Consider the following 144,179-nt stretch of genomic DNA (forward strand, 5'->3'; position numbering starts at 1 on the left):
CGATGTTTGGCTCTTCCTACCTAGATGAGATAGGATGAGATGGAATGGAACGAGAAGAGAGAGGGTTAAAAAGAAGTTCTTTGCATCCTTGTTGTCTCTCTTCCTAAGGTCAGGAGAGAGTATAATTAAGAAGAGAGATGCCTACAGCCTCATCACCAGGGATCCTGGTTTTCTCTTTTTTAAAAACATAAATTCTTTTATTAAAAAAATCCCCAAATCCATGTTGTTCATTATTAAAATGAAATGCTGCTATACATATAGGTATCAGTAGACTACAAGGTTTTATTGATATATTTACAGTTTGAAAGCAGTCTGGCAGCCTCAATCATTATACTAAAATAAAATCTAAATACCTATGAATTTTGGTATTTGATTCTGAGTTTTTTTAACATGGAAAAGTCAGAGCTTCCCCTGCCCCCTTCACTCACCAGGATGTGGGTCCAGCTGCGGCTGACCCCCTTCACAGCTTTGCGGTGCAGAGCAGCCCTGATAATGCCAGTGCTCTGCCTCTGCCCATGCTGGTGCCCCTCACTCCACACCCACAGCCCCCACAGGCCTGCTGGTGCCCTTCACTCCTAACCTTCTGCCACTGCCCCTTGCTCCACTAAGTGTGAGAAAGGGAATGGGTATGTGGGGAAGGTATGAGGGGCACAGGCAATGCAGTGGGGGGAGAACGTGCTCCTCAAGACTTATGTGCCCACAGTATGGTGTGGGGCTGCAGCAGTGCCACCACTGTGGCCCAGCAGACAGGACCCAGTGCTGAACAGAGTGCCACGCCATCAGGGTGAAGTGTGGCAATAGCAGCAGTGTGGATTTGTGCCCCCACTCCTACCAAGCAGGCAGTGGGCACCTCCCCTTGACAGCCATGCTGGTGCAACGCTCCCTCCCATGCCAGGTTCTGCCTGCTGAGCCACAAAGCTGGTCCAACCCCACTGCAGCCATGTGCCCTGTTGTGGATGCAGAAAACCAGAGGGGGCATGTGCCCCCTCCCCTCCCCCCCCCGCATCACCTGTGCACCCCTGCACAGCTTGTACTCTCTTCCCCATCCCTGTGTAGCCTGTGCCCCACCCAACTTGTGGCTTGTGTCCCCTCCCCCCCACCATGATTTTCTCCCTTAAAAGAGAAAATCCACAGTTTTCCCCATTAAGGAAGAACATCCAAGTTTCTCTATGTTTTTCCGCAGTGAATGGAAAACCGGAATCCCTGCTCACCATTCCTTTTCCAAGGGCTAGGAGTTAAAGATTAGCTCATATAATGAAAAGATGAACACTCTTACTTGAGCAAATGCTGACTGACTGAATATTGGCATATCAAGTGACATAGCTGCTTATGCTTTTAGGGCTGGCCATACTGTCATACAGGTGGTATAAGCAGTATTTATATGTGGCACAGAGCAGATCAAGGAAGGAGCAGGCAGTATAGCAGAAGATAGGACAGGGAGCAAAAAGTAAAGCAACAAATCAGGTGAGGAGCACAGGATAGGGAACAGAACCAAAGCAGCAGATTGGGCAGGAGGTAGAAAACAGAGCAACAGCTCAGAAACAAGAGGGAAATTAGAGTGGCATTTGAGGAGGGCATGGGGCTTAACTTGTGGCATGTCTTTCAAAAAGGTTAGCTCCCATTATTCTATGATACACTCAGACCCATTCATGGAAAGCAATGCCATACTCTTTCAGAATGAAAATGCTTCTGTGCATCTAGAAAAGGAGGAATTCCATTAATGTGAATGCAAAATTGCTTTGAGAGCCTTGCAGATAGACTGTTAAGGCCATCCAGTTTATATATTACTTTGTGCAGGATTTTGGCTGCTATGGACCGACAGGACATGCACCAAAAAGGTTTTTTACATCTGGTTAAGCATTATTGCCATTCATGATTTTATTTTTTTCAGGTACCTTGGGTGTAAAATTGTATTATATAGGTATATTGACTCAGAAAAGCTGGACTCTGGAAGGAATGTCAAAGGAAATAAATCAGAAACCATTCACTCTCCCATGAGCATGAAATCCTAGAATGCAAAGGGGGTAAAAATCATCTTATAAAATATAATAGATTCCTGACATTCTTATTTAAGAAAACAAATATAAAATTGCTTTTATTAAAAAAATGTGTTTCTCTGCCAAGGAATCGTCATAGCTTGCCGTGAAATAGGACTGTGAACTTGAATTATCATTAATTTAGCACAGATTAGCCAGACAGAGGGTCTATTGGGCTCATCTATGGATTTATCTTCTTGGTCACGTATGGCAATAATACTATTTATGGAACACTTTCCAGATTGAAGCACACTAAGACCATGATTCAGCACAGTACTTAAGCATGTACCTAAACATGGGAACAGTGACATGCTGTCATCATATACAGGGTCTTCATAAAGTCCCTGTGCACAACCTAAGTTATTAAAGTTTAAAAGTGCACAAGAACTTTATGAAGATCCTGTATACTTCCTAAATAGAGAGGAAAACTTGGGGATAACTTTGCTAACATTTCTAATTCATTATGTAAAAAAAACATTCTCTCAAATTAGCATTAGATCATGTTTTAAACTTATATATCAATTTTATTTGGTCATTTTTCTTGTAAATGGTCTAAATATCCTTGTTGTATATATTCAAACTTTTTTCTATGTTATCTCATCTTAGGATGTCTATACACGTACATTGAGGATACTCTGACATGTTATAACTACAGTGTATCGAAGCAGACTCTATTAATCGAGTCTGCTGGAGCATAGTAACTACTGTGTTCCAGCAACATGTGTATCAGTGTCCCCACAGTAAAAATGGTAGAGGGCATGGCGCTTTAACTAAAGTTCATTCAATGAGCTTTAGTTGAAGCACCTCCACCACCATTTTTCAGCATAGGCACACTGACACATGTGATGCTCCAGGCACTTTAATTAAAGCATCCCCACCTCCCAGAGCACATGTATAAATGCCCTTAGGCATTACAGTATTGTAGATTCATAGATCGTAAAGCTGTAAGGGACCTCAGAAGATCATTGGGTCCAGCCCCCTGCACCAGGCAGGAAAGACAGGTGGGGTCAGGTGACCCCAGCAAGATGACTATCCAGTCTCCCCTTGAGGGTTGGTGATTGCACCACCTCTGGTGCATAGTCAGGGTCTCTTTCATTTGTAATGCTGGTCAGGTTGGCGTTGCCTAGCGTGTAGGTGTGCAGGGGATTGTTCAGCCCCAGATGGAGCACTTCACATTTCTCAACTTTGAACTTCATCTGGTTCTGACTCACCCAACTTGCTAGCCTGTCTAGATCCGCTTGCATCTGCAGCCTATCTTCAGGCTTGACCATGCTTCCCCATAAAATGGGGTCAAATTGCTCAAGTATTTTTTAACACCTAGTGATTAATTATTGTAATTCATCTCTCCTCAGAAATAACAAATCCAAGACCAAGAAATGAGTTTTCCCTGTCAGCCCCAGAGAGCAAAACGTCAGAGGTCACATCTATATTAAGTGCTTCCTCCCTACGTATGCCCATTAAGAACTGGTCCAGTTGCTTTTCTTGGCAAAAGTTTCTCAAGTGACTTCTATCTAAAATGAACCATTCTTCCAAGATCAACACTTTCACCCTAGAAGTCACACCAAGAATAATATCAATTTAGTAACTCAGTAAAATTCCTCTAATAACCAACTGAATAACCCCAACAGAGAAACCTTCATCACATTCAAAGAATCTACCATATATATTCCAGATAAATACATGCATAGAATCTTGTCACTTACAAAGTCCCCTAAGTAACAGCTTTAGAAGATGTTCTGCATTAATGCATGATATAGCTATGGCTTCAGATCTCAAAGCCTAGCATAGATGAAAGTCCAGCTGACTTCATAGATTTCACAGACATTAGGGCTGGAAGGAACCTCGGAAGATCGAGTCCAGGCCCCACCCCATGGGCAGAAAGTTAGCTAAGGAAGGTCAAAGGATTCCAGCAAGATATGCGTCCAAATGTTTCTTAAGAGTCCAGAGTAGGTGCTTGCACCACCTCTTAGGGAGTCTATTCCAGGCCTTGGGGACTCGGACAGTAAAGAAATTTTTCTTTATGTCCAGCCTTACAACGGTCTTGGTGGAGTTTGTGCACCTTGGACCTTGTCACCCCTTGGGGTGCTCTGGTGAACAGGTGTTCCCCCAGACCCTGATGCACACCTTTGATGTACTTATAGTATGTGCAAGTTCTACCCCAAAGTTTACTGTCATTGGTGAACTCAGCCAGTCTGTTTCTGACACCAGTATCATCATTAATAAAGATGTTAAAAGAACAGATCCACCTCTGAGCCTGAGCTTTTCCAGGCTGAAGAGTCCCATGGTTTTCAGCCTTTCTTCAAAAGGCCTGTTTCTCTTGCCCTCTGATCACACACATGGCTCTCCCTCTGGACTCCCTCAAGCTTCTCGACGTCCTTCTTGAATTGTGGAGCCCAGAATTGGATGCAGTACTCCAGCTGTGGCCTCACCAAGGCTGAGTACAGCAGGAAGATGACATCCTGAGGTTTACTTGAGAAGCATCTATGGATGCAACCCAGAGTTTTGTTCGCTTCATCAGCTGAAACACCACATTGGTGGCTTATGTTCATCCTGTGGTCAATCATGACCCCAAGTCCCTTTCAGCCATGGTGCTAGTGAGCATGGCACTTCCAAGCCTATAAGCGTGCTGTGCATCTCCCACCCCTGCCCCCCGCCTCCCCAAGGTGGAGTACCTTGCATTTTTCCGTATTGAATGACATCAGGTTTATATTTTCCCACTTACTAAGCCTGAAGTCAGGCTGGATCACCAGCCTATCCTCTGATGTGCAACTTCTACCCCAAAGTTTAGTGTCATTGGTGAACTCGGCCAGTCTGTTTCTGACACCAGTATCATCATTAATAAAGATGTTAAAAGAACAGATCCAAGGACAGAGCCTTGGGGGACACCACTGGTCATGGAGTGCCACGATGATTCACTTTCATTGACCACTACTCTCTGGGTCTGACCTCAGAGCCAATTCCCCAGTCATCAGCCTGTGATGTAGCCGAGGCCACAGTTGGTCAATTTTTCCATAAGGAGATCATGGGTCACCAAATCAAAGGCTTTTTTAATGTCCAGATATATGACATCAACCTCTTCTCCCTTGTCCAGGTGATATGTCACCTGGTCATAGGAGATGAGGTGGGTCAGGCAAGACCTACCCTCAACAAACCCATGCTGGCTCTCCCGCAGGATGTTGCCATCAGCCAGCTTGTCAAGAATGGCCTCTTGGATAATTTTTTCCAGAATCTTTCCAGGGATTGAGGTCAAGCTGATTGGCCTGCACTTCCCTGGATCTACTTTCCTCCCTTTCTCAAAGATAGGCACCACACTGAACTTCTTCCAATCTTCGGGTACATCACCTGAGTGCCACAAGTTCTCAAATATCCTTGCCAGTCAGCTCCTTAAATACTCTGGGGTGCAATCTGTCAAGACCAGCTGACTTGAAGGTATCCAGCCTCTCAAGGTGTTCTCTTACAAGGTCTACACCAATGCTGGGTATAAAGTCACCCTCACCCTGGCCGTCCTGCATCATGTTAGACAGGGCAGTCCCTTTGGGCTGGTGAAAAACCAATGCAAAGTACCCATTAAGCAGGCTGGCTTTTTCCTGGGTGTCAGCTGTTAGTTGTCCAATTTGGTTTAGCAGGGGTCCAATGTTGCCCTTGCTTTACTTCTGACTCCCCACATATCTGAAAAAGGACTTTTCATTGTCCTTGATAAGTGTAGCCAGTTGGAGTTCGGTCACAGCCTTGGCATTCCTGGTTCATTCCCTATAGATCCGGACCAGTGCAGAATCCTCTTCCTTAGTGGTGATTCCTGTCTTCTATCCTTTATAAGCTTCTCTTTTTAGAGAGATGTAGGAGGTCCATGAGTTCTCTGCTGAGCCAAGAGGGTTGCCGTGCCCTTTTGCTACCTTTCTTCCTAGATAGGATGGACATCCCTTGTGATTTCAGGATCACTCCCTTAAGGAGCAACCACTCATCTTGGACTCCCCTTCTGTCAAGTCATGGCCCCTTAGGCCATGACAATGAAGAAGCTGTAATACGCCATTACTATTGTAGGCTTTAGCTGTGCCTATCTGTAGATCACACAGGCCTAGTTTCCTCCTATGGAACAGAGATCAGTTTAAGAGCTGCAGCCTTTCAACCTGTCTCCATATAAACGTTGGTTTCTTTATCTTAAAGGACTTTTAGATTTTAGCTCCATTCTAATTAAATGATCTGGGAACTTATTACGGTATTGATCACACCTTCAATCTTTCAATGCTTCCAGCCACTGCCACCCTCTGGCTCATGGGTGGGCAAAATATGACCCACTGCCATTCAGTCTCACTAAAACCAAAACATGATACACCAAAATATTATGAGAAAGAGCCTTTCTATAGTACCAAGGTATTCTACAACTGAAAGGACAGAATCAGCGATTTCGATAGTTTGGATATGAAGCCAGATTTTGGTGAGTTTAACAAACCATTATCTAAAATTCTAAGATTCACCTGTCATCATTACTGATTGTACATAAATGTGTAAGGTTTGATTCAATACCAACCTGAATCCATGGAAAGAGTCCCATCAATTCCAGTGGTTGCTGGATCAGGTGCATAATCCCTTCCCCTTCAAGGACCTGGGTCAAAGAGAAAACCTTCCTAAAATGATAGATTTCAGTAGGTTGAATGGGAGCGAGGAGTTTCTATATAGCTGATATATTCAAGTCAACAGCAGAGGAACAGATCCAAAATCATGGAATGAACAAAAAGTAACAGTGCAGTGAGAAAACTCATAATATATATTTTAATTAGAAATGTGAAGCACATCAAAAGCAGTACTACTGATATGATGTGGCGCAGCACTATATGTGGTCAAAGTGAGTCATTCCTATTTGTCCTACAGGGGCACAATATGTACCAGAGAAAGATCATTTTCTCCTTTCTGGCCTGTAATGGAGGGGGATTGCACCCCTGTTGCTAGGAAGGGACTGCAGGACAGAGATGAAGTGCTAGGTCCCTCAAAAAGTAGGACCCTCCACTCCAGCAGTGCGGAGCTTTCTCTGGCCTATGGTGGGTCCCTCAGTCCAGCCTGGCTCAGACACCATCCCACCATGATGCATCCTGCCACCTAGAAAGGCAGTCCAGGTGCGGAGCCTAAGGGCAGCAGGACGCACCTTGGGCAGGTGGTGTGGAGCAGGCACAGGGGGGCTGTGTCCAGGCTATGTGCCCAGGTTCTGGTTGGTCTGCTCTGGAAGGGGTGAGTCTGGAGTGGCAGTGGCAGGGAGGCGCCAGAAGGCATGCAAGCTGTTGTGGGGCAGAGGCGGGTGCTGACCAGCTCAGGGAAGCATGTTTAGGGGGCTCCCATGCACACTCCACCATACCCACAAACTCTCCTCTGCAAACCCTACAACCACACCCTATCACACACCCCACACACCCCTCTCATACACCTGCACACCTCTGAGGGACACACACCCACACACATCTGGAGGGAGCCTCACACACTGCTATGTGCACACACCCCACAGAAACATTCCCACAAGCCCTCATACCCACCCACCAACATCCACGCATACCCCCACATCCACACCCACAGCCCCTCACAAACCCCATACTCACTCCCCATACCCCCTCACAACCCCCACAATATACAAGAAAAAGACTTCATTTTGAGCTATTATGCAATCACCTCTATATATACCATGCAAACACACACAAAATAGGACAAAAATATCTTTTTAAAACAAAATTAAAATATGTTATTGTGGAAGTTTGATTTTTTTAGTATATAAATTTGGGGTTTTTTTCTGGTTACAAAATGGCAAAAGGGGTACTTCTGGGGCAAGGTCAGGGACTTCCGGTGGCAAAGGTCAGGGGTTAGGGGGCAGGACTTCCAGTCCCAAGATACCGACCAGGGGGTGGGGCACCTGTCAAGGGACAGGCTACCCTTGCAGCCAACAGCTCACCAAAACTCGTTAGGCAGCCCTCCAGCTGAAATAATTACCCACCCCTGGTCTAGGCTCTGATAGAACAGCAAAGGCAACAGGCCTGGCCTAGTGGTTAATCTATTGATTAGTGGAACTAAGGGATCTAGGTTTGAAACCCAGAAGAGAGTGTTAGCCAGGACAAGAAAAGACCCTACAACTGGTTCAGAGAGGTTTAGGGTCTGGACTTAACTTTTTGATAACTGAGATTTAAGGAATGGTAGACAGGGACAATAATACTGGCCTTAACTCCACACCCCTCTCCGCATAATGGATAAGGCAACCTCTAAGTCATCTAACAAGGTGTGGGAGGTAAATAAGGGGGAGTACAGGGCCAGTGGTGGACTAAACTCCAGTCACCTGCCAGTGGAATCCTATAACACTGCCATAAACTGAATATTCATACCAGCCAAAGTAAACAAGCAACTGACTTTAGAAAGAGAGGATGAGTACTAAAATATTATACCTATCATTCAGTCTTCCCCAAAGATTATCACCACAGAAACCAGAAAAGGATAGTCTTGCTATCCAAGACACAGCACAGCATTCCAGAAATTCATCTATATTGTGGGTGGTGCTAGACAGACTGGAGGAGGTAAGTATTTATGAATATTGTTGTGAATTCTGAATTGCCCTTCAATTCAGCCTTCTTCACATGAGCAATGTTTTGTATGCACTGGTGATCACAGAAGGTAAATTTCCATCTGTAGTCAAGATTTTTGAATCAGTGAGCAAAATTTATTTTGAGGCAAAACTAAATTTGTCTCAAATGGAAGTAGAAATTGTTGACATTTATTAAGCATCAGAGCACCCATTCAGTCATAGATCAGGAACGTGATCATGCAATAGCCATAAAACTTAAACAGCAAATTCCAAATATCAGATTACCAATTTGAACAAGGTAGGGACCATGCAGTAGCTTAAGTAAATTCACAATAGGGATGAGATTATAAAGAATAGATTTTTTAAAGTGTAGTTAAGACAATCTGTGAGTAGAAAATAGAGCTGATAACTTTGAATGCAACACACTCTGAGCAGATCTTATTGTGGCAAATGTTGATTTAAATTATATACTATGTTTGAAATGGGGAAATAGTCTCCATAGGGAATTAATTGTCAATACAATGCGCTCAAACATATGGGGCTAGCTAGTGGGACTGATGGAAGATCAGGTAAGTAGAAAGGTGGCTTCAGTCTATCTTTGCTTTCTTGCCTCATGCTGAATACAGAGTGGGTGGAGCAGTTGACTTGCCTACTCAGTTGGATAAATGATGAAGAATTATAAAAATCACAGCTCAATAACTATTGTTCCATAAAAATGTATATTTTAATGCACTGGCATTAACTTCCAGTGAAAGTTGCACTCCAATTTTTTGGGTACAACTGTCTAGCCTGAAAAATTAAATATATGTGCAGATTATCTCCCAAGGTTTTATCATCACTGAGAAAGCTGGAAGCTATTTGAAGAATAAAAAATTCACATATGAAGTATGTTCTTTCTACTGAGACAGCTTAAATAAGATGTTTTAAATGGTAAGCACAATGTTGAATAGCTTTTAATCAATGCTTTCAACACTTGTACATACTGGATTACTCGCAGAATGATAGAACTGTTGCTAAAACATACCCATAATCAAAAATAAAAACAGGAAACACTAACCAGAGAGAACACTACTGCAGGCCATTATAGACAGGCTTAAGGTTGTTGAAAAGCATACACGTGGACTAAGGAAGAACAGAAGAAATATAAGCTCCAAGTTTTCAGGAGAGAAGGATCTAGCATTATTATTTTACACCTGCTGGAGAGAAGCACTCATGAAAATTAGAAGCGACCTCACTGAAGTGAAGAGATTTAACTAGGAACAGAACCAATGAGAGAGGAAAATCAGGTGTTGGTTTTTGATGCCACTTAAAAAAACTACATTGGAAACAGAATCTCCCTCTACCTCTAAACCAGGCTGCTGATGAACACCTCAAAAAACTTTAAGAAAACAGTTTGAAAAGTAAAGTTTTTTCCAATTTCACTAGCTACAGCAACTAAAATAATCTAATGCCTTCCTATCAACTCAAATATTTACCAGCCCCATACAAGATGCAGTTCAATACTAATCTCTTCCATGCAGCTCAAAACCAATGAACTATTAATTCAAACCATTCCTTTTTATTGGCTCTCATGTCTCCCCCATAATCATAATCTAATCTTGACTTCAGTGTAGTTATTCACTAATTCACAATTCCAGCAATATCTTCAAATAAAAGTAAATTTCACAGTTTTCATACAAATCAACTAAGTCAATTTCAAAGTGAGTTGTTTAAAAATGTAGAATTCTCCACACAAATAATCTACAGAAATGCTTCACAAGTGGTGAGAATTATAGTCTAACATGCCAGATAAAACTCACAGGGTGCATCCACACAGGCAAGCATGTACGCTTGCAGCAGCTCAAATAGAAATAGTGCAAATTTGAACTGGGGCTTTTTGCTTCAGCACACATGCCCAGATTTGCACTTTGTTGTGGAGCAAATTTTGCCACTTGGGGCAAAATAACCCTGCCTGGCTCCTCCCACATCTGCAGCCAGGGGGACCTAGAGCCCAGGCCAGCACCTGTGCTGTCCCCAGCAGTATAAAAATGTATCCTAGCAAGCAACTCAGGGCTACTGTCTCTCAGGAGCTTCTGGGGCCCAGCCAATTTGTATCTGGGGACACTACCCCTTGTGCCAGGTGGACTGCTGCAGCAACTTCCCAAATCCATTTTTTAAAATACCCCAAAATCCATGTTCTTCCACAATTAGGACAAAAGACCACTCTCCACACACACACACACACACACACACACACACGCACACACAGAGAAAGATCAGTTGGGCAATGCTTTACTGGTATATTTACAATGTTAAAGCAATTTGGAAGCCTACCAGTGTCTCTACTATCATAGTAAAATTAATTATAAATATCTGTGTATATAAATGTGTGCTTTTGGTTTTCTACGCACATGATGGGTATGTGATGGAGGGGGATGTGGGGTTTGCAGGATGGGGCTGGGAAGGGGTGTGGGGGACAGCAGGTGGATGTGGAGGGATTTGGGTTGGTGTGCGGGTAGGTGTGGGGTGATTGCAGGGGGACAGTGGTGGGGGGAGACCTTGTAGGGGGACTGCTCAGGAGGGGTGGGTCCCCTGGTCCCCACAGGGCGCAGGCCCCCGCTCCCCCCACAGAACATGGACTGCCCCACCCCCTGCAGTGTCCAAGCTCCCCCCCTGGAGGGCCACAGCCCCCACCCTACCCCAGGACAGGCCCATAACTTACCTCCTGCAGCAAGGACTGCGTCCCAGCGGGGATTGCACCGTGTCCTGATGGCACTGGGGCTGCTCACACTGCCAGGCCTGCCCAGTCCTATGGCAGCAGGACCTGGCACAGTATGATCCAGCCTGCACCATGCAGCTAGTGTTCCTTTGCACCGGAGCTGCGCAACCTGGTTGGGTGCAAAGCCAGACTAGTGAGCTGCACGGCGCAGGGTTGGGCCCAGTCCCACCACACAATACCAGGTCCACTGCAGTTGCTACACGCTACTGGCTCTGGCCACTCACCCATCCCTCCCCCTCACCACCCCATGGCCCTGCATGGGCTGCCACACATCTGCTTCCTCACCCGGCTCCCCTGGCACCAGCAGCAGCAGGCAGCATGGCTGTGGCTCTGCTGCAGGCATAGGCGGGCAGTGATGCGGCGCTGTCTGACCAGGACTCCTACATACTAAATGGACCCAGCCTGGCCCATTCAAGGCCATGCACTAGCAGGCCAGGCCAGGTCCATTCAGCATGTAGGAGCTCGGGTCAGACAGCACTGTGACATTGCCTGCTGTGCCTGCAGCAGAGCCACAGCCATGCTGCCTGCTGCTGCCAGTGCCATGAAGGCCGGGTGGAGGAGCAGCCATGTGGCAGCCCCCACTAAGCCTCTCCACTTCCCCACCCACTGGGACTTCCCCCAGCCGCTCCCCTTTCCCCTCCATTCCCCATAGCCCCCAAGAACCCTCTCCACTCCCAACACCCCCCAACATCCCTCTGCCACTCCTCGCTCACACTCATGCCCACCCACACCCATAAACCTCCCCACCCCATCCCCTAACATACCTTGGATAGCGTTGGGGGCAGCAGGAGCACCACAGAAATGCCCTGGCTGAAACCAGAGCATCTCTCCTGGAGGACTGACTCCTGTGTTTGATCCAGACATAGTTGCCCCGCTGTTCTGTGGAGCGGTTTTTTTGAACCCAGGATATCCAGGGTCCTAATTTTGCCCCTTTTGCAATGCAGGCAACATTTTTTCATTCCCACATGTGCCTTTTGCAGCATCTCAAAAGGGTTTGAGACACTGCAAGAAACATGTGCACGCTTGTCTGGACATGCCCACATTGTCCACTTTACAAAAGAAGGAAGTAAAGGACAAAAAACCCCATTCATTATGAATACTCTGCACTTTTCATCCATAGACCTTAAACTGATATATATAGGTGGATACAATATGGACAATCATCCTCATTTTACAGCATTATTTGTCCAAACAGCACAGTCAATCTCTAGAAATGGAGCAGTCATTCTTTTCACTTCCATTCATTGCCCATGACTTAATCAATGTCAAGGGCAGAATTCAAACTCAAAAGACCCTCCCTGGCTTCCTCTAATATATTTGTAACACATATTAGAAATTCTTGTACATTTCTTAGAACTGCTTAGGTTATGGCATGATTTTATAATCAATTTACCAGCTTCAGTTAATCATGGTGTGCTGATAGCACCACTGTCTCACTCAGTGCTTTACAGCTATGTCCTGTGAGTTCTCTCCTTAAAGGAGTGAGTCTAAGTGGTCCACAAGCCAGGAGGCTGTTTTAAGTTTAACATCGAGCTCCCTAGTGTTATCTCCTGGGGTGAGGGAGAATAGTACCGCGCTCCTGGAACTGGCTCAATGCTTGAGCCAGCTCTTCTATTCTCACTTCCGCCAGAGTGAGTCACTTGCAGATTCCCTATACTTCTCCACAGCTGGGTGTAAAATTATTTTGGCTGGGAGCTAGGCTTGCACAGTTGGTACCACCTGCTGTAAATTCTTTAGTCCTTGTTATCTCTGCAGCAGCCCTTGGCCTTTTAAAAGCTAATTCAGTGAAGGATGGGGAAGGGACTGTGAACCTGATCTTCAAACAGCAATTTTATTTTCTAGCAACTCTTAAGAATTATAATTCAGCCTACGTTTTGGGAATTCATAGTGTGACACAATGAACTATCAATCCCTCCTGTTGTTGCCGCTACTACTATTTAAATAATTATTCCAAATTATTTTCTTAAGGTCCATGGTTGAGAAAGTAAATGCAGTTTAACTGCAATTCCAACAAGAGTTCAGCTGCAGGTAACAAGGTTATTTTGGAATTTTACCCATGTACCCAGGAACATCATTTGTCTTTATCACTTCAGCCTTGTGGCTTATCCAAAGCACAGGTTAAAAGTCTTCTGACAAACCCTAATTATTTTTATATGTACTGCACTGTCAGGAACAAGAGTTCATTAAAAATATATGTTAGCATTATTAGGAGCTTTCAGTTTCAGTATCCTGGATTCCAACAGAAGAGTAAGAAAGGATTTAAGAAAGATAAAAAATTATGAAAAGAGCTAATAGCTATTAAATGCATTCTTTTAGGATGCAAAATTATCTTGAATGGCTCCGGTTACATCTACTAATCTAATGCCAAGTAAAGAGTAACTGTCCATACATATGCAGCAATTACTGTGTAGTAAATTAATGTAAAGTGTCATTTACTAGTACCAACACATACAGGTACTAGCCAATGGTGCTTTACATTAATGTGCCTGAACACACGTGTAGATGCTAACTCAGGAGCAAATTGCTCCTGGTCAGCTGAGGCAGCAGGGGGCACAGGTGCTGCTCAGCTTAGCCCTGAGTTGTGGGAGTTGGGGAAGAAGTTGTCCTTGGCTCTGAGGGCAGTACCAGGTGGCACGGTGCTCAAGGGCAGGAGGGCAGAGCAGGCCAGTGACAGCCCAGTGTCCAGGGCTGGCAGCAGGGAGCCATGATCCCTGCTCCATGTCTTTGAGGGGCTTGCTCTTGCACTGCCTGAGGTGCCTTGGAGCATTGCAGCGGGGCAGGGTATTGGGGGTGGTGAGTGGGAGGAGGCAGCACAGCTGCCAGGGGTGCAGCTGCCTGGCTCCCAGGAATCAAGTGAGGAAAGCCAGGCAAACTTTACCCTCCCTTTGTACTGGCTGCCTGCCACCTCTCTCTCTCTCCCCCCCCAAACACCCCTTTCACTTGCCACCATACTCCAAGGCACTCAGGGCAGCACAAGGGCAGGCTTTGCAGAGGTGCAGAGCAGGGGGCACTGCTCCTCACTGCCAGCCCAAAACACTAGGCTATCACTGCCCTGCACTGCTCTGAGCTCCCTACCACTCAGAGCTGACCCTGGAACCAAGGAACAGATCCTCTCCTGCCCCCAAGAGCTCAGGGCTGACTCCCATGCCCCCTGCCAGCCCAGGGTTAGCACCTAGGGGAGCCTGGAGCTCCTCCTGGCTGCTGTAGGGGGGGCAGAGAAGGGCAGGAGCAGCCCTGGAGTAAGGCCCTGCTCCTGTCAGGCTCAGTTTGCTTCTGACCTGGAAGCTTGTGTAGATGCTCACCTGTGCACAGTTTCATACGCCTGAATTTTTTGCTCAGAAAAATCAGATTCATTAATTGCACATGTAGACACAAAGCTTTGAAAGACTAAAACTTCATCTTAGTTCTGAAAAATACTTGTGATTTCAAAAGGAACAAATGCAGAGATCAGACATCAGCAAGAATATTCTCCTGGATGATCAAAGCTACAGACTGGACCCAAACCAAGGTCCTAGAAAGTAGCATAACTAAGGAGAGCAGGGACAACTAGAACAGCAACCCTGGGGTGCCATCTTGGAGGGGACTTACAAGCCAGAACTGCCACAACTGTTAGCCAGCTACATCACCACTGTCCCATACATGGCTGCTGCCTAAGATGCAGAGATGTCCTATTGCATCTCTACCTGGTCCTAGATTCTTCTCCACATTGGATTTTGTAAAAGCTAAATTAAGGTCTGGATTTGTATTTTACAAATCAAATCCTTTCCTAATGAAGAAAAAACATTAAGGCAAACCTAGAACAGATTCTACTACTGACTCTTTGTTGTATAAGTAAATTGCCCATCTCTTATTTTTTATGATTTTGGGTTTCTAACAGGTCATTCACTGAAAGTCAAGGAGGCAGAACCCACCCATATTTTCAGACCATACCAAAACTGGAAGAAAGAGTAATGATGTTAGGCTGCCTCAGAAGCAAGGACTTGATCTCTTTCCTTACCCTTATTTCAAAATACACACACAGACATACACTTTGCTATTTCAACCTGTACCACTGAGAAGTGAGGTTACTCACTTGGGTCATATATGGCTTGACTATCCTCCCTGGAACAGAAAGCTAAAATTGCATTTTGTCCTGATGCCTGCACTATGTGACTGGTTAATTGCTCCTCAGCGGTATTGATAGATGGGATGTGGGGATTTTCATAATAAAATATAGTAAAGTTACTTAACATCTAAGGATGCTGAAAAGAAAGGTTTAGGGTGATGGTTTCTTGCTGAGACAAGAACACAGACTTCTCATGCAGAATAAAAAGAATTCATAAAATGATACAAAATAATTTGTTCTAGGTGTGATGGCAGTACCTATAGTGTGGGGTGCAGAGCCTGGCTGGCATTATTTTAACATGCATATTTTATACATAGACAAATGTATAACAAAGAGACACTTGGCGCCAAACCAGTCAAGATCATTTTTGAAAGGGTATAGCAACTTTTTGCAAACTGTGGCATAGCAAAGAAGGGGAGACAGGAACACCAGCTTTCAGTGCTGGCCCTTGTGGGGGGCACAAAAATAGCAGCACCCATTCTGTCAAACCAGTTGCAGGCATGCTGATGGCAGTGCAGTTAATGACACTGTCCCATGCACCACTGCCACCCAGGGTACTCAGGCATCCCAATACACCTCTGAGTTTTAAGATCATTTTTCCATTTTAAATAACAATCTCTTAAAACTCTTCGAAGCTTTGATTTGCTAAGAATATTTTTCTAAAAAACAAACTCATCTTGTTCCTTATTGCTTAAAGCTTTTATGTGTAGGTTGTGGTGGTTTGGTTCAAAATCCTCTCTGGTTTCAGGAGTTGTCTTTGGAACAGCTCATGCTGAGCTGAGTCGAAGGGAACCAAGTACACTGTAAAGTCTCAGCAGTCTGCTAAATCCCCTTGCAAATCCTGGCAAATTCCCAGGCTTCCCTGTTCTCACTAGGGCTAGGTGGCCTAAGTACAAATCTTTTAAATGTTGCGAGTTTAAGGGTGGGATTTAACCTTTAATGTTACACTTAGGAGATGCTGTGATAAGACAGGATCAAGCCAATGTGAAAAACAGAATGAAAACTGGAGTACAGGATAGGCAGACTTAGAACAGGAGAAAGGCTGGGAAAAAAAGACTTTGGACTTGGAGTTAGACAAATTCTAGCGATGAGATCTATGGCATAAATACTCCATAATGACTACAATTTATCATAATCTAGGGATTTTTAGCACACATGGGGAATGGAAGGATTCTGTTTTGCTCTCAAACTGTATATGGACTATAGATTATTTAAAAATGAATTATCCTTGCAAAATGATGATGTCAGTTTTCCAGTATAAAAGATATTGAAAGCACTCTGAAACAATTAGCATGGCCCTTTATAAGCATGGTTCCAAGATCTGTTGAGTAATTTAAAGGTTTTAAGTTAGAAGTATAAAAATTCTATAATAAAAATACAGATATTAAGATAATTCTATAACAAAAATAAAACTAGAGTTTTGTGAATACAGCCAACTCAAAAAGTACTTTAAGAATTCTGCAAAATCTTAAATGACATTAGGCTCAGTCATTCCAGGTTTTCATATTGGTAGGGTTTCTATGTAGAAGGTTTGGGAGAAGAGACAGACCAGAGAGGTATGCAGCCATCATTGGAGTCCCCTGCATAGATGAAAGGAGCTCACCTAAGAAGGACATAGAGAACCCCAATAACAGCAGACTGCTATCCCTCCAGCTCCATATCTCAATCAGGAATGAATAAACCCAGCACAGCAAGTCAGGGGCCAGCAGCATTTCCTTCTTCTACCTAACAATCACTTTATAGAAAAAAAAAGCAAGAAAACACAGTGGCTTTGTCTTCCCTAGATGTGAACCAAGGGTTCAAGCTGCGCAAAAAATGCTTTCAAAATGGCTGAAACTGGTTTAAGATAAATCTGGATGGATGTTAACTCAGACTTCCCTGATTCAGGTTAAATCAGTTTATTGAACTTCTTTCCCAGATCCCCTCCAGATTTAAATTAACTCACAGTCCCCCAGCATCCCAGGCTGCTTTGCATCTCCCCTGCAACACCCCCCTCCCCAGCAGCGCTTGCAGAGTGGGTGGGCTAGCCTTGGCCAAGCAATCTGCTCCAGCCAAGCAGGGCGGCATGCTCTAGTGATTCCCCACCCAGCTTCTGCCTGGGCCATTGCAGGCATATGGCTGCATTTCCAGAATCAAAAATGAACATCTGTTCACTTGGTTATCTGTTCAATCTACACATCTTAGACTAGCCTGTAAAGATTGAATTAATTCAGCCTCAGGCTTTTTGGCTGTCTTTAGCCCTGGTGATAAGTTCTGTAAAATCCACAAGTTTACTGTCCACTTCCTATTTTAAGTGACCACATTTATTTATAAAAAATCCCCAGATTATGATAAATTGTAGTCATTATGGAGTATTTAGGCCATAGATCTCATCTCTAGAATCTGTCTAACCCTCAGTCCAAAGTCTTTTTTTTTTCAGCCTTTCTCCTGTTCTAAGGCTGCCTATCCTGTACTCCAGTTTTCATTATGGTTTTTCAGATTGGCTTGATCCTAGAAAATATTCTAACTGGGGTGATCATATTTCTTATCTCAAAACAAGACCCTCCAACACACATTGTGGGAGTAGAGGTGGGAAGCACCAGAGAGCAGGAGCAGGAAGGATGGGGGTACATTGGTGAAACAGTTCTGCTGAAAACAAGACAAAAGTTGTTCTTTTGATTGAGCCAACAGAACACTTGGAACAGGTGTTAAAAATGAGACTGTCCCAGCGAAAACAGGACTGTAGTCACCCTAATAACTGATATTTAGCTTACACACTATCTACTCTTTTTTTTTCAGACCTAAGGAAGGGCATTTTGTGCCAAAACTGAATGTTTGTCTAACATCTCTCAGCTATAGATTTAGCCTAATAAAAGGTATTACCTCATCTTACCAATCTTGCTTTTTACATATTTCCTGGACCATCAGAGTTACAACAGAGCTACACACACATGTACAAGCACACATATGCACAAGCACCCTGATCTTCACTCACAAGAGATAAGTTTATTGATGAACTGTTTCTACCAAAATAGTCAGCAGTGAAATAGTTAACATTAGCCGCATCTACATGAGACACTGATTGTGCAGTCATTACTACACAGTCATAGTAACCTGTGTTACTGTGCAGTACCGCCGATGAATGGCTTTCTTGTGATGCTGACTGCGCAGTAGCCCAAGACTAGTGTGCAATAACATTGCATCATGGTTTCTGCCACACGACGCTACTGTGCAATAATCTCAGGCTACTGCGCAGTTAGCATCTCCTGTCGATGCAGCCATTACCTTTTAAGTTTAAATTTTTACTTTTAAATTTTACCTACTAGAATACAGAAATAGCACACATGCAATTCACACCTCTCCTGCTGTCTTGTTTTGTGCTGTCTTCAGAGCCAATAGGCAGAAGTAAGGCAGTGGTTCACATTTGAAAGTTTTTCCCCCTGAATGGAAGGGCTAGATACTTAAGTCAAAATTTTCAAATGCCTACAGTTAGACAGCTAGATCCCATACACAGAGATGTAAGCAAGTAGCTTGGTTTCCAAGGGTGCAAATGAGGTTACATAGGCCCAGAACCTTTACCATAATAATTGAGAGTTTTGCAATGGACTGCAGTAAAGGCAAAATCAAACCCTCACTTAAATGAGTCAGCATTGATTTGTCTATTTTCAGGCATTCAAATATGAATATTTTGACCTCTAATATTTTCAAAGAGTCTGCAGAAACTACTGTGAACTGCTCATAATGGTTATTCTTTTCTTCACCCATCTACTGCCTAAAAACAGTGCAAGAGAGATTGTTTGGACTCCCTGTGCACTGACAGCTAAGAGACCCAAAAGACCATGTTTTTCTTCCCTCACTTCCATTATTGTACAAGATTTAGGTTGTGTGTGTCTGATATTTTTTCATCTGGGATGAAAAGACCCCAAGGAGACTTTTAAGTCATGGACTTCGTTCAAATTATCTCATTGTCCCTGGACATGGAGCCAGCTAATCTGTGACATTGAAACAGAATTCACTTTTCTTGCAGGCTAGTTGCTTATGTCATTGGAAAGGGGAAATGAGACCTCAATATAGGGTACAAACGATATAAAAGGAAAAAAGGGAAATGATAGAGTTTCAGCAATTCATTGCTGCAGTATGTAACACAGTGCTTTATTATTTTGTGGCATATTTATTGTGGAATATTTGTACAGTGCCTACATGTTACTTTGAAATGTTTTTTTCTTTTCCTCTAATCTTTAAGCCATTTCCTCCACCCCACACTTGCTGCTATTAAGGAGTACCTCCTGTGGAAGTAACTTCGCTGGTTTTAAAGCCACTTAAGGTAAGTAGCAGAACAGAGCCTTTACCATTTAGCCTATGCATAAATCCACAATCAGTCAGTCACTAATGTATCCGTATATGCCAATAAGAGCCATACCTGGCATTCTTAGATGCCACAATCTGGTGAGATGCTTTTCTAGTCTGATGCTTTCTTTCCAGTCTGCCTGGAAAAACATACATTTTATGGCTCTTTTCAGGTAGGTTGATGAACTTCTGAATTCTCTCAAGAATTCCTTCAATTCCCACTGATTATTAGGGCAGTTTGGGTGCTCAACATAAATGCAAACAGTTTGAAGCCTCAAGATCTATACATAAAAAACTCTGAAAGGTTAACATTAGCCAACACAATTCTTTCTGCAAATACTGTATTTGTAGTTGGTATTATAAATAGCATTGTGACTACTAGGTTTTTCCTGGAAAAATTCTGATAAGCAGGGTTGTAGTGGAATTATGTCATAAATGTCAACTACTGAAACCTGAGCAAATAGGAAGGGAAGGGACTTTTAATCTATTTAAAACTTGGTTTTGTGTTTTTGTTAACATCTACTTAACTCAAACATCCGACAATCACTTGTGGGAAAAGGCTTCTGAAACCATTTCAGTAGCATTACTCCGTATATTGGTCACCCACAGTATTACTTTTATACTCCAAGGAGTCTTCCAGCCAACACAAGAAATACTAGTTATCCTGAGTTCCATAAAGTAAAAGGCAGCAGACTACTACTGTTGTTGTTCTTGCTGCTGTTGTTGCTGGTATGTGTGAGAAGCAAGGAGGAATTTTTTACTGTTAAGATGCATAATGAAGAAAGTAACAGGATAGAAAAAAGAAATAAACCTATTCTCTTTCTAATGTGAATCAGTTAGGAATAGCTTTAGGATTAATGAATGAGTACTGATCATATTGATAATCTGCCCTTTTTTGAGATCCTAAATTAAAAATCTGTCTTTTCTCCTACAGTCTACATTCCTGCCATATGTTCTTTTTCTCTTGATATGTCAATACTCAGAGTAGACCAAGTTACAAAAAGTTACGAAAAGTACATACAAAAAGTTCTGAAGGTAGAACACTGAGATACTAACTATTCTTTCTAAGTAATTTGATCCTGACTCTTGGACCGTGACCAACTTTTTTGATCTCCTGCTGCCAGCTCTCATATGGTATGGTTTTTGTGTTCTCATTTGGGTAAGTATAAGTTTGTTCCTGCTATATATAGCATTGATTACTATATTAGAGGCCATGCCATAAATTGTGTTTCACACTCTATTAAATGTTTAAATTAGACTATTAAATCTGTATTATGAATCTAAAAAACCCCCCTCTTTTAAACATTTTGAACTCAGGTAGCCAAATTCTGCTTTCAAATTGCACCAAAGTAAATAAGAAGTAATGTTACTGATGTTAATGAATGACTTCATAATTATTCTGCTGAAATTCTACTAATTTTAGGCCAAGGACTATACTTGCACCAGACTTTATTTTGAGCCAAACTGTATTTGCTGAGGTTGCTCTTTGAAAATTCCATTTTCCAGACATCCACTGCAGCACCAGGAGAATAGGCTTGTTTTTTTCCCCTACGTCATCATAACACAGATAGGTCATCATTTCATCCCTGCATTAAAAAAAGGCATTTTTCCATGATAGCTGTTTAAAAAGGCAGCAGTAGATTAGTTTATTCCCACCCTTACGTTGTGTTAATGTTCACTGATAGTCTGTCTGTCTGATCCAGGCTGTAGCAAGCAGAAGCAGATCTGTCTCTTGGGAGAGTAAGGTTAGAAAAAGACATACTTCTTGTTTGTGCGTGGCATGCAGCCCTGAACACTTGAACACTGCTCATTTTTTAACACTGATCAGAAACTGTGTATTTACCAGATTTTAAAGAATCCACAAAGAATAAGAATCATCAAAAAGATTAATACAAGTTTTACACAATAAAAATAACTAAAGAGGAATTTTGACTGAAATACAACAATTGCGCAAAATAGCAAGTGTTATCCAAAATAAAAGGCCAGAAGGAGAAAATACCCTAGAACTATCTTATGAGGTATCTATTCTCACTTATTTTAAATAAGGGACAGCACTGGGAAACCTTGTCCGTTACAAGAATTTTCTTTTTTAAATGGTACCTCTGGCAGTTTTCAGTGCATGCATTCTTTTAAGACAGTTCCAATATAATTGGGATAGATTATTTCATAGCTTTTAGTTAAGAATAGAATCTTAACATTAATATAATAGTGGCTTCTGCTAGCAAGGGGCAGAGGAGAGGAAAGATATTATAAAAGTTCAGTCAACCATTGCATAACTAGCAAAGAACAAATGAAAATTTAATATGCCAAGCACTGTAAATGCAAATACAAGTATTACTTGCACCTCTGAGCTAACATAGAGCAGTTACATATTTAGAAGTCAGTTAATCTGAAAAAGAGAGAACCCACATCTCCCTACAGTGTTGATAAGGTAGAAACTATTAATGCTGCAAAAAAGCCCATGCCCTTGATCTAGATTTCCTGTCCTATATACAAATATTATACAGCTAAAGGGAACCAAAGTAAAATGAGTGAGAAGAATTCAAACAAAAAACAAAAATAATACTGAAGTTGAGATTTTGAAAACAAACAAATTAGAGCTGCAGGATTAGTACTAAAAATATTAAGCACAAATCAGTAAATGCCAAGCAGCAGAACCAAATTTATTAATTAAAATCACATAAAATTATTCATCTTACTCAACTGTATATTATGTAATGATGCACATTGCCCATTCCAACCAGGCAGTGCCTCAGTGCCTGAGTCAGGTAGCATTTTCCAATCTCTTTACATATTTTGTAGAAATAATGTTCCCTTGACAAGCTGTTTATTACATGCAGCTTAAACTTCCTATGCCAGTTTGTAAGTCTTTTTCACAAGACAGGTCCTTGACTTTTCTTAGAGAGAAAAATCTTTCTTTTCCAGGTAGATTAATAGGATTAAGGTGAAGACCAATCTGATTCTTTGATATTCAGTTACCGAATCACAGAAAAGTAGGGCTGGAAGGGACCTTCAGAGGTCACCCAGTCCACCCCCTTTCTAAGGCAGGATCATCATCCAAACCATCTCATAAAACTCCTTGTTTAGCCTATTACTAAGACTATACAGTCAACCCCATCATAAAGTCACAAGACATAACTCCCTAACCTGCCAGTATCCTGCTGCTGCAAGAGTTATGATCCACCCCGACCTCCCCTGCCCCACCAGTCTGTACTAATCTGACCATGGGGTAAAATTTTTTCCTCAGATATGGCAATTGGTCTGACCCTGAGCAGAGGGGCAAGACCCTTGAGCCAAGAACCTCCAGAAAGAGCACTGGCACATACTAGTCAAAATCCCCAGCCTAGGCTGCAACTAACACCCAATGCTTCTGTGGAAGGTGGGGAACATCGCCCCCATCCCCCATGTAGCAGTAGGAGAGGGGGAAAAAATTCCTCCTGGCCTCATGTAGCAACCAGCAATGAGTTGGCAATTCACGTCTAGCAAGTAAAAGGTAAGTGTGGCCTGGACTTGAATTGTATTTGCATGAAGCATTTCATGAAATGTTATCCTGCCTTCTGAATCTGAGTTTGAAGTCAAGCCAAGTCAAGCCAGGAAACCCAAACCACGTGTGCAACAGAGGGAGAGAAAAGGGGAGCAGGCCCCTTCCAGGAACAGAACTTTTGGGGCTTGCAGAGGAGAAGGAGGAAGCTTAAAAGATACTCAAGCCTGGAGGCCAGGGGTGGCTAAGGAGCCAGGAAAGGCTACAAAGCAGGGGAAGCCAAGCAGCCTATTAAGCTAAGCAGGGACACCTCGGCCAGCTCTCTTTGGGACAGTGGCCAAGTGACAAATCAAGGGCTTAGGGATTTTAGGAATATAAGATATAGGGACCTTTAGGGACATAAGGTATGCGGGTATAGGTAGGGGGAGGGAGGGGAAAAAGGCTCTAGCCTGCAGGTAATAGGTGTGGGAATGAAAGGAATTCCCAGGAGCTGGGGAAAGAAAGGAAGCCTCAGCAGTATTGCTGCCTCAGTGGCTCCAGACAATAACCTTTGCTGTAACCCTGAAGGGTTGGAAGTAACTTGTCTCAAGATGGTGATTAACCCTTTTGTTCTGATTCTTTGTTTTGGAATTAAGTCAAAAGACCTGAAGTCTGGAAGCAGCTGTAGGGGTGGAGGAGTCCATGCACAGGGTACCAGGCAGGCACCTTCTGCTGCAAGGCTGAGACCTGGAGAGCCAGGGCCAAAAACAGTGTACCTGAGCTGAGGGGTTTCAGCTAGAAGAAAAAAGCCAAAGCTGAAGAGGCTGATACCTGAAAAAAGGCTTGCGGTCTGAGGGGCCCGGTGCTGATTTTGTGTAGAAAGAGACAGCCTGAGGAAGAGAGTCCCTACAAAAGGGCAAATGGGGGGTTATCACTCAGAGAGATGTGGGAGCGGGTATGGGGGTGATAAGGAGGCCACAATAATAGACCTAAGGCACCAAGGAAAAGACTAGCCTGGTCTTAGAGGGCAGCCTCCTTCTGAATACATACCAATTATCAAGTCATGGCAGATGAGAAGCAGGAGGCAGAGGAATACTGACAGGAAGAGGCAGGGACCAAAGCCCAGACCTGTCACAGTCCAAACCTGGTCCAAGAGCCTCCCAGAATCTCGAGTGTGCACACTTTGAAGAAGTCTAATTCAGTGATTAGCCTCTCTGTTTGGGTGCATTTCTCATTTCACAACTTCTAAGAAAGCAATCCCCAATCAATAAGAACCATTACAGTCCTGTATTACCCTTGCTGAAATGACTGCATATATATTTTTAGTGATTCAATTCACATTCTCAAACTAAAAGGTCCTGCATGCCTCACAATCTCCCTTGAAGTATAAAAGCCAGCTTACTTTCTTAACCTTAGCAACTAGCATATGCTAAAAAGTACAGTGGTGCTACTCATTGAGTTAGAATTTTAAATGTACTCAAATATACTTAAAATGAGCCTTTCTTCATATTTAACAAATAACCTTTATTCAAATTCAAGTTCACCTAAATTTGGCCTGAGTCTGCAGATGCTTCATCAAAGTCAGTTTTGAGTTTCTTTGCTGTTTCACTCCACAGATGCTTTGAGGCTGCAATGTATTTCAGCAGTTAGCTGAGGCAAGCCAAACAGCATTTCCCTAATGTCCACCATGGGTGAAGTCTACTGTCAGCAATCAAAGAGGGAAACAAAAGCTGTATAATGTATTTAATGAATTTAGAGCCACAGGTTTATAATCTACTCTGCATCAACCAGGACCAACTCCATCTGCCTCTTTTATGATTTTGCTGATGCCGAAATCCTTCGTACCACAACAGACAATGTTCAGCTTGCCTCCATTTCCTCTATACTGCATTGTTAGGGAAAACACACTTCTCAAATGAATAATTTACAGGGTAGTGTAGCCAAACCAGAGATATGCTGAGATGTTATGGAGAAGGTATTACAACAATAGTATGCTAGCATCATAAGAGAACACAGAATTTCTAGTAAGGAATTCAACTCAAGTCTGGGAAGAAGGTAAACACTCCAAAATAAATAAAACCCAAGTAAACCATTCTGAAATGCTGGGGAAAATAGAAAAATTAGAATCCAAATGAATGATTTCTGATTAAGAAAGCATGTAAGAAAGCATGTTCCTAATTGTGGACACAGACAATGAATGTTTAGGAAGCATGTCCAAGAGGGGAAGGAATAGGTCTGAGAGTCTAGATCAGTAATTCTCAACCTTTTTTAGACTCAAGATACTTCTCATTAGACTCAAGGCAACCCTGAATAATTTTTGTGAATTGAGCTGAACCCTGTTTCAAAAATTCATTTATTATATTGTTTACCTGCTTTGCAGGGGGGCCAGGCAAGGAGACTGAAAGCCTGAGCCTGCCCATATCTGCTTATCTCCTCTCAGTTCCTGCAGCACCCATCAAAGGATCTTGCAGCACCCCAGGGTGCTGAAGCAGCCTTGTTGAGAATTGCTGGTCTAGACTTAATAATCATTTCCCAACTCTTGTAAATTGTGTAATCTTGCACAAAATACTAAACTGCAACTCAGTTGTCCCATTTATAAAATGGATAATAAGGTTGTGATGTTCATTGTTAGGCAGGAACTCTAACCAGTTCCCAAATGTTACTGTTCTGGAATGGCTGTGGCACATGACGAATTGCCATTCTGTTCCAAATTGCAGTGGAAAAGGCAGTTGTCCTGGCCTTCCTGCATTATGCTTCTGAGACGTGAAGCTACCACATCCCAGAGTTGGACATCTACTTTGTCCACATAAAATGACAACAGGAAAATTACAATAAAAGACCACATCCTGAACACGGACATTTGCCAACAGGTGGAGATGACTGGCACTCATACATTCATACCTAGTTACTGAAGTGCAACTGTAATGGCATGACCACATACTAAGAACGTCAGAGGACCACTTGCCAGAAAAGGATTCTCTACAGAGTTAAGCCCTTGCTAAACTGCATGGAAAACCTCATAAACACTTTAATGGCTGTACAAAAGCTCAGTTCAAGGCATACATGACTTGGACTACAAGGAGCAGCATGTTTTGGACAGGTCAACATAGCATCAGCTCTCTGTTTGAGAACCATTCTATGCATGATGCTCAGCTGAAGCACCAGAGGAAAAACATTCACTTAGTGGAGTGAGAATGGGGTTGACATGATCATAGAATCATAGAAGTAGGGTCGGAAGGGACCTTGTAGATCTTCAAGTCCGACCCCCCGCCTGGGCGGGAGAAAAAAAAACTGGATTCAAATGAGTCCAGCCAGGTAGGCATCAAGCCTCTTCTTAAAGATCCCCATGATGTCAAGGATGTGCCGTTTGCTACCCCATAGAATCTTACTGCGATCTGAATAAGTTATGAGCCTCTGAAAAATCTGTTTACACACACCTAATAGAAACTTGTTAGACTTGAGGAGTTAAATTCCCATTCACACTAAGCATGATCCACCCCAGGAATTCAGAGTTGGACAGGACTACACAATTGCTCTCCCTGGGTTGATCACTGTGGGGCTAGGCACAGAATGGGGAGATAGGAGATTATCTCATAATCCATTTAACATTTTATCATAAAATGTATGCATGCACCAAGAGAACACAGGAACACATCTCAACATTGTCTCATAGACATTTAAATGGATAATGATATTATAAAATATCATCCAGAAGTCACTAACATGGACAATAAAATGGCCCTTTGTTGCTGGATTAGTCAAACTGGACCAGACAGTCATTCTCCCATTGATAGCATGTGGTTGAAAGTTACAGTATTGTGAAGCAACTTGTTTCTCAGACTTCAATACAGTACAACCTTCTATTATGGATCATTCTGTGTGATTACCCGGAACAAAGTTTCTGGAGAAGCTGAGTTCTTTAATCTCCTTTTTAAAAAAAACATGACAACAGTAACATGACATCCTTTTCTCTTGGGATGAGACAGAGCCCTTTATTTTTTCAAGCTAGAGACACTGACTCATTAACTATGTGTTACTCGACTAACTACTTCCATAATCTTCTTCTGTCGTGACAGACGGTGTTCTGCTTGACCCTGTTGATTTACCATTTTTAAACATAACAGCTCCAACTCAGTTTTCCACAGTCAGAGATCCAGAAAGTTATCCAGGGCAAAACACAAATTCCATTAAACCCAAATCTCTTGAAGGACAATACTGAAAATATCTACTCCTGGGAGTGATATCAGTGACAGGAAGATTACTCTAGGGCCACAAAGATTACTCAAGAAAGTTTATCCATCTGACCACTTACTATAACCATAGGATAAAATGGTATCAGATCTAGAGACAGCTTGTTTCTTTTTCTTTTTTTTCCTTGGTGATATTCCAACAGTAGGAAAATTGCACTGAATTTCAATAAGGTATCTTGTCACAAACAAACAATCTGAGAGAATTTCATGAGTTGTAGCATGTTGTAGCCAAATCTTCAGTTCACCAGGACACCGGACTGGTGATAAAGCTAATCAGTATATTTGATTTTTTTTCCTGAATTGAATGAACCTCTGTGAACTGCATTTTTCCTAAAAACATGCATGCACAAAAGGATGACACTACATTCTTGACGTCTTATTTACTAAGAATTAAGAAATAGTGATATCCCTGACTACACAGCTGGTGCAAACGGTTATAGTCCGGCTGAAATAAATGCAGCTAACAAAATGACACTAGCTGAAAATCAGGCCAAGGCTCTTCACTTACTCCTTGAGCACGAAACTACCATTGTTTCAAATGCAGGTTTTGACTGAGTAAGAACTGAGCAGGAACATCAGCTGTTGCCTCACCAACTACATAGTGTTGTTCAGTCTTTATATTTGCTACTTTGTAGTTATCTTTGCTTCCACCTCAACCCCTAAATTATGGACTCCATAACAGTAGGAAAACTCACCAGATGCAGAGTTCAGCCTTTTGTCTTTCTCTGAACTGTTTACAGGTTTCAACTACCAGTATTTGTCATACTGTTTTAGAAAAATGAAGGGCTGAGCTTGCATATAAATGATTGTGTCATTTTAACTTGAACTAGTCAGAATTACTACTTCTTTTCTAGAACTTTGGTTATTAGGCTATTTAGTGGGAACCTACTGAAAACACAGATGAGCCGTAGTTCTCAGTAGTGGCTCCTCAGCTCTGCACCTTCCTACCTCTTGCGGACTATCAGAGACAGAATCTGGGCCTCTTTTAGAAGCAATGTAAGACGTCTGAATTGGGGCAGGCTTTTAGCAGAAGTTACATTTCGGGGCACTGTTTGGAGAATTCCTTATTAGATACTATTCAATGTTAATATTCTATGTGTTTTGATAATTGTTTTATATTGTAAGTCACCCTGTGCATTTTCCAGGTTAGGTTGGTATATAAATCAATCAACCAACCAGTCGATCTGTGTAAATTATTCTTCCCACTTTGTGAGGCTGATGATAACTAAGGCTTTGAGTTATGATGGAGGACAGGGTGATTTTCAAGGCAGCAGAACTGTATTAGGACTCGCTGGGAGAAGCAGATGGCTTGCTCGAATGATTGAAGTGGCAGAACCTGAAAGAATAATGCATGGGAGTTTGAAGTTGAGCTGCTTGAATTCGTCTGAGCGGCTGTTTCTGGAAAAGATGGGCGCAATATTGTTGCGTGCGACCTGTCATTTTAGGCAGCAAACTGGAAGAAGATTGCAGCCTCTCTCTGTTAAGGTGTTGCGTGCGCACATGCATTGCTTCCCTTAGGCAGTGCTTTGCCTTTCTGCCCCAGCCGTACTTCCTTTAGGCATGCATGTACGTCTGAGTGCCGCGCTATTATTCCTTGAAGGGTCTTCGTTGCAGCCAGCTCCACGTGGAGCTCTGACTCAGCCCCTGCCCGCGCTCCTGTCAGCCCCTGCCCTGCCAGAAGGAAGTCCGGCCGTCCCCATGAAGGAGGGCTGCATCCCTGAGGAGACCGCCAGGGAGCTCGCGGCTCCAGCTCCAGCTGCACCCCGGGGTACCGCAGGAAGGCAGTCTCGGGGGCAGGTCCGGCACGGCCCCGTCTGGGCTCAGCCTTCCCCAGGGGCAAGGTCTCTGCTCCCCGGCTCCGGAGAAGCAGCGCATCGTGCAGGGCACAACTTGCGCCTCCCGCCGGGGCCCGAGTCCGGGGCCGGGGCACGTCCCTCGGGCGCGGGAGGCGCCTCCTTCCCCGCGCTCCTGCGGGAGCGGCGGGCGGACCCTGCCGGCGCGGGGCTGGGGGAGGCTGCTCTTCCCGCCCCCTCGCCCGGAGAGAAGCCTCCGGGTCGGGTCAGCAGCGCCGAGCCCGCGCCGGGTGCACAGCCACGCGCCGCGCTCTGCAGCCGCCGCGCAGCCCGGCTCCCGCGCCGGCAGGCAGCGCTCCCCGCGCCGGGCCGGGCCGCCTCCGAGATGCCGGGGCTGCCCGGGGCCGCCCGCGCCCAGCCCGGCAGGCGGCCGGTGTGAGCCCCGCTGCTCGGCACGGGGATGCGCGTGCGTCTGCCCGGGAGCCCCGGCGCGTGCCAGCTGGTGAGTGCGGGGCCGGGCCGGGGCCGGGGCCGGGCGGGCGGGCGGCAGGGCGCAGCCGGGACCCGCCTCGCCCCGCGCCGGCGGCGGCTGCTGGTGGCCCCGCTTCGCCTCGGCTTCGGGTCCTGCCCGGGCTCGTGCGACCGAGCGCCGCCCTGCTGGGCGGCGGGCGCGGCGCGGCGCGGCGGGGCTGCGGGGGAGGCGGGACGCCCCGCGGGGGCGGCGGGAGCCTCTCGCTCCCGCCCTGCCTGGCACCAGGCACCTCCTGCCGGCGCGCGGCTGCCTCTGCTTTGACGCCTCCGGTGCTCTGGGTTGCACATCGTGTGCGAGGCTGGTGGGCACCCCGCCCCACCTGAGCGGGGGCAGCGAAGCCGGCGGGAGGATCCGAAAGGAGTGCCACCTGCTGCCCAGGGACCGGGCGCGGGTCTGAGGCACCTCCCCGCACCCGTCCGGCTTGGCTTGCGGGTGCTGGCAAGTCCAAAGCACCGAGCCGGAGGCCCGACACGGGGGTTCAGGTTTCCTTTCTGCACAAGAGAAATGACAAACGCACTGGCAAACGTTGGTGGTGCAAGTGACCGCCCACTGGTCACATTTGTGTGCCTGAGCCGTGGCTGTCGGCACCTTTTGAACCATCTCTTCCAGCCCTTTCCAGAGGCCTTTTGCTTCCTGGATCAGGTATTTTTAACTCCTGTAGAAGTGCATGGTGCTCTTGTGACATGGGTACATTTTCTGTAGCAGCTTGATCGAAGACATACAGCCAGTTTGATTTCTGACCTACTGCAAGTCAGTTTGAAACACATGCATCCAGAAGTAAAAGGCTAATGCATTAGCTCACTATGCTACCTAGGCCAGAGCCAGTCAAAATAATTACAGCTGTCTGTTTTGTCTTAGCTTTAGTGGGCAGCTGGTGGAGTATCACAGGAGCACTAGAAACATAATGAAACTATAACACCTAGGCTCATATCTGCTTAAATTATTCCTAGGCTTTTGTTGTGTCTGCAATTAACACCCAAAGAGGCCTTTACTAGGTGTTCTGTAATGCAGACTTTATAGGTTCCCCAAAGAGCTACAAGTAAGAATGAGTCAGTGGGATGCCTTTAAATAAGAGGAACACTCCTGCAGCAATAAAAAGACTTGCTTGCTTGGAAAAAAGTTGGAAGCACATTTGCACACAAAAAGTACAGTAGTTCTTGTTGCTCTAATAAATTCCATTTCCAGAGCTTTCAAATCACTTGCAGAATCAGGAAACTGAACTATTTTCTAATTTAAGCTGAAAGTGTTCAGAAGGTTTTGAGGATTGGTCAGCTCTTAAATTTTTAAGATAAATAAAGAATAATGTTTAGTGCTTGCTGTGTGTGGAGGTAGAAATGTATAATTTTAAAACTGCTTTCATAGTTTATCTGTGAGCTTAGATTTCACAGTTAATATAGAGCCATTTCTCATGCGAGCAGTTCTAGTTCCTACGTATAAGTGTCTATAGGGTTCTATTCCTGTGTGTGAGAAACTTGTTTTATTTGGACAAAGGTTCATCGTTTCAAGCAAAATATGGTCCAAAGTAGAAGCCAGGTAGTGTTCAAATGGTTTCTGTAGGCAAGAAAAGATAGGGGCTGGGCAACCTGAGAAGGAATCTACCTCCAGACTTATGGAAGATCTGTGCCTCACCTGTTTGTGGTTCCTCAACTACTGCCTACTAAGGGAATAATGCTGTGTTGTCTAAATGCAGACTGGGAAACAGTGGGAGAGTATATACCTTGTTCTCACTGTGAACAGAGACATGTCCTCCAGTGTTCCCAACCAAGATCAAGTACCCATTGAGCAATAGTAAAATTTACTAAAAAGATGAAAAATGGGGAAGAGCTACAGGGATCAGGTGTTAGGATGGGTGCGTTTCAAGTTGGCTTCATGTTGCTAATTTTTTTCCCATATTTGTTTTATGTATAAGCTTAGATAAATAGGTCTAGGCATTCTTTGTGCAAGGGAAGGAGTCAGGGGGAAGAAGAGGCTGCTGGAGAAAAAGAGTGGGGATGAGTGGAAAAAAGTGATGTTAGCAGCTAAAAGACTTCAATAGTGAGAGAGAACAGCAATGAAGGGGAACTAACAACTGATTTGCAGTACAGCAAATTAAAAAAAGACATGCAAAAAAAGAATTCAGGCCTTATAGGTGACTTAGTGGCAATGTCAGCTGATTGAGAAGACCCTCCATTTGCTACCGGTACTGCTCCTGTGTAGGTTGCTTCAAAAAGCCCCTCTGGGTCGGGTAAAGAAAGCAGGCATACTTGAGTACGCTGTGGCTTGACCCTATGCCTTTGGTTGTCTGGCTTGGGGAAGAAGAACTGGAAGTTTGGGGACTTCCATTGGCCACTCTGGTATAAATCCTATAATCCGATCCCTGCTGACTTCCTGCCCCTGGGGCAGGGGGCTGAACTCGATGATCTTCCCAGGTCCCTTCCAGCCCTAGCATCTATGAATCGTTCCTGTCAAGGGGAAAGGACAAGAAGTAAATGCCATTGCCAATATGAAAATCCCAAGAAGACTCTACAAGTTGAAACTGTCAAAGTTTCCACCTGACAAACGGAGTATATTTACTCTCTATTACAGAAGCAGAGGGAATGATCTGGTCCCAAATTAATGGCAATGTACATGCAAAAGGGCATAGAATAAATACTAGAACACAGCAATTCTGAGACATAAGCTAAATCCTAGTTTTAAAGAAGCACGAAACCATGGAACGTTCCAAAATATTTTATTGCTTCCTACACATAATGGATAGAGTCAACTCTGATCTCACATCCACCAACTTTCTGTGGTTTTCTTGGAGTTGTTCCTAATGTACACTGATCTAAAGTGAAATCAGAGGACCTGATCCTATTCCCATTATAATAGGTGTAAACACTTGTACTAACTTCAGTGGGAGTTAGATGGGGCCTAAAACAAAGTCCGTATTACTTCCTGTTGTTTAGTTTTAGCCCCAAGACCTGAATCGCTAATTGCTGAAATGATTTTAAAAACTGCTAGTGAAGCACAATAGTGTTTTTAACCTTTGGCTTCAGATCAGGGAGACTAAGTTAATTTTTATTCAGATAATAAGGGTTGTCTTTTGCCTGCTTGTAAACTCTTATATAATTAAACCACATGAGTAAGTGTTAAAATTAAGCATTGGCCTATTGGCCTTCCCTTTTCTACAGCAGCTTCCACATGTAAAAGAACACTCTCCTGTCATCTGTAAGTAATGAAAGAGAAGGGTGGTTATAGCCACTTTAAACTCATGAGTAACATGCTAATCAGATTTATAAACAAAACAAACTTGTTTTCTTTTCCCCTAAAGCTTGCCCAGAAAAAAATATCTTTTGTCGCTGAGTAGCTCATGACCTAACTTTATCTGACAAATATGACTCCATAGATTCTCAATGAATTCTGCTTTTTCTTTTTCAGAATTTGGGTTATGGGAAAGTCAGAAAGCCAGATGGATATAACTGAAATGAACACTCAAAAAACAAAGAAAAAATCACGATGGAGTTCCCTGGAAATAGGGCTATCAGTTGTAGTGATTCTGCTAACTATTATAGCTGTCACAATGATAGTTCTGTATGCAACATATAAGGGTAAGTAGATGTTTATCTAACTATGATTTGAATGCAAACATTTTTTAAGTATATTGTTCAAAAATGGTATAAAAATACTATAAAATTGTTAGTGTAAAAAAACTAAAGACAATAGCAATGAAGTTGAGGCAGACTGAAACACAGTGCTGAAAAGACTTAGTATGTTATAGCACTTGTACTGTTAGCTAAACTCTTTTGTACGTGACTTGCAGGAGTCAGGTCAATATTAAGTTGCCTGCTACTACCACATAATAGTTTTTACAATTACAGGGGCTGCAGTGTGTAAAACTAGCTGATTAATAACTGTTGCTTCCTAGCGATAGTCTGCAAACAGGTCATTAGGCAGCATTGCACAGTCAATTAAAATGAAAATGTTTGTCCAGGTTTAATACCATATTGAGAGTTATGATTTACCTTTTCCAACAAGGAGTATAAAACATTGCCTCCTTCATGAAACAGAACTAGTGGCAAACAATATTTTTAACAAAACACCTGTTTATTTCAATATAATAGCTTAGTAATTTACAGTTCATGTTTCACTGTACAATTATACTTAAAGTATATTTGTGAAGAAGTGAAGTATAGTATAGAATGACTTGTAAAGAAAAATATTAACTGTAAAAGCTTATCCATTATGAAAGTTCCATTCTTCCTTACATTCTTGCTCTACAGGGCTCCTATTGATTGTAAAACTGAGTAAATAATGTTTTACAATCAATAGTAGCCCTGTTTCATAGCCCCAAAAAAATTTGAAACTTGAAAAGTAGTGTTTTGGGGTTATTAGTCCTTTTGAGTAACTTAAAAAAAAATCCATTTTTAACAAAAAATTACTTTCTGTATTTATGAAACAAACATTTTTATGTAGAAAATTTCAAATTAAAATTTTCAGCCTTTTCAATTTTTGTTTCCTCATTTCTTATTCTAAAGCTAATTTTTTAATTTGACCTGAACTGTCAAAGTTTCTGACCCCTAAAATTCCAGTTTGTAGCAAACTTACTATTTGTCAAAACAATTTCACCTAGTTATAATTCACCAGGAGCAACAGGAAGGGTAATTTTAGGGCCTGATCCTGCAAATAATTTGTGCCAACTACCTTGAATATCATGGGATTCAGAATTACATCCAAGATGTGTCCAGGATCATGTCTTTAATGTTCTAACATTGAGGGTAATGCTTGTCTTCCATATTTTAATGTACAGTGCATTTAAATTCAGTTCTGAAATTACTATATCAGAGAAATTAAACTGGAGAGTCACATATATTAAATAGACTTTCCTGTGGAAATTCATGAAGGATTTATCTGTCCCACTGCTTTTTTTTTTTCAGACAGTGTTTGCAAGACTTCAGACTGTATAAAATCAGGTAAGAATAAATGAAAATGTGTAGGTTTTTAATTGAATACAACATTGTCCTTTTGAAATTCATAATTGATTATCACTCTTCTTTTCTTCAATTTTTTCCAATTTCTGAACTTTCTTCCCCCATCACAGATGTATTATTTATATGGTTACACTTTAGCTAAGTGCTATTCTGTGACTATATGGGACAGGACTGGGTGTGCTGGCAGCTAGAGAAGGTAACAGGGATGGTGCACAGGGGTGTGGGGCCACCTGGATGGACTGCTAGCTTTCCCAAGCTCTCCTGGGCTTCCAGCGCCCCGTGCACCATCTCTTCTGCCTTCTCTGTCCACCAGCACATCCAGCCACCTTGCTGCTGCCTCCCTGCACTGCCCCAGGGGCAAGTCAGCCCATTCGCTGCCAACCCCAGACATCCTGCCAGCCACAGGAGCCTGCTGAAGGCAGAAGCAGTGAGGGGCCTAATCCTTTTTTCTCTATGCAGCCTGCCTGCCTCTCCCATAGCTGTGGGGTGAGCTGACAGATTAATGGCACAGATTAATGGCCCCCTGGCCATGGGAGAAGCTCCACCAGAAAAGAAAGAGGATCCAGCCCCTTGCTACTTCTGCCTTCAGCAGGTACCTGCAGCCCTCAGGATAATATCATATATATAGTGACAGAAAAATAAAACCCACCATTTCAATTAAAAACTCACCATTTCAATGTAGGGGGCATAGAGTGCATCCCTATGGATTAAAACTCCATCACATGTACAAGCAGCCTATGAGGGTGGTTAAGCGTTGGAAAAGGCTACCTGGAAAGGATGTGGAATCTCTGCCCTTGGAAGTTTTCAAGAGCAGGTTAGAGACTTGGCTGAGATGAATTCATCACAGAAGATCCTGCTTTATGCAGGGAGCTGGACTAGATGACCTCATGAGGTCCCTTCCAGTCCTGCTTTTCTATGACCTGTTCTCAAAAAAGGCACTTAAAATATTGATTTCAGCTGCAAGTTAGTGAATATTTTCATATTATACATTTTAATTCATGAAAAAAAATAGCAATAGCAAGTGGGTTAACTTCCTTTCTTAGGTATATTAAAGCCTCCATCCTGATCTCAAATCATGGGCCCTCATTGTTGAGCTTCTTGTAAAATCAACTCCTCTGAACTTCTCTTGTGTGTATTGATTTGTTTTTTATAAATTGAAATTCTGGCACCATTGAAGTCAATTGAAAAACTCCCACTGTCTTTATTGCTTCCAGCATTTCATTCTGTATCTTTAAGAATAATTATGGTATAATTTGTGACAAGCCCTTTATAGGCACTCAGGAGTGACTAGCAGTAAAGAGAGTTCATCTGAGTACTTTCTTTCACTGAAAAAGCCCATTCTATCTTAGGGCAAAGGAAGTAGCAATTGAGTACTTCAGAGAAAAGCAGTAAAATTTCATATGGGGAAGCAAGAACCACTTGTTCCTTCATTTGACTAAAACCTGATCCGCATAGGACAGAAGGGAAGTGCATATGGCACAGCTTTAGAGGATGCAGCAAACACACTTGCTCTGCATATTCATAATGCTTTCCAGAGGTATTGCACTAACTTGGGTACAGTGAGCAGCAATATGCTGACCATACATAAGTCCATCAGAGTTTCATCATTAAATCTTGTAGGGCCAACCTCCTCTAGTGTCCCTGGGAGAGATCACTTAACAATGCAGCATTTTACAGCCACAATCTAATTTGTCTGGTTTTGCATTGGCTTTCAAAAGTAAAATTACCATGTCTCGTCAACTGGTCAATACTGTTCTATTGCATTTGCCTGAGTTAGATTGCCCTATACTGGAGTAGAGGCCTTATTTTAGGAGACATGCTTATTCTTAATGACTCATCAAAAACAAAAAAACAACCCCCCCACTCTGAAAAAGAGTTTTTTCAGGTTTTTCTCATTGTAAAGGAACCAATGCAATGAAAAGCACAACATCAGGCATGCGTACTTGTGGCAGCAAATCAACAGCTAGGAATAAAACAGTGTGCTTAAGCTAGCTATAATAGAGAGAAGACTAGCATTAGTCAAGGGTATTATCAAGTCTGATTTCTTAAATATACACACACACTATGAAAATATTATGAATTTAGTTGGCTCCTATGAATAATACATCTCCTGCCAAACAGGCGCCAGAGAAACCTTGAAGCCACATTATACCATCATATGTTGTGTGTTCTTCTTTCAGTGAAGTCTCGTGGCCTGTTTAGCAGTAGGCCAGACTATGTGATCACAATGATCCCTTCTGGACTTATCAGTTATGAATATGCCATAGACTTTACAGAAAAACTAATTTTTGTAGATTTTACAACTTGTTAATACTATATTGCTTGTTCTTTTATCTATAAAGCCATGTGACTCACCACTTACTAAGCTGTATAGGCCTTTGGTAAGGGGGAATATAGAAATAAATAACTTCATAAATAATTTAAAGTATTTCTAAAATACCTTCATGTTATGATATCAAAGTGAGATACTTCAGTACCTTCTCTTAGTCATTATCTAATCTCAGTTATAGCTCTGCTGAGTTATGTAATATTAAACAGTAAACTTGTCACTAGCCTTTCCCATGTGGGTTTCAGAAGGTGGTCTTGGTGGTGCCGGGGGGAGGAATATATTCATATTCTAGGAAGACTTCTTTGCAAAGGAATTTTAAGTCAAAAACTTCTGAATCAGATTGTTGAAAAAGCCAGTAACAGTCCTAACTAGTTGCGTGGTTTTGTTCACTCCAGGTAGGCATGGCACATTTCAGGCCTGTGACAGGATTACACATATAATTTTTTTAGCATATTTCTGGAACTGTAAAGCCTTGTGATGTGACATTGTCAGTTCTTGCAAGCTCATGGGGTCAAGCTAGGTCACTACTTGGATGTAAAATCTCAAAGGAATAGTTACAGTTGCAGAAAATAGTTTTAGTGATTCAGAAAGTGACCTTTTCTCCTCTGAGTCAGTATTGAACTAGTGCCCTAGCACGGTGCTAAGAGACATTATGCTGCTATAGAAGATAAGATGTGAAACCAGTCTTGACCACTGACAGCCATTAAAAATCACGGTGGCATTTCCTGAGTAGAAGCGGTATTGCATCCTGGATGAATTCCAACTTTTACACTCTGCCAGCCTAATTTCATTCTTCATGTCAACCTATATAGCATTTTGGTTCACTTTGGGCATGTCTGCATGTTTATTAATACACTTTTGCTACTGCACATTAAATTTAGTACCTCTAATATGAGGTACTAAATAAATTCATATTAGGCTGCCCTAATGCTCAGGAGCAAAAGTGTATGCTATTTTAGTGTGCATTAGTGTATTAGCACAGTTTTTGACTTTACGCTTTAATGAGTAGTAAAATAGGCTACTGCACATTAAAGCAGACGTGAAGATATGCTGCTCCTGTTCTAAACTCTAGCATAGAGCTACTAAAAACTGTTAAACTATTGCTGTGTTTTGCCATAGATACCTATCCATAGGCTGGCCCCTAGTTATTCTGGCTCCCTCCTTCTCCAGTCCAGTTAGTGTTGGCCATCTTCACTTCTCCAAATCAATTCTGGCCTCCGTGTCACCAAATTGTGTATAATATCCCAACTGTTTTCCCAGTATAACTGATGTGAAGCCCCACCTCTCCAACTTGACTAATACCAGCTGGACCCAGATTTTGTTTTAGCTACTGCCTCCAAGTTCCAGAACCCTGATCCTCTCTCCTTACTCTGCTCTCTGCACGTTTTCACAGCATCTGAGCTTCAGCTCACAAAAATGTCTGTGATACAGATACCAATACATATACTTTGGTTAGTCTCTAAGGTGCAGATCTACCCTGCCTCTCTATTCTGAGGTACAGAGCCCTGTGAGGGAAGGGCTAGAATCAGTGGAGAGACTTTTTGATCATTTCTGCAGATGGGAGGGAGAGAGCTGACACACATAGGTTTGTAGTTTGGCCACTGAAATATATGTGGTATGGAAGTGGTGCAGGCTACATCTCCTGAAACACTTGACACTACACAGAATTAAGCACTAGAAAATGTACTTTATGAATTGGGTCTGCAGGGCAGGAGGATGCATAGGGTCTTTTACCTCTCTAAGGTCTAAGCCCCATTCTGCCACCCTGCAGCCAGGCTCACTGGAGGACTACTTATGTGAGTAAATTCTACTGAAGAGCAGTAAGAGCAGCATGTTCTCACCCTGAATAAATACAGCTTGTTACAAAATATAGCACACAGGTTGTTTTGCTAACTAAATTACAGTTTTTCCAGTTCAACTTGTATTAACGTAGAGTGGCTTGCAGTATTTTAAATGTAGTGTTTTGGAAGGCAGCTAATTTATCTGCTTAATCTAATGTCTACAGTTAATAGATCCCACATTTACTCAAATATAAGACAAGGTGTGCCCCCCTCCACCCCACCAGTGTATATTTGCATATGAAACAAAGGAGAGGAACAAGGGTTTGCTGTGGCTCTGAGCATGGGGTGGGGCCACAGGAAGACTCATAGCAGCTTCCTGCCTTTCCCTCCACCTCCCCTCTGCAGTTTCTACCTCCCTGCCCACCCCCTCCCCTCCCCTCCCCTCCCCTCCCCTGACTGTCCTTCGCAGCTCGGCTCTGGCTCGGGGTGGGATCTTGCCAAGGTTGCCAAATCCACTTATAAGAAGTGGAATTGGGCTTGTTTTGGAAGGCAGCTAATTTATCTGCTTAATAGAGAGTTGCAGGTTGTGGTTTTTGGGGCTTGTTTTATTTAGAGGTTGCTTATTTTGGGTGGTTTTGCAATAGATGAATTAAAAAGTTATAATTTAAAAATGGTTGTAGGAGTGGTTTTGGTGACTGATGTTGATGTATATTGGGGTGGGGCAAAATGACAGATCTAGCTGGCGGTCAGGCTCCATTTCCCAGCAGCCTTTGCCCATATGGCTTGGGCCAGGTTCCTTTGAGACCCCAGCAGCAGACATGCTGATAGCTCAAGGCTGGGGTTTTCATGAAGACTAGTCCCAGCAGCGCTGGCAGGGCATGAAGCAGCTCCAGAGCTGGGCTGGGATCTTGCAGTGGTGACAGCATGGTGTAGAGCTTGGGCAGCACCACAATCTGAAGCCAGCATGCTCCAGGGCCAAGACATACAGGCAGTGGATCATGGCTCTGCCCTGACTCCTTACAGCGATGCCAGCCTGCTTACATTATTTTTTAATAATGTAAGTACATACCCACTTATTTTAATATTTTAATGTGTAATTTAATATTATATGCAACTACAAAAAATATAGAATTTGTATGAGCACCCCCGCTCCCCTCTCTTTGAAATGGGTTGGACTTGGGTTGGGCTTGTTTTTAAAGGCAGTGCCGCTTTTTTTTCTTGTGAGACTTGGCAACACTGGGTCTCTCCCAGGCACTGAGCACATGAAAACTCCTTCCCTTACCTGGGCAATCAGCAACACTGACATAGTTGCATTGCTTGCCTGGCCAGTCATCAGTGCTGAAACTGCTGCATGGCCAGGCAAAGGCTGAGCTGTGCTGTGTTCCAGGACAGAGCAGCCAGAGCAGCATCTGACAGGAAGGGGAGGGAGGAGAGTGAAAGAGGCAGAGACTATGGAACTGGGGAGAAAAAGGGCAAAGCCTGGGTGGAAAAGGCAGGGGAAGAGGCAGAGCTGTGGGTGAGCTGAGGGTGGGAGGGTGCAGGTGGCAGGGGGACAGAAAGGCTTTAGAAGGAAAAAGTTGGCAGGGCAAAGAGCATGGAAGGCACTTGATCCTCCTCCCTAGCCACTCCTTTCTTGGCCAGGGGGGTGGTGGTAGGGGGGTTGGGGCAGGATTAAATTCAAGACAACTCTCCAATACTTAGATTCTATACCTGGAAAATTATAACAAGTTTATACATTTTACCAATATAAAATCTAATTATTGGGGGACCATACTGTATCCAAGTAAATACAGTAACTATACCAGACTTGGTATGAATGCAACTGAAACCAACCAGTTCACCTAAGTTTAAATTGATTACGCTATGTGGTAGGGCTTCGTGGAGCTTCGGTCTCTGATTTGATTCGGAAGAGATTTGGCCCAGTTTAGTGGCTAAATCTCCAAATCTAATCAGGAGACCCGTTAATCTCTCTGAATGAATTGGAAACCTCAGATCCGATTTGGAGAGATTCAACAATTCGGCCATAGACATAGCTTCATGTGTTTTTTTCTATGTACCAGGTGCGACTTGTGAATGCTGAGATGGTGGGGTGGATGCCGCATCCTACTGGAGCACAGGGTGGGGTCCCCCAAGCGCTCAGGGGCAGAGGTACACAAGGTAGTGGACCAGAAGTACTTCTTGTCCACTTCTGGGTCCACCACCAAACACATGGGTCAGCCTCTCCACACTCCCATGAGATGCTCCATCTGCCCCACCATCTCAGCATTCACAAGGCGCACCTGGTACCTCAAAGTATGTAGAAAAAACATTTAAAGTTGTGTCTCTGGCTGAATCACTGATTCTCTGGATCAGAATCAAATCTTCAGATTCGGCCAAATCAAATCAGGACAGTGATCTGAATCAGCGAATCAAATCACTTTCCCCCAAATCAGGCTGAATCCAAATCAAATACTGCCGGCTTTGCACACCCCTACTTTGTGGTACAAAGGTGCACTGGTATCAACAGTAGGTTAGCTGTTACAAGCTGTATTCTCTTTAATCTACAACGCCGGGTACAGTTGGCATCTGGGAATTACCAAATAAAGTCCAGATGTACTAGCCATTACAGAACTCTGGTTTATTTCCAAATACTACATCTGGCTATAAGTGATTAAAGGGACAGCTCAAGGAGAAATGGAGAAGGACCAAGTTGTCTTTCAATTTGATGCAATATTTCTAAACAAATCTGGAATATCCTTATTCTGCTATGAAGCTGAGATTTGAGTAGATTTCAAACATCTGTAAGATTAATTATATTAAATTGACTATGAATCTGTCATGTGAAAAAGTAAAGCCTCCTGGGCTGTCCTGTAGTCATTGGAATGTACAACTCTCAGATGCAGCAGACTAGAGCTCAGGCCAAGATTGTGAAGCTCATGTTGGTGAGTATTTATTTCCTCACAGAACTTTGTTGCATTGACTTTAATAGGAATATTTATGTGTAAAAATGCTTATTAGTGTAAATAAAGCCTTTCCAGTCTGTCCCTTAGCCAATGTTTTGTAATAGTTAATCAGTTTCTAAGTTTAGAACCCCAGAGTATGTGACAATATAGTGGTTCCTGCATATGTGTCACAGTTAATGACATAATAAAATTTACTCTGTTATAAAAGACTAGCATAATAAAAAGTCCTTAAACCAGAAATAACTGTTGCACTATATTAATTACTATTTATAAGGTTTCCACAAGGATGAACAATAAATCCATGAAGGAGTATTACTTCCGATAGGAATTTGATATCCAGTCAATATTCAGTTGGGTTTTGGTATCAAGATGATAGAAGATAAAATGCTTGATCTATTTTCTAACTTTGCAATTAACACTTTGGCAACTTTATATGTATAGAAGGCAAAGATAATTAAATTACTAATCCAAGGAAATGCTATTGAGGTTGGATAGGAAATTTATCAGCACAATGTTATTAGGGGTAGAAATTCACTGAACTATTAACACCTTAAACCTACACCAAATGTTAAGATATACTGGAGAAGATTTTGTTTTCAATTTTTTAAAATTGCACTATGCATAAGCTTCTGCAAATGAATGAAGGAACAGGCCTCAATGGAACTGATTTAAAGAACAGTGAATAAATGACCAGATAAAGAAATGGAATTGAAAGTCAATAGGTAATACACAAGGTAAGTAATTAGTAAGGAATGAAAATGTTACCAGTATTTGTGAAGCATCTATAGCATCTGAAGACGCTGTAGATTTTGAGAGAATATATGCTATCAGATTGTCTCTATCAATATCATGGAACCTGTTTTGAGTATGCTCTAATCCTGTTTGATAAATGCTATGGGCTTAGAAAGAATATATGTATAGTATAATGGCTAGTGCTTTTGCACCTCTTTAATGGTGTTTTTGCTTCGGCAGTGTATTACACATTAATTCCAGCCGCTGCAGGAAATTCAGTGGCATAGTGCACCTTAAATGACTTGGGGTGCAGCAAACTAAAACTCCTTCAAGGAGTTCAAGCTGCCCCTACAGCTGCAGAGCGAAGCACCGGGCCCTATGCATCTCCATGCAGGCAGCTTGACAGCAGCCTGGGAAAGTAGCTCTGCCTAAGAAAAGCAGCAAGCCTGGTCTTTTATTTTTCCCCCCATCTTGAAGCCTGCCTGGGGGCTCGGTGCTTCCCTCCACGGCTGCAGTGCCCTCCGGGACCGCCTGAGCTGGGTGCTTGCAGGCGGGTGCCACCTGGGGGAGGCCGCCACTGCCGCAGAGGGAAGCACCAGCCCCCCTGCAGCCCAGGGACCCCTCCTCGCCAGAGAAGCAGGTAAGTCAGCAGGGTGTGTGCACATCACGGGGGTTTAATCAGACCTAAATTAAAGCAGTGTTTTTTAAAACCCACCACTTCAATGTAGGGGCCCCTGTTTCATCTACACATGCCCTTAGATATTAACCATAAATTGACCTGCATGCAGACATATTCTTACTTAAATACGTTTCACTCATTCACCCTTTTCCCTCTTTGTGTTACACCAGTTTGTCTTAATTAATAATCAAAGCTAGAACCTTATTTTATTCAAAGATTGAACAACATCTAGTACAAAGGAGTCCTGGTTTTGAATGAGGATTATAAGAGTTTGTCTATTGTCAAAGGATTGTGCTAGGCAGCATCAGAATGATGCAAAGCATAGTGACTCCATGTTCACAACACAATACCACAGAAGGGGTTTAATATTGCCACCCATATCAAACCCTTTGTCCAGCAACCAATGCTGAGGATGCTAGTGAAAAGCAATTTGTAAACCATGCATTTGTTGAAGTACTTGCAACATCATGAGCCTCAGAAGCCTCACACTAGTGAAACTTAGTTCCAAAGCCAAGCAAGCTATATCTCTGAAGATACAACCCTGAATATACACTGTTTATAGGTGTTATGTTTTTCTAGCTTTAATCTGGACTATAGTCATCACTGGATAAACGTGGACGTCTGTAGTCTGAATTAAAATTGGCTGCAGTCTGAATTAGCTAATCTTCATTGAATGAGGATTAAAGTTAATGCAGACTAGGGCAGTCTGAAGTAGGCAATTTAAACTGTATTAATTAGCATGTATACATGGCAGAAGTCTAGGGCTTTGTTGTTGCTCATGCCCACCACCAGGTGCCCCCTGCCATCTCTAGTGCAGAAATGCATGAAATCCTCCGTGGTGGTCAATGATAGTCTATTTAGCCCTTAATTTGAATTGAAATTTGATTCAAGCTATGTGATGTGAATCAGTGAGCATGTCTACAAATGGCCTTGAAGAGCTGAAGGATCTACTTAGTCAGGGTTCAGTCTACCACTTAAGTACAGCAGTCCCATTTGCTTACACAAAACGATTCATATGCTTAAAACTAAGCATGTGCTTTGCTGGTTAGGGACATAAATCTGTAACATTTCAGATTACAAATTACAGGCCTTTGATATCACCCAAGTAATAGGTGGCAGTCTTCAGAGAGGAGAAGCACACATGGCCCTATTGTGAGCATGAAAGAGTGAGGTTTCCACAATGGGGCTGTTTTAGATATGTCAAATGCATTTGATCTTTCAGTTCCCAGCTCAGTGATTAACACATCAGCTAATATGGACCTTTCAAAGGAAATGTTGTGATGGGTAATTAATTGTGTATCTCACTAGCCAGGGAATGGTAAAATTCTAGGCAGATGCTGAATTGAGCAGAGGAGTCTGATTCCAAGGGTGAAACAGGCTTTGATACTATGTAGACTATTGATGATTTACCGCACATATGCAAGATATAGATTATACTGCATTTTACAAATGCAACACAGAATGGGTAAGAAACAGCTTTTCTTTGCAACAGAAGATTTTTCAGCTACAATTTTTTTTTTGGTGTGGTTGGGGTATGTTATGGAATCCAACAGCTTTGATGGTCAGTTCTGCATATTAAACTGGGCTAACAAAGGCTGAGGTGCCTGATGAAGCAAGCACAAGCCCCAGTTAGCCAGGGGTGAGCTTGCCCTTTAGATACATCTCCTGCCAGCAACTGAAACTCAGGAACTCATGTTTCAAACACAAGAATTTGATATTTAATTATTTACTATTTTAAACTAATCTTAAAACAGAAGCTGTGGAATAGGATAACTCAACAAAATGTTAGAGTCAGGTCACAAGGCCAAAAATGAGAAGAGACAGTGATTTTACCAAACATAGAATGCCAGTCAGCAAATATGAATGAGAAAAATGGAAGAAATTGAAATAACAGCACTGAACGTTTGCAAAAATATAATGCCAACACTTACAGCAAGCAGCTGGAGCTCTGACAAGAGTAAAGCGCACAATTCAGAATATGCATATTACCTTAAATGAACTGATTTTAAGGGAGAACTAAGCAGAAATAAGGTTCCTGGAGATTACAAAGAAAGGGAGAACCCCCCCCCCCCCCACCATACTGACTTGTCAAAAGAGTGAGTAAATGCTACAAGAATCTTGATAAACCCCCAGAAAATGAATGTGACTGGAGTGTTTGTTCCACATAGAGTACACTGAACATGGAAGATCCAATACTAATGAGACTGTTCAGAGACAGGATGATGAGGTGCTTTCTGATGATTTCTACATTTTTTTACACTAATTAAGAGGCCCCAATAATGCAAAATTTGTTCACCATCCAAAAACAGGAACTTTGTGAAAACACCAGATGTTGGCCTCAGGCTTGGTTCTTTTAAGTCAATAAGAGAACCCACAAAAACAGAAAAATAAAAGAGCAAACAAACACAAGAGTCTGCCCACACTTCTCCTTGCCAATGGCATGCAAAGGCCTGGAAGAAATGGAGAAACAACCTATAAATGTTTGAGTCACTAGGAGTGGGAGGAGTAGCTGGAAACACCAGCCATATAATTTAGCAAAAATAATGGATGAAGAGAGAGCTGGATTTAGAAGATATTTTCCATTTTGGCAAACAGAGGTTGTTCCTATGCTCTTGTATTCTTCCTTTCCCTGAGCAGATACACTAACACAGGTTCTCATGATGAATTTTCTTTTAAATGGGTAGGAAGAGACCAAAAAGAAAGAGTGCAGAAAGTTTACAGGCAGGACCGGAGAACGTTAAGAAAGATTTCTCTTATTATCTATGGACTAGGGTCTGCATATAAGACAATGAGGGCTTCAGCTAGCCACTTGAATAACAACTATGCCATCAGCATTTAGCATAAGGGTCCTTACTGATGATCCCAAGAAGCAGTAGAACAATTCTGGGAGAAAGTAAGGTAGTCCATAAGATGTTACAAAATTGAAATGCATGGAAGATAACTATTGCTAGAAGTAATTTTGAACATATAATTATGATGATGATATAATGGGAGGACTTTCCCTGATAAGCAATTTAATTAAGATAAGAATATTAGGATTTGTTGCCATTTGTTTGAGATGAATATGCAATATGGTTAGTGCTTAAATTACATTAAAATTATAAGAGGAGCCTCAACCACAGCATTTGTTTCCAAATTCCATTTTTCAATTCACTGGGTTATCTGGAACCAGACCCTCAGTTTGAGTCCATCTCTACATACAACTTTTGGATGGGCACATTGTAAGTGAAGAAGAATAAAGTACCTTCTTGAGAACAGAATCAGGCTCCTAAAAAGGACACAGGACAGACATTAGATGCATTAGTCGTAAATTGCAATCCAAAAAACTCCTGCTTAACAATTGATTTTCTATGGAACTGCCTCCCTCTTTGACCAGAAAATTCACCAGGTTTGTCTGTTGCAGTTCTGCTGAAATACAGAACTGCTCTGGCCTGAACAATGGGTGCTTAGCTTCTACTTAAGATGACTGGGATCTCAAAAGCAGGCAGAGCAATGTGTAAATCCTTTGGCGGGAGGGGATCCATTAGGCATTCTCAGAGCACACCTAACATACATCAGCAGGATCAGGCCATTCACAAAATGTAGGACACAACTCTAGCAACCCTCCTTCCACAACTGAGAAAACAAACAATAATAAAGCATAGGACTGTATACATCCCAAAAGACATAACCACACTTTAAACTCCTACACTGACTGTTTCAGGAAGAAAAGTAGCAATAAAATTCTCAACAAAAGCTAAGACCACAACAAACTCTCTCCCTAAGAAAAAAAACCCATACTGTCCATAAGGTCCTATAATGAAACAGAAATCAAATCAGCAGACAGAGATGGAGCTACAGTCATCCTCAGCCATCACAACTACTTCAATGAGGCCAACAGCCAACTCTCTGACACCTAATATTTGGGGAGGACCCCACAGTAGCATTCACTCTAGAACTGGAAAATGTCATAAAATCTTTCCCACGCCAGCTTCAGAAAAGACTTCTTTCACTTATTCCCAATTCTCCTACCCTAAGAACTTTCTGTGGGGTCCCAAAGATTCACAGAAAAAGTAATTCTGGCAGATCCAGTATATCCAGCTGAAGACCTATCAAGATTCACAGCAGCTGTCCTGAAATCACTTGTCCATCAAAAAGCAAGTTTTCTAGAAGACACAACAAACTTCCTCAACAGAATCTAGTACATCAGCCACATCCCCTAGAAGGCCATACTTGCAGCCATGGATGTCACCAGCCCATACACTAATATACCGCACCAGGAAGGCACAACTGCCTGCCAGAAATAACTAAAAGAACATGGAGTACACTCAGATTAGCAGCAACATTTTCTGCAAATCATCCATTTCATCTTCACCCACAACAACTTCAGTTTCAACAATCAACACTTCTTCCAAACTGTGAGCACAGCTATGGGCACAATGATGCCCTTCAAATATGCCAATCTCTTCAAAAACACCGGGAGGAAGACTTTCTAGAATATTGCACCGCCAAACTGCATTACATATGGGATATTTTCCCCATCTGGACTGGACTCAATGGCTTCTACAACAGGTTTAATAACTATCATCCCTCAATCAATTTCTCTCTGACATTTACATGCTCAATTTTCTAGACACCATGATCCACATCTGGGATGGCACCCTACAAACCACACATACCAAAACCCCACAGACCACAATACTTATGTCCACAAGAACAGTAATCATCCTAAGCACACCAAAAAGCTATAATCTACAGTCAAGGGTCTCAGATATCTCCACATACGCTAGGAGGAGAACATTCATGATGTCCACCTGGCCAGCCTAACATCTACTTTTACACAACAAGGATACTCCAGTAGAGAAATATGCCCCGTGACTACACACCACTTGTGGTCACCTACCACCCACACTGAAACCAGAGAAGAATCATCAAATTACTGTCTATACTCAACTAAGATTATACCTTGAGAGAAATATTCCCAGCCCCTCCACTTCTGGCTTTCAAACAATCCCCTGCCCATGTCCAACTCTCATCATCAGAAACAAAATCCCCAGTGCCCAACAGACATCAGGTAGGACACAGATTTGCTTCAGCAAGAGTCAATACATCTCAACTGCTACTATAAAACACTGCCCCCTCAGCAAAAAAAACCCCAACCCATCAGAACCCATGGTTCTTACTTTCCCCAAATCTGATACATCTGATCCAGTGCACCAAATGCCCCCATGGTAACTACGTGGATGAAACTTAAACAGTAACTATGCACCAGAATGAACTCACTCAAAAAAATATAGAAAGGAAACAGATGCACATATGTCAATAGAAGCACGTTTTTAATAGAACAAATATTCTTGTTCTGACCTCTGTATCTGCATGCTAAAGGGAAATCTACCAAGCATTTTTAAAAGACAAGCTTATGAATAAAAGTTCATAAGCTGGTTGGGTACTAGGAACCAAGCTTGTGAATGAAAATTCATAAGCTGGCTGGGTACTAGGACGAAGGAACATCAACATTGATTTTATGGCACACTGTGATCTACCTGATTCCTGATTTTTTTCCTACAGAGAGGTGGTAATGACCCTTCTCCCTTTTGCTAGGTCTTGATCTTACAGTAATCATTCTTCTTTTCTTCTGCTAATTGTTTGCTACCTCTGGGAATTTCTCCCTCCCTCTAATTTTACAGCTCTATCCATTGTTCATAATGATTGCTCTGCTTACCTTCCTCTTCAGACCTGAAGAAGAACACCTTACATTCCAAATTTTAGCTAACTATATCCAAACTATCTTTTATTGGTTCAATAAAATGTATCACCCCACAAAAATCCTTGCCTCTGACAAAGTTTTAATAACTTTACTTCTAACTTTACTTCGAAAACAGCTGCTGGAGAAAATGATGATGCCCACTTTTATGTGCTGTGGTTAAAGCACTCTTCCAGGAAGTAGAAGATCCAGGTTCAATGGCCTCATAGGCCACATCTAAATGAGTGTGGATGTTTGGTTCCCCAGGGACAAGTAGCAGCAGCGCACCTTGTACATTGGCATGCTGCAAGTTACCCCAAGGACAGTAGGGAAGCCTGGGTCCAGCACTGTGCTGGCTCCAGAAGCCTTACTTGGGATCGTGGGGGCCTCCCAGGGCTGCAGCAGTGGAGATTCTGCCACCACAGCCTGGTTGGCAGCCACAGTGCAGCTCCAGGTAGCCCGGCTCTGCTTTTCAGTGGTTTACATTGTCTGTGTGTGCTGCTCTGTTCCCCTCCTCCCCACCCCTGGGTTTTTTTGACCCCTGTGGGAAAAAAAACAGCGGAGCACACGTGAGCAGCGTGCCCTTTCAGTGCAGAGAATGCCTGACTCTGCAGTATGTGGCTCTGTAGACTTGTTTGCGGCACCACATACCGCATGGCTGGGCTCGTCGGGACATACCCATAGTGCACAAACCTATAACATCTACCTCCTAGGAGCATTTTCTACATACCAGCCTGTAAGCTAGGCAGGGTATAGGGTACTCTTCAGCCCTCCTTTTGAAAATGGTACATTTGTAGAGAAAGGGATGATGGATTCTTGGGGCTTAGTGGAGAGAACAAAAAAAGAGAGCCAGACTCTGGAGCCTAATGGTTAGGGCATTCACATAAGACTAAGGGGTGTGCTGGGTTCCAGGTCCTGCACCCACAGCTGCTAATATGCATTATATTAAATGGTCACAATGAAAAAACAGAAATAATCCTGGAAAGAGGCTCGTAATAGTGCCTGATCTTCAGTTGGCATAAGTTGACATAGTCCATGGAGTTATGCCAATCTAACCCAGCTGCTGATGTCCCTGGACACGGGAGGAATTATTCTGATCATTTAAATCTGAATTCTTGCAAAATAGAGGCTATTCAACCTGAATATATATCAATTACAACAACTCATATTATTATCCAAAACACCTACACACATCCTTCATTTTTAGGTGCAAAAATAGTCACATTGGCTTCAAGTGAATAAATATTTCTTAGAAGACTGTGATTTTAATCGCAGACTTTTAACACTTTGGAGCAGCAGTCATAGTGCCAGGTTTTGTATTTGGTATTTTAAATTTTGAAGTTTGTGTGTGTGTTTATCTTGGGCTGTTTTGAATGTTGTAGGGATTGTCAGGGTATGTTGTTTATTCGAAGTACATTATAAAATAGTTGAACATAATTTTTTCATTTTATGCTTTTATGAAAAAATATATAAATAGAGCTTTTTAAAGGTAATAGGCAACAGACTGTGCATGATACATACTCTCATCTGAAGTTTAAAAAATGGATCCAAGTGCCAACAGTCTAGGATTTATTTTTTATTTATTTGTAAGAATGATGTAATTATTTACTACAGAGCATTACAGGCATATAGAAAAAACAAGGCTTGTACCATTTTGCTTTAAAAAAACCTGTCAGGCTGAGAAAACCTTGACTTTTCATTTTTATTTCTATCTTTCCTTCAAACACTGATTTCTCTTCCTTTTACATATTTCAGTATATTTCCAGCACATGTATCTTTCTTTCTTCCTGAGTCCCAAATATTTGTCTTCCATAAAAGCCCAGTGAATATTTTCCATCTGCATAATGTCTTCTACTACTGGCTTTGTCTTTCTGTTTTTGGTTGCAGAAGGCTTTCCATAATTGCAGCAAGTAAAATATACTTTCAAGGTATACATCTGATGTTTCTCTACAGAAAAATGTATGAAAAAGCCAACAATCATGATCACCTCATATTTCTCATTTAACCAAAGTGGTTAAGTTCTGTAATTTGGTAATCAGGGTAGCCAACCATTCGTAAATTTTATGGACAGTCTGTAAACAGGTGGCTAAAAACCCCTGTCCTAAAGTCCATAGAAATATTTCAAAATCTTTAAAATGTATGAAGACTTGGCAAACCTTCTGTCCCACAGTGCTCCCCACCAGGACCTTCAGAAAGAGGAAACACTTGGGTATCCACATGTGGGAAGCAGGCTTCCTCTTCTCTTGTTCTCAGGGGGAAGGGGGCTGCCAAGACTTAGTGGTGTGTGTCTAAGCACAGGGGGTGAGGCTCGGAGCCTCCTCATCTTGCGCTCACACCAACTTCCTCACAGACCCCCTACAGTACATCCCCTCCATGAGGTGAGACCCCTTTGGATTCTGTATGTGTGTGTGTGTGTGTGTGTGTGCACTATTGCAGGTTACATTATATATCATTAAGTAAAATATATGTCAAAAAAAATTCTTGTCTGTAAAAAGTTTGCAGACTGTCAGTAAAAAAAATAAAAATAAATTTAAAATAAAATTAGAACGTGGCAATCCTGGTGGCAACCCTGGTGTTTAAATGGAAAGGCCCTCAAATCCCCCACTCAACTGAAATTTCTAGCAAAACTTTTAATTCTATAAACTAAGAAGTTCCCTTTCTAAAGAACTGGACACGTATGTACAATCTCCACTTTCCTTCTGTCTTTTAAAGAGAAAATTCCTTCATACTTTAAATGCTACCCTAACCACATTTTATTACAAAGTGTAAATCAGTAAATGAAACATAAGAACTTTAAATATAATTTAAAGCAATAATGAACAATTAATCACAATGCTAAGTTAGACTGAAAGTATCAGTTTTCTCATTAGAAACCATTGGCAACTAAAATGTTGTTATTTCAGTATTTGGCTTAGTGAAAGATGACACTGAAAGAACTGGGGTTTCTAAGTGTTGTTTTGATTTTTCTCAATTGATTAGCATTAATGAGCATTATCTAATTTTTTAAATTTCTTTAAGTACTAGAGTGCTGCTTTAGACTGTTTTCTCCCAACAGTGTGGATTCTTTCCCATTTCTCTTTTAGTATAAAACACCTTTCTGTGAAAAATAACATCAGATAATTTCTATTTAGTGAATTAGAGTATAAATCATGAAATGGAGCATACATTTCTGTGTATGGTCTCAAGGGATGTGCCCAAGCTTGGGAATTTGTGCAGAAGTGGGGAGGGAAGAGGGTTGCAGACTCATAATTTGGCCATGAATAAGCTGTATCTAAGAGTCCCTATTGATAAAATGGAAATAATCATTTTCACCTCCCCACAAGCTTTCGTATGGATGACTTAGCTGTTTTCTGTATATTAAGTATTATAAAAAGACTTCCTAGCTTTCATTTGATGCAAAAAAGATGTTTTGGATATTTAGGGGAGGGGAGAATTGTTTTGAGAGTATCTTAACCACAGGAGGTTTATTGGTTCCTTTCCAAATTAGAATTCCATATTTATTATATATTTCTTTTACCTGTGGTTTTTTCATGTGTTGCTCTGTTTCACCCTACAGCAGCCCGAATCATTGAAAACATGGACACCACTGCAGAGCCTTGTAAAGATTTTTACCAATATGCCTGTGGAGGATGGCTAAAGAGGAAGGTCATTCCAGAGACAAGCTCCCGTTATAGTAACTTTGACATTTTAAGAGATGAACTAGAAGTTGTTCTGAAAGGTCAGTGGAGTTTATTTCTATGGACTATATAAAGCTTCTTCCATGGCGTATATGTAATCATAACAAAACCTGTTATCTAACTGAGAAATCGAATGTCTTCTCTATTCAGTTCTTATCCCTGAACTATTTGCTTGGATAATAATTTGAGCTTTAGGAGTTATGCTTTTGAGCACTGGAGCATGTTTGTCCAGACCTGACCCCTATGATGACTGTACTCTTTTTGTATCTATCTGGATATTACAACAGCTGAAACCAAATCATTACCCTCATGAGCTACAGGTGGCAGCTGTACTAAATGACGAAAAAAGGAGTCTCCTTGTAGCCAAGCTAATCAGAACTCTTCCACATGCTGGAAGTTGCTCTTTGCCAGCCTTACAATCTGCATGTCTGTATTCCTTCAGCTATTGCCTAACAAGCAGACACATTTTAGCTACTAAGACCAAAGGCATATCACCATTCCGTTTTCACAATGTATCACAAAGTACCAAGAGCAAATTCAGGACTGTGGGCCGTATCATCTCCCACGAAAGGAAAAATGCATGAGAGTTAAGAAACTCCCTGAGTTTGAACAGGGGCATGTTCTTCCAATCCTTTCTTTGGGAGCTACATCCTGTCCTCCCCTGCACAAAGCATCCTGGAATTAAGACTTGCCATGTTTGCATACCTAATAGCATCTGTGTGAATCAGGTTTATTTTCACAGACACTCAGTGCCTCTATACTGTTCCTCAGGCTTCATCTCTAAACCTACCTACCCAGAATCTTTAATCTCTGCAAACAGTCCCTCAGCAGTCAGGCTGGGGTTGTTGTGCAACTCTATAGCATATAAACATGATTGGAAACACCTGTGGGCTGGGGAGAGGTGATCCAAAGCACCTCCCCACTCAAACATGGTACCTCCGGAGCCTTGTTCCTTTGGACCTGAAGTAAAGAGACTTGAGAAGAACAAGGGGCATGGTGCAGAGCTATAGATCCTCCATTTTCTGTGCCCCCAGCTGACTTCCTCCATAGTTTCTTCTGGTCTCCTTGCATGCAGATCTGATGCTGTAAGGTATTGCATGTAATTATTCTCTGTTTGTTTTAGATGTCCTTGACAAGCCAAGCAATAACAACATAGCAGCAGTGCAGAAAGCAAAAACTCTGTATAGATCGTGTATAAATGAAAGTAAGTTTATCCACAAATTACTACACATAAGATTTATAAATGTCATACATCTAATTCATCTGTTCCTAAATTCTACTACAAAGACTCCATTGGCTTATGTGGTATTTTTCTGAAGCAGCTGGGAAGTTCTGACTCAACTTCCTGTAAACTAAAATACGTAGGTTTTGTAGAATTAAATATGCATATAAATAATGCAAATCAGTACACAGTAGTTCTTGTATTATTAATTTTGGCATTAAATGAGTTGTTTCCCTCTGGTCTTTCCTTTTCAGTATTCAGGGTGCTGCAGACTTTTATTCTGGCAAATAAAAATTGTACCATGCAAATTAGTAGCTTCAGGACAGTTGGGACTTTGGATATACAGAAGACATTGGGTGGGGGGGAGAGTTTGGAATAATGCTAAAATAACGGGCAGGGAAAGTTAGTTATATTATCATATGAATTGTCATCATTAGATTTCAGAGTTTCCTGAGCTAAGTAGTGTGACTTGGAACAATTGTTTAAAGCTCTAGGCAGACTCAGGAAGACAACGCTACTTAAATTGACATTGTTTCGCCTTTTTAAGGGGTTGGGCATTGTTTGCAATCATGAGAAGTAGTTTTAAATATAAAATCTTAGGATGTTTATACACATGTTCCCAGGGAGGTGGAAGAGGGGCATGGTAATTATCATGCTTCAGCAGACTCAATCAATTCCAGCACTTTGGAACAGCCTCAATGAACATGTATAGGTGCCCATTGATTCTGGACTACTGTCCTCCAGCACTGGAGATGGTGAGGATGGATGCTTGGTTGCAGGGAAAGTTTTTCAGGTGCAGTCACAGAAACAGGGAACTTTACTTTATAAAAGGCAGCATAGTGTTTACATGGTTAAAATATTCATATAACTAATATTTAACCAACTTCTATTATTTTCAAAAGCTGCTATTGATAACAGAGGTGGAAAACCTTTAATTGATATATTGCCAACCGTCTTTGAATGGCCTGTTGCAACACTTAACTGGGAAGCTGTCTATGGTAGGACAAGCTTTTCTATTTATCTTTCTGTTAAAACGTCTTGATTGTATTTTTCATTATTTCCAAAAGTATCAAGACTAAGTTCATTGTTCAATTCTTTAGGTGTAAACTGGACAGCTGAGACAGCTATTGCACAACTAAATGCTAAGTATGGGAAAAAGGTCCTCATAAATTTTTTTGTTGGGACAGATGATAAGAACTCCACAACGCACATCATTCATGTAAGTTTGTCTCAATGGTCTGGCATTCCTGATCCTTCAAGTGCAATAAAATACTACTATAAAAAAGTTGGTCAGGAAATTGAATTTAGGTAGTTAAACAGCAGCAAAACATCATTATAAATTTCTGTAGCCCTTACATTTAACAGTGTTTCTTGTTCTGAAACAGACATGTCTTTCCATTCTCAGAGTATATAGCTTTATCCTTTAGTTCTTGCACCAATTAATTGCTACTTCCCATTGTCTGAGGGGTTTTGAAACCTACAGTGAACACGACACCGATGTAATTTGTATATGCATGAAAACAATGTATTTTCTTGTTGGCTCACCACACACCACAGAGTACCCTAATGAGGGCTGCCCAACCCATGACAGATCACCCAGCCTGAAGGGTGTTACAGCTGTATGTATTACTCCATTATGGATCTGCAGTCTGCCGACAGAGCTCTGAAAGTGGGCAAGGACAGGTAGAGGAGGAAGCTGGCCAAGGCATTCAGGTTATGGGGTGATCCTGGAGCACATTTGAAGGCAGCATCCACGATGCTATGCAGCTTGCCATTGCTATAAAATGAAGATGATCCCTCTCAGCACAATATCCAAGGGAGGCTGATGGCATAAAAGGTGAATCCCACTATGGCCCAGCTTTCTTTGGTGATCACACTGCCACCCTCAGGTGAATCCAGCCTTTCATCTAGGAGGGTGAATGTGGTCTGTTCTGCACACATTAACAAAAAACACCCTGTAACTTTTGTGTCTCTGTGGAAGTTATGTTTGTCCACTGATTGCATTGGCTACTTACTTGCAAAGACATGCTGTTACAATGGACTGGACAGTACATAGGGCAGGAGCAGAAGGAAATTACTGAGACAAAGGGGAAAAATAAAGAAGAAAAATAGGACAGAAAACAAGAAAGCCTGTGAGTCAGCCTTCAAATTTGTTATGATCAGCAAGAATTCACTCTCATTGATCAGAAGCAGAGATTAGCACTCTTAGTCCCTGCTCTCCAGGACTTTGGCTTTCCACAGTGTTGCACCATTTTCTCTGCCAGCTAACTTTTTAAAATGTTCCTACAGATTGATCAACCAGGGCTTGGCCTGCCTTCTCGTGACTACTATGAATGCACTGGAGCATACAAGGAGGTAAGCTGTGGCTGGTAAATTGTAACTTAAGCTCCGACCTCAACTCTCAAGGTTCACACATATATCTAAGGACCTACCAAAATCGAGGTGGAAGTGCGCTGCATGCTAGCTCCATTAATCTTGCAGTTTCCCCCATGCCCGCCCACCCCACCATCAGTGGAGGAGCCCCACCATTAACTGCTCACCACTCACTTCTGATTGGCAGGGATTTTCCCAGGATTTTAAATATGGCGTGGTTTTTGCCTCCTGCCACTGATTGACCAAGGGGCCTCAATGATCCCACTGTTTGTTGCTGACCAGCTGGGAGGCAAAAACCACACCCTATTTAAAACCATGTTTTTCACTTGGGTGCTGAATAGGAGCAAACAGCAAGGATACTCAGTGGTGGAGAGGGAGGGAAGGGAGCGTGTCCAGGAAACTGCAACATTAAAGGAGCTGCTGCACAACGCACTTCTGCTGCAATTTTGATTGATCCCTACATATATCGGATGATGAAGATGTGCATAGACAATACTTAAGAGAGAACAGTCCCTGCCACAAAGAGCTTCTGACCTAAGCTCCAGAAAAAAACATAACTTGCAGGAAGCTCAGTGTAAGGAGTTCAGACCAATTTCATTTTAAAACTCAGTATTATCATGAAAGAGAAGAGAGTGTAAGAATACTTGGCAGAGAGAACAGAGTTGTTCTTCTAAGGAGAGAGAAGCATAAAGAAAAGAATTAAATCAAGAGCAAATGTAGAAAATGAAAGGAGTATTGCAGAGCCAGGTTAGCAAGTAAGAGACAAATAGAAATAAACAAGAGTTGAGGGTGGGAAAAAGGGCTGTGAAGATGAAGAGTAGGAGTGCAGTGAAGGTTATTAACTTGCTTCCATTTTTCTGCATGTATTCATAGGCAGCAGTTGGGAATTCAAGCTCCAGTTCCTGATACAGACTTAGGAAGTCACTGAGACAATGATATCTCTGCTGGAGGGAAAGATATAGGGCCAGTATTGCTTCATGATTGCCAAAACTAGCTAATATAAATATCACAGAAGAGCTATAGCAGGGTGAATCCTTGTAGAGAGTATATATGTCAGCTCCTGTGGAGAAAGAGCTGCTGCTTGACATGATGCTTTTGGAAGTCTTTGAGGAATATTCATAGATTTCATAGGCATTAGGGCTGGAAGGGACCTCACAAGATAATTGGGTCCAGCCCCCCGCCCAAGGTGCAGGAAGTCAGCTGCAGTCAAATGATCCCAGCAAGATAAGCATCCAGATGTGCCTTAGAGGTGTCTCGAGTAGCTGCTTCTGTTCCAGACTTTGGAAACTTGGATGGTAAAGAAGTTTTTCCTTATGTCCAGTCTAAAGCAGTCTTCCTGGAGTTTGTACTGTTAGACTTTGGGGCGCCCTGGTGAATAGACATTCTCCCAGTTCCTGGTGCACACCCCTAATATATTTATAGCCCAGTGCCTAAATTAATATAACCAACTTAGGTTGTTATTCCAGGACTCATAAATGAAGTGGGGTTATTCATAACTGGGGGGGACCAAAAGCACCTAATGCAGTAAGATTAAGCATCAGTATTGTTGTAATACCTCTTCTCCATTATAAGGAGGTTGTCTCATCAGAGCAACATAGGCCATTTCTGAATTACAACATATGAGATGAACCCAGGTTGGAATGAATCTAGGGTGTCAGTAGAGGTTAGATGTAATGGCTGTGCTACCAGCTTCTTAGAATTTGTGAATTATTTGTGCTGAATTTTGAACATAGGGTTATTAAGAACACAGGTATCATTTTACCACTTCGAAAAATTATTGAAAGCTTCAGTATTACCTGGCATGTTGAATTGGATAAAGCTGTGATTCTCAGTGTGCCCTTGGTTGAGATCCTTTATGGGTGCTGTGAGGTGCTGCACAATATTAGCACTGTTAGATGTGCAAACACCTACATGATTCACAAAATAACCCCAGAGATTTCAAACAGGGATCAGTAATGTTAAAACCATTTTGATCTGTTGTGGTCTTTTTGAGTTCTTTGTAGCAAACTACTTGCTCTGTTACTTTTTCCGTATTCAAGAGATGAGTTGAAGCTAAGAGCTGGTATATTCCAATGGGTGCCATGATTCTAACATAGTCTTAAGTTAAAAATAGTTGAGAACCACTGGGATAAAGAGGAGAAAACAAAAGGAAACCACTCAGAGCTATTCCAACGCATAATTTCTCTGGAGAGGTTCTGAAATTATCGTAGATTCCCTGGCTATCTGGTAAACTGAAGCTTAGACGCTAAACCATAGTTCCATCTGATCTTCTTTAATTCATGTTTACTTATCATGCTAGCATACTTCAATTAACATCTTAGTACTGGAACTGTATATCTCTCACTGTCAACAATAGGTGTGCATTAGGAGAATCTTCACAAGGTTAAGTATAGGCATTTACTAAAAGCTAACATTGTGTCTTTAATTAGCCAGTTTTCTACCTTGTAATTGAATGCAGAAGTCATGAGAAACATGTTATTGTGTATTTGTTTGGTTGGTATTTTACTGACATGCTAATGGTTAATGCCATGATTTATACTGATTAGTTTTAATTACAGTTTACATACCTATAAAGATAACCACTAACACCTTAACCTTTTGGTTTACCTTTTATTATACTACCACAGTGCTTAGGAACTCCAGTCAAAAATTGGATAATATTATTATTTACCATAGCATTTAGGAATCCCAGGCCCCATTATGCTAAGAATTGTACAAATATAGCACAAAAAACATGGTTTTTACACCAATATCACAATCTTCTGGCCTATCAGAAAGTAATTTATGTGAAGAAATGGTTGTTGACTGTTGATGACTTTGTATAGAATGATGACTGTTACTAGAATTTTCATATGATCTCTCTCTCTACAAGCCTTTCTCGGATTTTACAAAGATTTTACACTTGTGTAGTGCTATTGGCTTCACTGGAACTGACCATTATTTGCAAGAAAGAGGATAAGAAGGACCACTGATTCATCAGATTTGAAAAACATCAATTTTTACAGTGGTCTTTTGTTAATATATAACCCAAATTCCTGAAATATTAACCAAAAATATATTTGCATCATGACAATCAATACACTAAAAACATTTGTTAGGACTTATGCTTCTAAGTTACTTGGTTTTAGAATTTAAGTCATGATATTGAACTTAATAAGCAAATTACATGGGGTCAACTTAAAAATGAACTAAGAAACAAAGTTCATCCAAGACTTTAAGCATCTTAACACTAGAGAGTGGAGAAAGTTTCTTTTAAAAGCAAGTCTCTTAATGGTGCCAAAACCACGCGCTGAGAAGACAGAGTCTAAAATAAATATTGCCACAGGCATGAATGCTTCAAAAGAAGGAGTCTCTTCCTACTGCAGAACCTCTTCTTTGCTAGCAGCCGTTTCTTGGCTCTGATTCCTGCTGTGTCATTTTACTTCTATCCTTGAGCTTTATGTAGCAAAGAAGACATCTGTCTACTATACTTTAACCTGAATGTTTTCATCTGTATCAGGAATATTTCTCATGCTATAAGTATGTGTGTGAGGGTTTTTTATTTTTAAAAAATTGCTGCTCATAAATTGTTAATTAATAATTGTTGATGCAGTGATTTTGACCCCTGCATGGCCTTTGAGATGACTGCACAATAACTAGGACCTATTTATGAGTTATATCTAGAGATCAGTTGATTTTATCTTTTGGCTGTTCTGATTGACCCAGGGAGGTGTATGCAGTGATCTCCAAGTTACAGAATCAGCAGGCTCCTACTAATTTCAGTGGATTTTGAATTACGCCCCATGGAAAGTTTAACAGTCTGTGGACAGATGCTGATACTCTTGAAGTATTCATAGGTTTGACAGGGACCCTCTTTGTTACTTGTCATTTTAGTGATCAGGAACTTCAGCCCATTTCCTCTCTGTTGAAGTGTTCTTATACAGCTCAAGACACTGAGAAGAAGTATCTTTGATAGCCCAATCCTGAGAGGTGCTGTCACCAGTTCTCAGTGGATTCAATGGTCAATGCTATACAGGATGCATGAAGTACTTTGCAGGTTGAGGCCCAGATTGCATAACAGCTGGTGCCAGTACTGAATTATTGGCCCAGGGAAGATGGCAATAGCAGAGGCATGGTTTCATAAAGGGCTCATGTAGCAACCGGGTTTCTCATCAGGGATGGGAATTGCCAGAAAGCATATGGTAATGTCATTTCTACCTCATGTTCCTTTATGGAATAGGCCCCCAAAATTAATAGGAATAGTTCTATAGAACAGGATTCTATAAAAGTTTAGTACTATAGAATCACATTATTTATATATTTATAGCTGCTTTAAAGATATCTTTATTAATTGCTATTAAATTGTGCTGAATGATCCAAAAAGACCAATGGAAAGGTTATCATTTTCTGCCGAATTCCTTAGGACTCATCCATGAAGTAAATCCAATAGGAGCTGCAAAACTGTTGGTTGAATAGTTTCTATGCAAATGATATAAAATATTCTCTGAGTCTGTGGGCTCATATGAAATATGTGCATGCATGAATAATGAATACATAGTGGTTAGCTATACCAAAGAATAGGCTAGAAAGTATCACTGTAGACTGAGGAAACTATTGAGCACACAGGGGTCTATAAAATTCCCATGAAAGATATAGTAGATATTTGACTACAATGAATCATGTAGTCAAATGATATCCAAAAAGCACCAGTACAGGAATAAAAGAGCATTAGGATTCATATTTTCATGTTTCTGGGATCACCTTTCCCAGAAATTTTAACTAAAATAATCTGCTTAGGAAATTTCAGAGAATTTATGAAGATTCAGGGGTGGTAGGATTTAAGTATGGACTAGTAAATATATCATTTTAAGTAATAAAAGCAGAACAGACAGTTTTAGAACGCTTCCCCTAATTGCAAGGAACTATATAACAATTTCAATAAAGGAAACAATTTAAGGTTAATTTTTCATTGTTATGTAAAGAGTCTTTCAGAGTGAATTTGTATAAATGCGGCTAAAAAAAGGAGTCCAGAACACTAATTCAAATCAAAATTAGAGTTTTAAAATATCCCACATAAGATATGCTGTACTCTGAAGAGGTTTGTCTTGAAAGTATTTATTATTTCTCCCTGCAGGCGTGTTCAGCCTATGTTGCTTTCATGATTTCTGTAGCTAAGCTGATTCTTCAGGAAAGAAATTATCCCATCAATGAGTTCCAGATTTCCAAAGAAATGGAAAGAGTTATGCAGCTGGAGAAAGAAATTGCCAATGTAAGGAAATATTTCTTTATTGTGAATTTAAGTAACGGACTTCCTTCTGAAGTGACGGGACTATGCAGGGATATGCAGGAAAGCAAGTTACACATCAAGTTGTCAAGTTATCTTTACTGTCAGGTTACCTTAACTGTGAAAGCTAAGGTGATAGTATGCAGACAAATTCTGTTTCACAGTACAGGAGCCCAACACTCAAATGTGGTTCCCATATCCTTGGAGGTGCTTATTATTGAGAAAAGAAAACAAAAATAAGCTATCTGTTTGCTCCCAACCAGCAGGGTGTTTACTTCAACCCATCATAGCTTCTGTAGATAAAGAGAGGGAGACTTGGTTCTCACGTAACTAGGGGTCTACTTAACTCACAGTGAGACAAAGCAGTTTTCACAGGTTGGTCCCAGTGCAGTGAGCTGGCATTTCCTGCCAGCCCTACCTCTTGCTGCTGACTGGCAAAGGGACATTGGTATCATGTTTAAACTTAAAAGATGGCACAAAAACATTTTCACTTCACTGACTGACTCCTTCAGTTCCGGTCTGTTAGTGACATAAACTAACTTAATCTGTGGCTGCAATGATTGTCACATTGTCTTTGCCTTACAGTAAGCATTAACACATTCTAAAACTAATTTTTAAAGATTTTTTTTAGGTAGATTTTGTGGGAAACGGTCACCACAATATTTTCTGGCAATTGCAGACAACACTATTTTTCATGGTTTCTGCGAAAACCACAAGACTGCAAATAAAGTAGACCCCCTACATATAACCTGTTTAAGAAAAAGCAGTTTGTAGGGTCACTCATTTTTCTGCCATCTTCCTTAACTTCTGGTTGTCAGAAGAGTCAGTTACCAATTCTTGTCCCTGTCATATAACATGCAGTAGTTTTTGGCCCTTACAGATTATCAGATCTCTCAGGGCTGAGTTTTGTAATTTCAGCATCTTTTAGTTATACCAGTGAATAAGGGTATGTGTTTCCTAGTCAGACTATGACTTCTCGCCCTTTGCATAAATAAACAGAAGATTTTGATTGTTTTCTAACTTTCCAGACAAACACAGGTTTGGGCTGAGAACAAAGATGGAAAAATGTTCAATGAAAAAAAATTTACTGAGGAAAGGTTTGAGGGTGTGAAAAGAAATATCAGAAGCAAAACTACATCTGAAACATGTAACACTCACTACTGGCATAGGCCACACTTAGTGATGGGCAAGCTACTGTTGCCTAATTTTGAACCTGCTTCACTTAAATTTGAAAAGTGTACAGACTGAACATGAAAACAAGGGAGTCTTCACTGCACTGCATTGGAGGAAACAAGTGAAAAAGAAAATGCAGAGAAAAATATCAAATGAGTAAGCAAGAGTAAGGAATGCAGCAGGAAAAGGGAGTGAAAAAATCAGTAAAAAGGAAATCATTTTAAAGTCTCAGGGATGGGAGAGAATGTGTTTCTAATTTAAAAAATGATGGCATAGATAAAGTTTGCCATTCCTTCTCTACCCAAATTAGCTGTGCTGATAGCAGCATACATCCTAAACTGAGCGCAGAAAGTGGTAGAAAGTACTACCCTGTATAAAATAATCCCTTTAGTGAGACCACTCTGTTCCCACTGTTCTCTCTGTTTTCTATTTTGTCATCTCACCGTTCCAATAGCCAAATAAGAAAGGGAGGCAGGGTCCTGATCGTGCCAGACGATACTTCTTTGCTGATTGAAATGCAATAGCAGAAGCCTCAATAACAAGAGGCAGAGGGTCAGCAATATTATAGCACCCTGAAGGCCAAAGGGCAGAGAAACAGCACCTCCTTGTTCAGTGCTGCAACTGGGTAGGCACTTGGCTATGTTGGAGAGATGGAGAGGGGCAGTGCCTGCCTACTAGTTTCTGTCCTGCCTTTTAAATCAATACAAAGGATTTCTGTATGGGCAGGTGAAAATATAGGAGTGAAGAGAACAGAGGTATAGCTGATTTCTTTTTTATTATTTTTTCACTCCCTCTTGATACTGCATTTTGGTACCCTAAGCAGAGATGGGGAGGAGGAGGGAAAAGGTGTGCCAGGCACTGGAAGGACTTAACCTGACCATTAGCTCAGTATGGGATCTCAAACGCCCTGACTGCCTTGCATAGGATTTCTTCATTCTGGATGCTGCTGCCACCATTTTGAAACCCTCCTCCTCTAAATCAGTGTTCGGGGCTGGTGTCCCAGCTACCATCCCATAATATGCTACGGGAAGAAAGGAACCACTGGGGACAAAGACTGTGTGCCAGATGGCTGTTGAAGGACCTGGACTAAGGATATTTATTGTGTGAGAAAAGGGGTTGAAGGTATCTAAATAGTTAAGGGAGTGTTTGGTAGATGCTATAATATTGGCACAATGATGCAAAGCCAGTTGAAAACGGAGAAGTATTAATAGAGTAATATTAATGTGTAGTATTAATAAAGATTTAGTCCATATAATTTGTTTCTTTTTGGAGTCGTGCTTATAACATATACTGCCATGTATACATGCAAGGTGCTTAGCTACATTGGGCGCATCTACATGAGACACTATCTGCACAGTAGCCTAATAACCCTGTGCAGTAGCATGCCAGGCAAAAACCATGCTAATATGCTACTCTGCAGTAGTAATAAGTTACTGTACAGTAAGCATCACTAAAAACCCATACACCGGTGCTACTGCACAGTACTGCAAGCTACTGCGCATTGATTTAGTACTTGGTTATCCAAGTACTAAATTTAATGTACAATAATTACAATGCATTAAGGAACTTGTAGTTGTACCCATTGTGTACTATGCACAAAGCACACGTATGTATTAATGTATCAGATCAAACATCCATCAGTCCTTTTTATATATTGTTTTTAATTTCTTTTCCTGTGGCTCCTATAAAATGCTTCCATTTATACAGTCATTTTCTGTAATTATCATTCATAGGCTACAACTAAACCTGAAGACAGAAATGATCCAATTCTGTTATATAATAAAATGACAGTGACACAACTCCAAAAGAACTTCACTTTGCAAGTCAATAGTATGGTGAGTGATCAATAATCCAATGCTTTTCAATATCTGTTCTTGAAAAATGAAACTATGTAACATTACAGAGCTTTCCTTTAAAAACTTTGGAGTGCCTGAATTAAAAATAAAGGTCCTATCTTGAAACCTTAGCTCAAAATTATTGGAAAGTTATTTGATAGCTAAAAACAGCACAGATTGTGACTGGCCTTGCTCCTACCACTGCACTGTCAGGGTCAGAGGCATAGGACATTTCTCATTAAAAAGGTGTGTAGGTCTTCGTCATCAAAGCTGATATCTGAAAACCGTGTACCAACTTAATCCTGGTGGAAGAGAAGGCACTAGCCCTTTGCAGATTTTGTGGAAAAACAGCTTTAAATTCTTAATTTTCTCCCACTCACCTTCCATCTCAAATGGAAATGTGCTTACATCAAGCAGGGAGAAGCAAAGGAAGTAAAAGCTAGGGCTCAGCAAGATATATCCCTGCTAGCTCCTTCGGAGTGGTAGAACTCCATACTATCTCTTATTTTGGCCACGTTAACTTTGCAAAACAGAGCCTCCAGCAACATTACCACATAGCCCAGCCAAAGAGTTTCCAGGAGGTGTCAATATGGATGTTCCTTCATCAAAAATAAAGTTCCCCATATCACTATCATACAAGTAACTCTCTTGTATGTAGCACACAGTAAATGGTAAAAAATGCTATCGTTGTGTTAGTTAGTGTGTCACTAGAAAAGAACTTGGGCCTGTGGCATCATTTGTTAGAAGTATTACTAATTCCTTCCATGTTGGCAATATACTCTGAATTACTGTGAGTCCCATCAGTGTATATATATATTATGTAACATCTTTCTTAATGTTTAACATTTTTACTGACCTTAAATTGCCGAAACTTAAAATTACATAGAAGTTAAATTTAGCTCAACTTATCTTATTTCCATGTCGTAGGAGTTGCTTACACCCAGAGATCTTATTTGTACAGTTACCCCACAGGAGCCTTGTTATCAGGAAATTATTTTATTTGTTCAGAAAACAAGATTAGCTTGCTTATTTTTAATTCCTGGGGAATTCTGCAGATGAACAACAGCCTACTTGCTGCAAGTCTATCCACAAATACTTTGAAAGGCACTGATTGAGAACAATCTACTTCCCTACTTCCCAAAATAAGTGGCAGATCTTGTTGACTGAAAAATGTCTGCTCTTCTTTGGGTGTTGTATTTAATAGATTATTTGTATTTCATAGACACAGTAACTTCTTTTCCATTATTTAAAGAACAGATTTAATAGATTTGATGAAAATATTGAATAATTCTTTTGGCATACATATTTTCCCAAAACATTTTTAATTTCTCCAATTTCCACCTTCTCAGTCTTCATAGCAGCCCACAGGTACTCTGTAGGCTGCTTGTAATCATGAATACTAAACAGAAGGAAATACAGAATTTGAGGCCAATGTGGATGTTTTAACAGGCCACGTGAAATTTTGTATGAAGCAGTATATGTCCACTGTTTTTGTAATAAAAATTGGCATGCCATCAACCAACAGTGAAGAGATGAATGAAGATTTTTATCATATGTTTCAATTCTGCATGGTCTTGAGTACCTTGAACATCAATTCAGGTTTCAAATAATTGAAGGAGTTAAATACTTCTTAGCTGGTAATCAGTAACACACAGGCTAAGGTCAAAAAAGGATGAGTCAACATACATGAAAGGGTCACATTAACTGCATTAGAAAATGAAACTCACTGTTTTTGAAACAGGCAAGGAAATTGGGTGATCTCATTGCAAATTTTCCCCAAATACCCTGCCAATATTTTGTAATACCAACTGAGAGAGAACACCTTTAGGTGGTAATAAATTCTTCATTCTCACCCATGCCTTGGCCTTTATTGAAACTATAAAGAAAAGTGACATATTATTATCAGATGTAGAGACTGTTGGCCTTAAAGTACAAATACATTTCTGCTGCATACTAGAACGAGACAAGGAACTCATTCCACATAACCCATTGTGCACGCTCCAGCTGTCAACAACTTTAGGTAACTACTGCTGCATGTGGGTCAAATTCCATCAGTACTGAGTGACCTAATGGTGAAATACTCTATATCCTCTTACCAATCCAGCAATCCATCTATTTTCTAGAGCAAAAGATAGTGACCAAAATATAACCATGAACAATAATATTTTTCCTAGTCAAGGATTTTTCAGTTAGAGTTTCAATTTTAGGGAATTCACATTTTAAAACAATGCGTTATGCAGCCTGGAGGGGCTTCATAGAATAAAATCCTTATTTAACAGAAAGTAATTTTGATAGATATTAGCCCACAAAAGCTATGTAGGTCTCTTCAATTGTGCATGCCTAAAGATATGGAGTTATTGATCAGGAGAGCAGGGGGAAATCTACTTTACTCTGATCTTAAGGGTGTAATCACCCCCATGTTGCAGAGGTGCAATCTGTTATCATATGTAGAAGACATGTGGAATTTGTGTGGATACATTTTATGAAAGTCAGAATGAGTGAAGCCTGTGTTCTAGATCAGTGGTCTCCAAAGTGGGGTGCACGCACCCCAAGGGGGTGCGCAAGACAATCCATTGGGGTGTGGGAAGAAAATATTAGAACTTCTATTTATTTATATAATTGGGGGTGCGTGCTCAAAAATGTTTTACTGATAGGGGTGCATAATCAAAAAAGTTTGGAGACCACTGCTCTAGATGGCCTTGCTAGAGAGTTACACTGTACCCATATAGTTTGTGCAGGCATGAACCCGCTGTTCACATTTCTGTTCTACTTTTTTGCCTTTTCTGTTTTTAATGATAACTCGCATAAATATTATCAGGTAATCTGTGCATAATTCCGTAATTGTTTCATTTGTTACAACAATGTGGTTTCCAAAGAAAAACACTAACTTTTGGTCTGAAACATTTGTTTCAAATGTATTTGAATCGTAAAAGCAGTGGCCAGAAAAAAATAGTAATAATCACATTATTTCTTAATAATGCTTATACTTAAACTGTATATTTTTCCAGGAATTCAACTGGTCAAAATTCATAAATAATATCATGTCAACTGTGCAAATTAATGTTGAGAATATAGAGCCTGTGGTTGTTTACGCTCCAGAATATCTAATCAAACTCAAGTCTATTCTTAACCAGTATACTCCTAGGTAGGTATGATGGGCATGATTTTAGAATTTTCATTTTATCACGAATAAATTCTGAAAGCCTAAAAAATCATCAACTTCTTATTGTTGTTTTATTATACAGAGAGATTCAAAATTACATGGTTTGGCGATTCATAATGGACCTTGTAAACAGTCTCAGCCGTAACTACAAGGACACAAGGAATGCTTTTCGTAAGGTGCAGAAATCAGTGTGTCTTTAAATTTTAAAGATGATTTTTTAACATTCACAAAATATTGACTATACTATACCAAATACCTGTTTTAAGTGCAATGTGAACTTTGCAAAGTACTAAGCTCCAGATGTTTGCTGATGCTCCTGCTAGGATGTGTTTATAATTTATATGATGTATCCTTGATTATTGGAAAGCAAGCCTGAGAAATATCGTCCTGACATCTGTGTCTATGTTGTTCTGAGTCTGAGTTAATCAGCTGGCTTTATGAACGTTTTCTGACAGCACAGGACTATTTTAATGCAAATATATATGGCTCCTTACTTCTAATTGACTTGCTACAAGTTGTTGAGTACCTAACAATATCGGATGCTGGAGCCAAACATTATAGATCCAATATTGCTGTCATTAAATGGTTCAGTCCTATTAGATCTGAGTGCTTCTGGTAGGTGCTAAACACTTTCACCTCTCTGTTTTAGATGGGAGTCGAGGGTCCTCAAAACCTTCCAAGCAAACTTTACTACTGTTTAAGATTTGTGTTCATAAAAAGGAAACAAACTTGGTTTGTGGTCTTAGTTTATTAGTGACCAATGGCCATGGTAGAGAAAGCACTTGTGCGTACACACACACCCCTCGCTGTTTTCTGGAAAAAGAATCACTTTGGCACAGGAAGTAAATATTCTGATTATTCTTAGCACAGTAGTGAAGTATGGGGAAGAGAGGAGTAACATTCTAGTTGATCATTTGGGGCAGTTCTGAATATAATAGGTTTCATGAATTATTCAGCCACTTGTACTCTTATAAATTATTATAGTATAAGCCTTTTTTAGTGTAAGACATTGCTCTAGTTTTAGTCATCACTGGGTTTGTCTACATGAGATGTTTACAGCAGAGTTGACTCAATAGCTCCACAGTAAAATGTCACCATCTACACATGTGGTGCTATTAGGATGGAGAAAACTCATTAACTCTGCCATAGAATAGTACTGCCAGACACAAATACTATCCTACAGTGGAGTTATTTACTCTGCCACAAAATGTGTAGATGCTGAGGTAGCTGGCCGAAGCACAAGAGTGCTTCAGTGCAGGGGCTGACTGCCAGCTAGCCAGCCCCTCTACAGCATGTTGAGCTGGGGCAGAACAGCCCTGGGCTGGCAAGATGACCTCCTGGGCCCCCTGCCAACTGGGGCTGCTCCATCCTAGCTCAATGTGCTGTGATCCTGGGCGTACATGCAAACATGGCACCCAGGAGCAATAAACTCCTATGCGAACTGTGCCAGAGCTTATTCAGCTGCATTCATTGCATATGTAGATGTGCCCATGGAGGACAAGTATCTAAGACATCCCTGAAGAAATTTGATTTAGAATTAACAAAATTCTAGGCTTTAAAAATATACTTTACATGTAAATATATATATATCTTTTTTTTTTCCTACTAATTTGCTAAAAGTAATTGGTATGATGCTACACACACCACATGCGCACACACACGCATGCACTTCTAAAACTGAAGTTTCAAATGGAGTGTCACTTGATTAGGATTTGCTTCACTAGAGTGTCTTCAGACATAAACACTTCAGAACACTTATTTCTTCCCCTGAATCATCCCTACCATATTTCTTGGAAAGTTTGACAATTTAGTCACTTACTCTTTCAAGATGTCATATGTCTGGAGCTCAGATTTAGAGTACTTGATATATGCAATTGAGAGTCCCAAAGCCCTAGCAGAAAGATCATTAGACCTGTTACCACTACTTTGAAGATCTCAGCCAAAAAAAGCCCCTACAGATTATTAGATTATATATTCAAATAGGACTACTGCTGTTAGAAAGACAGGACACAGTCCCTGGTTCACTGGCATTACTTTCTGCTCCTAGGGAACAAGTTGTTACTCTGAAGCGTAACAGTTGCTGAAAACTGCCATTGCAGCAGAGAGAAGCTTACAAAAACATTTAAAAAGCATTTGATATAGCCTGGTGATCCTAATTAGTTCTTAATTCTACAGGAATATAAAACTCTGTGAATTACTTTTCTCTTGAAAGAAACGCACTGGCACCTTCCCTTTAAAATTTATGTTCTCTATTTTAAATAATAATAGGAAAAGTTGTAGTAATGTAACATTGGGATCGAGAATTTATGCATAATAACTTAATGAATTTCAGTGGTTTGTTTCTAATGCATCTGAATTAAGTCTGGAAATCATTCAGTGAATGAATCTATAGTAATTGATTGCAGTTTGATGCCATTTGTAGTGATAGGCAAAGCAGATGTGTTTCCATTGTTATATGAAACCTAATGGATTTCTAGGGGCAGATTCAGTAAATGATGCAGCAACTGGCAAAGCAAATCAGGCTTAATGGGGGTGACTTGTGGGTTCTTCTGTTGCAGATGAATCTTTGGCTGGCATAGAACCAGCATAAACCCTCCTAGCCAGCCAAGTACTGGGCTGCCACCTGTGGCCTGATAAACAGCTCCAGCAACAACCCCTTTGGGTCATGGGAAGCTGATGTACACCTAAGCAGCAATGTACCACCTTCCCTGATCTCCCATCAAACTTGTGCTGGGCATATCTTGGCTTATCTGCTGAATCCCGATTCCTGATGCTTCTTCTATAGCATCTCTCTGATGTTATAGTGTATCATCTGTACAATTACATAGTCACAATGATTTTATTTTGCTCTGGTTTTGAGTTTTGCTTTGCAGAGGGAGTTGGATTTGTTTTCTCTCTGTCCTGTTCTTGGTGGTTAAAAATTAACAATCCTCCACTCTGCAGCGTCTATATTGCATTACAAGCATATTCCGTCTTATGTATGTGTGCAGCAGGTCTGGAATGGGAAGAAGCACATTAGAAATAGGATTCTCTTTTCTATTCAGCTATTCAGCTATTCTTAGCCATGCTGATCACAGAGTCATGGAATAGCTCCAACAATGTAGGTCTTCAGGGAACCCTGTAGACAGTTTTTTACTGTGTTATACTGATAACACTTTTGAAAGGTCTTTCCTCTCCTAATTCTTTCTACTATTATTAGGGTGAAGAGGAACATATCAGCAGTTTTTCTTTCCAGTACCAGCATTTCAGGCCAAGGTGTAACTGTAGCTCTCTGTACGTTAAGTCACAGGTCTGCAGCCTTGAAGACAGAGAAGCCAGGGAGTGACCAAATGGCTCCAATGTAACATACTCTTTGTGCTATGATCTTTGTATTACAAGGGGACAGCATTGCATGCCATCTTCCCAGCCTCAATTTTTATGAACTATTATGACAGAATAATTGCAGCTAAATAGCATCAATCGTGCAATTGATGGCACAAGAGATCATTGCACCTCCAGTAATCTGCAGTAGGGGCTGCAAGCAGTCAAGGCTATCCCAAAAGTGGTCTGGAGGGGCAGTGTAGCTCACATAGGGTATGCATTAGCAAGGTGCATTCCCTAATCTGACACCACTGGTAGTGTTTCTATGAAGCTGCTGTCAAAGCCACATTGAAAAAAACAACTTCCTCCTCTGGAAATGATTCTACTCCCAATCTCAGTGGCCCTTATCAGAATAAGGAGATACAGTTCAGTTCCAGGCACAAATGACATCTGAATCTCTTCCTGTATTGGCTGCTTGTATTTTCCTCCCTAGCCCTTTCCACATCTTGGAGATATGTAGTATGTTGTTAATGGCCCTCATACATTTGCTCAGCCTGTGATAGATGTTAAGTTTATATAGTGAATACACCTAACTCCTATTTAGACCAGTGAGAATTAAATGCACACACTGAGACTAGAGTTGCTGCCTCCAAAATTCACAGTCTGGAAATCAGCCACCCTTCTCCTCCTCCTCCTTATGTTTACTCAGATGTCATTTCTTTATCTTATATTTAACAGGCACTGTATGGCACAACATCAGAAACTGCTGTTTGGCGTCGCTGTGCAAACTATGTCAATAGTAATATGGAAAACGCTGCAGGACGATTATATGTACAGGAAGCATTTGCTGGAGAGAGTAAACACGTGGTAATGTTTTTAACTCAGTTTTTTTATGTGCCATCTAAGGAGTTAAGTTTACAAGATGATGATTTAGTAAATATTGACTTTATTTTACAGTTGTAGAAACCCATTTATTGGTGATTTAATTTTGGTATGAGCTCGGATGCCTAATTTTAAAGCAAATTCTGTTTTGAGATGTTTACAGGGTGCTCAGATTGACAATGAAGTGAAGGGTACCATTAAGGCATCCAGCATCACAATTTGTCTCTGGAAATTAGCTTTGTTCCATTCTCTACACTAACCAAGGGATAGCTCAGACAAAGAGATACCATCTTGATGGCATAAATGAATACTTTTGAATTACTACAAAGTACAGTACGTTATAATGCTGTAATTCTCCTGAAGTTCCAGTATACAAAGAAATATGAATTGCAAAGAATCCCAGAACATGCTTTTTTAAACTTCACTTAAGAATAGGAAAGAAAATACTATTCAGCATTATGTTGGAAAGCACCAATGTCAGTAGCTAGTGATGATGCAATTATATACCTCTTGCAGGCCTGTACATCAAGCCATTAGCAAATGATAGTAAGAGAGGATGTCACTGAAGAGAAAAAGCCATTGCAGATTACATCTGAAGTTTTAAAATAGAGATTACAGAGCGAGGCAATGAATCATATTGCCTTGGCTGAAAGTAATTGTTTTGCATCAGTTTAACTTCAGTCAACTGATCACATTTTTATATTAAATTATGTTATCAGGTATCTTTTTACAGTAAAAACGGAGTGATTTTGCTTATTTAAAATGCTGTTCTTATTACTTCTGGTGCTCTGAAAATACATGTGTTTTTTTTCTTTCACTTATCATTATAGGGGCTATTGTATAGACATGAATTCCCTTATCTATTATTTATGTTTATTGACTTCATCTTCCCAACTGAACTTTGCTTCAGTAAATAATTGCCGCTTAAATATATAGATCTTTAAACAGTAAAGATAATTATTTTGATTAATTTCTTCTACTTGGGGACTTTGCTACTGGTGGACAAAGGTGACCTGAAGATTATATTTTGGTGCTCAATTAATATTTTATTGAGCAACAACAAGAACAACAACTATTTAGGGCTTGTCTATGCTACTACAGGAAAATCAAGGGAGCATTACTCCTCTTGAACTACTCTTGAGTGAGAATGACCACACTGGAAAACAATCCTTAAGCTACATCAAGAGTATATTATACTGATATGTTTTGAAAAGTATCCTTTGCTTAGGTTAAAAGAACAGGGTAAGCACTATAATTCAACTTTTAACTTGGATTAGCAACTCAAATTCAAGTCATAGCATCCCAATAGGTGTTATCTCCAAGTGGTAACCTGCATCTTCACTACTCTTTTACCACTAGTTCAAATTAAGAATACAACTTTCTCTGCAGTGCAGATATGCCCAGGGGTGATTTGATTAGCAGTACTGAGTGATTGGGTTATTGTCTGTTAAGTTATTGTAGTTTGAACTGCCGCAGTTCCTACTTCATTACTAGCTCCAAAGTCAGCAGTTATTCAAGCATTTGTCCTTCTTATACTTCCAACCTCAACAACAGGCCAGTTAGTTCTGGATAAAACACTACTTAATTTGAGCTAGGACAGGAGGACAGGGGTCAGGTTAGGGCCAATCTTGAGTGATAGTTTAAAGTAACAAGACAAACTCTGTAGTGACCCATGGACAATTGTTTAGGTCATTTTATGTTGTCTTACTATATATTTTGGTGCTTTTTTCAAGGTTGAAAATATGATTGCTGATATCCGTGAGGTTTTTATAAAAACATTAGATGAACTTAGCTGGATGGATGCAGAAACCAAAAAGAAAGCAGAACAAAAAGTAAGTGAATTTAAGGGTTATTTGCTATATTACCTTGCCATAAGAACAGTCCTCATACTGATATTTGGCCTGGAAAAATCTAATCAGACAAACATGCTTTTCAATGTATTCACTAAGACTTTAGTTAGAACAGAACAAAAACACAACAGTCAAGTTGGAGTAATGCAGGGGTTCCTTGTTTTCGAGATACAGACAGCCCCACTTCATTCTGAGTGGCCACGTCTGCACAAGACGCTGATTGTGCAGTAGCTTGAGACTACGATTTTTCACCAGTCCCAAGGGGCGCCCCTGCCCATTCCAGGACAGGAACACCTGGGTGAGGGTGATTCCTTACCCTCCATCAATACTGACCTTGTGAAGGAACACCTTGAGAGGCTGGATATCTTCAAGTCAGCTGGCCCTGACAGTTTACACCTCAGGGTACTCAAGGACCTGGCAGGCATCATAGCTCAGCCTCTGGCATGGATCTTTGAGAACTCCTGGCGCTCTGGTGTAGTGCCTGAAGGCTAGAAGAAGGCCAATGTGGTGCCTATCTTCAAGAAAGGGAGGAAAGTGGATCCGGCTAACTATAGCCCCATCAGGCTGACTTCTATCCCAGAGAAGATCTTAGAAAAGTTTATTAAAGAGGTCATCCTTAATGAACTGGCTGACGCCAACATCCTAAGGGATAGCCAGCACGGGTTTGTTGCGGGTAGGTCTTGCTTGACCAATCTTATTTCCTTTTACAACCAAGTGACCTATCACCTGGACAAGGGAGAAGAGATTGATATATCTTGACTTTAAAAAAGCCTTAGATCTGGTCATGATCACCTCTTAGCAAAACTGGCCAAGTGTGGCCTCAGCTTCACCACACACACCCCAGCTGGCTGGGGAATTGGCTCCATGGTTGGACCCAGAAGATGGTGGTTGACAAAAGTCAATTGTTGTGGTGCACTGTGACCAGTGGGGTCCCTCAAGGCTCTGTCCTTGGGCCAGCGCTATTCAATATCTTCATTAATGATGTAGACATTGGTATCAGAAGTGGACTGACCAAGTTCGCCGATGACTCCGAATTCTGGGGTAAAGCATCCACACCTAAGGACAGGAGGGCGATCCAGGCTGACCTTGACAGGCTCAGGAAATGGGCGGACAATAGTCTGATGGTGTTTAACACCGAAAAATGCAAGGGTTTCCACTTGGCAAAGAAAAATCTGAAGCATGCTTATAGGCTTGGCAGTGCTACACTGGTTAGCACTATGGAGGAAAGAGACTTGGGGGTCATGATTGACCACAAGGTGAATATGAGCCTTCAATATGATGCTGCGGCTAGTAAAGTGAGCAAAATGCTAGCTTGCATCCATAGATGCTTCTCAAGCAAATCCCATGACATCATTCTCCCATTGTGCTCGGCCATGATGAGGTCACAACTGGAGTACTGCGTCCAGTTTTGGGCTCCACCATTCAAAAAGGATGTGGAGAAGCTTGAGAGAGTACAAAGGAGAGCCACACGCGTGATGAGAGGTCAGGAAAACAGACCTTATGATGAGAGGCTGAGAGCTATGGGACTCTTCAGCCTGGAAAAGCACAGGCTCAGGGATGATCTGGTGGCCACCTATAAGTTTATCGGGGTGCTCACCAGGATCTGGGGGAACGTTTGATCACCAGAGAGCCCCAGGGGGTGACAAGGGCAAATGGTCACAAACTCTTCAGGACCATTTCAGGTGGGACATAAGAAAGAACTTCTTTACAGTCCGAGCTCCCAAGGTCTGGAATAGCCTGCTGCCGGAGGTGATGCAAGCACCTACTTCAAACACCTTCAAGAGAAATTAGGATGTTTATCTTTCTGGGATCCTATGACCCCTGCTGACTTCCTGCTCCTGGGGCAGGGGGCTGGACTTGATGATCTTCCAAGGTCCCTTCCAGCCCTAATGTCTATGAAATCTACTGCATGGTAGTGTCACATATCAGAACCCATGACGCAGTGCTACTGTACAGTAGTCTCGGGGCTACTGTGCAGTAGTGTCAGAAAAAAGCCATTTGTCAGTGCTACTGTGTAGTAACTTGGTTTACTGTGCAGTCATTTAGTACTTGTTTATACTTAATGAAGTACTTGTTTATACAAGTACTAAATGAATGTGCAGGAATGATTGCACAGTTGGCATCTCATGTAGATGTGGCCAGTGTCAGTTTCTAATCAACTGATAAGACTTAAACTCTGCCACATAGAATGCTCCAAACCTTAAGGGTGAAGCAATCACAAATCCATACAATAAATCTAGTTTTTAAGGCTCTGTATATCAGAATTAGGGGTGTGATGACAAGAGCAATTTCTCTGGCAGCATGAGTTCAAGCCCTGGGTCTGGACTCTTTCCAAAGGCTGCTCTCCCCATTTTACCCAGATGTAAAAGTACTGATCAAAGGTGTCAAGATATAATTTTGGCAACTCTCATATGTGCCTTAGCCATACTAGCCAAATAGGTCATTAGGCTCGGATGGGTCTTCATGGGTCACAATAGGATTTCATATCAACCAGGAATGATTGATGATGAAAGGGTAAGAGAGATACTTAGGCACCTCAGTGGTTTCTACCTGCTGGGTTTAGCTCGTGCATGCATGGTCTAATTACTAGTTGTGGAACTAAGGAAGAATTTTTCCTGGAATGGATGGACAAGGAGCATTGGCAAGCTTTGTTGTTGTTAGTTTTGTCTTTTTTTAAATAGGAGAATAATGCTCCCCTAGGATCAATTGTAGCATAATGGCTAGGGGGCTGGGGTACATGACTTCTGAGGAGAGGCTGAGGGAACTGGGCTTATTTAGTCTGAAGAAAGAGGGGGAGGGAGAATTTCATAGATTTCATAGACATTAGGGCTGGAAGGGACCTCGGGAGATCATCGAGTCCAGCCCCCTGCCCAAAGGGCAGGAAGTCAGCTGGGGTCATAGGATCCCAGCAAGATAAGCATCCAATTTACTCTTGAAGGTGTTCAGTGTAGGAGTTTGAACCACCTCCGCTGGCAGACTGTTCCAGACCTTGGGGGCTCGGACAGTAAAGAAATTCTTCCTTATGTCCAGCCTGAAACGGTCTTGCAGGAGTTTGTGACCGTTCGACCTCGTCATCCCTTGGGGCGCTCTGGTGAACAAACATTTGATAACAACCTTCAACTATCTGAAGGTGATTCCAAAGAGGGTGGAGAGAAACTGTTCTCAGTGGTGGCAGATAACAAGGAGCAATGGTCTCAAGTAACAGCAAGGGAAATTTAGATAGCTATTAGGAAGAACTTTCTCACAAGGAGCCTAGGGAAGCACTGGAACAGGTTACCCAGAAAGATGGTAGAATCTTCATCCTTGGAGGTTTTTAAAGCCTGGCTAGACAAAGCCTTGGCTTAGATGTTATAGTTGGGGACGACCCTGCTTTAAGCAGAGGTTTGGATTGGATGGCCTCCTGAGGTCCCTTCCAACCCTAATTTTCTATAATTCTATAACTCTATTTTAACCTTTAGAAGACTGCAGTGGCCAGTCATTGTTACAAGGCGGTATCCTTTTTCCCATGCAGCATGTTGTCTGTGTTTTTAATAAAGTACTTTGTGCCTATGGTGTGCAAGAAAAACTAGAGTGAATGTTCTTGTGGACCATTTTGAACAAATGGTTAACTGCAAATGCAGGGTACTAGACCCTGTGGCCTTGGAAGTCTCTTCCAGTCATAGGTTCCTATGTGTGATTTCAATAATTCCTGAGTTCTGAAACTGGCAGTAGTGAGCAGGTACCAAAAGGTCACAACCACACTGACCATCCATTGCTGAATGAAGGGGAAATGTCTGTTTGGTCCTAGCTAGATGGAAAGGGCAATCCCAGAGTAGCTTGACATAGACCAAGGTATAATTTAATAGAAAAGTTTGGGAACTATCAGGCTGTACCAAGGGCAAAGGGCAAGTTATAGCACACTACAGATACTACATCTGAAGGAAGTAATGAGAGCTGATAGAAAGGAACTATTTAGGGTGATTCGGTGGGCTTTTATGGCTGAGGTATTATTGAGATGGAATAAAGAAAGGAAGTAATTCAGCTGTATATTCACTTCTTTACAGTGAAATATGCAAAACAGTCTTCTAAGGGAAGAGATAGATGGCACATTTCAATAGACAAGTGTGATAGACAGTGCTGTACCAGTAGACCCAAACAACCACATAGAATAGTTTCCAACTCTAATTCATAAGATTCTAGAGCCGGTTGAAAGTTTTCCAGATGTTACCATTTTATTGTTTCTTTTCTTCCAAAAATACTAATTTAGACAAAGAAAAACCTTGTGGAATTTTTGTAAAAATCTGCTATAGTTCTGGATTTTTTTTTTACAATCATAATGTTTTGTTGCCAATTCAACGTTTTTCAAAACTTTTAAAAACAAATTTTAAAAAATCCTGCAACATTAACGGTTTTTCAGACAGACTTAGATTATACAATGTATAAAGTAGAAAGTAGTTATTGCAACATTAAGGCCAGGACTTTCAAACAGTTTCCACACCACTTTCAAGCCAGGAATGGTATATATTTTACTGGTGCCTTTCGCATATTAGAATACAGTCTATATGGCTTGCCCCATATGGATACACAAATGCAGAATTTGCGTTTTTGTTGCTCATATATTTTATTGAATCAACTTCATGGTTGGGTTAGATTTAGAAAAGCTTTTAGGTATCACAATACTCAGCCTCAGGTCTCTGGGAGAGACAGGAGCAGCAGAGCTGATTACTAGATGAAACAAGGACTTGTATAAAACATTCTAATATTATAAAAGCCTTAATTTGTCTGTCTGTCTGTCGGTAATGTTTTATTCACGCTCAATTGGCTGAGTGTGAAGAAGTGTTTGAGTGAAGAAGCCAGTCAGGGTGAGAAGAAGTGTTCGGTGGCAACACACTGCCATGATGGTGAGGACACAGGGGACAGAGTGGGGATGATGGCAATGGAGCCAACTGAGTGCGGGGGCGAGGATGAGACCAGCGGTGCTGGCCTCGGCCTCCCCCCCACCCTACTCCCTGCAAGTGGCGATGATGGACCGGGAGTAAGGGTGCTGAGACTACTGGATTTGGCCTTGTCCCCCACCCCCCTGCTCCTTGGAGGTGATGGTGGCAGCAGTGCAGGGGGCAGTGAGGTTGGGACACTGCAGGGGTGGGGCGAGGCCACCAGTGCTGGCCTTGGCCCTCCCCTTTCCCCTTTTGTCTTCACTGCCTGCAGGGCTGACTCAGTGGCATTATGAGGAGGGGTAGGCTCAGTGGGGCATGGGGAGGAGCGACCAAGGCAGCAGCAGTGGCAGTAGGGGAAGGGGAGGAGTGAGCCCAGGCCTGACGCGGGGGGGGGGGCGGGGAGTGGGCCCAGTGCGGCGGTGGGGGGAGCAGCAGGCCTGGTCCAACACGGTCCGACACAACTGTGCCTGATGGAGGGGAAGAGTTGGCCTCCTGCCCCACTCAGGCCCAGGCCCACTCCTTCCCCACCTTTCATCCCCCATGTCAGCCCCAAGCCAACCCCACCACCAGGTTGGTCTGGGCCCGCTGCTCCCGTCCCCCCCACCCCCCCTCCTGTGGCGGCCTGACTTCTCCCCATCCTTAGGCCTGGTCCTCCCCCACATCGGGCACAGACCCACTCCTCCCCTGCCCCCACCACTGCAGTGGGGGGGAAACAGGCCCCCAAGCTGCAGGAGGGAAGGGGAGAGCGGGCCTGGGCCTGTCATTCTTGACAGGCAATTGGCTAGTATATAGAAATAAAAACTGGATATAGGAGAAGTTATCAGGTAGCCAACGGACAAGAGATATATAGTAAAAACCTGATGAGTGGAGAGCAAGAATCATTTAGAAGGGTTGTTTTCACCTGTGAAGAGCAGAATTTAGCAATTAACATAGACAATAATTTTACAGTCCATTATAAGTCTTTGTTTTTAGCATACAATAGGCTAATGAATTTTTGTTCCCAGTCTACTCTTTTTGTTCCCAGTCTACTCTTTTTGAAGGTATGTTCTAAATTCCCTTTGTGCATGAGAAGTGTGGCTGTTTGCAGACATTAACACCTGCCTCCCCCCCTGCACTTTACTGAAAGAAGCAGTGCATTACTTCAAGCTGGCTCCACAGCATCTGCGTAGATCAGGCTCTTAAGCAGAGCTTTTTGGCACTTTAAACTAAATCTGATTCAATCAGCTATTAGACAAAAGTGCCAAAAAGCCCCACTGAAGTGCTCAATCTATACAGAAGTTGGGCAAGCCAGGTCCAACTAATTCACTGCCTTTTCTGAGCATGTGCTTGGCATGTGCTGGTCTATACAGATATGGGAGCATGCCGAGTTTAAAATAAAGTACCGTTTTTTGGGGGGGGTTAACATCTGCAAGCAGCAAGATCAAACAGAGTGATTATTCCGTGAAAATTGTTTTCCTAACTACGTTTTAGTGTCTCTGTCCTTTATCTGTTTGTGCCACCATTCATTCTGGTACATAGTTGTTATCTGTTTTTACCCACATCGTTATAAAATATAACATTTGGTGTGCTGGATGAGATATACCACATTCTTAGTTAGACATGCATGACTTGTGGGTTCTCATGGTTTCCTGATGACAGTTTAGATGAAATGACATATCTCACATTTATTGCTGAGGAAAGATTTGATGAGCGGGGAGTATGTTTCTGATGATTTGGGCAAGATTGGGAGCTATTTTAAGACCAAGCATGAGGTGGGGCTGGAGTGGAGGGGAAGGAGTCTAGGAATATTTTTCTCAAGGTCTGGTTCTTCTTGAGTATAAGCTTCAATTGTTTAATGGTCTTTCTTATTGGTTTGAGTGTGGAATGGCAGGTGACAACCAAAAGGTGTATGGTCAGAGGAGGTTTTCTTATATTGTAATAGGCTGCAAAATTCCATTTATCATATGTACATCCAGATACATAGGGACTGATCAGTTATGATATATATCAGCAGTTCAACAGTGTAATGAGTCTGGCCCAGAATACTCTATGCTATAGAAGACTTATTACATATAACCTTAAGCCTATGCAACCTACCAAATTCCTGGCTCTTTCACAACTGTTTCTACAAAGGAACCTGTAAACATCTGTTATGTTACCCAGTGTCCAATCATCTAAAGTATAGCTGGATTTGGATTTTCATGTAGCGAAGACCCAATCTAAATATTCTCTTTTCATTTAGGCTAAAGCAATTAGAGAAAAGATTGGCTACCCAGATGAAATCCTGACAGATGATAATAAGCTGAATAGTGAATATCAAGAGGTAAGTATCCTTAAAGATGCTGTAAACAATGATTAAAAGTGGTTCCTAAGAGGTAGATTGTGACTTAAAATACCTGTCTATGCAAAAGGCAAGAATTCTTGTGGGTGATAACTTTCTCACTAGGAGGGTCGTAAAACACTGGAACAGGTTACCCAGAGAGGTTGTTGAATCTCCATCTTCGGAAGTTTTTAAGACCTGGCTAGACAAAGCCTTGGCTGGGATGATACAGTTGGGGATGGTCCTACTTTGAGCAGGTGGTTGGACTAGATGACCTCCTGAGGTCTCTTCCAAACCTAATTTTCAATGATATATTTTATTGTACTATGGTTATGGTTATGTGTGTGGTTGGTGTAGACACAGGCAAGGTTTGGAGGTATCACAGTACCCTGCCTCAGGCCTTTGTCTATGCAAAGGAGTAAGACTCCACTTCTACCTGAGTTACCTAGATCCTGAGTTCTTGTGCAAAGGAGGAAGGAGTGTGTGGGGAGCTGTCTCATACCCTATAATATATAGCATAACACAGATGTTCCAGTGGAGGCTTAGGTGTCATTTGCCTGCAGCAGCAGTCAAAGTATGCCAGAAAGATGGTGCATATATGCAGATGCCAATAGTGTCACACAGCATGAAACTGGAACAACATAGTTTTCTGTGCTTAACAGTAGCAGCAAGATCTGATACTTCCTAATCTGCCATATTTTAACACTGACTCTGTGTCTTAGCTCTATGGAACCAAAATAAGTTTTGTCCATTTATATGAGGGTTGAATCGGTGACTTGTGTAAGTCGCCAAACCTAAAATGTATCACTATTTTTTCAATAGCAAAATCTGGACAAAAATACCCTTCCACCTCACAGATAAATTGCAGAAGTAACATATATAAAACATGTTGAGATATCAGTTAGAAGTGCTATTTTATTGGAATTAATACGTTTGATGTGAGAGAGCACCATTTAAAATATCCTCTCAAAATAATCAAGAGACCAGATTCTAACATGCTTCCTCGTATGAAATAAAACCTTACCAGAGGGGCTCATTTCAGTTAAGGTAATTCCAAGAGTAAGATTCAGTTCCAAGTAGGACAGAATCAGGTCCTAAATCTGCAGCAGGCCATGCAGTAATGTTTTATTTTGATCTAGCCATTATACCAACTGAGTGATGTGACAGAACACTGCAAACCAGGCTTAGCCTATGGCTTTCAAACCCCATTCCTTCTTTCTGTAGCAATTAAATATAACTAATTACATTCTCTCTTTTTAGCTGAACTACCAAGAAGATCAGTACTTTGAGAACATCATTCAAAATCTGTTATTTAACCAAAAGAAACGTCTGAAGAAGCTCAAAGAAAATGTGGACAAGGAAGAGTATGTATTTGAAATTTCTATTTTTTCAACTACTTCATGTTTAAAGTGAGCAACAACGGATTGCCAGTTTGTACCTACTATTGTCATCTCTCCAGTTCTCTAGTGGCTGTAAAAAATTGCTACCATTGTTGAGCACAGTGTATATTTCTCCCAAGTGTGAGAGTAGGATTTTTGAGGTGGTTGCAGTGGTGTTGGTCTAAGGACATAGGCAGACAAGGTTCCTTGGGTAAATGTGATATTTTTTATTAAACCAACTAAATAGTTAGAAAAAATGTTCTTTGCAAGCTTTTGGGCACAAACACAAGGAGAATCTGCTGGTGTTCTGTGTTCTTCTGGGTGGAATAGAAGCCAATACATAAAATGCAGGTCTGTGAAAATGACAGACAAAAGGTGTGGGACAGGTAGGTGTGTGTGGAGATGGGGGTGTGGAAGGGTGATCTGTTGACAGAATGTAGCTGGTAAAATGTGGAGAGGTTATCTAAGGTTATTAGATGTCAGGAAGGTTATAATGTGTCATAAATCCAATGTCTATATTTAGTTCATTTTTTTTTATAGCCAGTAGATTTATGAAATGAAGTTCATAGGCTCATCTATGAAGGGTTTTTTGTAAATTCGCTTTGAGGATTAGAACTGTGAGATTGGAGAGAGAGTGGTTGTCTTGTGAGAAGTGTGCCGCCATAGGTAATTGGGTATTTTTGTCTCTGATAGATTTTCAGTGTGCATTCATTCTGTTATGTAGTTGTTGTTTGGTTTCTCCTACATCAGGACATTTAGTGCATTAGATGAGATATATTGCATTTCTGGAGGTGCAGGTATAAGATCCAGGAATGATTATTCTGTTGTGGGGTGTAGTTATTGTGGGAGTGTTGGGGATGTGTTGGCAGGTTTTACGTGAGTAGGATGTTTTACACACCGGTTGATTAAACACTGGAAGCAGAATAATATCATTCTGACTTTTCACATTCAACCACATGCGGGATTGAAGTCTAAGTCAGGGCAGAAATTCTTGGAGACAGGTGTTCCTCCAATGTGTTTTCATGATTGTTTTTTTAAGGTTGATAAGAATTCAAGAAGGAAAAGGTGCATGAGTGTTCATCAGGATAGGAAGGATTATTACTTATTTACATAGTATACAATGAAAAAACAAGAACAATTGAGAATGTATATTATTGGGTTCTTTGGGGGCTTAATCTTGTAAAGTGTAGAGGTGAGAATAACAATGAATTGCTGACTAGAGAGACTGAAGAAATTTAATTCACTTCAGACGCGTTTATCCTTGAAATACAAATCCAGTGAGAGGAACGATGTAGCCAGAGGGAGATCTGCAAGATCTGTCTATCACATAGATTGTGTAAAATAAGACGTTGATAAAATTGATTACATATGTCAAGTTAGAGAAGCATTTTAGTATAAGGATGCTAAACTAGTGTGTAGAAGAATAGCCCTAACTAGCCTGCTTTAAGCCTAAAACGTTCCTCTGACATTTGTTTAGGTCACTTAATTTAATGACATAGCATCTTACTGTTGCAGCCCTGAAACAATTGATCAAGCTTTTTCTTCTGTCCAGTTGCAAATATGAATGCATTAACCTAGCTGCTAACCTTCTGCACATCTCCCTAGGCAATCCTTTTTTACACTGCTTTGTTACCCACTGGCCTTATGCAGTGTTATTGAAACTCTGCTCTTACAGTACAGTGCCTCATTCCCCACTTTGATTCTCTGAACTGAGTGCAGCTCTTCTTTCACTAGGATATCCTGAAATTGAAAGCTTGAAAAAATGAAATTATAAAGCTTTTTCTGTTTCCAGCTCTTGAGAAAATGTTCAAGGCTGATGTATACCAGGATGGAAAGAACATACCTTTTGTTGAGTTGATTCAAAGATTGTGACTTAGTGGCTGATGTTTTCTCATGTCAAACCAGACTGTGGTTTCTTAAGCTCCTTGTCTGTAAGATTATACTCCATAAGTAGCATGATGAGGCATGGACAGATGTGCGACATTTACTGTTCAGCTAGTCTACTGCACAGTAAATGTCTCACGTAAATGCACCCTGAATATATTTTGCTTCTGTCATGGTTCTGTATATTAAATTTTCCCAGTGATTCAAAACACAAAGTTTTCAGGCATCTTTATGACGTCGACCTCATGTAGCATAAATCCCAAAATAATGGTAGACACACTCTTTCTGCTAATCTGACTGCAGTGAATTCTTAGGCATCGCCTGCCAAAATGTCCACCATGGCTGCTTTATCGTCATCTGAAAGTATTAGAATAAAGGTATCTTCCAAGGTACTTCTCTAAATAAATCTTTGACAGTGAAATAAACCCTGTGTGGACAGTACTGCTTGATGCCTCCTTAAATACTATCTTGAGGTTTTGTAGGACTTAATTGGTGTGTAAGATTTTTTCCACCCTTTGCAAGTGTGAATTTCATCCTTAGGTCTCAATACTGCAACTTTTTTTGCACCTTTTGAAAACTGGCTCAGGCACTTATTTAGAAAAGCATTTGGCTGCATTTCCCAAATCCCTGTTACTCCTGTGCTTGGTTAAACAGGCTTGTAGAAGTGAATTTTGTTCATAAAGCAAAAGGCCAGAAATTACTATTTGGATCATTTAATCTAAGCCTCTTCATTTTTCAGGACTGTTCATTGTACCACTCTTACAAAGCTTTTCCAGTCTTTTTTGACTGCATTCACTAGTCATAATGTAGAAAAATCCTTACTGAAGGGGTCAAACTAGGAAAGCTTCCTAAACTGACTACCAGTGAAAGGCAGCAGGAAATGTACACCTATAAGGAAGGCAAAGATGTTTCAGGTATTTCCTGTGCAAGGACATGGCCCTATAAATGTGCTGAACACCCTAACCTCTGGCAGGGGAGAAGATATTGGCTTGCAGAATTCAAGAATTCTTGGCTCTGCTGCAGACAGCTGATGTATCCTTGTGTCTGCGTCTCCATTTCTGGAAAAAGGAGGTCATAATAATTTCCTCCATTCCACTTATACTTCATTAATATTTGTGATATGATGGGAATTACTGATGCTGAGATGCTTATAAATAAAATATGTGGAACAACTTTCACTCCTGATGATGAGCGAGTTCTCAGGATTTATAATAACTGGTACATTTGAAGAATAGTAAATGGAACTCAATGCTGTTGACTGACTTAAGAAAATTCTTGTTGGTTTGATTAGGTTTGTTCAGGTAATGACCATAAAATCAAGTTCTATCTCCAGCTTCATGCAGTTATTTTTAATAGCAGATTCTGAAAATATTGATGTCATGCAATAAATAAAAGTTTTATGAATCCCAAACATTGAGAAAACATTATAATCTACTCTGCTATCTGTCATTATTTTATAGTATACAGTCTGAATTTATGAAGGCTTTTTGCAAGTTGGAAATTTTGCCTGTGAAATGTTAGTGTCAGAAAAAGGAAATCTATCATCTCTAACTGGTTATGCATAGTGAAGAGGAGGTTCTCTCTCTAATTCTGTTCCGGTGTTCAGTTAATCTTGTTGTGAAAAACTTTTGCTAACTAGATTTCTTCTGTATATTCTTTAGGTGGATAAGTGGAGCTGCTGTAGTCAATGCCTTTTATTCTGCAAGCAGAAATCAGATAGGTAAGGTTTATTAAATTCCTTTATGACATGGTTATATTTTTTAAACTGAAAGCCGAAGCACGTCCAGTAGCCTGAAGACTGCAGAAGGCCCCAGTATGGTAGAACAAGGGACCCTTTGCTTAAGAGAAGCAGACTTAGGGTACAGCTGTGGGAGGGACCCTTTTGTTGGGGTAATAAAATATGGCTCCCAATTAATGCTGCAACATACTTCATTTTACTTTTCTGAGTTAACCTATCCTCATTTTACAGTTTCCCTTCTTCCACTGGCTTTCAAGGTCCCCAGCTCTGGAAGAGATTCATATCTGGGGGTCCTGGTTTCAATATGGGCCCTTCAGATGGCCTGTCCCAAGGCTGGGGATTCAGTACTTTCAGTGTGGTTGGAACAATTCAACACTGTTCATCTCAAACTTTACTACCCAATGCATTTTCTTAAGTGTGGCTCTGTAATGTCTTGTTGAATGTGAGACCTTTGAACCCATTCCAGTGAAACACGTCATCTGTCAAGTGACTTGAAGCTCATGTTCTCTCCAATGTTTCATTTCTATTAATACTAGTTTCCCTTGTATTGGAAAAAATAAAAGGTCAGTCAGGCAGATAAGACTAAGAAAAAAATACCAGTGGGAAAGAGGAAAAAAGCAAATAACTTCAGCAATGCTTTAGGGCAGGGGTTTTCAAACTTTTTAGATCATTGTACCCCCAGCGGCTGGACGCAGAGCAGTGTACCCTCGGACGCTGTGGGGGGCGGGGACAGGGATGACATGTGGCCAGATGCTGAGTATGGGGGGGTGGCGCATCCACATATATGTGCAACCTTCCCCTGCCCCTCCCCCCCGCGTCCTGCTGGGCAGGTGGCACCTGTGCCACAGCGTGGGATGTTGTGTGGCAGCGGCAGCGCTCCATCCTCACCCACCCACCTGTACCCCCTAGGGCCATCTCAAGTACCCTTGCTTTAGGGTATAGGCTCAGCCTATGCAGGACTATCCATGGTTACAAATAATTTGGGAATAAGTGAGGAATCATATTTTTAAGAAATTTGGAAATGTTAGATCTGAAGATTAAAATATGATAGTAATTCAGAAAATGTGTGAGGTTTCCCTCCTCCTTATAACAACAGCATAATTAATACCAATGCAGGCTCTTTCATCCTAGGATCATAAAGCACTTCAAAGATATTGCTTTAGGCCTGCAATATCCCTACAAGGTAGATTCAGTAGGTGATGTACTATGGGTTCCATTCACAGTACACAGACAGCCAACAGATTCTTTATCCAGTTATGTCTCTAACTCCACCTCTCAAAGATATATTTTTATACTTGTTTTATAACTGGAGAAATGGAAGCACAGAGGACTAAAGGGATTTTCTCTCAGTCACTCAGGCATTCATGACAGAGGTATAACTCACCAGAACCCGGCCAGAAGCCATGCTCCAAGGTGCTATGAATTTTTTTACTTCTTAAATGGAGGAGCTTGGGACAGAATATTCTGCTTCCTTTTGTATTATATAAGAAACTATTTGCAAAGCTTCTGCTGGGAATTCTCTCTGGCTGAGGAGTTCCAGTAGAAGCAGAGATTAAACATATGTCTTTTTTCCAAACGTGTGCCTCTGTTGCATGGAGACATGTCAGGAGTAACCAGTCAGGAAAAGGCCTGGAAGTAGCCCTCCAACTAGAGCTAACTGACACAAGTTAAAACAGTTCCATCCTGCTCTACCTTTGGTCCTGATGGCGCTGTGACTGGACTTGAACAAAGAATTAGGGAATCATAGCTGCTTACCTAAGAAACCCTCTTCCATACTGCTGTGTCTATCTGAGTACAGCAGAGAATCTGGACCTCCATACGTATTTTGATTCAAGCCTGATTTCTACCTTTCCATTCAGTGACACCATTCAATCGCTTGCTTCTTATGGAATTCCAAAATAGAAAGAACAGTCCCAGACAGACTCTGTTTTTCCCGCTCTCTCCTGGACATACCATAGTCCATGTATAATTCTTAATATTACCTGAAAACAAATCTATACCATGTTTGGAAAAGAAATGGAACTAATCCTGCAGTCCATGAACAACAAAGAAATAAGTTGTTTATGGATAAAACTTTTTATGGAAAATGTGTTAGTGACATACTATGGCTTTCATTTCCAGGGATAACTGACCATTGGAAAAAAAAACCCTTACATCTTCTTTTATAATCCTACTTCTGTTTTCCAAATTAAATATTCAATCAGGGTGAGAAGTGGTCTACCAGGTATCTTGTATCCAAAGTAAAATAAAACTTAATTTAGTGTCCTTGATCATATATGCCCTGTTTCTTTTTCCATTGATTTTGAAAGTACAGGATCAGACTTAGAATGAAAGAGAACTGGAATTGTCATTTTTTCCAAGCATGTTTCTAAATTGATTAGATTATTTAAAAAGAAATTTGTTCTTCCCAGTAAGAAGTTAGACCTTTTTAGATAGTCTTTAAGCAGCCCCTTGCTCTTCCAGAGCTTGAGTTTTGATTAAAACAGATAATACTTTGACTATAACCCTGTAAATGTAATCCCAGCTTCCACACTATTCCCCATCTTTTAATGAGAATTGCAGTCATAAGCACTAGAGGGCAATAGTTTTAATGTTGTTAGCTCTGGTACAGAGGAGGCAAGCATGATGGGAAGTGAAGGAAGGCTCCTACTGCCCTACAGCTGAGTGAAGGGCCATCTTCATTTGACCAGTTTGCATGAGAGCTCAAAAGCACACAGAACTTGGCTGTTTTTACATTTCACCCCACACTCAAAACTTGTTTGATGCTCACTGAAGCTTTCAAACTTGCCCAGTGAATCTAAGCCCATTTCTGGCATCAAAATCATATGGGATTTGCAGTTTTGCATTGTTCTGAATGAGTTCCACTTAGATTCATTAGTAAATAAAATATGCAGGGATGAAGTTTAAATATACACAGATTAACACCAAGGTAAATGATCACCCAAACATCAGGAATGCAAAACTACCACATCATGATTACGTAGCAATGAATATGAGAGCTCCTCAAAACATTATTGTAACCACTGAGCAATACGATGTAATGATAGGGTGTGCCTAATTCAGACAGAAGCTGATTGACTTCACTGACCAGTACAATTGTGCCTGAGTAAGGAGTGCAGGATAAGGTCTCTGCTTTGTAAGGGTGATGAGGCCAAACAAACCTTTTGAAAGTGCATTTCAACATTCAGCATAAAAATCTGCTCACAAAGCTTTGTTTAAAATAGCTTTGCTAAGTAATGAGTAGAACAGGAATCATAATTTGGAAGGTTGAAGCTGATGACTGGAGGTTAATATGAGCCATAAATTCTTACCTCATCCTTCAGCAATGGCATGTCACAGGATAATTAAAGCAGCATGATCTTTAAAGTTGAGGTTTGAAGTAGATTAGTAACAACTAACACTTCCATACAGCTCTGCACCACAGTATGTTAGAATCACAGAACCATAGAAAATTAAGGTTGGAAGGGACCTCAGGAGGTCAACCCGACCCCCTGCTCAAATCATGACTATCTATACCTAGATTATCCAAAAAAAGGCTTTGTCTATCCCAGTCTTAAAATCCTCCAAGGATACAGATTCAACAACTTCTCTTGGTAGCCAGTTTCAGTGCTTTAATACCATCCTTGTGAGAGTTTTTGGTAGTATCTAACCTAAACGTTCCTTGCTACAACTTGAGATCATTGCTCCTTGTTGATCTGCACTACCACATCAGGACCATAGGAGGCACTCTGCCTCCAAGAGAATTCGCCCTAATTTGCCACATTTCCAGGGGGAATCCTGGGCCAGACTACAAGTCTTCAGGTGAGGCTCCATAGAACCTCTTACATGCCCAGACTTCTCTTCTGGCAGAAGCGGGTAAACCCACGACCATTCCTTTTAGGGAATATCTTGCATCATACAAATGTCTGGACAAAGCCATTCCTGTGAGTCTCCGAATACAGGAACTATAGCTGTGGTCTGCCCTTCTGCAGGGCTGCATAGCATGTGAAGCAATACCTGCTACCTTCTCCCATCTTGCATGCACACAGCTCAGCAGAGTCCAGCTCTTAGGAGACATCTACCTGGCAAAATGCTCCATCATGCAGGAGTATCCGAACTAGCTCTGAATGAGCAAATTCAGGATATAGAAGTAATATAGCTGCAATAGCATGGCCCTCTGCTCAGGCTTATTAGAGTAGCAGAGCTAATTTAACTGAACAAAGGGGGAAGCTTAAACAGTCATACTGCTTTTAGTATCCAAGCTAGCCTAGGCAGGCATCTCTGGACAGCACATCACTGAAGCATATACACATCTTCTTTATGCCCATAAACAGCTGCATATACTCTAATCAGACCTCATTCCTGTACTAGGAAGTAGAGTACTTAAGTATGGACTTTTGTTATGTGATAGCAGTCATGGTATCAATTACTCTCTTAGGAAGGGGAAGATTAAAAAAACAAATCAATGAATACAGTTTAGTATGTGAGTAGACGTGGTGGCAGAATGTTAAATAAACTGAACTGTGAAGGCCCTGAGGGCAGCAGTATCCTGAGCTGAGCAGGAATCTGGCAGGGAGCATGAACTCACCAGCTAAACCTGCAGAGAGCTTTGTGCTCAATTTCTCCTGCCTAGTCCCAATATAAAAATGCTGTTTTAGAAAGGCAGGATAGTCTTGTGGTTTATACACAGGGCAGCCTGCAACTCAGGAGATCTCAGTTGTAGTCCTGGATTTGGATAAGTAAAAAAAAAAAAATTACTAATACAGTTCTCAAGCCATCTATGTATAGATCTGAGCAATAGCAGTGGCCTCCTCCCCATAGGGGTATATTCATCTGATGTGGAAAGTATCTATAGTGATAGTAGATTTTTGTCATTACTCTCAATAGCTCCTGAAATTAATTAGCATGGACAATAATTAGCATTTGGACATTCTCTTTACATTAAAGGTGCAGTGATATGAGAAAATGATGGCTCATGCTCACTAGAGACATGAATTCATGACAGGAATTAATACTCTTATTCTGGGATATCATTAAAATGTGCATAATACAAGACAAGACCTATATGAAATACAAAATTGAGCAGAATTTGTGGGGGAAAGTTGACTATATATAATTCTTCATTCTCAGAGGAAAATGTCACAGTTGCAATGTGAGTTTTTGTGCCCATTCTCTTGTTAATGAACTAGAGGACCAAGCACAGAACTGGGTGAAAGGAAATCTGTAGCCCAAGTCCTACATTGCCAAATATGACCTAATCACTAATGAGTATTACTTATATTTTCAGTGGGAAAGTATCTTCTTATCACTGACAATGACTCTTGATTTGACTTGTCATACAGCTCAATTATTCTCCTGTTAGAGTACCCTATCTCACCAGATGTGTTGAGGTCTGAAGGTGCTAAATGCAATTAAATGGTTAAATATAATTGTTTTTGTGTGCTGCAAAATAATAGCAGAGATCCCTGGTAAAGTCCAATTAGGATCCTGTGAACAAAAGTTTGAAGGGATGTTCCCTTTTGCCCCCAACCCTTCTGCTCCATTTTTTTATTTTGTTCTTTTAGCTTCATTTCCCCTCAGTCATTTCCATATACACATTTATTTACCAGGGCTGCTGTATTTGAGGCTAGAGAAAAAAGTTTGACTTTCTCCCAGAAGTGCATATAAATGATTCTATAATAAAAGTTCAGTTCTTGAAAGTGATCCCACATAAATGTCTTACGTGTTAACATTGTGTACATGGAATATTATCTTGCTTTGCAGTCTTCCCTGCTGGCATTTTGCAGCCACCTTTCTTCAGTGCATCCCAGCCCAAATCCTTGAATTATGGTGGCATTGGTATGGTCATTGGTCATGAAATCACCCATGGTTTTGATGACAACGGTAAGAGCTTCTAATGCCTACGTCTTTTTTATAGACATCCCATTACTTTTTGCATATACTGTTTAGCTTAATCATTCCAAAGAGCAGATAAAATGAAGATGCAGTTTCCATTTGCAAGTCCAAATCCTGTTTGGTCAAGCTTGGCATTGGCATTCTCTGCAATGATTCCCAGGAGCAATAATCAAAGTACACCACAGATGGTACCGTAGCCTCAGGGTTCTAACAGTTTTGCAGCACAAATGTTCTCCCACTACAAGGACTTTAGATATAGTTGCAGGTCCCTTACTCTTCCCATGGGCCACCCAGAGACACATGGTAGTACAGAGAATGCCTTAGGTTATAGTTAACAATGATCATTCTTTCCTGACTAGAATACAGACTTTTTGACAAAAGAAAAGGGCAGTATTTATGTGATTGCTTCATTATAGGAATATTCAATCACATGAGTGTTTGCACTTCAGTATGTTTTCTTCTAACTGAGAATGTAAGTTATCCTTCTTTACTACAACTATTTCTTTCTTGCATGCATAATTTCAGGTAGAAATTTTAATGCAAATGGGGACCTCATAGACTGGTGGACTCAAGAATCAGCACAGAATTTTAAGCAACAGTCTCAGTGTATGGTGTACCAGTATGGAAACTTTTCATGGGATCTAGCAGGTGGACAACATGTAAGTGATTCATAGTTTCTGCCTAACCCAATGGTTTTCAGACTTTTTGGCTGTGTACTCCTTTACTTGCAAAAATATTACTGCTCATACCTCCTACACTCAATGTGGCTCTGTATGTTCACTGACATCAATACACAACAGCATCATTACTCACTACACCTTGACCAATCAGAAGCTCCACCATCATTATTAAAATGTAGGCACATACCCTTTGGTAAAGCAAGATATACTCCAAAAGGTATGCATACCCCAGTTTCAAAACCACGGATGTAACCCTTGTCATTTAAAATAATTAACATGCAGGGCCTGATCTTGCAAACTAATACACATAAACAGTGTGATTGTAATTTCAGGCCAACATCATTCCCTCCCGAAGAAAAACTGGTGAAAGGAAACTCTTATAAAAAGTCTCCAAATTATCTGTCCTGGCAGGAGGCAGGATTCACTTCTTTTATGAAAGATCATGGTGTGACCTCCCCCAGTTCTATGCATCTGCAGTGTCTTTGGCCCTTGAAGAGCTCTTTTCAATTCTCTGCTGGAACAGGAAAGATCAGCTTCTAGATTTTAGTTTCTTTTCCATGGAGCTGTAAATGAGGATGATGAACATTCCAGTCTTAAATCATCCTATCTTCTTTCCCTGGCTTATGGTATCTTTCTATTTGCCAGCACACACCCCAGACCAGAGAGAGTGGCTTCCAAAGGGTCTGGAGAGAACTGGCAACAGTACAGAGAGGAGCAGGTCATCAGATAGCAAGGACATGATCAGCCATGTGGGGCTGTACCCATGGTAATATATATGCCCCTCATCACGGCATCTGTGTCCTGAAAAAAGCTAGCTTCATAAGTACATACTTTGCAGGATCAGGTCTTTGTCCTGTTTGTGTAAATTCAGTATAATATTAACTCACAAAAACAGGTGATTACCTGTATTACTTTTGTTTTATGGAATATTAGCTCAGCTTATATCGAACCCAACCTGCAAAACTTTCGTTTAAAAGAGAATGGTACGCAGTTAGGTCTGGGTATTTCTATCACTCCTACAAATTAAGACCTATATTGGAACCCTTTCCCTTTTACTGCTAGTCTCATTTAATCCTTTAATCAGAATTTCTTAGGTTCTGGGCAGAGTTGTGAACTCTTCCAAACTCAGGTTGAACAGCTCTATGAATCTGCTTGCTAGAACCATTTTGTGTGTTTTTGCTGGCCCCAAAATTAAACTAAACTGCAGTGGGAAATAAAGCATTTAACAGCCAATTGGAGCAAAGAAATGAAGGGTGTAAAAGCCGTAGAGATTATGGGGACATAGCACAAGAGCTAAAGGTGACTTTAACTGTCTTTGCAGTTCCAAGCTTGTATTTCACATACTTCACAGTACAAGTCACAATGCTCTTTTACCTGAGGCTTCAAGGTTTTTTTTGTATGTTCTCCATGGGCAGCATATAAAAACTTACACTGCACTGTTTAGTTTGAGTTCCTGTTTCTTTCACAAAGCAGGTCACACAGCAAGTGAGTATCATCCCCTGAATCACTGTTGCAAAATAACTAAGTGAAAGGAGTTTACTATAATAGCACCCAATTCCACTGAACTCCTTAAAACAACTGTCATATTTATTTTGGACTTTAGAAAACTGCATGCAGTGTTCAGCTGTGCTATAAGCTATTTGTACAAAAGGCAGAATTTCAGTGGGTTTAAACCTCCTGCTGCATGTGATGAATGGAGTTGCTCCCAGGGGGTTATATCCTTGGCTGTTATGGTCTGTTGAAAACTGACAATGTGTTTGTTGCCACACAGAATACAGAAGGGACAAAGTCCCTGACAAGGGCACCAAAATGCGTTTAAAATCAATTTGGGAAATTGTATTGCAAAATAGTTGTTACTCTTGTGATATTTATCTACCAAAGGAACTGAATCTACAGCTTCAGATGATGTGCATTCTTGGGATGAGGACTGGCAGAAACTATTCAGTAAAAATAAAAGGATACAGTCTTCATTGGCATAGCTCTATTGTTTTCTCTCTTACTACGCTAATTTACACCATCTGAGTATGTGGCCTCAAAATTGGATTTGAGCATTATTTATTAACATAGGTGGGGTACAGTGCTTAGGACATTTGAGGTCTCCAAAGTTGTGAATGTGAGCCTCAGTCCAGACTCACACCAAAGGCTACCTCTAACCTGGTTGTAAATGTATACCAGCTTATTGGGGCTGGAGAGTCAAGACAGCTGAATACGATGCCTATAATATAATTCCTTTGAGTGCCATTGGCTACAGAAACCGAAGTGCTTTATCCATGGTTACAACTGGCAGACCTGCAACTGGCATTGTGATAGAAGTACGGGGATTGGTTAGAGACTCATAAGAATCTGGGAGCCACGGACACAAAGAAGAAGAATAGGAAGAAAGAGAAAAGCCAGAAGCATGGAGAGGGGCGGTTAGGGATAGAGGAGGATTTGTTTGGGTTCTGAAATAAGGGAGGCAGAGAAAATTTAGGTAAGGTTACACAATCTTTTATTAAACATTCAAGTTCAGGGGGCTTTTGCCAGTGACTTATCACTACTTAGGGATGTGTGACCTCCAGACTCCAGTGACTGAATAATCAGGAAAAATTGAGAAAAAGCTAATATTGTGAATCTGAGGAAGAAATACTTTGTGCGAGAAAACCATAACTTTTGCATTTGTTTTTTTTTTTTGTAGCTGAGTGGAATCAATACTCTGGGAGAAAATATTGCTGATAATGGTGGTGTTAGACAAGCATATAAGGTGAGAAACAGCCATTTTCTCTTAGTCTTCTCAGTTGAGATTGTTACAGTTAAAAAAGATTCATTTTCAGCTTTTGAGGGGGAACAAAAAGCAGGTAAGAACCACAGTTTACAGAACAGACAAGGCTCTTTGGGTAAATCTGATATCTTTTATTATACCAACTAAAATAGTTGGGGGAAAAAAACTCTAACAAGCTTTCAGATTTAAAAACCCTTCATCAGGCTGAAGAAGTTTCTGCAGCCGGTGTGTGCTCTCCCCAGACGGAATGAATAGTAAAGAAGCCAGAGGCTGGTCTGTCTACATGCAAGATAGGCAGTCAGTGAAGATGTAAACTGAGAAGTCAGTAGGTGTGAGACAGGCTGGGGTGGGAGGAGGAGGGGAATGAATGTAGCAGGTAAATAGTAGAGAGGTACCCGGGGAGTCAGGCAGGTTATAATGTGTCATAAAGCCAATGTCTGTATTTAGTCCATGATTTTTTGTATCCAGTAGGGTGAAGTTCATAGGCTTGTCTCTGAGAAGTGCTTTGTAGGTTCCCTTTTAGGATCAGGACTGAGAGATAGGAGAGAGAGTGGTTTTCTTGTGAGATATGTGCCCCCATCAGTAACTGGGTATTCCTGTCTTTGACAGATTTCCGTTGTGCATTCATTCTAGTGCGTAGTTGTTTGGTCTCTGTTATCAGTCACTGATAGTGCTAAAAGAAGGTAGAAACTTTATGAGAAGTTATGGATTTTCCAGTGTGATTTCCCTTCTCATTTCCATTTGTTTTGAGCTGTATTAAAATATTTAACAATGTAGACATGTAAAATATTAACATTCTGCATCTGAGTACCCACTGGGCCAAATCATACCTTTCAAAGTTACTGCTTCAAGGTCTGCACACACACATATCACTCAAAAGTTTTCTTCTTTTTTTTAATAACTGAAAACTTAAATTCTGAATAACAAGGTGGGAGCCTGAAAGAGGTGCTTATGCTGCACTGCATCACTCCAAGTCCCAGCTTCTAGGTTCTTAGTGTATAACCATGGCAGCATAAATATACAAAAAAAAAAATCCTACCCAATACAAGTCAGTCAGGGCAAGAGCTAGCCATTCATGCCAATAAACAAATAAGCTTAATGGCCACCAGGGGAGGGGAAGTGGGAAGAAGAGACAACATATTTTTCACAAAAACAATCCTAAGGGAGTTTTCCTTTTTTTAGACAGAAATCTTACCGTTTTTACTGCAAAATCATCTTTAGATTAGCAAATTGTATGAACACTTGTATTCTGCTCCCCTACCATATGACTGTGGAATAAGTCTACATTAATGCCATGTATGTCAGACCAGATTCTGACCTGAGAGATTTTGTAACTAAAACACCCACCACAATTTCTGTGGCAATAACAGATAAAAAACAAAGTAAATAAATTTAAATATCTAACATTCATGGAGAAAACAATCTGGGAACAGAACAGCATATTTGTCAGCTTTTGTAAAAACCATAGATGATCATTTTCACTGTCACTGAACTATGTTGTCCTACATGTTTAAATGTAATAGCATGGAAAGAATCAAGGTAGGAGAAGCCAGGTAAACAGGAAACTAAATCCTTTGTTCTTACACTAATGGTCTTGGATAATTTGTGATCTCTTGAGCTGAGACATGGAACATATTCAGGGGCCCCGGCTCACACATCCATCTGACAAAGCCGTCACTAGTCATATTGGAGTCCATTATGGAAAGAGGCAAGACAGACAGGATTGTCCAAGAGAAAGAATAAGTGGAAAAAATAAACATTATTCTTATAGTATCATCTTGTGGGCTGTACTTACAGAAGACAAGACAAGGTTCTTAGTGTATAACCATTAACTTCTTCATGTAGTATCTAGAATGGCTCTGGTATGTCAGATCCTATCACTGTGGCCCTGATAGAGCCTGAGAGACAGATCCCCTGTGTAAGGGGAGATGGTCCACCACCAACCATAAAATAGTAATCCTTGACACTGTCCCCAGCAACCTCACCCCATGATAGGAGGGAAACTCTTAGGCATATCCACCCCAAAAAGACCCTCCCATAGTTTTGAGCATGGCTCTATGGTTCTCAACCAGGGTTCTGCAACATGGGCATGGGCAGGTGGAACTGCCCTGTGCACCTAGAGCACAGCCTGACTCAGTAGGGCTGCAGTAGTAGTGCACACTCCTGCCTTCATTAAGGTAATCTTGTAAACGTAGAGCAGTCTGCAGTGCGCAGTCTTGCTGCAGCCCTTCGCAGTTTCAACTCTCCATGGTCCTCCCAGAAACAAAGGCACATATGATAGCTGGAACAGTCCCATGTGCCTCTGTTGCAGCAGGACCAGGAATTGCTGCAGCAAGAGCATGTGCTCCTGCCTACAGTAGGCTGATCTGACTGTGTACAAGGTATATAGGGCAGTTCCACCTGTGGTGGCAGCACCCTGGTTGAGAGCCACAGAGGTAAGCTGATGCAGCACAACTGTGGTTCTTAACTGGGGTTCTGCCAAATTGAAAAATAGTTATGGAGCTGTGCCCCAAATCTATAAAGGTTGAAAGGCACCGCTCTAAGTAATCAGTTGTGTTGGGAAAGAAACTGCAGAGATAGGATATAGCAGCAAAATGGGATTTGTAAAGCTGAGTGGCGTGGCAGCAGCTCTACAGTTTTACTTATACAAAGCACCAGTCATTCACCTATATGTTCCTTATCATTCCTTTAAAAAGATACATACCACACAACTTTCTGAGCTGGCTGGCAAGGACACCTTTCTTACTAAGATAACGACTGTCTTATCCCTGTCTTCCATTTGGAAAATTGAAGTCTTTGGGCCTGTTTCTCCTCTTACTGATCTCCAGATAAACAAAGAGTAGCTTTGCTGGACTCAGTGGAGCTGTACCAGTGTAAATCTGATCTGAGAGGAGAACTAAATGGTGTCACTCAGACCATTGTTGATCTTTTTCCTTTGCTCTTTTCTCTGCCCCTGTGGTCTGCAGTTTGACAGGGTGCCTAAGGCACTCCCAGCTGAAAATGTGAAGTAGCCCATGTTGTTTCTTGTCTTAGTTTTCCACATTTTATCAAAATGGAATTAACATTTCTGTTCTATTAATTTTGCAGGCTTACGAAAACTATGTTAAAAAGAATGGAAATGAAAAACTGCTTCCTGGGCTTGACATGAACCATAAGCAGTTGTTCTTCCTGAACTTTGCACAGGTATTTTACACTTCTTGATTGAAGGTTATGAAAATCATTTTTACAGTAAGTTGGAAACAGTAGGCAGACTTTTCATATTTTAATCAGAGCTAACAGAATTGCTTTAGCTGAACAGTATTCATGGCAGAGTAGAAAAGGGAGTATCCTGCCAGATAACATTAATCCTAGCTAAATTTATGAATTTAGCTAGGAATAAGTCTAGTAGGCACAATTTCCTGTGCCCAAGTGCCTTTGAAAGTGCACTACAGTATACTTTTCTTAATAGAATTCACATTATTGCATTCCAACCCAATCTGAAGTTTATTCCCATAGCATTAAATGTTTCATAGCTTACCTAAAGTAGCACTACTCCTGCAAAAAACTTGTTCACAAAAACATTGTTTTCTTTTTCTTATGTTTCTAGGTCTGGTGTGGAACATACAGGCCAGAATATGCTGTTAACTCCATTAAAACTGATGTACATAGCCCAGGCAAATTCAGGTCAGTACTTATGAAAACAGTCAACGTAATTCTTAGCTGTAATAAGCTTCACTGTAACTCTCAAAGAACTCTTGTCAAGAAGGTATGTGTTATCTATCTTTAATGGGTGTGGAAAAATAGGTCCAGAGATATGATAGGACTCTTCAGCCATCAGTAATGTAGAATTTAAAGCCCCAGCTGCATGTTTCTAGTACAGAGGTCTTTCATCAAGGCTACCTCGCCTCACATGATAACATTTACCTGTTAGCAAGAGCTAGCTTGCCTAAGGTTATTTCCAAATAGATTACACTAGAGAGAGAGAAATGACAAACAGGCGGTGTGACCCAAATGCCATGGGTAAAATCCTGACTTCATTGAAGTCAGAGGCAAAATCCATATGAACTGCCTCTCAGCCAGAATTTCACTCACCATGCCCTACCCAAAAGCAGCAGAAAGGAGAAAGCTCTGCCTGGTAGAGATGAAGAAAATAAATGATCTCCTCACCAACGGAGAGCATGGGACAGGAGGATGATAGGCCTCTCTCTATTTTGAGACTCTTTGCCTAAGGATATGAGGGAATTGCACCCAAGTGGAAGCGGGCAGCTCCAGGCAGAACTTAAGAACATCCTCACATCAGACTGGATTGAGTCTGGCTATCTCCCTTCACTGACATTAGCCTTAGGACTATACATATTGTACTGTGGCAAGTCTGGGGCTACATTGTACCTGACACTGTACATGGCAAGTAAAATTGGAGTAATTCTGACACTGTTTGCTCCCTATGAAGTCTCACAGCTCTAAAAAGGCTCAGTTTCCATCTCGTACTCTTCCTTGCACATCCACACTAGAACCTAACCACAATGCATGGGGGCTCATGATGACCACCTTGGGAGCTCTATGCAGTTGCACAGTTTATACTGCTCTAATGCTATCCTGGTCCCTCCAAGAGTGAAGAAAGAGAGGAACAATGAGATTCCTTCAGCTAGTGACAGTCCTACACATTTTTGTATCTCAAATTACTGTGGGATTTGCTTGTTTTTCAACCTAGTATAGGTCAGCTTACCCAGGAACAAATTGATTTGGTGCCAGTAAAGGCATATACCTTTGAGGTTTGTGTATCCAGAAGCTGAAAATTTTGTGGGCTAATTAGAGTCCTTAAATGTTAACTTATGCCACTACCACAGTGCTTATGAGTAGTATAAAAGCAATGTGTTTGATCTAATAAATGCACTTGGTTAAGTCCCAGAACAGCACAGAGCATTGCAGATGATATTACCATACCTGTCTGAGAGCCACAAAATGTTGTTTTTTCCTGTAGCGCTTATATGTTCACTGATCAAATTATCTCCTAATGTCATTCAACACTTCATCATTTCCAAAGGGCTTTCTTTCCCAACCTTTCTCTTTACTAGAGAATTATTGCTTATCCCACATATTCAACTATTTCATAAAAGCAGTGGCTGTTCCTATGGTTGCTATTAAATAGGCATTTTTGGTGTGGGTGGTTTTCTTTGTCATCTATGTATCTCTTCCCAAGACAATTATATTTAAAAATCTTTCAATCAACTGAATTCAGACAGAATGTTTCCGCCACAGTACTTCAGAACTTTGCTTCATCTTTTTGTTTTAATTTGTGTGATTCATTAGCTCCTGGAACATAAAACTAGCTCAATATCTATGTGCATTTATATTTGCATACACTTGTGTTTAATTAGCTATCACTGCTGTTTTTATATTCTTATGGAGATGGCTGCAAACATGTGAAGTAGTCCTGCACTTTTCCCAACTTACACAGGCTTACATAGGAAAACTTACTGATTTCACTGAGAGTAACAATTTGCACAGAATAGACCTGCAAAATAAAAAGCACCTTTGCATGTATTATAATCAATGTATAAAACTACAGGTAGACTGATGATCCAGTATCAAAACACTGTATGGCCTCAAATGTTTAGGTTTATTTTATTTTATTTATATCTACTGGAAAATATTTACTTCTCTGTCCATGCTGGGTAGGCACATTATTTATTTGTATTCTTGCTTACAGTACATGGTTTTAGATTATGGAACTGGTGCTCTGAATACTAGATAGACAACCATAAACAAACTTAAGCCACGGATTTGGAGGAGGAAAAAACAAGTAATTTTTCAGATAACTTGCAGTTGACTATTAATAGTCCACTAATATGTAAAAATATAACAGTGGATAAAAACCAAGCCCTGTTCATGGAACTCACCTCACCTGTACTAGAGACATGAGTAAAGGAACCAGGATTTGCCTTACATTGCCACTAACTCCAAAACCCAACAGATGAAGCAGGTTTATGTTATGCCCCAAATATTTTTATCTTTGTTTTTGGCAAAATCTGATTTCAAAATCCATTGCAGCTCTGAAAGTATTGAAGCTTTGTTGGATTATATAATAGAAGCCTTTTTTATTTCTTTTTATGATGTTCTGACTGCCTGTGAAAACTTGCCAAGTGATCTCTCTTTTGATTAGAGGCCTGGTCAAGTCATTTGTTACAAATGTAAATCAATGAACAACACATCAGCTCTTTTTCAGCTCCAAAGTTTCATGGAAAGTTTGATTCTGTTAAATGTAATCATTAATTAAAGAATCATTGCTGCTGATAATTCTTGATTTATGATCAGTTTGGTGCTGGTGTTTGATGAGGTTCTTTCAATGTAAAAGTCCCATGATATACTCCTGTTCCTTGATAACAGAAGTGTAATTCTTACAAGATGTTATGGGGGAATATGCTCACCATTACAAATCTGAAAATTGCTTTTGGCTGCAATTCCAAAATTTCCAAAATTCACTTTAAAATCTGCTGTTTATGTGACCATTACTGTTAATGTTCTAATCTGTGAAAAATGACAAAAAAAGTTCATGATGATTGTCAAACTGAATTTGTTTGACAATTTAAATAAATTTGAAAAGTTTTACAGTATTTCATTATTTATAGGTCATATCAATCTTTTCCATAGGGCTTGTAAAAGAAGTGGAGCTGTGAAAAAATTCTCAGTTAAAACTAATACAAGGTCATAATCCTGTTTCTAATGAAGTGAATGGTGGGTCGCTTTGTCACAGTTAACAGTGGAAGTATGATAGAGTATAGGGTTTTGTAGGCTTGCAATAGGAAATGTGCAAACTGCAAAAATAAAACTGTAGAGACCATTTTAGAGATGAGGGAATAACCTGAGAGAGCTTGAGAATATAGATGTTTTCCCAATATTTTCAGGTGCAAGAAGTGCTATACCTTGCGGGGGGGGGGGGTAAGTTGGTTGTTAGAGGGAATTAATTATGCTAACATGTATTTGTTTTGTTTTAAAGGGTGATAGGATCGTTGCAGAACTCCCTAGAGTTTTCTGAGGCCTTTTCATGCAGCAAGACAAACTTCATGGATCCTGTAAAAAAGTGCCGGGTTTGGTGATAGAACTATGTATCCCAAAGAGGAGCTTCTCAGATACAAAGAAATTGGGAATTAATTAAGGAATAAATGTTCTGCAAAAGTCACTGTAATTGTTAGAAATCAAGAATGCACATCTGCTAAACTGATACTTCAAAATAGTCGATTTTTCAACTTACAGACTATCTCCAAGGCAGCAAATATAATGTATATTAGCTGCTTTTCTTTTGACTGAACCTTGCAAAATGTAAATCACTTACCTGCATATGTAGTGCTTCACTCTTAGTTTATTCCCATTTCCCATTTGCTCTACAGATTTTTTTATTCTCAGAAGGGAACACTTAATCACCTACTTCTCTGCGAATGTATATGGCTGATCAGATGGAAGAAAGAAATATTAAGTAATACAATATTTTGGACACCAAAACATGACAATGAGACAACAGTTTACATCAAATGTATCAAACTTTGTACTTTTTTCTCTCATGATAACTGCTCTACCAAATATTTGCTCTCATTTTACTTGAGACCATTTCTATAACAAAAGTCCAAAGACCTGGTAGAATACACTGATGTCATTTCTTAGTAATTATTCCAGTGTTTAATTCACTATTTTCTTTTAGTAAACATTGCTTTGCAGCCAAATTAAGAAATGTAGATAATTTATTCATTTTTGAGCATATAATCAGTAATGTTGTGATCACAGTTTTCTAAGCATTTTCTTGTTTCTCCAAACTTGGTCTTTTTAAAGATTTGTAGTAATGTATAAAACATAGTTTTATATTTAATTCTGAGCTACACTTATGACTTGAAGTAACTGTTATATATTTTATCAGTGATTTCATAAATGGAAAATTTTAGTTAAACCTGGTATGATACTATAGGATGAAGTCCAAAGATCTCAAAAGGGATACACAGAACAGTGACTTTTGAGATCTATTTTTTGGGCCTGATCCTGAAAATGCTTTGTTACAGGAATTTATCAACTAGTCCCCTTGAAGTTAATGGGACTGCTCCCATAAATAGAGATATCCAAGCACTGGCAAGACTGGATCTATCCTCAGGATAAGCCAAAGGCTTTAAATCTTCTATAAAATATAGGAAATGCCCTTCTGCAGGTTGCCAAGGAACTTATTGCTTCTTATATAGAAGCAAAATGAGATTTCAAATATATATATATACTGGATACCTCAGATGACTGTAATGGGTATATTTAAAAACCTGTTAATTTTAGCTTTTTGATTTTGTCATCTGATAAAAACATTTTGATAATAAATTGAAAGTATGAGCCTAGTGCTCAATATTGTCTAAGAGTACTGTGGTGTTTGTGTTTATTGTAAGGCATGTGCAGTGAATAAAAATGTGTTGTCTGTACAGCATACGTATAGAAAGTCCAAAACCCCAAAGTGTCTGGAACAACCAACAAAAGGAAAACTCACATGGTTTAGTCCTAGTTTAAAAATAAATGCAAATGGATTATTTGGCACCTGAGGAAATTACCACAAAATTGACTGCATTTGTCAGCGTGTGTCAGTAGAGCATAGCAAAGAAAAGATGCTGAAGGTCAAGTTTCCAAATTCTCCTCTGCTGTACCCAGCCAGTTAGTCAGGCTTGATGCTGGAACAGCAGCAAAGCCACTGTGGAGGCAACTGCTGTGTTTCTCTTTCCAAGCAGCAGCAGCAACGTCCCTGCATTGTGTTGGGCCCACTGCCAACTCTGAATCACCAGACCAAGGACACAGAGACTTCATGAAGCTTGTTTCTGCAGTGCACACGGAGAATACAACCCTGAGCTGGACTTGCAAACTCAGTGTTCCCTAATCAGTCTTTGAACCACAGAATTTTTACCCCAGTGCCACTCCACCCAAGTCCTTCTGTGGTTACAGAAAGGGACCAGAAATACCCTGAAAGAGAGGTGATTACAGTAGGAGAAAATAAGCTGTAAGTGCATTTTAGGTATCTCTCTCTATTGGATTCCTCTCACTCCCCTCCATACATTTATCTTGAGTACTGACATGGCCCCCATCACCACAGTACCTGAGTGGCTCACAATCCTTAATCCTCCCAATACTGCTGTGAGATAGGGATGTGCTATTATCCCCATTTTACAGCTGGGAAACTGAGGCAAACAGATAAGTAACTTGACTGAGTCACAAAGGACATTTGTGATGGATTCAGGGAACTGAACCCAAGTACCCCAGAGTAGACGTAATCCCTACAGTTAAGCAATTGTCATAAGGTTGTTTTGAAGATGGATTGGCAGTGGCACAGCTGCAGCTAGGCTACCTGAAAACAGGTGATTGATTGCATGCGTTTGCTAGCCAACAGGCCAGTCTGAATGGGACATATATAGTTACTGGAGAAAACTTCCCTTTTTTTTTCTCCACAGTAGATTCAGTGCACATCCCCGATTCTCTACCCTCCACTCCACCAGTCTGTGAAAAGTGGCCCTTAGCTGCACACTTCCCAGTCTTAGCTCACTCAGTGGAGCTCAATGTGGTTAGGTTATTTCTTTCATGTTGGCAGTAAGAAAGCAAACTATTCTTATGTAAAGTGCCCAACAAAATGCTGGCCAGCAGTAGCAGCAGCAGGATCTGTTTGATGAGGCAGAACCTCTATACCTATGACAGCTGTATCCAGACAAGTTGCTGAGGCCAGTATTCTCTTTGTGATTCCCCTCCATGTGCCATGGTCTTTTTTTATTATCTTAGCTAGCTTTATTACAGCCCATTCATCTAAAACAATGGAGTAGGAGTAGAGGGGGGAAGGAGTTGCATAAAATGCCAATGAGATACAAAACATAAACAAGAAAATATGAAATGACTGAAGTTTCACTAGCCTGGCGTTGGTTATGTTGTAAGCAAGAGGTAGCAGGTTGTTCTGGCTTGGTCAAATAAAAACAGGACTGTGCACTTAGACGTATGATTCTGAACCATGGGAGCAGGGAGTACCATGATATCCTTGTAAGGGTACTGTGGGGTGCTACACAACAGTAGCACTGTTAGGCATGCAAATATGTACACATGATTCAGAAGATAAACCAAGAGATTTCAAATGGAAACCCATAGTTAAAAAAATTCTGACCCATCGTGTTTTTCTGAATTCTTTGCAACAGAAGAACTGCTGTATTATTTTCCCATGGTCAGAAAGTGAATGAAAACGAGGAGCTGGAATTTTCCAGATGGTACCCCGAGTCTAAAAATGTTGAGAACTACTGACTTACACCAAAGCTTACAGGAAACAACCATGTATTTAGAGCTGAACTGTGACACGGAGGAAATCCCTGCATCCGGCAAAAGGGCAACATTTTCCTAAGTTCCAAAGTAAGCGGAGCCTTAGAAGTCAGCAAATCTAGGAGTATCACTGAAGTCCAATTAAACATTTGGCATCAGGTTTAGGCTTCTAACTCACTTGCAAATGTGTTAGGCTTCTAACTTTTTAAAAATACTGCCCCCAAAAGTGTCCCCCAGCACTACCATTGGTCATGGGCTGCTGAAATAGCAGATCCAAACACATGGGAGCAAGCAAAGCTATACATTTTTTGCTGCCTTCTAGGAGCAGGTGAGGGAATGGTTGGAGCCTTGGCTTTGCTTTCTGCCTGGCAACAGCTGCTGAAGCAGCACAGTGTGGGTCATTACAAATGCTGAAATAAGTGCAGCAAGAAATTACTACACCCTAAGACCTAGAAAGATTTGTGACTCAGAGGGGTGTATTCAAGTCTTAGTGAGCTATTCCTGGGGTGATGCACATTATGTACCATTTTTTTGTTCAGGGTTGTGCCAAAAAGCACAATCTAATCCAATGCTATTACCTAAGAGTTAAGTCACTTTGGTATATCCACTAAATGCAGCAAAATGGGACTGGGCAGCATTACACTAAATGCTTTGAAACCTCTGCCTCACTCTTTTGTGGTTTACTTATGTGATTTAGGCTGGGGGTCTATCCTGCTTTCAAGTACATGCAGACAATTCAGTCGACTTCAGTGGCAGCTTCAGGGATAGAATTGGATTGGGCCCATTGTATTAACCTGAAGAAAATGTGAAATTTCCAGCAAACTATCTGCCTCTTGTTGTTGTGCAGCCTCCCTTCAGTGCCTCTTCTGCCCACTGTATCAATCTGTTATCTCAGGGGTCAGCAACCAACCAACATACCACCCATGGGCCAAATCCAGCTCACAAAGCCATTGGATTCAGCTGCAACATGGGGCTTTGATGGCATTCAGTGACAAGGAGCTTCAGCTGCAGTCATTTTCCTGGACCTGCTGGAGGGACAAGCACCCGCTGTGGAAGCTCTCCCCTTGCCATTATGGAGGAAAAGTGGAGGCAATGGCTAGGTCCTAGTACCTGCCCCCATTCTGCTGCACAGCCTAAAGAAGGTTCCAAGCCACTGCCCTGTGCTAGTCGCTGCCTGAGCTCCAGCGGGAGTTGGTAAACACTAAGGCCAATCTCACCCCCAAAACAATGCTACTGAGCGCTTATATGACATATGACACATTTCATTTACAGCAGTAAGTATTAATCTTCATGACTCACCTGGATTTACAACTCAGTGGGTGCTTCTACACATCCATTAATGTGCCATAATTACTGCACATCAAGTTTAGTACCTGCATTACCAGGTACTAAATCAACGGGCAGTAACTGGCACTACTGTGCAGTAGAACCAGCACATGCCTTTTAATGCTAATGCTCAGTAAATTAACACACTTACCCTGTGATGTGCTAATACACAGTAGCGTTAGTCTGTGCATTAAGCTTCTTGTGCAGACACACCCTGTTTAACAGATAAGGAAGCTGAGACTCTGAGGGTAAGGGTCTATTTTTCATCTTGCAGATTGCCTTATCATTTATACTTATGCAATCAGGATGTAGAGCACTGCTGAATCAGCATGCTCCACCCAAAACAGAAGAGCCACAACATGATCAGGCAACCAGGGAGTATGGCCACAGAGATAGGAGACAGGGAGATGCCGGGCATCATGACTATGGGAACGGAAAGCAAGTGCAAAGGGAGAAAAGAATCAGGTAGCAAGGAACCATTCACAGGGCCAAGAACCAGAAATTCATGTGAGGGAGGCAGGGAGAGCAAGGACCAAATGAAAGGAAAAGGATTCAAAGCAAGAGTAGAGAAAGTTATAAATCACCTCCTGAATACATCTCCTGCTAGGTAATTTCAGGAGTCACCACAGATATATTAGGACTCACCAATGGGATGGAAGTGACTCCATATGATTTTAACTGGGAGAAGAAGTCCAAAAAGATAACCTGTGTTGGGTGCCCAAATCAGTTACAGGCCATATAAGAGAAGCCTGTCATGCATCTCAGATAGACACACCTTCCACTTGAATGCACAGTTGGGTACCAAAGGGGTAATTCTGGGAGCCGAAGGAGCTTGAAAATTCTGGCCTTATGTTTTAGAGCAGACCTAGTGCTAATGGGCATACTATCTTCATGCTCACACATTTTTATTGGCAGGTATAAGACAAGACAATAAACTGAAGAATAAATGTGTTGCCTCAGCTCCAGGCCCACATCTCAGCCATGAGTGGCTACGATTATCTCACACAAGCAAAGGCAAAATCTTGGCCTTTATAAAAGAAACATAACACTTATCATTCCAAGGTGAGATACTTGACATTTAACAAGCACTGACAATCAGAACACATCTTTCATCACAGCTTGCAAACTAATTAACCACGCTGAAATCTTTCCTTCTCTGAACATTACTGTCAGAGAAACATTTATAGATAGGCCCTGTAAAACATATCAAATAAAATGTTTGTACCAAAGGCCTTAAAATAACAATAAGGGTCTGTGGAGATGTCACTCTTACTGCAACATGTATATATTTTATTTTGTCATACATTTAAATGCTCTGAAAGGTTTCACAGCAGTTCAAGGCATGTATAAATATGCTGATTCTCTTCAGCATTTCCATGAACTCAGCATGCAGCACCTAACTGTACAGAAAACTGCCAGATTTACTGCCTGAAGTTACAACCATGGTGAATAAACAGGGCTCTAATAATGGAAACAATGTGCTGCTAAGAGTCTGTTTTTCCATGTATTTTATATGCTCATTTCCTAATGCTGCCAAAGATTTTTTTTCCCCTGATGACAATTAGAATCAAATTAGCAGATATGGGATAAAATTAGCAGATATTGGTAATAATACCCAAGAGACAACAAGCTAATATCCCATAATGTGCATTTCTGTCCCTTGATACTTACAGTGAAAAAGAGAAACTCAGACTGATAATACCAGAGCTATTTCACACAAGCAAAGCGAAATCTCCTCACCTCAGAGCCCTTTTGGAACAGCTTCTGATTTGTGAATGGCAGTGAAATATTCCACTCTCACAGGAGCTCTTCACATTTCCTTCCCTTAAAGGTTTCATCCTTGGCTTATCGTTTATACGTGCATTCATTTACTTTGGTCACCTCTTTTCCGAATTCAATTACAGTTATATCACCTCTCTGCAAACAGCCACCCAAAATGTATTTCTGTTCTTCACACCTCTGCTTCATTTGCCATCTACTTCAGCTTCTGGATATCTGAAAATTTCTTTCCAATCAATTTATCCAGTATTTGACACCTTGGTATAAAAAAGCAGCATCGACCTGTTGCATATTCTGGCCTCATTCACTGTACAACTTAACCACTTTCTGTTGCCTGAGAAATCTGGTTTCATTACATATCACTTCCTAAATCTTAAATGTATAGTCAAAAGTATTTCCAGGCATAATGCTTTAAATAAGCCAAGGCCAATCGGGGAGATACTGGAGCACTGCCCAGAAATCCAAGGTAAATTTTACACTATTTTTTGTACAAGTATTTTGTATCTCTGCAAAGCCCAGAGACCTTGGGAGCAGCAGGAAGAGGAAATGAACACACAGCCCATGCTGGCTGTGCCAGAGAGCCATGCTCTAGTGCCCCTCGGCTTCTGGCCAGGGGCTTCTGGCCAGACTGCAGGAACATGGCTGAATTGCCTGAATCAAAAGTGAACATCTGTCCAGTTGTTTTTCAGTTTAATCTCTGTAGTTCAGACTAGCCTGCAAAGGCTGAATCAATTCAGCCTTGGGCTTTTTAACTGTCTGTATTTAGCCTTAAATAGAGACAGTGATAAAATCAGTGTGAGCCATTCTCAGCTAGTAAAGCATTTCCAGGATCATCAAGACTAAAAACTAAACTCAGCCTGGCTCCTCAACAATTCCCCCATCAGAAAAAATCTAAGTAGGAATCTCCAACTGTTTTAAATGTCACCCAAACTAGCTCTGCGCCAAAAGTCCCTTTCCTTAGAACACCCCAAATCTTAGGACTGCAACCTTGAAGGTTTGTAAAAATTACAAAGAGCAGGACGATGGTGCCCTTGTCAACAGTTAATGGCACCTTACAGCACTGGACTCAATGGAGGTGTTAAAGTAGTTAGATTATCACAGCCCAGCTGAAAAGAAGAAGCGGTCTCAAGGTACAGATGACCCAAGCTCCTATTATCTTGTCTTGTTTAACACAGATTCCGAACTAACTCTGACTACAGACTACTGATGCTGGCTAGACAGAAACACATGCAGATACTCTTTGCCAGTACCAACACCTCCCAAAATCTCAAATGCCAGAGGTATACCTGTTGTTTCCTAATCCAAATGAAGCAGTAGCTGCACATTTTTCTCATCTTCATTTTATCCACCAGTGAGCTTCTTCACAGAGATGATACACTGAGGTATGTAAATCAGCAACCACCTGCAGGGAAGAGAGTTCAGCTTGAAATGCTTTAGTTTGAGGTAAGCAGCACAAACAAAAGCCACGAAGTGGGAAGATTCCAGCAGGAGAGGCTGCCTCAGCTTTCAAGTTGCATTTTATTTTAAAAAAGGAAGAATAAATTATGGCTGGGCCACTAGTACCAGAGAAAGGGTGAACTATAGGTCCAAGTCTGTCCCCCACAGAAGTCCTACAGAATAGGACTTCCAATACAAAAACACCCTAATTTTTAGATTCACAGTAAATCTTCTCTGAAAAATGACTTCTACAGCAGAGAGAGGATTGAGATTCTTACAGCTCCTTAAGTACTGCTACTTGCTAGCAACTATCTGCTTGTAACTCAAATACTGCTCATGTGGAGGGAAAAAAGAACATCCCGAATATATGCCCCCAAATGGACTGACATTTAAGAACGGTGGTTTTGCTAAGGATTTGTTTAGTTCACTGAATTGTTTTGTGCAATTAAGTTGGCTTCATTTTCCCATGTCTGTAGGTTACTCATTCATTTAGCATGTCAGTGGCAACAGCTTTCATTAGAGATCTAACCCTGTCCAAGTCAGAAAACGTAAACTCTTTAAGCTTTCAGCAAAGCTATCAATAAAGAGTTATCAAATTAGTTGAACTCATTTTGGAACTAGCTTACTTCTGTTCACATCGATTTGGTCTATTACTTGCAGACTGTCCCTGAACTCATACCTACAAGCATCTGACTGAGAACTATCTATAATTAAAAGCTAGTTGACCATACTGCAAACATGTATTGTGCAAGCAATTAGTGCAATCAAAACATGTGGTTATATCTGTCAATTTCATTAAAAACTGTACATAAAAAGTACATAATACAATATATAAACTAGTGTGGTCCCTGGCAGACCCAGAAGTGGACCAGAAGTACTTCCAATCTACTTCCGGGTTCACCGCCGAGCATGCGGGAGGCCCCCCTCCACGATCCTGTGGGATGCTCCATCCATCCCATCATTGCAGTGTTCACGAGCCACACCTGGTACCTCAAAGTATGTAGAAAAAACATTTAAAGTTGTGTCTCTGGCTGAATCACTGATTCTCTGAATCAGCATCAGATCTTCAGATTCAGATTTGGCCAAATCAAATCAGGGGCAGTGATCTGAATCAATGAATCAAATCACTGTCCCCAATTCACACCAAATCCAAATTGAATACAGCCCATTTTGCACACCCCTAGTAACCAGCGGTCTGTCCTTCTACAGCAGTTTATTCTGAGTGGGGTGGAGGACCTGACAAGTAAGTTCTATCACTCCCCCACCAAACAAAAGTTCAAAGCAGGGAAAAGAGGGTAAAAAATAGTGCCTTCCAGTAGAGTTGCAGCAGCAAAGAAAACTCCCATTGCTATTGGCACTGGTTATACTGAATAAAAATCAGATGGGAAAATGTAGGTGATGCTGGCTACCTAGCCCTAGACACAGCAACAAATAGTCGCAGGTCTGGTTGACCCAACATTAGTAGGCTTTAGCAGTTTGATATTGTGACAACAGTTCAAACACAATGTGACTAAAGGTGGATTTGGAGTGCTGTGTCACCTTTTGGCAGCCCAATGTTAGGGGTGGGCAGTGAATAGGAGGCAATATTTGATAGCTTCATTCATGCTTCCAAACATTTTCTTATTGTATTTAATTATCACTTCTTTTCCCCAGTAGCTGGAGCGGTGGTGGGGAGCTGCCACAGATTGCCTTTTCAGAAAATAATGGACCAAATCTTTTTTTTTTTGAATTATTCCCAGACACCATAGAGAGTGGACTACATTTCCAGCAGGTAGCTTCAGGATACCTAGTTAAGTGAATGGTTTTTAAAACAAAATTCAAACTGAGCTTACGTGAACCCTCTATACCTAAGGTAATTTGGTTATTCAGGCATGAAGCTGCAACGTCACAGGTAGAAACAGCCATTCAATCATTCTCCATGAATTTGTGCATGTGCTTCCCTCAAACTGGCACTTCACTGAGAGGAAATAGTACTTCACTGGGTTTGAGCTGGTTTCACTGAACTTTCTGGCCAGTCACTCAGACCTGACCTGTCCACCTACATTGGGTGGGAATAATAAAGGTCATCACTGAATGTCTTGTCCCATCAAAGGATGGCACTGCCTCAGTCTGCCTTTAGAACAAGACATGTTAATGGTGCTGTTGTTCATTTCCAAAAATGAGGAGCTGGCTTTGCTCCTCTGAATCTTATACTAGATGCACAGATGGATATGGTATAAAAATGCAGTCCTTATTTTTGCAGCTGATAACCCATGTTTATTGAGATATCAGCTTTCACTGATACTATCCACTGCAGAGGGACTAATTGGCCTAATATCCATTCCCATTTCAACCGTCTAGAAGTTGGCTTAAAACAAAATTTTAAGTCTCCGAAGTTTGAGATCAGCTTGAACTTTGAGGCTCCAGCTCTTTGGAACTAACTTTAACAAAACAGATTTATTATGTGATAGCTGAAGGCAATTGTGTCACAATCTAGCCCCAAACCAGGAACAATTCCCAGATGAAGAAAAAGAGACTACATGACCCAATAAGGGTTTTTTTCCCTACTGTTTTGAAGCAAGAAAGCTCAGCTCTCTAAGGGTTAAGCACCTGCATGTAATAAGACAGTACCAGGTACCTTTGTTCCTGCAAAGAATCATGCTGCAGAAAAGTGAATTTTTCCTCCCAAAGCCTCCCTTCCTACAGCCTACAGTTCTTATCATGTAAATTACAGAAACATAATAACATGCAATTTACAGCCTCATTTATGTCACTGTCAGCTTGGCTCCTTGATTTTCTCAGTTTGCCAGAGCGACATTTTTCATTCTTTTCTGGAAAGAAAGAAACCTTTCTTTTCTGAACTGGCAAATTTTCCTCTGGAGCAGACTTGAGATTTTGATATTTTCATCACAAAAAACTGTGCTAATTGACATAAACAGAGAATTTACCCTGCATGCAGTTTGCAGACGCCAGGGGGAAAAGACAACAGATGTGGGCTCTGAATACTCAACTTGTGAAAGTAGTGGATTGTTTCTCGCACTTCTGCTCCAAATGGTTTGCGCCTACTTCATTTTGTATTTTCAGCCGGGTAAATGAGAAACAATATTTAGAAATCAACTGAGATGCATCTGGGTACAATCGGAGGGAAATACTGCCCTTTGCGTGTTGTTTATCTTGCAGCACCCTTTAAAGAAGAATTCAGGTGAAGCAGTAGCTGGGCTACATATTGCTGCCCTTTGACATAAAAAACCTGAATGAAGTTGTTCATCTTCCAAAGACTGGAAACTGCTGCTGCATCTAGGACAATGATTTTAGTTTTGACTTTCTCCTTATGAGCGTCACTCTCCAGCAGAAGAAAAGCTGCTGCAATTGTACAGAGACAAAAGAGCTATTTTGTAATGAGTGGGGTGACACACAATTACGTGTCATATTCACAGCATTAACTCCAAGTCATTTACCACAGAAGAATGCTATGGTATTTTGAAAATGATACTAATGTAAAGACTGTTACAGGTGGTAGCATTTTGCTACTAAGTTACTCTTGCTACGTTCAAGGACCACTTTGGCCATCATGACAGAGGGATCTAGTCTTTCATTTGAGGATATTAAAGCAGGCACTACAACTGCTGAAATGGACACTGGCTGGAGAAAGGTATGTCAGAGATTAGGTCAGGGAAAACTTCAAGCATTTTTTTTCTACCTGGAGGAAGATAAAGAGCACAGTGCATCAGATAAGAGACACAATAAAATCTAATTGCCAAATAGTATTGCTATTTTTACACTCTGGAATTAAAAGGCCAATCAATTTGCAATAACATAAAAATATAGTACTTTGACCCTAGCATTCTCTGTTGAGAGTTAGCACCTGTTACCATTGCTTATAAAATTGCTTCTTGAGGTCTTTGTTTTAAAGGCTGACCTTCCTCTGTAGCAATAAGCTGCTAAGATATCCAAGAGATCCATAAAATATACACAAATACTAGAGTTAGTTTGCATGCAAGGTACTAAAATGAAATATGTATTAAACATATGGCAGCATACATACGTAACAGGATGTGTTTCATTTTATGGGCAAGTGGCCTTTCTGCAGCTGTTGAGAGACCTTAAGATCTAAGCCTGCTTCCAAACTAGCAAAACTTTTACTGATTTCAACAGAAACAAGACTGGAACTCATATGGACCAAGGGTCTGGCTCCTTTAACTCATATTAACTTAGGCTAGGGACAGAAGTTACACATAAACCATTTTAAGTCATCAGAAACTGGTTTAAACATGTAACAGAACAGAATTTCAGTGCACATAAACCAGTTTCAAAATGGCTAAAACTGGTTTAAGATAACCTGATTGAATATAGTATCAGACTTAACTCATGTGCATCAAACCAGTTTATGAAACTTCTGTCCCAGACCTCTTCCTAGTTTAAGTCAAATCAGTCACTCAGCATGCTTTTCAGCCCTGGGCTGGGCTGGCCGCACTCCTCTGCTCCCTAGCTGGAGCAGTGAGGGCTGGCTCACTGCACCCCTGCTCCCCAAGCAAACCCCATCTGGGGTCTGGGGCGGGGGGGGGGTTAAACTCACCTTCCCCTGAGTACAGAGCTGCCCTGCCCTGCTGGCTGTGACTGTGGACTATAAATCTCAGAGGCACTTGGAAGCAGGAAAAGGAAGTGATGAGCAACCCTGCTCTGCCGAACTTTACACATAGCAGAGTTCTGCAGCTCAGATTCTGGACTGCAAATCCCAGAGACTTTAGGGGCAGCAGGAAGAGTAATCAAACACACAGCCCATGCTGTATTTATAGTTCTTCATTTCATAGTTTTTCAGAGAAAGAGCTATTCTTCTTCAAACTTTTATGAATTCAATGCCAATACTCTCCCCACCCCTCTCACCCAAGGCAGAGCATGGGCTGAGGCCTGGCCATACCTGCTCTGCTCCAGCAGGGAGTGAGGAAAAGTCTTGGAGGGCTTTCTCTCTTCCCTCCCATTTGGCAGTGGTTGGCAAGCATGCCCTAGCACCTGCCTGGCTGCTGGCTTGAGCCACTGCAGGCATGTGGCTACATTTCCCAAAGTAAAAGAAATATGTGTTTATTTGCTTATTGATTCAATCTCTGCAGCTTAGACTAACCTGCAAAGACTGAACCAATTCAGCCTTGGGCTTTTTGACTGTCTGTACTTAGCCTTAAAGATAATCTAGACTGGGTCCCTATAGAGCTCATATACTTGGATGTTTGACTAGCTTGGTAATGATGGCAACTGTTATGGCTCCTAACATTTATAGACCATAGTATGGTAAATTTTATAGAAGCTCCAATCCCAAAGCTTTCTATTAGAACCTGCCAACTGGGTTCATTTCTTAGTGTGGACAAGACTTAGGTGGACTAAATGTTTCTTCCTGATCAACTCTTTCCTGAATATACAATTCATGTATTGTTTTTCTATATCTAACAGTCTTAGCAACTTGAGCAAAGGGCAAGTGTACACATTCCAAGAACTGTTATTAACCAAACTACAAATGCCCTGAGGTTTTTCAATATCTTTCATCAGTTATTGATCTTGCTACTCATAGTAAAGCAAAAAAGTAAAAAACAATCAGCTATCATGCACTAAAGTAATCTGAGTAATCATGGAACCAGACCCTTGAAGCACTGTTAGGAATGAATTACCAAAGTGATTAATGAGTGCTTCTACTTAGGTTTATTGCTCAGTGCTTGACCTCCACAGCATTATGCTGAATCAAGTGGAACAACATAAATTAATACACTATCAGTCTGATCAAGAGAACTGGGCTGACTGATCCCTAAGCTCACAGGACATTTTAAAAACAGCCAGTCTGAATAAACATCTAAACAGGGGAATATAAGTAAGAATATAAGTAAGGATAACAACATTAGTCAGAACATTTACTGGACTATTGTCCCCAGTTCTGGTACCCACCCATCAGAAATGATATTGAGTTACTAGGATTCAGGGTCTCTCACACTTTCTTTATAGCTGAATGCTTAAGCAGCTCAATCTATTTAGCCTAACAAAGAAAAGATTAAAGGGTAGTTTGATCATAACCTGTAACACTTCCAGGATTAGAGACAGCAGCTGTAGCAGAGCTTTCTTTAACATACAAAACAAAGGCAAAATAATTCAATGGCTGAAAAGTTCTATCTAGACCATTTCAAACTAAAAGTAGGATGTATATATTTAATTGTGGAGGTAATTACTTTCCAACGGATGTAACATGTTTTCCATCACTTAAAGTTCTTAACTCAAGAATGCACATCCTTCAAAAAGATATGCTCGCGCTCTATCAGACATTATGGTTCTGATGTTGGAATTAGTGGGTAAAGTTCTATGTATTATTCAGGAAGTCAGAAGTCATATGCTTTTTGGGCCTTAAAATTTATCATTTTGTGAACCTGGACCTCTCAAGAACATGTGAGAGTACAGCATCTTCAGTATCTGCTGGTACATAAATCTTGGTGCAAATCTAAACAACACACTCAAAATAAAATTGTTAGACTGTGTTAGCATGAGGCACTACACAGCTATTTGCTCTCCAGAAAAACAAGATATATGTTATGTCAGTTTCCAATGTGAATGTAGCACATTTCAGATGACTCAATGTAGCATAAGCCATTTTATTTTGGTGGAGAAATATTTTATAAAACAGAAAAATGCAAGTTTGAAAAACAAATGAAGATAGCAACCATGAGCATAATTAGGAAGTAAACATTACGGCAAGGTGTGAGGTAGAGGTGTTCAATTGCCAGCCCTTGGGCCAAAGCCAATCCACAAGGACACTGCAATCTAGGGGCAATGCAATGCAGCCCATGGGGCAGAGGGAGCTCAGGGCCAGGAGTCCTGGGGGAGGGGGTGGATTTCTGAACCCCAAACAGTATGGAAGCACCAGCATGGTGCAGGTGGGGAGCACCCACCACATGGTAAAAGGGGGACTACATGGCACAGTAGAGGGGATGTTGGAATTGTGCAGTGGGGGTGGGGGTATCTGCAGCAGGGAGGGGAGATGCCTGTGCAGTCTCACCTGTGACCCACTCCACATGTGACCAGAGAGGCTGCAGCCCCCAGTCACTCAAAAATTGAATAGCCTTGGCATGAGGTATGAGATCAGCTGTGCTGTTCTTCAGTTACTGCTGATTATTTGAGATAGCATACTATTACATAGTCTCCCCAGCTACATTACACTGAGCTATGCTCTGGCCACATTGTATCATGAGTTAGAGTACAATTGTTGGCCAATTGTGAATGGCTGATCCCAACAGGGCAGAATCAGGGTGAGATGTAAATCTGAGGTTCTGACATGTTTTCATTAGGGACCCCAAGGCATTTTCTCATCAACTGCAGTGCTCATTCCAGTCTCCTGGTCACATTCTAACTCAGCAAGTTATAATCCTGCATCTACTTTCAGTAGGACAGTGTATGAAGCTGGACTCAGGCACCTTTCACATCAGAGGCATATGTAGTCCAGAGATGAACACAGCATTTTCTATGACTTTGCAAAGATCTACACCCAGGGGAAAGCCCCTAAAATCTGTATGGTCTTTCTGGGGCTTTCAGATTCATTTGTGGGAAAGGTAGTAGGCAAGATTACTAACTACAGAACAGTCAGTTAATTGTGTAATCTGTACAAATCTGTAATTTGTACATTCTGCACATCCTGGTGAGCCTTAGTGGGAGTAGTAGAAATATTTGCAGATATCCAGAGCCATCAGTCCCTGCAAACATTTTTTTACTTTACATTGGTTACCCAGGGTGCTAATAGATTTCACAGATTTCATAGACATTAGGGCTGGAAGGGACCTCGGGAGATCACCGAGTCCAGCCCCCTGCCCAAAGGGCAGGAAGTCAGCTGGGCTCATAGGATCCCAGCAAGATAAGCATCCAGTTTACTCTTGAAGGTGTTCAATGTAGGTGCTTGAACCACCTCCACTGGCAGACTGTTCCAGACCTTGGGGGCTCAGACAGTAAAGAAATTCTTCCTTGTGTCCAGCCTGAAACAGTCTTGCAGGAGTTTGTGACCGTTCGACCTCGTCATCCCTTGGGGCGCTCTGGTGAACAAACGTTCCCGCAGATCCTGGTGGTCACCCCTGAGCCTACGCTTTTCCAGGCTAAAGAGTCCCATGGCTCTCAGCCTATCATTGTAAGATCTGTTTTCCTGACCTCTGATCATGCGCGTGGCTCTTCTCTGGACTCTCTCAAGTTTCTCCACATCCTTTTTGAATTGTGGAGCCCAAAACTGGACGCAGTACTCCAGCTGCGGCATCACCAAGGCCGAGTACAAGGGGAGAATGACGTCCCGGGATTTACTTGAGAAGCATCTATGGATGCAAGCCAGCATTTTGGTCACTTTACTAGCCACAGCATCGCATTGGAGGCTCATGTTCATCTTGTGGTCAATGATGACCCCCAAGTCTCTTTCTTCTGTAGTGCTATCCAATGTAGCACTGCCCAGCCTATAAGGATGCTGCAGGTTTTTCCTCCCAAGGTGGAGAACCTTGCATTTTTCCGTGTTAAACACCATCAGGTTCTCATCCGCCCATTTGCTGAGCTTGTCCAGGTCAGCCTGGATCACCCGCCTATCTTCTGGCATGGATGCTTTGCCCCAAAGTTTGGTGTCATCGGCGAACTTGGCCAGTCCACTCCTGACTCCAATGTCCACATCATTAATGAAGATGTTGAACAGGATGGGTCCAAGGACAGAGCCTTGAGGGACCCCACTGGTCACAGGGCACCACGATGAGTGACTGCCATCAATTACAACCCTCTGGGTCCGACCACGGAGCCAGTTTCCCAGCCAGCGGATCATGGTGGAGCCAAGGCCACAACTGGCCAGTTTGGCCAAGAGGTGATCATGGGATACCAGATCAAAGGCTTTTCTGAAGTCAAGATATATGACATCAATCTCTTCTCCCTTGTCCAGGTGATAGGTCACCTGGTCATAGAAGGAAATGAGATTGGTCAAACAAGACCTACCCGCAACAAACCCGTGCTGGCTATCCCTTAGGATGTTAGCCTGGGCCAGTCCATCAAGGATGGCCTCCTTAATAAACTTTTCTAAGATCTTCCCCAGGATAGAAGTCAGGCTAATGGGCCTGTAGTTAGCCGGATCCACTCTCCTCCCTTTCTTGAAGATCAGCACCACATTGGCCTTCTTCCAGTCTTCGGGCACTACACCAAAGCGCCAGGAGTTTTCAAAGATCCGTGCCAGGGGCTGGGCTATGACGCTCGGCAGCTCCTTGAGTACCCTGAGGTGCAGATTGTCAGGGCCAGCTGACTTGAAGGTGTCCAGCTTCTCAAGGTGTTCCTTCATGAGGTCAGCATTTATGGAGGGTAGGGGATCCCCATCACCCGGATCTCCCTGTCCCATAGCAGGCATGGGCATCCCACGGGACTGATGAAAGTCCCACGGGACTAATAGATGTGCCATGAATTAGACAACCCTCCTGACCCAACAGACATTCACCTTGGAGCTCCACTTTGGAGCCATTTCAGCTGAGAAGCTGCATGTCTGCAGATTCTCTCCCTTTGCTCCACCACCTCCCAGCTCTGGGATTGTCTGTATGATGAGAGGGGGCAAGAAGGGAAGGGAGGGAGCTTGGAATGGGGGTGGGTGAATCAGAGCCTCCTCCTGAGATGAGGGCTCTAATACACCCCCACCTACTCCAGAGCAAACTGGTAAACCCCAAGCAGAGCTCCCTTCCCTCCCCCAACCATGTAGACAGCACTGAGAGCAGGGCTGGGCTGCATCAGCCCAGGCATCTGAGCAGACAGAAGTATAGTGAAGGTGCTCCATTTTAGAGTACCATTGTCAGAACCTTCATATAATGAGGGTTCATTTGTCATGTGACTGGGGACTTTTAATGTGCCCTGAAGCCTTGCACTTCTGTCCGGACACGGCTATAGAGAGATTTCAAGGGGCCAGTCACACAACAAATGTAACTTCTGTCTCTCAATAATATGTCAATAATCTGCAGTATGGCTAATATCTGTCATGCATTTGTTTTCTCTCCTCTTCCCAGGGGAGAAGTTTGTGTAGTGGAGGGTTTGTTTTGGCATATATGTTGCTACATACATGTAGTTATCTATTCATGTTAGAGAAGGCAAGGGTTAAGGAACTGTGCCTAGCACTTAGACCAGGAGATGATCAAACTTGTGACACTCTTTAGATTTTGGGAGAACTCATTCTACATTTTCAAGCCAGCTCTGAAGGAATCTCCATCTTCTGCACAGAAGAGCTTTAGCTTAACTGTAGAAAGTTCCATTGTGTCTGAGAAGTGAAAACTGTCTTCATCCTGAAAAACTAGTTAATCTTTTAGCTATCCTGGGTGCAGTCCATTGATTGCTTTAAAGATGTGGGCTGTCACTTTCATTTTAATTCAATATTATAAGGGCATCACATAGCACAGAAGGCAGGTTGATGTGTTAGCTGATGTGCTGAAGAGGTGTGCTGCAGAATTCTTTCGTATTGTGGCTTTCCCCTGAGGGCTGGGTTTTATGCTGTAGTCCAGCTGAGAGATAATGAAAGCACAATCAAACAAGACCAGATGACCAGGATGGAAACGAGTCCCTGAACAAATGGAGGTGGCAGAAAGCATTACTCAGAGATGTGTGAGAACCCAGTGTCAGTGAGGAACCTGAAATACTTTTACACTGCATGCTGAATTAACCAGTTGGGGCACATTCCATCAAATAAGACTACAAACACTTCAAAATTCTTTCTTCTGTCCACCAGAATCTCCTCTGCCTGCTTGGGTTCGATGTTTGGGATAGGATTCAATGAGCCAGAAGGTCCCTGGTTGTCCTATGATTCTAACTCCAAACACTTATTCTTCATCTATGATTAGATCCTCTCCATCTTAAAAGACCTTCTTCTTCTATAAAAACCCAGACCAGGATTAACTCATCCAGAGAGTGGACAAGCATTTAATTATTTCAGAGTATTAAGTCATACACTCCAAACACTATGGTTGTGTAGGACATCTGGCTTGCTCACTTTTTCTCCCGCTTCAGAATCTGCCTTGTTACTCAGCTGCCATGCCTTGATGTTCAAGCAGTTAAAAAAGAGAAAAGAAAGGAGGTAAGATGTTCATCACAGTCAGTGGTGGGATTTAAGGGCAAGATTTTTCTTCATAGGGCTCTACCTCCCCTACACTCCACCCTTACCACACCTGCCCAAACTTAGGCCTGTGATTTCTGTTGATATCTTGTCCTCACAGTAAACACACTGTGTGGTGTCAGGCTACAGCTCAGTCATTCCTGTCACTTGCCTGCAGGAGTTGTCAGTTAGCAGCCCAACCCTTGCCAACCTATTCAAGTAATTTATTATTTTATAATTCACTTGTTAGCCAGTCTCTCACTGTTCTTTTGCCCAATTAATTGGCCCTTTTTATACTACACTAATGGATGAGTTTAGCATCATTCTATTAATTCTTATTTATACTCCATCAAGTAATGAGTTCATCATCACTCAGTTAATTCTTATTTATACTTCATTAATTAGTATGTTTATCAGCACTCACTCCATATTTATAGTTCATGAATGAATGAGTTTATAATCACTCAATTAATCCTTGCTTTATATTTAATCAGTTAATGAGTTTGTCAGGCACCAGTTTATCCCCACTCACTTATCTAAGACAGGTCACTTCATGAGGAGCTCCCTCACCAGTTCCACCCATCAATTAATCAAGTTTAGGGTCACCACATCTAAGCCTTTTGTTTGCCAACTTAACAATTCAGTTAGCCCTTTTTGCAAAAATCCCCAGGGTAGCCTGCCTCATGGAGGGACTTATCCTCTCCCTGCTCGCCATCACCGCCGGGACCTGTGTGGCTGCCATTTTCTTCTGCTCCAGTAGATTGTGTCTTGCCCGGCATTCCATCCACCACTCTCACTCTGCTCCTGGCTTCCTTTGCCCCTGGACCAGTGTCTGAGGTTCATGATGCAGCCCATTCTGTTCTGTGCCTCTGCACAGAGTGCACCGTCCTTTCCCTGGAGGCGCTGTGCTTCCCCCTCTCTGGGGAGTGAAGGAGTCTCCTGCTGGCCAGTTGCTCCCTTAAACTTCCCACAGGACTCCCAGTGGCAGTATATGTATATTGCCACATGTGGTGGTATGCAGGTGGGCTGACCACTTCAGGTTTGGCTAGTTTCCAGGGGTAGGCCATTCATCTCCGGCATCTGTGGCATGATTGCTCAGGCTTGAGGTAAGTTTTGTTTGGCTCTGGCCTGGCTGGAAAATATGGATCATAACAGGGTCCAATACCAGTGCCCTGTTACAGGGTGTGACTCTTCATCCTCATAAGTTCAACTCCAATCAATAGTTATGCACATATAAACAGAGGATAATGAGAACAGAATTAGGCCCCAGGAGTTTACAATGCCATCAGGAAAAAGGTGCTGTCCCTGGTTACTTCTGTCTCCCTAGCCTCAATTCACTTGTTTAACTCCTTCATCCATCATTCTTACCTCATAGATCACAAAACCATAGAGATAATTCTTGGACTATACATTTGTGCACTACTTAGGACAATGAGGCCCAACCTGACTGGCCCTACTCACTGTCGCAAAACAAACATTTGATAATAATAACAACAGTTCATGATGATCTATCAGCTTGTATAGGTTTGTAAGCTTGACCCAGTAAGCTTCTGTCCAAGTATGAAAAGCTCATTGATGCTGTTGATCTCACAAGCAGCAAAGGGCCCTCAATGTCAATTTTAGTGAACTGGAAGAGAGGAAGTACATCACTTCAAAAGAAGGGTTAAGCTCCCAGTTTAGGGCCCAACTCAGAGGTGTAGCAGGTCAGTTCTGGACCCATGATGCAGGGGGCAGTGCCAGATGCTACGGTACTGATCACAGGAGCATGTTCAGCTGCTGCTGTGACAGTGGGTATTTTTGCACCTTCCCCACAAAGGTGGTGCTTGATGCTGCTGTGTTAGTTACCCCTCACCCCCTCACTTGTGTTAAAATTCAGTTATGCTAAAGGCCCAACTCAGAATTTCTTCCCTTTTTTCCTTCCTCTTTCCAGGGCTGGAAACCTCACTTGTCCAGGACAACAAAATCCTGCAACTTCAGTGGAAAGTGACTGTGTCTGAGCCAAACCTTATACTGGCACTTTGTAGAAGGTGCAGTACCCTTTTTAGATTGTCTAGCACAGCTTCTTCAACATTTTGGTTGCAGCAAGATGCAATCTTGCAAAATTGTCACAAAAATGCTTTACATGGAAAAAGCCTTTAACATGAAAGTGAAGGAAACTAAATTTTAATGATGTTAATGGCTTTATTTTGCTAATTTTTACATTACTTTTATATTATAATCTCTGGAATTATATGCATACATATGGGTGTGCATTACACTCACACATTCCTCTAATTCTAGAGAATATGAGTTTATATACATACACACAAACTCATATTATCTGGAATTTTAATTGCATAAAATTAAACTGATTAAGTTCAAATAAATGAACTCTACAAGTTATTTACATTTGTTGATAAACTACACTTATTAGTTGTTCAAAAAGCCCTTGGTTACATTTATCATTTGACTTGTATAATCTAATTTCATCTGCCAATAGCACAAAATAGAAGTTAATCTGTTGTTAATTTGGAAAAAGAGATATATAAAGGCTGAACTAAATTAACAAGTCTGAATGTGTAATTGAAAGAACATACCACATCAATGCTATTGTAACTGTAACGAGTTAGTGGGAATTTACATATTGTATAGCAACCAGAAGTCTGCACTCCCACGTGATGACAATTTAGGCTTGCTTCTACAATAAACTACACATAGCCATAAATCTTCACCATAACTCTTTCAGTGCAGTTTGACTATGTGGAACTCATTTTCAGATCAGTTTCTTGCATTTTATAGGCTTAGTTCTGCCAGGTACTGAGGATCTGGGGCTTATAGTGAACAATAAGCTGAATATAAGCCAACAGTGTGTCCTTGTGAAGAGGGCTAATGGCACACTAGGCTGCATTAGTAGGGGTGTGCCAGCAGTTCAAGGGAAATGCCAGTTTTGGAGCCCCTACTCCATGGGTGCTCCAGGTCTCAATAACCCACTGAAATAAATTAGCGGGTGCTCAGCATCCATGAGTCACGTCGGACAAGCTGGGTTGAAGAAATGCACTGCCTTTCCTGAACTTGTAGTAGAAATGATATCATTATCTCTAGTACAAATCTTCTTCGAATCTGCTTTGGAAAATATGAAGATTTCATTTAAAAAAGCAGAAGGCAACTGTGGCCACCTGAAACCTGAGACACCACCCCTGCCTTTGTTTCAAGGTAATTTGCATCATCACAGAACCTCACATAGACATGAAGGACTCCATACCAGCTATGAACTGTATGCCCAGAGGAATTTTCTATCTATTGACTCCTCTGTGAAAGCCTATAAAATATGAACTTGCATTTCTACCCAGGAGAATGTTTACAGTCTTTTCTCTGATGCTTTATGAAGGGTGTTTGTGCCTGAAAGCTTGCAACTTTATGAAGGGTGTTTGTGCCTGAAAGCTTGCAATTAAAGAAATTTTTTTTGCAAAAATCTTGTTGGTCTAATAGAAAATATCACCTCTACTATGAGTCTTGACTGCTTTTTCCTCTAGAACAGTACAGCTACAACCTGGATACCTCCCTTATCTGGGTATGCACAGGACTCAGTGCACGAATACCCCCCTACAAAGGCACCCAACAGCAAAAACCGAAGACAGAGCCTATGCCCACTACAGAAAGAATGTGGACAAATTGGAGAGAATCCAGCGGGCAACGAAAATGTTTAGGGGCTTGGGACACATGTCGTCTGAGGAGAGGCTGAGGGAACTGGGCATATTTAGTCTAGAGAAGAGAAAGCAGATGGACTTTAAAAGCAGCTTTCAACTACCTGAAGGGTGGACCCAAGGAGGTTGAAGCCATCATTCTTAGTGGTGGTTGATGGCAGAACAAGGAGCAATGGTCTCAAGTTACAGTGAGGGAAGTTTAGATTATATACTAGGAAAAACTCTCACTAGAAAGGTAGTAAAGCACTGAAACAGCTTATTCAGAGAGGTTGTGAATGCTACATCCTTAGAGAATTTAAAGCCTGGCTAGACAAAGCTTTGGATGGGATGATATAGGTGGTCATGGTCCTGCTTTGAGCAGGACTAGATGGCCTCCTGAGGTCCCTTCCAACCCTATTTTTCTATGATTCTATGACCTCAACATAGAATAGAGTCTAAGACTTCATAGAATTTTATGATAGATTCTATGACTTCATTGATTCTGATCTCATAGATTCTATGATCTCAGAAGATCCAGGAGGGCAGACCTCCATAAATCACTGTTGAAGTCAATGGGGCTATAACACAGTTGCAGGTGAATCCCTCTGCCATGCTTCTCAAAAGAGACAAAAAGTCTGAGTACAGGCAGTCAGCCTGAGGCTGAATCAATTCAATCTTCAAAAGGTTAGTTTAAACTGCGTAGATTGAACTGATAAACAAGTGAACAGACATTCACTTTTGATTCTGGAAATGCAGTGACATGCCTGCAGTGGGCCAGGCCAGAAGGCAAGGGGAGCTAGAGCATTCCTCCCTGCTGGGCTGGAGGAGACAGCTTGGGCCAAGGCTAGTTTCACACACTGTGAGAGGGGGTGTTGTGGGGGAGGTGCAAAGCAGGAAGTGCATGGGCTAACCAGAGGTAACTCTCTCCTAGACTTGGTCTTGGACAAAGGAGACAATCTGGTGAGCAACCTGAATATAGAGGATAGCCTGGGCAACAGCAACCATGAGATCATCATGTTCACTGTCCGTCACAAGGCAGGCAAATCAGCTAGCAGGGTTGAAGTTTTGGGCTTGAAAAAAGTGAATTTCAACAGGCTCAGGGCAATAGCAGGGGAAGTGCTGTGGGACCAGGGACTGACAGTGAAAGGAGTGCATGAATGGTGGTCATGCCTCAAGGACACGATCCCCAAAGCACAAAAGAAAACCATTTCCGTGCAGAGGAAAGGTAGCAAAAGGGCTGGTAAGCCCTCCTGGCTTAATAGGGATATTGTGGTCCTCTTGAAAAAGAAGAAAGAGGCATACAGACAGTGGAAGCTTGGGGCAGTCCTCAAGGAGACCTATACAATGACCTACACTTGTAGGAAGAAGATTAGAAAGGCTAAAGTGGCAGCTGAATTTAAGCTAACAATGAGAATCAAGGACAATAAGAAGTCCTTCTTTGGGTATGTAGGGAACAGGAAGAAAACAAACAGAAGCATGGGGCCACTGCTTAACAACTCAGGACAGATGGTTACCAACACTCAGGAGAAAACTGCACTCCTGAATGACTACTTTGCTTCAGTATTTTACCAGACTAAGGGGAAAATCATGCTATCAGATAAGGTTCAGAAGGGGCATGGTGGGAATGACTGCCTTCCTACCATTGACACTGAGCTGGTGCATGATCAGTTAGAAAAGTTAGATATTTATATGTCAGCAGGACCTAATGAACTTCACCTCAGAGTGCTAAAGGAGTTGGCTGAAGTCATCCTGAGACCTCTGGTGAAACTCTTCCAAAACTTGTGGCACTTGGGGGACATCCCTGAAGACTAGAGGAGGGCCGATGTTGTGCTCTCAAGAAGGGGAGGAGAGAGGACCCAGGCGACTATAGGCCAATTAGCCTAACTTCTATCCAAGGGAAAATCCTGGAAAAAATCATCAAGGAGTCTATGTGTGATGTGATTGCAGAAGGTAGGATTCTGAATGACAGCCAGCATGGCTTCATCATGGGCAGCCCTTGTCTTACCAATCTCATCACGTTCTACAGCCAGGTAACTCGCCACCTGGATAAGAGAAAGGAGGACAACATTGTATACCTAGACTTCCAAAAGACCTTTGATCTGGTATCCCATGACATTCTCAAGGGAAAATTGGAGGATGGCTGGCTTAACTGCTTGACAGCTAGGTGGGTAGGAAACTGGCTGCGGGGTAGGACCCAGAGAGTTCTAATGAACAGATTTGTGTCGTCCTGGTGAGAAGTGGCCAATGGTGTCCCTCAGGGGTCTGTGCTTGGTCCAATGCTTTTCAACATATTTATCAGTGATTTGGATGTGGGAGTAAAGATCACACTGGCCAAGTTCGCAGATGACACCAAGTTATCAGGGAGCGTGGTCACATTTGAAAATAGGTTGCAGATACAGACAGACCTAGACAGGTTGGCAAGTTGGGCAGATCGGAACCAGATGAAGCTCAACATTGAGAAGTGTAAAGTGCTCCATTATTACTGGCTCATTGATGCCAAACTGACTAGCACCATGAATGAAAGGAACCTAGGGATAATAATAGGCCATAGTATGAACATGAGCTATCAGTGCAATGCTGTAGCCAGCAGGGCAAATGCAGTTTGTTACTATAATACTCTGGCATGCATCAAACGATGCATCCCAAGCAAAACCAAGGAAGTGCTTCATCTGCTTTACTCAGCATTGGTGAGAATACAGGTGGAGTACTGCATCCAGTTCTGGGCACCACACTATAACAAGGATGTAGACAAGCTAGACAGAGTCCAGAGGAAAGCCACCCATATGATCAGAGACTTGCAAGGCACGCCATACAAGAAAAAGGCTGAGGGACTTGGGCCTCTTCAGCCTAAAGAAGAAAAGGCTGGGAGGCAGGGGTGACGGATGCCTCTTGAATCGGGGGGGGCACGTGTCCCAAAGGGGGCCAATCACACTAACCAGGGGGTTCCCCACGCCTGATCTCATTCACTGTGAAAGCCGCCACACCACTTCCAGAAGCCCCATGGCCACTCGCAGTGGGGGATTGCAGGGGTGGCACTGGTGCTCCCACCTGCCTCCCTGCCACCAGCTAAATGGGGAGTATGGCCTGACAGGGGGTGCACCGGCACTCTCGTGAGGTGCACGTGCACCCACATGCTACCCCTATGCATCACCACTTCTGAGAGGGGACTTGGTAGCAACTTATTGCTACATCAAGGGTGTCCTGGGATGCAAAGGTACTTACCAGCAACTCCTGAGCTGGGGAATGGAGAACAGGAGGTGAAACCCGCGCAGCTCATCAGCTACTTGTTTATTCAGCTGCAGCCAGCCAGTGACACAAGCGCAGAGTGCCAGCCGGCATGAATAAAAATGGCGGCACACGCCACAGGAGCAGGGGAAAAGGGAGAGACGCTGCTTCCAACGCCCTTGCCCCTTGGACAGGCAAGAGCAGCAGAGCACGAGGGGAGAAACATCCCAGACGGGGGTGAGAAGAGACAGGGATGCCGCGGGAGCATCGTTGCAGAGGCGACTGGTAGGGAGACCCAGAATCGCCCCTGTGTTACCACAGAGGATATCCCAGATGAAGGCAGCCAGAGAAGGAGTGCCTATAGGGAAACCCAGAGAGAGGTGCCTCCGGAGGACATGCTGCCACTGGACTGTGAGGTGCCGGGGAATGGGCAAAGATTGAATGCCTAGGCATAAAGCAGACGGGGCTACTGTAAGGTGTGGGGGGGGGCAATTATAGGGGTGATACGCCCAGTTTGTGTTGAGCCTTTTTTTCGTGTTTTGTGTTAGGCTTGTCTTTTCCCTGAGTTCTAGGGGAGACCAGGGGGCATTAGACCGGTAGTAGGCATAGTCTTGGTTGCAGTGAGGGAAGCCGGCACTCCAATTTTAGTAATAATCCAAGAGCAAGATGACTAACAGCTTGGCAACACCGTAAGGAGGCGTGAGGCCGGGGTGTAGGGGTGGTGGAGCCCCGAGAGTGACCACCGGAGAACCCTGGGCCATGGGCATGGACGACGACTGACCCCAAACACTGGTAACATCAAGTCGTGGCAGGCGGGAACAAGGTCAAGGAGTCGGGCAGAGAACATCCGCTCGGCCAACGGCGGGAACGCCAGCAAGGGGCAACACCAATCCCAAGGCGAAGAGCGGCCCAAGAACAGCTAGTCATGTCCCGGCGGCAACAAAGGGAGTACATCAAGGGCTTTGCAAACAACTGTTCACCAGGGCACCTTTGGGGAAAACCAGGAATAATGGCCACAAACTCCTGGAAGGCCATTTTAGGCTTAACTCTAGGACAAACTTCTTCACAGTCAGGGTGTCCAGACTGTGGAATAAACCCACCTCAGATGTGGTGTAATCACCTACCCCAGAGATCTTCTAGAGGAGACTGGATGGTCACCTCACTGGGGTCACCCAACCCCAGTTGTCTTTCCTGCCCAGTGCAGGGGGGCTGGACCCGATAATCTTGCAAGGTCCCTTCCAGCCCCTTACAATTTATAAAATCCTGGGATGCTGGGGGATCGTGAATTAACTTTAATGTGGTGGGGATCTGGGACAGAAATTCAATAAACTGATTTAACCTAAATCAGTTAAGTCTGACTACATCCAACCAAGTTTAGCTTAGAAATGATTTAGCCATTCTGAAAGCGGTTTATGTGCACTGAATTTCTGTTGTGTTACCAATCCAAACCAGTTTCCAGTCACTTATACTGGTTTATGTGTAATTTCTGTCCCTAGTCAAAGAGAGCATGAAAGAATGCAATTACTAGGTAGGAATGAAAAATAGGAGAAACAGTAGTCTAGGATCAGAATAGATGGGTGTTGGGGGGAGAGAGAAGGAATCACTTTTAGGCTATTAGGTTTATTTTAACTACTTCACACCCTGTGTATAATTGCAATGTACTGACAATTGTCTTCTTGCTGTGCTGTTGCTGGGGAGAAGAACCAAGAAGTTCTTTTGAGGCCTGGCTTCTCTGGATACAACAATCAATTAAATTAAAAGACAAAAATAAACTTTCCAGAAAGCAGTACATAGCACCATGTGACAGATCAGATTCTAGAAGCCTCCAGGATGCAGTTTGTTGCTATAACTGTTCCCTGAATTTTGGGGAAGCTATTCACAGGCTCCAAGAAAAGGATTTTGGCTTCAGTGTCCCCCTTCTGCCTCTTGTGAATAAAATGGAATCATTTCCCTGCCCCTGAACGATAGCCCAAATGCAGTCCTGTGTCTACTGGAATAATTATACTGGGAACATTCAGTTAAGACTCAAAAGCCTAAAAAGTTATAAGATGAACCCTAAAATACAGTGGGTCATCTCTGCTTTTAGAGGACCAGCTGTTGGTAACTGTTGTAACTTCGTGGATGTAGGTCTACAGATGTATACTAACTAAAGACCTGGCGCTATACAGAATGTATAATGAAAATGCACACACAGTGTAAACTGGCCGCTCAGTCAATGGCATTGTGACAGAAAAACACTAAAGCTATTGCTTCATTATAATTACAACACACCCCCTCATTTTGGTGGGAGTCAGACAGCCAAAGACTCCTTGAAAAATGCTATGGGTGGCTGGATACTAAGTGCTCCTGATAAATGGGGCAGGATTGTGGATACTGTAGACTGAAAGGATTTCTGAGTCCACCCCCTGCATATGCAGGGGGAACACAGTATTGTGTTTGATGGAAAGGACCACGTGTGGGCAGCTCAGGAATGGAGCTGACATGGTAAATAACGATTGCAAAGCAGTCGATCTGCAAAATAGTCAAGCTTATTCAGTGGGGTGGGGAAGACGGGAGGAAGCATATCTTTTCTTGTAAAAAGATAGCTACAACTTCCCCTCCTTTTAGGACAGATTGACTCAACAGCGTGAGCCAGGAGTGTTTTGTTTCACTGCTCTCTTTTGAGCAGTGCTGTCATTTCACTGTATTATGCATTCCACTTAGGAGAAAGAGAAGGTCAAAGTGTCAGAAATAGCTAAGACAAGTATAATAGAATGGCTAGCAGACTACTTGCTTGCCTTTTCCTTGTCAGATGGACCCTCTGCTCCTAAATAAAGCTAAAACAAAGCTAATGCTAATTTTTATTGGTTATTTTTATATTTTAGTTCTAATTTGAAAGCAATAAAAGATATTCATTTACTCACTATAATGACCCATTGTGACATTGTATCATCCTAAATATCAAAATCATCTGTTTGCCTTGCTTGATCTTGCATAACTTATCCTATCATTAAACTGAAATTTAAAAGCACAAAAGGTCATCAGTAACTTCCAGAGTGAAGAAAAAGTTCAATCTTATTTTGTCACTTTCTTGACCAACTTGCTTCAGCTTGTTTGATTTTACATTCAGCAATTTCCATAAATATGAAAAAAATAGAAATAAAATACCAACCTTCCTGTCTGCCTTTCAGTACAGGAAATGCTGTAACTGCAAAGACAATGCCATCTGCTGGGTGCATGTGAGATATACCACTCTGAAAAATAATAATGTGTCCAAAACACAGAGCATCACCAAGTGGCAAACTGGCAAATGTTATAGGAATTATAGAAATAATGAAACCTGCAAAGCAAGCTGCACACTTTAATTGGCTATGAGTTTTACGTAACAAATCACATAGAGCAAATATTGGAATACTTATGTTAAACAACTTAATGGCTCTGTCTACTTCAAAATGAAATGTGGTCTTATGAAAAAAAGAGTGTAGTACAACTAAGAGTTGCCCTGGGAGTAATGCAATTGCGATCACCCTGCTTTGGACAGCTATGTAGGCAGGCACTCAACAACACCAAGATTTGACTTTCAGTACAAAGATGTGGGCCTCTTTGTGCCTCTGAAAATCTCCCTCTCCCTCCACAACTTTGAATGAGCTGCTTAAGAGCTGATCTCCTAAGTGCACATATCTTTGCTTGGAGTCTTTAAAGTGAAAATAAGTGTCTGTTTCAAAGATATGTTTCTGGGAGAAATTCTGTGATCAAAATACACACAGACAATCCCCTGTAGCTTTGGAATATGTGAATCTGAGAGCCCCCTGGCTTCTCCTTCTTCCTTTGAGGCCCCAGAGAGAACAGACTGTCCGTGCAACCTCCAACATGCTCATAACATGCAGTTCTCCATTAAAACAGTGCTTATCCACAAATTTTATGTTTTAGGGCTTCAGCCAGTCATCTGCAGCGCTCAGGAAGGAAACTGACACAAAAATGGCCAGCTTTATACTGTCTAATTTTCCTCCAGGAGGCACAGAAGGGCAAGACGACTTGCCCAACATCACTCAGAAAACTTGCGAGAATGCCAGGAACAGACTCCTTACCTTTTGTATGCATTGCTCTATCCACTAGCCAAGACTGCTTCTTATTCAAGCCAATGAGAGTTTTATCTCAAACTTGCTTGGGAGCAGATTAAAACCCTTTACCTCAATCTGCCTTAGATTTGTCTTGTGGGCAATAGCTGTAAGGTTAAGCTATATTTTCAAGAAAGTTTATGGGCCAAGCTACACATGGTACTTCAGAACTCTACAGGCTTCCAGCTTGATGAATATTGCTACCTCAAGTACTGTTAAAATATTTCAATAGCCCTAGGTTTCAGAGGCCATTGCGGGGGTGAGTGCAGTTATTAACATTTTTGTTTGTTTGTTTTTTTCAGATCTTGGTAAGATGGGTTGGCTAGGCAATGCACAAACTCATATGGAGACACAATCTATAGTTCCAGTGGGGTTCTATAAAGGTGCAAAAATGCATTTAAATAGTCCCAGTTACAAGATTAGGAGCCAGATAGTGAATGATGTGATGCAGCGTGCTGGCATTCTGCGAGGTTCCAAAGAAATAAGAACACGTTCTGATTTGACATGTCTAGGGCATACCACAAATCCTCCTAACTCCTCTCCTGTTCCACCCAACCCCTCTCTCTCTCACACACACACACTTGTGCACATGCACACACACGCACACACATATGCAAACACAAAGCAGTAATTATTCTGCCTTTCTGTTGAGAATCTGAATTTCCACCACTTACATTTTATTAGAGTTCTGAGCAGGGTTAAGTGTACGGAGGAAAAGATCATAGAGAAGACTGTGGGCATGAAACTAAATGTTTTTCATTGGGGAGGGGGAAAAGAGGAGGGAGACGGACCAAATTAGCTTGATTCGACTCTGATTAAAAATCGCTGTAAATTCTATTTTGTGCCTTCATTAGTCAATGGGCAAAGAGGAACTTACCTTTGAGGTTTTATTTGATTAGAATAACATCCATGGAAACATAGTGGGATCTAAAATCAGGCACAAGGCCAGAATAACATCTTTAAAACAAAATTATGAATTTGCCAATTCTATTTACCTCACAGGGGTTCCTTTAAGAAAAGTAAGAGACAAATATGCTAACATCTAACTCTATTTTGATGCTATCAAACTAACCCTAAAATCCACTCCAAACAACTGTTTCAACCCAACTGATATGGACAACAGCATTACATTGAGACAGCAAGTTGAATGTCAGCTAGTCTCTTACTGTGAGTACTACTTGTGTTATACATCTGATCTTGGTTTGCCCTTGGAAATCCCAGTAAATGAGTGCATATGTGAAATGAGTAGAAGCTATGCTAAAAAGAACCCAAAGCCATTTCTAGCTATCAGAAATATTCAGAAAGTCACAGGTTGTGTTACTTGTGTTACATCATCTGCCGTGCCAATGGCATCTAAGGCCAAGCAAACCTTTCAAGCAAAGTATGCACTGCTGTCATGGAAGGCTTATCCATGGGCTTGTAAGCAGACAGGATTACAAACTGGTATTTTGAGGATGATGGTAATTTATGTCCTAAAGCACTTGGGTAACATCAGGGCACAATTCATAACCATCAAAAAGCACCATTGTACTGTGGAGGTGTTCCTACAGTAGGGTTTCCAGTGCATTGGCAATCAAACCAGAAGCAATGTTTTAAAAGAAAACCTGGTATTGGAAGTTGGTGACAAGTAACATCTATGAGTATGAATTTCTCTAGTTGTTCAAAACTTTGTGGACTAAATTAAGGGCCCACTCCAATATTGTTATTTAGCCAGGAGCCACTGAGACCTTGTATCTAGCCACTCTTAGAAACAAAAGTAACTACTGACTTCAGAGGGGTCTTGCCTAAAATCAGCACTTGCCATGAGTAAGAAATCAGCTAAAATCATCACGGAACCCAAATGTAGCTACTCCAAATAAAATAAATAGATATTTCCTCCCTAAGTTTTTAGACACACCTGATATTTCCACCCCACACTTTGGGGTGATCCCCAGGACTCTATCATCATGCCTTCCTCCATGCATCTCTGTTGCCCCAGGGTAAGATTCTTACTGCCATTCTGGGTCTTGCTCCTTACAATGTGTGCCCTTTCTACCCTAGAGTGCCAACCCTTCATGAATGCCCTGGAGCCTCCAGGAGTTATATAAATCTCCAGGAGACTGCTGAGAGTCACCTGGGAGATAAATGATAGGGCATTCATTAAAATAAATGTTTTCGATCCGAGCCTTCAAGAGGGCGAGAAGTGATGTTGAATCTGATCTATACAACAGCCCAGTGGGCTTTTAAAATGCAATAATAGTGTGCATTTGCCTTCCTGATGCGAAGTCTATGCACTCTAATCTGTAACTAATATATGCAAGCACATGGGCATGTTGGCATTGTGTGTCGTGGGCATGTTGGCATTCCAGAAACCTTCTGGAGTAGATTCCAACAGAGCTGGCAACCCTGTTCTACCCCCCTACACATATTTGAAATTGAAAGTCTGTTTTTATCCCGTGTTAAGCAGACAGCATTGGCTATTTGAGTTCTGTATGTTCAGAGAAGCCTTGCATCTAGATGGATCTAATTGTTCCTTGATTTTTATAGAAACTTATGCTCTTGGTAAACAAATGTCTCCAGAAGGTGTTCTGAGGAATTCAGCTTCCAAGCTTGAGTGACTATTACCGTCAGGACTTTCTCAGAAAGATGAGAGGAGGTGTTCATGGGAAAGCCTTCCAATACCTCTCCCCTGAGATGTCAGGGAAGAGGGAAATGTAGCTAGACTAAGAATTCCTCTATATCAGGTGGCAAATTGAAGCATCATCAAAAATCTTGTAAAGTAGAGTGGGGACAAGGTGATGTTACAAAGCCCCTTCTTACCACTACAGTCCTCTTCAAAACAATGTTCAGTGAAATAACACAACAGCTTTCCTCACCTACCACTTTCTAGCATTTTCAGAAGCACTTTATCACCTGACACTTCCCTCTTCCTATCTAGTGAATATGAGATAGCTTTCACAGCTGCATGCAAGCGTGATGATGTCACTGTGTTGGTACACATGGGTAGGGAGTACCAACACATTTTTATATATCCTCCTTGTTGAACACTACCAAGTAAGTAGTGACTTGAAATGCAAACTCAAGCCACTTCCTCTCTTTAGTGGCTTGGGCACCACCCACAAGATGCTAACAAAGTATCAAACTGAAGTACAGAAAGCACCTGATCCCTCAAGAGTGGTGGCTATAATTAGTAGATGGACACCAATAACTTGTTACATAAAGTTGTAATACATTCTTTAATGCATTAGTGCCTTGCATTTTTAGTGTTGATAAAGATCTGTGATTAATGCAACTAGTGCATCTACTGTGTATGCTTTCCCACATAGCTATGCCTCACTCCCAGCCTGCTATTCAATACACAGGTTCTCATCATCGCAATGCCTGAGCTAAAATTGGTGATGGTTTAGTAACGTACATAAACAGGCCCTAGGATGAGAGTTATTACCTGCTACGAAAGGTCATTTTCTTCTCTCCTTGTGCATATAGTTTTATTGTTTTTAGTGGAACTACTTATATTAAGGCCTAGTCTAACTCCCATTTGAGTCAGGTCCCATTTATTTTAATTAGTGGGATAATAAGTGAATTAACTTGATAATGAGTGAGATGTAAAACATGGCCCTAGAACTAGTCTTCTGAGTCAAATGGTCAATGGTTATTTTGACATCTATCAGTGAAGAATAACTTAAATTTTTTAATTTTATAAGAACCAAGTCATATTTACACTAGCAAGCCACATATAGAATGCTTAGCATATCAATATAGCAGATTTTTCTTTCTATCTTTTATCTTCCAATGGACTGTTGGATTTTTTGGTATCTGGGCCTTTCAATATATGGATTTTTATTATTTTGGATAATAAGATTTAAAAAAAACAAAATAAGATTTTGTTTCAGAAAATTTATTTAGAACTTATGTATCAGAGTTTAAGGAGCTATTTCCATTATAGTTTGATTCCTGTTTTTTTAATAACAAAAAATTAACAATGACCAATCTATTTGCTAGGGATAGCTTACATCCCATGTAATTTGCTTTACCATATATCACAATATATAGGTTTATTTGTTGATCTCCAGTTCCAGCTGGAACTGTGTGTTTATAATTAAAAATAAAGATTCTGTTTACAAAATGCAAAAAATTGAAGATGACAGCAATTTTTGGTTTGGAGGACAGGTGGACCTATGATCGGACTCCTGAAGTACATAAAGATTAGAAAAATGGCAGGATGAGTCTTCTCATCTCTAATGAGCATCACTCATTTACATTGGACAAAGTCCATATTCAATCCTACATTGTGATATTAAAATACATGTACAGCACACAGTTTAATGACTAGAGATTTCCATTTAAACTTCTGGATTCTTCTAATCGACATCATTGCAAAATTTTCTTTCCTGTGGGAGAAAAAAAATGTATTAGTTAAAAGGTAGCAATGTAAACTTCAGTAAGTGTTAACTGTATATATGTACATATAGTGTACAAATCACTTACTTGTAATCAAGAGAAGACAATGTACACCATTAATGCACAACCAATTATCCAGCCAACCACAAGAAGTGCAGGTATAACAAAACGTGAGTATTGATTTTCTGCTGAAGAGAGAGAATATAGATTTTTATTCAGAGAAGGGCATAGTAAAGGCACATTATACTAATTCTAAAATCCATGAACTTAAACATGAAAAACTATCGTTATCTTGAAACAAACAACAGTGTTCTGAGACAACAAGCTAGCATTAGTATTATCATCATCACCATTATTGCTGTACAAATCTCTCACTACTATCAAGAGAAAACAGTGTACAACCATTAATGTACAACCATTAGACTCACCATATCTTAGCTGGCCTAACTACAAAGGTGCATAGCAAAAGCAGAGACAGAACTTTAGTTTCTATTGTCCAGCAGGTATAAGGATAGCTCAAGGAGAGGGTACAGAACTATGGTCCTCCCTTTTATCAGCATGGGCTAAAAGAGCTTTACTCGCACAAGCTCTCCCAGAAGAGACAATCCCCCTCCTGCATACACACCTTCTGGCATTCCTATTGGGTTGGCACCACTAAACTGAAAATATGATGGTTCTTCAGCATCACATTTGTGCCCAAAGGCTCCAAGCAGGATGTCAAGAACATATTCTCAGTGTATGCTCATACTGTAGGCTAGTCTGGCCACTCAGGCACTGCATAGTATGAGGTCACATCACCAAAAGATGGTTCACCATGGTATTACCCTCAAGGACTCACTACCCTTCTCTGAGCTTCCTGGAGTCCAGTGTGCACATGGAGCCTGAACCATCTTTTAGCCAAATGTGAAGGCAATATACTGTGGTGAGGGCTGTGGTGGCTACCCATTAATGTGATCTTACTTACAGGTCTGTTTCCAAATAAAACGAGAGATAGCATACAGGATACATGGGGAAATTGTGTGTGTGATGCGGCACACAATTTCTTGCCATTCAATTGACAGGAATATGCCACCAGTTTGGCTGCTCTGGTCCAATCTGATCCAAAACAATGTGACAGCTTTTCTATGCTAGCTGCTAGTACATGGACAAGTTAATTGCAAGCCTAAGAGATTTTTAATTTCTTTCTAGGATGATGCTTCTACATGAAGATTTTCATAAAGCAAAGTAGGACTAGAAAAAAGAAAAAAAATGTGAATATCTGTTTCTGTTCATCAGAATTTCAATAAATATTTTCCAACCGAGTCCAGTAAACTGCAAGCCTGTACTGCAGAAGCTTGCTAAGAAAGTATGACATCAGCAGCTGTACTCTGAGCTTAGGGTGAGCTCATTTTAATTCTCTTTCACCAGAGAAACTTCCTTTGCCAATGAAAAACACTGGAAACCTTTGATGGGTTAATTAATAGCATATGGCCATGCCAAACATTTTATGAATCAAAAACTGACAGCCTTTGAGACATACTCTGTAGTTTAGTATTTCTTCCACTATATTATTAAAGCTACATAACAGAGAGAAAGAGAGAGAGAGAGAAATCAAGGCTCATAAACTATTATACCTTTATCTAAAATACAGAACAGAATGACAAATATATATAAATAACCACATAGACCAAATATACAATTCAGCTACAGGATTCTGATTACACCATCCCACAGGGGAATTCAAAAACCATGTTTTCCTTCACAGATACTGGGTCACATTTGATCTTTTTTAAGGGGGAGACACTTCAGGGAATGATTTCTCTTTGCCTACCATATTTCTTAAAGGGCGTATTACAAATGAAGGGCTAGAGTCTACAAGGGCACGAATGAGAGTTTTAACAGAGCACATTGGTGACTTGCCAGTGGGGCTGCAAAGCATGGTGCTTTGTTGCTAGAAGTCCAAATTAGATGAAGTAAGAAAGATAATAGCAGCAGACTTTGTGAGCTGGTTGGTCAGAAACAACTCTGTGCCGGTCATTTGTCATGAAGCACAAAGCAGCTGGCTGCAAGGAGTAATGTTTCACAGAAATCATTGGAAGTATGTGTTTCATAGTTTCATAGAAGTTAAGGCCAGAAGAGACCATTAGATCCTCTGTCTGACCTCTTGTGTACCAGAAGCCATTAAGTTTTGAACTCATACACTTAATATTATAACACTTGAGCGTTGCAGTCATCAGGAGAGGAAACTGGACAGCAAAGGTAGAGAGAACAGGAGAGACTAAGTTGTCACCAATGCTAAGGGCCCCAGCATAAATAACATATGACCATGCCAAATTTTCTGAACCAATGGACAGACTTTGAGACATACTCTACAGTTATATATATCCTAACAGACAAACTCTCTGCAGAGAGCAATGTAAAAAAACCTTAAAAGTCTCTGCCAATTTGACATGGGGGGAAAATTCCATCCTGACCCCAAATCTCCAAATCTTAAACTTTAATATGACCTTGCGCCCATGAGTAAGACTCCAGTTAGGCATCTATAAAGGGGATTCTCTGGGCCACCATATTAAGTGTCCTGTTTCTCCACCATGGCCAATTACTAAAGCTTTAAAGGAAAGTGGCAGGGGAGGGGGAAAAAACTGTATATTTTTGGCAGCTGTGTATTGGAGGTAAACATTTCTCTCTGCCCTTAGTGTGAGTGACTGAAGCCTCCAAACATGGTATTTGATTATAAATAGCTGTTTCGAGGCAGACCTGCCAGTGCTATGAGCATGCTGAGGCAATCCTAGCTTCCCCCAGGTCCACAAGGGAAGGGGACAAACAAGTGGAAGAACAATTTAAGTGCAGCTCTCAGCATTCCCCTGGAAGTGATCCAAGCTCCAAAGCCGATGGAAACATTTCTGTAGACTTCAGGAGACTTTGGATCAAGAATGTGGTGAACAGCGAGAGCAACTCAAAATTTTGCCATGTCCCCCATGAGCCAGTCAGCATCCGCACTCCTGGTATGTTTTATCTTTGCCCCATTGCACTTGTTTTTCCTCTTCCTCAATGCACTCTGAGGGTGGGAAGAGAGGGAGGAGCCCCATGCATTTTTTTTCTCACTACATGGAAGCTCTTCTATGCACATGATGTGTAAACACTATGTGCTTTGATCTCTATAGTTCAGCAGCTTGGAAGAGCCCAGTCCTGCAGTGCTCCTTCCTAAACGTCATTCTAGGGAAGCCAAGGATCCCTCAAGTACAAAATATCTGAAGGAGTAAGGGTCTACAGGCTACAAGGATCACTGAGAAATCTGAAATGTATAATCTAGGCCAGGGGTCAGCAACCTTTTTTTACATGTCATGGGCCAGAACAAGACAGTTCTGGTCCAATACAGGCCAGGTGGGTTTGGGGAAGATTAGTAGCAGAAGTGCTTTCCGGGGACCAAGCAGCTGGCAGCTGTGCCTCCACCACTTTCCCCAGTCCCTTGCTCCCCAGTTGCAGCGCAGTCACAACTTCCAGCCAGCAGGGAGCTGCACCAAGACCAGATATCTGCGAATTGTGTCCACACTGCCGCTGCTTCTTCCTGATCCCCCTGTGCTTGGCTGTAGCACTGGCACAGCTTGAAGCTACCCAGCCCCAGTGCAGCTTCCTACTGACGGAAAGCTGCTCTCATGCCCCAGCTTGGTAGAAGGGGCTGGGAGAAAGTGCCAGCAGCATGGGTACAGGGAAAGCCCTCTGCTACTAACTCAATGCTGAAACCACGCAGCCCATTTCAGACTGAAGCCAGGAGGGCAGGTAGAAGTGAGAGCAATCTGGGTGCAGCTGGAATCTACCCAGCCCCAGTGTGGGCACAAGCAGAGCCCTCTGGCTCTGTGATCCTGATCCAATGGCTCTGTGGGCCTGATCTGGCCTGTGGGCCACATGCTGCCAACCCCTGCTTTAGACAGCTGGTCACTCACTCAGATTCCTCCTTTAATCCAGAGGTTTATACAGGTTCAGATAAAACTCCCACTGACACAGGATTATGACTAGGGTCTCAGAGAATTCCCAGTACCCCTGAGATGTCTGAGTCTGAACTGGGTTTATGCGGGTTAGTAACGCAATCACAAAAAGCCTCCATTTTACTTTAGACCAACAGCAACGGGCATGGCAGGGGCAGAGACCAATTCTCCTGTTGCCCAGGTTGTTGTTCTGTCTCTTATGTTCCCTTCACTAAATACCTCAAGCAGACTCTCCATATTTCATTTAAGGCAACAGATTGTTTCATATTCTAAGCTGTGAAGGGTGTGTGTATATCCACCCAGCCACCCAAATAACTAAACTATTCTCTGGCCACTAGTCTGGATATTTCACTACTTCATGGGTAGCCTGTGGTTGGAATGTGAGACCCCATATAGAGGAGTGTGTTTGATGTCCTACTTTTCTCTGGGTAGTCAGCTGGCTTTTTGGCCTGGGTCAGAGTAAAAGAAGCCATACCCTATCCTGTCCATGGCTGCTCTGGGGTGCTGTGTACCTACAGAGTGCAATAAGGGAGCAATCATTGTGCCCCAGTCTCTTGGTGTTGCCCCTTTTTGTGCCTCCTTGTAATCATCTGCCATACTATAACCCATACATGAAAGGCATAAATGCTTCTAAAATCTAGCACTTCCTTGGGATGACAGGCCTCAGAAGGTTTATTCCAAAAGAATTCTGAAAAAGAAACTACCGTATGTGTTCTGGGACAATACTGTGAGAGGTTAAGAACATGTGCATAACTCAGGAACTATAATCAGCCTGTCCTTCCCCTATAGAAGATGCATGTACTTACTATTATGTATCCTGGATTTTTTTTGCTACTCTTGTAATATATGGGATTTATATTATTTGTTTGGTGGGGGGGGAGGGGACTTGTGGTTTTTATCAATTTGAATTTAAATTTCTTGGTAAGAAATTGTCAAAGAGCCATAAGGGAATGCCATTCTTACAAGGAAATAATACGGTAGACAAAGAATTTCTGATTAAAGCAGAAAGTCACAACAATTAAAGATAGATATCTGGTTGGTGGAAAAGTATTATTCTAAGAAAAAGAAATGCTCCCTCTAGAAAATGATCAGCAGAAACAAAATAATCCATCTGCTGACAGTTAGCTCAGACTGAACTGACTGCTTGGTAGAGGCATCAAGATTACATGGTGTCAATAAAATGATTAAACAGTTTATCACTGTGTAGTTATACATAGTTAGAATGATGATAACATAAATCTGCTTAAAAGGCTCTGTTGGTGGTGGTGTGGCTGAGAGGCATAACTTTATATTTTGGCAGCTAGGGCAGCATCAGGGGCTGCTGCTGCTTTGGCACAAGCTCCCACAATATGGGCTGTAGCATCAGCACAGGCTCTGTGGTGGCAGCCATTCTGGTGCCACCTCTAGATCTGCACCTGGGATTGGTGCCCCAGTTGCCCCCACCCAGCTTATGCTACCAGTGATGATGATAAACCATCTCCCATACATGCCTAGATGTCACAAACTCAAGCTGTCTACTGCCCAGATGCTAAGTCTCATGGACAATGTTATTGAAGATACTCTGTGCATTACTGATAAATAATTTTACCAACAAACTTGATATAGCAGGGACTCTGGGACTGATTGCAATCAGCCATCTTCACATTTTAAAATCATTACATTCCTCACTTTTTCATTTAAGCAAAGTTGCCTCCCAATTTACTGTCTGCTGCCCTCAATACTTAAGGACTGAAAGCCCTTATTGAAGAAATCCTATTCAGCTTGTAGTGCAGGACTCAGGACTTCGGGAAAAGACATACCTCTATCCTTGCTGAAAAGAAAGCAGCAAGGTCTAGATGAAAAGGCATCATGCTGAAAATTTGGAACCGGGAAGATTCCAGTATTTTACAGGAAACCTTAACTAAATCACTTTTTCCTTCATTTCTTTATTGCAAAATGGAGCTATGAATATTAATTCCCTACCAATGCAAAGTATTTTGATCTCTGGAGCAAAATGACTAATCATTATTACTAATTGTTCATAACAGATGGAAATAAAAAGTGTCATTCACCATGCAGATGTATTCAAGATTAGCAGTTTTCTCTGTGCTCGATAACTATAGTAATAGCAAAAAATACTTTGATTAGTTTTTACTGGCTATATTTGTATTATATACTTTCATAACATAAACAGCATATTATTAAACATTGTTATTTATGAGTAAAAAAAATAACCTAAGTAACTATATGTGCCAACCAAATTCTAGATCCATAGTTAACTTTCTACTTTTCAGCCAAAGCTCTTGAGAATGGTGTAAAATACAAGCAACTGTGCACAAAAAATGCACTTTTCCCATTTTGTTTCTTAAAGGCAATCAGTGAAAAATTCATTCATGATTTCTCTATTCTCTGCCACTGAATCTACACTGCTGTACTGTAGATCATATCAGACACAAAAAGAGTTTTACTCTGCCTTTGTGACTACAGCCTGAGATTAGGGAATTTATTTGTATATCAAATACATTATTCAGCATGATCATACCAGTTTAATTGTGTGACAGGGATCCAATTAACATAAAGAAGCACACATCTAGTTAAGTAGCTTGCTATGACAGGTTATTCAAAAACAAAAAAAAATGTGAATAGCTAAAAAAGACCAAAAGAAAAAAGTTTTCTTTTTAATGAGTTTACTACACTGCATCTGTGATACACTTGCTATATAGTCCTTTTCAGCTTCAACCTGTAGAGCCAGTAAGCTTTCCATTCTGTCATGCTGAGAAGAAAATAAATAAGAGAAACACAGAGAGAGAAATATGATTATCAAAATTGCAAAAACAGGTAAAAAAAATATTCAGAAGCAGGATGGAAACCCAAATCTGCTTTATTTCTCTAGCTGAACTAATTTTCAAGCTGGCATTGCCTTTTATTGAGAAGGGAAATATGCTGTGCATTGGACAGAAATTAGTATTTTAGGATTAACAAAATATCTTCAGGCTACATTGTTATATTTTGTAAATATACATCATTCTACAATAATGTTTAGTGGTGCTTCTTACCTGGCTCTGCCATTCCTTCCCAGCTGAATTTATGGACAAGTTTAAAGGTTTGCTTCTGTAGTTGTTGCTGTGAGCTTAAGGGATGCTTTAAATAGAGCAATATTTGGAATGTATGCAGCTGCTTTGCTTGCTGATGCCAGTTTTCTGCTATATGCATTCAATTGTTTGAAAAGACAGGAGTTCAGGGTCTTACCACTTGCTATTCTTGTAGTAAAAGAAAGCTCAGTAGACAGAGGTCATTTTTTTCAAAGGACAATGAAACAAGGACTGATGTCTGTTTTATGGGATATTTTAACAGCTGTGAAATATTGTATGATAAATGTTGCCATTTCATTGTGAAATATTCATGTGCACCAGTTTATTTATAGCACAACTAGGATCCAGCTTGCTGCTGAGTGCCCAGGCCTTTTTTAGTCCATTCACTGATAAGAAAACAAGCAAGCACTTGTTCAATCATATCAGCCTGCACTTTTTTATTATTCAACTACATTATGTATATGGACATTAATAGCAACCATTTCCCTAGCATCAGCAGTGACTTGGGACTGCACTGGACAGAGTTGGAGTGTTTGTAACTGCCTCTAAAAGTTTACTGTCATGATCCTCTCTTTTTACTATGTAAGTAAGTAAATGCAGTTGGGCCACTCAGAGGTGTAAGGTTAAAAAAGAAAGGTTTGGTCATAAATATAAACACATGCA

General features: G+C 41.4%; 2 protein-coding genes across 7 annotated transcripts; one reads left to right on the forward strand and one right to left on the reverse strand.

Annotated features, from left to right (window-relative positions):
• The first annotated feature begins 29,099 nt into the window (after window positions 1–29,099).
• Window positions 29,100–103,576, forward strand: MME (membrane metalloendopeptidase). Of its 5 annotated transcripts, none has more exons than XM_090053013.1 (23): window positions 29,100–29,256; window positions 33,213–33,382; window positions 34,709–34,744; window positions 52,504–52,665; window positions 53,748–53,828; window positions 54,749–54,844; window positions 54,947–55,065; window positions 56,136–56,201; window positions 61,333–61,467; window positions 64,389–64,490; window positions 67,499–67,635; window positions 67,736–67,829; window positions 71,692–71,820; window positions 73,569–73,667; window positions 80,823–80,903; window positions 82,161–82,264; window positions 85,825–85,883; window positions 91,644–91,763; window positions 92,301–92,434; window positions 95,130–95,195; window positions 98,301–98,396; window positions 98,800–98,876; window positions 102,190–103,576. In XM_090053013.1, exons 2-23 carry the CDS (start codon window positions 33,223–33,225, stop codon window positions 102,287–102,289), a joined length of 2,253 nt encoding a protein of 750 aa, XP_089909139.1. In that variant the 5' UTR covers window positions 29,100–29,256; window positions 33,213–33,222; the 3' UTR covers window positions 102,290–103,576. The 5 variants fall into 5 exon arrangements, with proteins under 5 accessions (XP_089909139.1, XP_089909136.1, XP_089909141.1 ...); XM_090053010.1 differs by having other exon boundaries at window positions 29,106–29,329; XM_090053015.1 differs by having other exon boundaries at window positions 29,106–29,285.
• A 32,380-nt stretch (window positions 103,577–135,956) lies between these two features.
• STRIT1 (small transmembrane regulator of ion transport 1) lies at window positions 135,957–143,748 on the reverse strand. 2 transcript variants are annotated; one of them, XM_090053033.1, is made up of 3 exons: window positions 143,481–143,748; window positions 136,568–136,665; window positions 135,957–136,470 (listed from the first exon to the last, which is right to left on the reverse strand). In XM_090053033.1, exons 1-2 carry the CDS (start codon window positions 143,635–143,637, stop codon window positions 136,574–136,576), a joined length of 249 nt encoding a protein of 82 aa, XP_089909159.1. In that variant the 5' UTR covers window positions 143,638–143,748; the 3' UTR covers window positions 135,957–136,470; window positions 136,568–136,573. The 2 variants fall into 2 exon arrangements, with proteins under 2 accessions (XP_089909159.1, XP_089909158.1); XM_090053032.1 differs by having other exon boundaries at window positions 136,568–136,668; window positions 143,481–143,737.
• Between the last annotated feature and the right edge of the window lie 431 nt (window positions 143,749–144,179).

This window comes from Crocodylus siamensis, chromosome 6, assembly GCF_052110815.1.
Source record: "Crocodylus siamensis isolate JL-2025a chromosome 6, ASM5211081v1, whole genome shotgun sequence".
Lineage (NCBI taxonomy): Eukaryota > Metazoa > Chordata > Crocodylia > Crocodylidae > Crocodylus > Crocodylus siamensis.

Coding starts and splice junctions, on each gene's coding strand:
- MME (XM_090053010.1), top strand. CDS start 29,187: ATGAAGGAGGGCTGCATCCCTGAGGAGACCGCCAGGGAGCTCGCGGCT. Junction 64,491..67,498: donor CTTTGCAAGTCAATAGTATG/GTGAGTGATCAA, acceptor ATATTTTTCCAG/GAATTCAACTGGTCAAAATT. Junction 98,877..102,189: donor CATAGCCCAGGCAAATTCAG/GTCAGTACTTAT, acceptor TTTGTTTTAAAG/GGTGATAGGATCGTTGCAGA.
- STRIT1 (XM_090053032.1), bottom strand. CDS start 143,637: ATGCATATAGCAGAAAACTGGCATCAGCAAGCAAAGCAGCTGCATACA. Junction 136,669..143,480: donor GGAAGGAATGGCAGAGCCAG/GTAAGAAGCACC, acceptor CTCTCTCTTCAG/CAGAAAATCAATACTCACGT.